Raw genomic sequence first — 130,895 nt, 5'->3', positions numbered from 1 at the left:
AAGGTCTAGTTTATTATTTCAAGGTCTAGTATAATATATATGTTGTGTACAAGATGTAATTTTGTACAAATTATAATTTGTACAGGGTTTTTGTACAAGTAATAATTTTTTTGACACATACCTTTTTACACCAGGTGATAAAAGTTTATCTTCTAAAATGTATCAGTTTAATGTCTTAAATTCAAATTTATATACTTCAACCTAAAATTTAGTGCTATTCTCCTTGTCCTCAAACTGGAAATAAGGACACCTGAATGGTTTAAATTCTATTTTTATTTTTCTCCTTATACCAAATTCATATCCATAAAAAGTCTTTTTGTGTTCTTATAATGTTGTTTGTATGAATGCTCGGTATTAAACTGTATCATGTAGTCATGGAAATATGACAGAAATATGCGAAACAAAAGACTCTGTGCTTGCATCATCCATTTGTGTTAAGCGGTTCATAAAACACTGATAACTTGTACAAAAATTCTGTACAAATTATAATTTGTACAAAATTACAATTTGTACACAACATATACATGTATGTTGGACTCTGAACAGCGATGATAGACATGGTACTCCGAACCGTGATGGTCTCGATGATGGTTGAAGTGCATTTTTGATCACACTGAAGTGCGATAATGACATTGTGACGCTATCTTGTTGATAGTTACGCCGAAGTGCGTTCATAAACTATATTTTGAATGTTTTCCATGTTCACATGTTTCGATGTAGTTGTCAGTTTGTTTGTTAGAAGCTGCTTTTCAGTTTGTTAAGTAAATCATCGAGAATATTACCCGTTTAGTCTAAAACGGTCACGGTAAATATTCATTACATTTCCAGCCATAACTGTCTCGTTGTAGCTCACATTGTAAAAAGGCTTGGACAAAAATAAGCCGATGTTCATTCAATCGTTCAGAAATTGACCACTGTATATTTTTTACCATTTAAACCAGTACTACTTTCAAAGGCTGAAAATCCTGGAAGTATAGTTTGAAATGCAAATACTACTTGATGAGTCATAACGAAACAAATTGTAACAAATCTATTTGACTGCTGTGAACGAGAGCATAAAATAAGATAGATCACCGTAGATGGTTTTTATGGAGTTTTTGTTATTTATATACCACTAGTAACTAATAAAAAATCAACTTTTATAATAATTGCACATCTGCAGATTATAAACTAGCCATCACGCGGTATACAGACCATCGCACATTAGCAAAAGGACCATCACACTTCGGCGCAGACCACCGCACTTCAGCGTGATCGTCGCACTTCAGCGTCCCCATCGCACCTCCGAGTCCGATATATATATACAGGTATATACCTCGCTGGTCTTGTATACAATAATACTAAATGGGTCTAGTATATATTGCGTAGGTCTAGGATATTCATTCATTCAATCATTTCTTTATTTCCTCTATCAAGAGATTCAATGAATAACTATATGTTAGCTCAATACCCAAATGAGTATAATCTTCAGCTAACGGAAGAACACTGTTCGCAATATGTCAATCGTATAGTACACGAACTTCTCGTGAATTCAGGGAGAATTACATTACAGGCGACTTCTTCGCACAAAATCTCCATCTATGTGCATAATCAGCACATGTATCTAACATTCGCTGAAGACCTGAAGGGGTTGTGCCAATACGTGAAATGTCGTCAGCGAGAGCAGGAGGGCAACTAGCTATATGATATACATCTGTTTTCTGGTTACATTTTTCAAGTTCTACCAACGTGTATATATATACAGGAGAAAATAACCATAATTTATCATTCAATTCTGAATACTGTAAGAATGGAGAACGAAGTTTTATTTTCCCTTCAGCTCGGTGGCGACAGAACAGTGCGAGTTTTAAAGGACGGTGAAAGTTTCCATGTTCAGATTTGTGAAGACATGGAAAATGAAGAGCCAAGCTGTATCAAAGAACAGACACTGAATCCATCCAGATGGAAGATCTTAAATAATAATATCAAGGTGGCGACCGGTGCATTAAGAGAAATAGAACGAGGAATGGAAGTTGAAAAGATGGTCCATTTAGGAGGAAATGTTCACCTCAGTATGAAATCGCCGTATAGGTGAATAAATATTCAAAGATCGACAACAAACATAGAAAACCGTAAAACTGTAACGTCAGAAAAATCTTGTCAGACGGACGAAGACCATTGTCTGGACACTACCAAAACAGCAAGGTGGTGGTTTAATCCCTCCTCTTCCCGGTATACCGGAAACTGTTTCCAAAAGTCTTAATCCTCATTTACAGATTCAAGTATAGCTTCACAATCAAAAACAATGAAGTATGGATACACTCTTTTTTCCTTGTCTACAACAATGTCGTATTCTTCGAGCACATCAATAATATTTTGCCTTGAATAATGAAATCCACCCGGATAAGTAAACTTTGTCTTATTTTGGCATTTTCTCTGATGTTGAATACATGGCCATGCGCTTGTAAAATAACGTTCGCATGTAAGACATTGGTATTTCTCATTGTAGGCTTTCATCTTGGAAATATACGACAAGTGAGAACTATAGAGGTTTAAGTTCATCATCATATTGCGTCATGCACCTGCGATGCAGCACTACAGTTCCGTCATCTCTTATATTATAAATGTTAACGTTTATATTAAAACATTTCTCAAAGGAGTGTAGCTCACGTATGTCAATTCCAGGGAAGGGCTTTCTCGAATAGGAACCACCTGTAAACTCCATAAAACGCTGGAAATACGAAAGTGCTGTTGATTCTCTTTTTTGGTTTTGTCCATTGTGTATGTTATATAGATACAATGCATAAGCGTTGATTCTTGAAAAAGAAACCATGAGCCCGGAGGGCGAATGGTTTGTTTTTCATGAATCAACGATTATCCATTGTATCTATAACTTAAACTATTGTGTTAATGTCTTTTCAAAATTATAGCCTTTTCTTAATTAGAAGGTATTGTAAGTGAGTTTAAATAACCATGTTATCATGTTCACTGATGCATTAATAGATCTAAGATCACAATTAATTGGTTAGAAAAATACAAATATAACACAACACACCTGTCTTTAAATTATCAGGCATCTGAATATTATCCGTGTTTACAAAATAAGACATATTCGAACTTATTTCTAATAAAATTGAGAAAAGAAATTGGGAATGAGTTAAAGAGACAACAACCCGACCAAAGAGCATATATAAAGTATATATAATAAGTATATTACCGAAATTTCTAGCAAGAAGCCTAATTCTAGGCACATCACGATTAACTCGCACTATAGGAATGCGAATACATTTCTAATATTATGTAGTAAAACAGATGAAATCATACTATATTTATAAAACAAAAATGGACAAATAGAATGTAATCATTTTCGTTTCAAACATGTGAAATAGCAGATAATAATCCAAAAAATAAACGGTAAAACTCGCTATTATTACAAATATATTCACTATAACATACAAAATAAGAAAAAAAACAGGATAACTTAAGAATTGGGACAACAAAGAGAATACAGGGATTCGAACCTAAACCGTCAAGTCCCTACCTGTAACACATTGATCTTAACCATGCTAACCTCGCGGCTACCAACTTATACTATACGACTGCCTATTATGTATATATAAAGGTACAAGCCATGTGTTTGTTGTAACGATGTATGTCATATGTTCATTTATATATATGAAATTGACATTTAAATTGTAACCCGTTGGTAGTCGAGAGGTTTCGTCGATGTGTTGATGTCAGTCACAAACATAACCGATTTCAAGGAAGGGTTCGAATCCCAGTGAAGGCATATAAAATTACAAAAATTAAAGGTAAGTTTTTAAATTAATTCCATTAGTGAACAGAAATCAGTAAATTAGCCAATTCAAACTTAATGAAATCAGACACACAAAGGACACAATTGAATATAATTTGATGAGTCCATTTCAGCGGCAGATTTAGGAAGCGTTGATTCTAGGAAAAGAATCCACGGTAAATGAATAGGCTGACGTCACCACAATGGTTTAGGCAAGACAACGGAAGGCACACAAATTGTCCGTATATTTCTTTGCCGTGCTTTTGGTTTTTTTCAGAGCGTATATGATATACTCCGGCAGTTCTACACCACCAGCTCCAAGCACAAAATTTGTTTTGAAGACTGTTACTTTCATATTTGTCGCAATATGTACTCGTTTAAATCGAGCTGATTCAGTAAACGTTTTAATTTTTTGTGAATATTGCTGAGATTGTTGACCAATAATGGTTTTGGGAAAATGGTCTCATTCTGATCCGGGATGAAGTATATCAGGTCATTTGTTTCAATGTTCCGCAAAAAAGAGTCCAAAGAAAATATTCAAACGGAAAGCCATCGGTTGACCCTATATATTCTTAACACTTCGTTCATTATTTCTTGAACGCTTATTTCATTTGCTAAAGGGATATTGTAAGTGTTTTTGATAGAACTGACTTTATCTGGTGCCAATATAAACCTTGTATTTGCCTTGTAGCAATCCTCGAAGGTTATGTTGCCATCATACGGGGGTGTTTTGTCCTCTTCCCATGGCGGGTTTTGTAATTTCGAGCCTCTGCCTTCTTGATAGGTCAGGTTCCTATGTAGATAAAGTTCCCGTTTGTTGTCAAAGCATATGTAACATGTCCTACATTTGATTGACTGTTTGATATTCGTTGAACTGTTTTTAACCGTTGTTGGATTTTCACTATGCATTCTTTGATGATTAAGTAATTCTTTTTTCCCCGACGCAGATGTGTTGGCATGTTTTGGCATTTAATGCCCTTATACCTTTTTTGAATTGGTTCTTCCTGTGAATAAGAAAAGAATTTGAAATTATAGAACTGTTAACAGAAAATGAGCAATATTTTAAAACATAGGTATGAAATACTTTAGAATGAAGTTTTGATTTTTATGTTGTCTCTATTTGACAATAAGATTTTTATGTTGTCTCTATTTGTCTTTTTTCATTGCTTCAATAAACAATGGTATTAAAATTCGTTAACATCCGGAACAAGAATGAATCAACAATTAATATCTTCATTTTGTGTTTTTTTTGTGTTTGTTTTTAAATTACACCTCTATCATAACAGATATAAATAGTAAGAATACTATTACCTTTTCATTCTGCTGTTTTGCTTGGGTTTGATTACTACTTCCAGTGCTAGGGTTTAGACAGTCTGCATCAGAGATAATCTGAAATAAATTTATAGGTTTAGCTACTTTGCACTGCATATGAATTGTTAAGCTAACAAAAACTGTAAAACATATTTGTTTTCTTTAACATAAATTGAAGTAATATGTATCCTCCATATAGTATTTCTTTTCGTTAAAAGTTAATTGTTATTCGATGTTTGATTCGAACGGTTTCTAACCTCCAATAAAAAATTATAAACTCATTATTATCAACAATCATCATGTATGTAAAGATAACGGGTCCCATGTTGAAAATTGAAAGATTGCATATCTTTAATTACGGATCCCAATAATCCTTCAGATGATCAAACAATCATCAATCATGATCATGATCTTGATTTGGGTTCAATTTGCTATAACATATACAACTAATCTCTGTATTACAGAAAATAATTATACCAGGTTTTTCGATATCATGAACTTGTCAAAACTTTTACTAGATTTTATCATCGGTACAAAAACACCATTCTTAAATATAAATCAACGTACAGATATGGCATGGTATTGGTTGCAAAAATTTGATATTTTTCATTTAAATGCAATATTTCTTATTTAATTGGTATATTTCTTCATTTAAATGCAATATTTTTTTATTTGAATGGTATATTTTTTCAATTAAATGCAATATTTTTTATTCAAATGGTATAATTTTTCATTCAAATGGTATAATTTTTCATTCAAATGGTATAATTTTCATTCAAATGCAATAGTTTTTATTCAATTGGTATAAAATGTCATTTGAATGCAATATTTTTTATTCAGTTGGTATAGTAGTTTTTTTATTTATATGCAATAATTACATTATGGGAAATTCTTTGACGTCATAAGGTCAAATTTGCAACAACGTTTGTGATTGGTCGTAAATTGTTTGGATTTCTCCACTTTCTTTCTAAACATGGGTGACCTAGAATTAAAAAACGCGTCAGAATATCGCCCCTCTAACTAAATCTAACGTTCGTGCGAGTCCTGCACTGGCTGTTAAAATCTTGTGGTCATAACTAGTATTTCTATTGCAAAATTTCGATGGTCAAAACGTTAGGTCCACTTTTCAAAAACCGTTTCATTGTATATGGATTTATATGCAAGTATATCGGTTTTTTTAAATAGATTAGACACCGTTGGTTTTCCCGTTTGAATGGTTTTACACTACTAATTTTTTAGGGGCCCTTCATAGCTTGCTGTTCGGTTTGGGCCAAGGCTCCGTGTTGAAGACCGTACGTTGACCTTTAATGGTTTACATTTACAAATTATGACTTGGATGGAGAGTTGTCTCATCGGCACTCATATCACATCTTCTTATATCTATATACAACGTAAACCAGACGTTTCTAAGACTGTTTTCTTTTTTTAATAAATCCTTTGCCGCGCGTTGTGTACTGATTGATAACTCAGTCTGGGAGAACAAGATTTATTTCAGTACCAGTTGTAATTAGGTTTGAGCAAACTTCCAGTAATTGCAAATACTCGTATGTCGGTGCTTTGTGTCTATTGTCTTAATGTTAGTTTTTGTGTGTGTCTCGTACCGATCTTTTGAGTTAATTTGCTGATTTGTGCAGGTTGTTATTTTATTGTACTGTTACACCACTGTCCCAGCTTCGGGATGGGTTGATCACAAACATGTTGTTGTACTGTTACACCGCTGTCCCAGATTAGGGGGAGGATTGGGATCCCGCTAACATGTTTAACCCCGCCACATTCTGTATGTATGTGCTTGTCCCAAGTCAGGAGCCTGTAATTCAGTGGTTGCCGTTTGTTGCTTTGTTATACATATTTGTGTTTCGTTCATTTTTTTGTACATTAATTCGGCCGTTAGTTTTCTCGATTGAATTGTTTTACATTTTTGATTTCGGGGCCCTTTATAGCTGACTATGCGGTGTAGGCTTTGTTTATTGTCGAAGGCCGTACGGTGACTTATAGCTGTTGATTTCTGTGTCATTTGATCTCTTGTGCATGAAGAGTTGTCTCATTTGCAATCATACCACATCTTCGTTTTTATATCCACCCTGCCATATTCTTTATTTGCCTGTCCCAGGGATGGAGCCTGTAGTTTAGTGGTTGTCGTTGGTTCCTGTCTCGACTCATATTTGATATTTTGTAAATTGTTTTGTTATGTATAATTAGGCTGTTAGTTTTTCCGTTTGAATTGTTCACACTTTTCATGTCGGGCATTTTATAGACGACTATACAGTATCAGGTTTTTGTCATTGTTGAAGGCCTTACGATTGTCTACAAAAAGCATTTGTCTACATGACGGCAAAAAGCTCTACAGAGCTTATGTTTGTAGTATTTCATGTAACCCGACTTAAAATAAATTTATCTTATCTTATCTTATCTTATATATAATTGCTTACATCCACTTCATATTTGAACTCCGGTGGATAGTTGGCTTATTAGCAATCATATTCCATCTCTTCATTTTTATATTATATACGTGACTTCTAAACTCGTGTTTTCCTGAACAAGCATGAAATAATTTTCACTGGGCGTTAAAATTAGCAACAAACAATCAATCAATTTAAACTTGTGTTAAATAAGAGGAAAACCATTTGATATTTATTTATTTGTTGGGGTGGGGGACAGAAGGATTTCATATATGAATATGGTTGCCTGGTAAGAGCTGAAAAATAGGCATGATTAGCGACAGATTGAAATGAATAATAATGCCCTCTCTTCCCTTCCCCATCCTTCATCTATAAATTTAAACTGACCACCACGGAATAGCCCAATAGTGTTGAAAGTAGCGTTAAACACCAATCAATCAAAATCCATTCCCTAGAATATCAAATAATCGTCCCTTAACTGTTATTGTCCGTGTAGTTCTTATATTTATCCAGCTTATCGTCCTACAGGGATGTCCTACTAAGGCTGTCATACCATAAAAACGTTTGTAAAACAGCTCACATTCTAATATATCTGCATTCATAAATTTATTAATTTCATTTAGACTAAACGACGCCATGTTTGTTATGTGCCTCTGCTGTCAACCTATCAAAAAAGAAGAGGTGGAAGAGAGCCAGAAGATCTTCCCAATGCAAAAAAAAAAACAGAAATGAACTTCTTCTGGCTCACTTCCGAAGAACAAAAAAAACGTGCCCCATTGATATGTTTTAAAAACGCCTTGCCCCTACCCTTTTTTCCAAAGAAATGGCATTATTAAATATATAAACATATATATAATCATCAAAATTAAAATGCTATTGTATTTTTATAAGACCTACTTTATTACATGACCTGGAACTAATGACATCTATCTATAAGTCCTAGCATACATTAATTATTTTAATATGAATATGTTTCTTGTTTTAATAACCACATATGATGCTATGCATGAGTCACCATTTATCAGGACATGAATTGGGTTTACATAGAGAGGATAAGGGACGACATCAGAGAATCAATGAAGGATAAAAAACTTAATTCAAATAGTTTTTTTTAGGGAGGGGGGGGGGGGGGGGGGGGGGTCAAAACTGCTGCAAGTTTTGTTTAATTTACATCGATTTTAGAATATATATAGAATATAGAATTATAAAAACGATCTTTGATCTGAAACCCCTACCCTCACACACACACACACACCATAACCATTACTGCCAATACTCGCATATATACATCTCTATACAAATATCTAAATTTGAACCTACTCCCCCGAACCCCCTCTAGACACCGAGGTTTTAGATCCGCCCCTGTTAAATGTATCTAATTATATACATTTTGTATGGGTCTAGATAATAGCTAAACGTACAATCATATAATTTGTTGGATACCTAATTATATTATATAATGTGTCACAAAATAAACTTGTATACCCCCTTTCCAATGCAGTATTGAAAAGTAAATCATTCAAAAGTCCTGAAGATAAAATATGTTTTGAAATATGCCCTGCATACTTATTTATGGAAAGACATATAGTAATTATTGAACTACTGTGGGGCTTGAAAAAAATCTATTTAAGGGATTCGGAGACGAGAACAGTAAAAAAAAGCTCAGCAACGAATCCTAAATGTAAAATGATTTGCAGCATAAGACATGAGAGCACATATTATAGATAGTATTAAATATGAAGTTCACGCCTCATATAGTGAAGTCCTATGTCATAGGACTATTGTTGTAACATGGGTTAGTAACTGGTTCCAATTTATCCTGAATTGTCTTTATTAAAGAATTAGTTCCGGAGTATAACAGCTTATGTCTCTACTTGTGGATTTCTGGTTCTGCTGTCGTAATTAGGTGATTTTTTTTCTACATCTACTAAAAAAGAGGGGGCTTAGTCCAAATAATTGTAACGTCCTGGATGCTTTTTATTCTTTTTTCATGTGTGCCTTCCTGCAACGTCTCTGAGGATCAAGAAAAGTAAAAAATGATATAGCACTAAAGAACATCATGATTACATGTATCTGGACTTAGAAGGGGGAGGGGGGCTAGCTATGTATTTTTTTTTTATTTCAATGTGTAGACTGTACGAGTTTCTTCAGAAAAGGTTTTCATTGGGGGTGTTTTTGCCATGCACGCAGGCATCTGTTTCTATCCATGAACAAGTTGTGTGTCAAATTATTTATCATTACTTGTCACTCGCATTTTTTGCTCGTCCTGGCCATTATTGGCATTAACAGCCAGTGCACGAACTCGCACGAACGCCAAATTTAGTTAGAGGGGCGATATTCTGACGCGTTTTTTAATTCTTGGTCACTCAAGTTTAGAAAGAAAGGGGAGAAATCCAAACAATTACCGACCAATCACAAACGTTGTTGCAAATTTGACCTTATGACGTCAAAGAATTTCCAATAATGCAATTATTGCATATAAATAAAAAACTACTATACCAATTGAATAAGAAATATTGCATTCAAATGACATTTTATACCAATTGAATAAAAAATATTGCATTTGAACGAAAATTATACCATTTGAATGAAAAATTATACCATTTGAATGAAAAATTATACCATTTGAATGAAAAATTATGCCATCTGAATAAAAAATATTGCACTTAAATGAAAAAAATATACCATTCAAATAAAAAAATATTGCATTTAAATGAAGAAATATACCAATTAAATAAGAAATATTGCATTTAAATGAAAAATATCAATTTTTTGCAACCAATACCATGCCATACAGATACCTTATACGTTCAGGTATTTCACAGTAAATCAGGGCCGTAACTACCGATGCGTCTGATTTTTCTGGCAAAAAAAATTATAAGAAGAAAATAAAATAGAGGAAGCTAGGCATGCAGGAGTGGTAAACATCCTTGCATTTTCATATCAAGAATTAAGAAATGCATACTTCGAATAATAATTAATGCTGACGGGTAGCTTCTGTACTTTTATTTCAACTATACGTTAGGTATCGAACTCTCTGTCTGATTACCATCGCCATAAACCGACATTTGGTTCTGCAATTATTTATTTCCAGCGAAAAAGTCTCTTGAACAAGTTCGAACGTCAGAGATGTTGGTTCCCCCGGAGAAGCTACTATTAACATTGTCGGTCGGTTCTTGCTCATTTGAGAGATCTTTTTCTGCCCTTCGGCGATTTCTAAAGACATGGTGCAGATCAATAATGACCGAGGACATATTATGTGAGTTAGCCATGCTTCACGTCCATCGTACGGACAAGGATTTGTATAGTGAGATTATACAAACCTTTGGTACAGACAATGTCGGGCAAGTGAACGCAGAAGCTGTTCTCAAACGATGGGATCTTAGCGGCACAAGAAAGGTCGAACTAGCTATCACATACAGTGACTATCATGACTATAGGTTCCAATTTTTGGGCTTTATTAAAATGTGTGTTATTTTTAATGAAGCGTTGACCACACACACTCGTCCCGCCTTTTTTTACTATCAAACATGTATCTTACTGTAAATTGATACATGTTTGATGGTGCAAAATTCGAGGCAAGTATCTGTCAGCCGGTTCTGATAGCCTAATGCAGTTCTTCATACTGTAAATATGAAACAAAAACGGATGTAACAAGTTATATTTCGGACCCTAATATTACAATTTTCCCTGGACCCCCTATTAACATAGGGGCCTCAGTCAGCGGCCCCCAACCACTGCCTCGTCTGTTTCCGATGTTTAGTTGCGGCCCCGCGGTGACTTCCCATCTTTTATAGTAAACTTCCATACAAAGCACAAAAATGTCGTCATTCACCTCAAAAGCTAACAAAACCTTCAAACAGACTTATTCAGAAGGGATCTAGTTACGATACTGTTGTCAAGTCATTAGAGATGGCATTTTTTTGAATTAATATTGATTCCCTCATTGGGTCTTTGCATCAAAAATAAAAAAAAACATTTATTCTAAATCCAGTCGTTGGCATGATACGAGTTATGTTCTTCTCGTATACTCAATGATAGCATGTTACTAAACCCCTAACGGGAGGGATTGTGCTTGAATTTCATAAGATGAATCATAATCTTTTCATCAATTTAATTGAGGTCTGGAGCTGTCATTTCAGTAACTGCTAGTAGTCTTTTTTTAATTTATGTTGATCATTGTCATTTTGCTTAGTTTCTTCTGTTACCTATTCCAACAACGGACTTTTATAAACTGAGTTTTACTGTGTGTATTGCTGGGTATTTGTTTATTTCACATAAGCAAGAGGTATAGGGGAGGGTTGAGATCTCACAAAACATGTTTAATCCCGCCGCGTTTATGCGCCTGTCCCAAGCCAGGAAACTCTAGCCTTTGTTAGTCTTGTGTGTGTTTTTTTTTTTATTTTGGTTCATTAATATGTTTCGGAGTTTAGTGTGGCCTTCCATTTCGCTGAACTAGTCTACATTTTTGTTTAGGGGGTCAGCTGACGCCCGCCTCCAGGTGTGGGATTTTCTCGCTGTGTTGAAAACCCATCGGTGGCCTTGGGCTGTTTTTCTGCTCTTTGGTCGGGTTGTTGTCTCTTTGACGCATTCTCCGTTTACATTCTCAATTCTACTTCAACTTCATGTGTCTTAGATACACCTAAACTATATAGATCTAGTATACAGTTAAACTATGTGGGCCTAGTATACAATGAAACGAAATGAGCCTTGTCTACAATAAAACGATGTGGGTGTAGTTTACACTAAAACTATAGAAGTCTAGTATACACTAACATTACATGAGACGAGTGTATTCTAAAACTATATTTAGGAAAAACTTTAACTGTATGGTCTATCATATTCTAAAATTATATGGATCCAGTATACACTAAAATTATACGGATCTTATATACACTAAAACTACAAAGGTCTCTAAAATTAAGAAAATGGGGTATGATTGCCAATGAGACAACTCTCCACCAGAGACCAAATGACATAGAAGTTTGCAAATATTGGTCACCGTAATGCCTTTAACAATGAGCAAAACCCATACCGCATAGTCTGCTATAAAAGGTCCCGAAATGACAAATGTAAAACAATTCAAACGAGAAAACTAACGGCCTAATTCATGTACAAAACAATGAACGAAAAACAAATATGATATACAGCAACAAGCGACAACCACTGAATTACAGGCTCCTGACTTGGGACAGGCACATACAGAATGTGGTGGGGTTAAATATGTTTTCGGGCGCTCAACCCTCCTCTAACCTGGGACAGTGGTATAACAGCACAACACATGAACAAACTATAAAAATCAGTTGAAAAGGGTTTAACTCATCAGATCGATATAAAGCAGAAATACAAGTAACAAAAACACAGACCGGACGTGGCAGGGTATGTATACATCCCCACAACAAAAAAGACACTAAGTATAGATCTGAGAGTACTCGCAGTTACTGACAGCTAGTTCAAAGCCAATAACAACTAATAAAAAAATCATATATCTAGGACTCCGGGTGCATGATCCTAGGTGCTCCGGAAGGATAGGCAGATCCTGCTCCACATGTTGTACCGTCGTGTTGCTTATATAAGTACAAAGCCGGTTACAAGTGTAATTCGGTAGGTCATAAAGAATGTCATACATAGGGAACTCATTTCAGCATAGAGAATGCTGCGGTGATAAGTCTAATTCGGTAGGTCACAAAGAAGGCAATACATAGAGAATAAAAACTCATTTCAGCGAAGGGACTGATGCGGTGATAAGTGTAATTCGGTAGGTCACAAAGAAGGTAATACATAGGGAATAAGAACTCATTTCAGCGTAGGGAGTGCTGCAGTGATAAGTCTAATTCGGTAGGTCACAAAGAATGTAATGCATAGGGAATAAGAATTAATTTCAGCGTAGGGAGTGCTGCGGTACACCGCGGAAAATTGCAATGTCTATCATCATATTATCCTCAACGGTAAACATATGATTATTACTTTTGTGAAGTTTTCCATTCTCTGCCTTATAATTTGCATATGTAACAGTGAACCTTTTCCATTCATTTGGGAGAAATACACGTGCATTTTATATACCAAAAGATTCTCACGTTGGAATAACATTACGCTGGTATAGATCCTTGTTAATAATAAAATGATCTTCAACACGATATCTTAATCCACAAAATATTAATACGTGCTAATTCACGACAGATATTATATATATATATGTTTAATATTTCAGAAATCAATACGATATATCACTGTCACCAGACCCTGAACAGTTATCATTTCAAAACGATTTCATAGAAGATTACACAGGTAAGAAATATATAAAGTAAATATTTCTCTTCACAATTATATTTCAGCAACCAATGTTCAAAGAATGCACTAGAGTTATTCAAATTTAACAGACATTTGTCAACAATTGCAAATGTATGTCACAGACACAATTTAATGTATATTCTATAATACTCTATATCCTGCTCAATTTATAAAAAAAAATGAAAGCAATGAAAGAAATTGTTCGCACTATTAGTTATTCCGGTATTATACTTAGTCTATGATAGGGTATCATTTAGTACGCTTGACATGTATTCTTGTTCTCCGATATCATGCATAGTCTATGATAGGGTATCATTTAGTACGTTTGACATGTTCCCATGTTCTCCGGTATTATACAAAGTCTATGATAGGGTATCATTTAGTACGCTTGACATGTATTCTTGTTCTCCGGTATTATACATAGTCTATGATAGGTTATCATTTAGTACGCTTGACATGTATTCTTGTTCTCCGGTATTATACATAGTCTATGATAGGGTATTATTTAGTACGTTTAACATGTATTCTTGTTCTCCGGTATTATACATAGTCTATGATAGGGTATCATTTAGTACGTTTGACATGTATTCATGTTCTCCGGTATAATACATAGTCTATGATAGGGTATCATTTAGTACGCTTGACATGTATTCTTGTTCTCCGGTATTATACATAGTCTATGATAGGGTATCATTTAGTACGTTTAACATGTATTCTTGTTCTCCGGTATTATACATAGTCTATGATAGGGTATCATTTAGTACGTTTGACATGTATTCTTGTTCTCCGGTATTATACATAATCTATGATAGGGTATCATTTAGTACGCTTGACATGTATTCTTGTTCTCCGGTATAATACATAGTCTATGATAGGGTATCATTTAGTACGTTTGACATGTATTCATGTTCTCCGGTATTATACATAGTCTATGATAGGGTATTATTTAGTACGTTTGACATGTTCCCATGTTCTCCGGTATTATACATAGTCTATGATAGGGTATCATTTAGTACGGTTGACATGTATTCATGTTCTCCGGTATCATACATAGTCTATGATAGGGTATCATTTAGTACGTTTGACATGTATTCTTGTTCTCCGGTATTATACATAGTCTATGATAGGGTATCATTTAGTACGTTTGACATGTATTCTTGTTCTCCGGTATTATACATAGTCTATGATAGGGTATCATTTAGTACGCTTGACATGTATTCTTGTTCTCCGGTATCATACATAGTCTATGATAGGGTATCATTTAGTACGTTTGACATGTATTCTTGTTCTCCGGTATTATACATAGTCTATGATAGGGTATTATTTAGTACGTTTGACATGTTCCCATGTTCTCCGGTATTATACATAGTATATGACAGGGTATTATTTAGTACGTTTGACATGTTCCCATGTTCTCCGGTATTATACATAGTCTATGATAGGGTATTATTTAGTACGTTTGACATGTTCCCATGTTCTCCGGTATTATACATAGTCTATGATAGGGTATCATTTAGTACGTTTGACATGTTCCCATGTTCTCCGGTATAATACATAGTCTATGATAGGGTATCATTTAGTACGCTTGACATGTATTCTTGTTCTCCGGTATCATACATAGTCTATGATAGGGTATTATTTAGTACGCTTGACATGTATTCTTGTTCTCCGGTATCATGCATAGTCTATGATAGGGTATTATTTAGTACGCTTGACATGTATTCATGTTCTCCGGTATCATACATAGTCTATGATAGGGTATCATTTAGTACGTTTGACATGTATTCTTGTTCTCCGGTATTATACATAGTCTATGATAGGGTATCATTTAGTACGCTTGACATGTATTCTTGTTTTCCGGTATCATACATAGTCTATGATAGGGTATTATTTAGTACGCTTGACATGTATTCTTGTTCTCCGGTATCATGCATAGTCTATGATAGGGAATTATTTAGTATGTTTAACATGTATTCTTGTTCTCCGGTATTATACATAGTCTATGATAGTGTATTATTTAGTACGTTTGACATGTATTCTTGTTCTCCGGTATTATACAAAGTCTATGATAGGGTATTATTTAGTACGCTTGACATGTATTCATGTTTTCCGGTATCATACATAGTCTATGATAGGGTATTATTTAGTACGCTTGACATGTATTCTTGTTCTCCGGTATTGTACATAGTCTATGATAGGGTATCATTTAGTACGCTTGACATGTATTCTTGTTCTCCGGTATCATACATAGTCTATGATAGGGTATTATTTAGTACGCTTGACATGTATTCTTGTTCTCCGGTATCATGCATAGTCTATGATAGGGAATTATTTAGTATGTTTAACATGTATTCTTGTTCTCCGGTATTATACATAGTCTATGATAGTGTATTATTTAGTACGTTTGACATGTATTCTTGTTCTCCGGTATTATACATAGTCTATGATAGGGTATTATTTAGTACGCTTGACATGTATTCATGTTTTCCGGTATCATACATAGTCTATGATAGGGTATTATTTAGTACGCTTGACATGTATTCTTGTTCTCCGGTATTGTACATAGTCTATGATAGGGTATCATTTAGTACGCTTGACATGTATTCATGTTCTCCGGTATAATACATAGTCTATGATAGGGTATCATTTAGTACGCTAAAGCAATGAAAGAAATTGTTCCCACTATTAGTTATTCCGGTATCATGCATAGTCTATGATAGGGTATCATTTAGTACGTTTGACATGTTCCCATGTTCTCCGGTATTATACATAGTCTATGATAGGGTATTATTAAGTACGTTTGACATGTATTCTTGTTCTCCGGTATTATACATAGTCTATGATAGGGTATCATTTAGTACGTTTAACATGTATTCTTGTTCTCCGGTATTATACATAGTCTATGATAGGGTATCATTTAGTACGCTTGACATGTATTCTTGTTCTCCGGTATCATACATAGTCTATGATAAGGTATTATTTAGTACGCTTGACATGTATTCATGTTCTCCGGTATTATACATAGTCTATGATAGGGTATCATTTAGTACGTTTAACATGTATTCATGTTCTCCGGTATTATACATAGTCTATGATAGGGTATCATTTAGTACGTTTGACATGTATTCTTGTTCTCCGGTATTATACATAGTCTATGATAGGGTATCATTTAGTACGTTTAACATGTATTCATGTTCTCCGGTATTATACATAGTCTATGACAGGGTATCATTTAGAACGTTTGACATGTATTCTTGTTCTCCGGTATTATACATAGTCTATGATAGGGTATCATTTAGTACGTTTGACATGTATTCTTGTTCTCCGGTATTATACATAGTCTATGATAGGGTATCATTTAGTACGTTTGACCTGTTCCCATGTTCTCCGGTATTATACATAGTCTATGATAGGGTATTATTTAGTACGTTTGACATGTTCCCATCTTCTCCGGTATAATACATAGTCTATGATAGGGTATCATTTAGTACGCATGACATGTATTCTTGTTCTCCGGTATCATACATAGTCTATGATAGGGTATCATTTAGTACGCTAAAGCAATGAAAGAAATTGTTCCCACTATTAGTTATTCCGGTATTATACATAGTCTATGATAGGGTATCATTTAGTACGTTTGACATGTATTCTTGTTCTCCGGTATTATACTAGTCTATGATAGGGTATCATTTAGTACGTTTGACATGTTCCCATGTTCTCCGGTATTATACATAGTCTATGATAGGGTATTATTTAGTACGTTTGACATGTTCCCATGTTCTCCGGTATAATACATAGTCTATGATAGGGTATCATTTAGTACGCTTGACATGTATTCTTGTTCTCCGGTATCATACATAGTCTATGATAGGGTATCATTTAGTACGCTAAAGCAATGAAAGAAATTGTTCCCACTATTAGTTATTCCGGTATTATACATAGTCTATGATAGGGTATCATTTAGTACGCTTGACATGTTCCCATGTTTTCCGGTATTATACATAGTCTATGATAGGGTATCATTTAGTACGTTTGACATGTATTCATGTTCTCCGGTATTATACATAGTCTATGATAGGGTATCATTTAGTACGCTTGACATGTATTCTTGTTCTCAGGTATCATACATAGTCTATGATAGGGTATCATTTAGTACGTTTGACATGTAGTCTTGTTCTCCGGTATTATACATGGTCTATGATAGGGTATCATTTAGTACGTTTGACATGTAGTCTTGTTTTCCGGTATTATACATAGTCTATGATAGGGTATCATTTAGTACGTTTGACATGTTCCCATGTTCTCCGGTATTATACATAGTCTATGATAGGGTATCATTTAGTACGTTTGACATGTATTCATGTTCTCCGGTATTATACATAGTCTATGATAGGGTATCATTTAGTACGTTTAACATGTATTCATGTTCTCCGGTATTATACATAGTCTATGATAGGGTATCATTTAGTACATTTAACATGTATTCATGTTCTCCGGTATTATACATAGTATATGATAGGGTATCATTTAGTACGTTTGACATGAATTCTTGTTCTCCGGTATTATACATAGTCTATGATAGGGTATCATTTAGTACGTTTGACATGTAGTCTTGTTCTCCGGTATTATACATAGTCTACAATAGGGTATCATTTAGTACGTTTGACATGTATTCTTGTTCTCCGGTATTATACATAGTCTATGATAGGGTATCATTTAGTACGTTTGACATGTATTCTTGTTCTCCGGTATTATACATAGTCTATGATAGGGTATCATTTAGTACGTTTGACATGTATTCATGTTCTCCGGTATCATACATAGTCTATGATAGGGTATTATTTAGTACGCTTGACATGTTCCCATGTTCTCCGGTATTATACATAGTCTATGATAGGGTATCATTTAGTACGTTTGACATGTATTCTTGTTCTCCGGTATCATACATAGTCTATGATAGGGTATTATTTAGTACGTTTGACATGTTCCCATGTTCTCCGGTATTATACATAGTCTATGATAGGGTATCATTTAGTACGTTTGACATGTTCCCATGTTCTCCGGTATTATACATAGTCTATGATAGGGTATCATTTAGTACGCTTGACATGTATTCTTGTTCTCCGGTATCATACATAGTCTATGATAGGGTATTATTTAGTACGTTTAACATGTATTCTTGTTCTCCGGTATTATACTTAGTCTATGATATGATCATTTATACATGGCCTTTGAAAGCCGACTATACGGTATGGGTTTTTCTCATTGTTGAAGGCCGTGCGATTGTCTTTAATTGCTTACATCCACTTCATGTGAACTTTGGGTGGATAGTTGTCTTATTAGCAATCATACCACATCTGCTTATTAGGTCTTTCCACTATTTTGTGGAAAGACCTATTGTATTTGTTCTGATTATTTTTTTTCTTCTTCCGCCAAATTTCAAAACTTGTTTTGTGGTTTCGTAAGATGTCGCTTATATTTTGCATATGATATCGAACAGTTATTCCGAGATCTCATCTGACAATCTTAGAGATATATTTAAAAGAACTAGTGCAAAATGTTTGCCTCATTGTGATGAAGATATGATACATTTGGTCTGAAACAATCCAATGATATCTTATAGGAGTTATTGTCCCTGAAATGATTCAATTCAAGGTTAATTGATTATTTCTCCAACTTGGTACGCGATAAATCCATAGGGTCTTTTGCAAATTGTTGGTTGACATATGACCTTAAAAATATCAACCGAAAGTGACCTTGAGTAAACCGGAAGTAGCAATTTTTGCACTTATTTCATGGAAAAGTACCTAGAAACTATATGTTTTTAAAATATACATACATAAACCTATTATTTGAGACCGGAAGTGACCTTCACTAAACCGGAAGTACCTTATATCTCCATTATTACAGGGAAAAGTATATAGAAACCATATATTTTTGGAATCAGTGTAAATCATGTGATACCGGAAGTGACTTTTTAAAACCGGAAGTTGACAAATATCTCCCTTATTTCAGGCAAAAATATATAGAAACATTTATCTATTGAATCAGTATGAAGAAACCTATGCTTGGACGCCAATAGTAACTTTGAGTAAACCGGAAGTAGCTTCTCGTCAATAATTTAGAAAATTGATGTGGAAAGACCTTCAATTGTTCTCTGAACAATTGGTTTTTAATTTTATATAGATTTGTTAGTTGACATTTGACATGCATTAGAAACTCAGAAACGGAAAAATACTCAATACCAAACTCGTTCAAAGGGTATCTACATGACTCAATCTTCAAAATCGCTGATCTAAAACTACTACAATCGCTAACATTTTTAATAATAAAAATCGTTGTTACCCTTCTATCGACAAGTGCAATCGTGGTTACCCTTGTACCGATAAGTGTCGTGACAAAAAAATGACTTACATGTCTTCGTCTTAGCACCAACAATACGATAATGGTTAATGGTCGCACATTTTCTTTACGTTTTGAAACTAGTATAAATTGAAAAACTAACAGTTTTATCTATTTGCTTACATGAAACAAACCGGGATGCGATATTCAGTACGTAGGTGAAGTCGGAAGCTATTTATCAAACGCACGCAAAAACACCTATATCGTTTTAGAAGACCCCATAAATTTGAAAGTATCGTTTACCATACCTTAAGAAGCACAATAACCCTATTACATATTAATTTTGCCTCATAATCTTCACATACCTAATTAATTGGGCATTTAAAGGTCAGAATGCAAATATATATGTTCAAACTCTTTTATGTCAGTTTTCAGTAACCTTTAAACAGACTAATTCAAAAGGGATATAGTTACGATACTGTTGTCAGGTCATTAAAGATGGCATTTTTTTAATTAATGTTGATTCACTCATATTGTCTTTGCGTCGGAAATAAACACATCTATTCTAAATCAGTTGTTGGCATGATACGGGTTGTGTTCTTCTCGTATATTTTATGATGGTATGATACTAAACCCCTAACTGGAGGGATTGTGCTTGATTTTCATAAGATGAAGACATAATCTTTCAATCAGTTTAATTGAGGTCTGGAGCTGGCATGTCAGTAACGGCTAGTAGTCCTTTGTATTTTTAAACCTTAATTCTCTTCAGTATTGTCCAAAACTTGATGTGAGAAATCCGAAAGTGTGGCCCGTTTAAAAGCAATAAAGCCAAAAGGTATGATTACCTTGAAAAAAACCTATGTTTTTTCAAAGACGATGGTTGAGAAGGGTACGAAATTCCTCGTCCAGCTTTACGTGTTTTAAACATCCAATGAAAGACGACATGATACAAATATGGCTGAAAGTGGATAATAGGGCGTTCCTCTGTAAAATAATTCAACATCAAAAGACATAGGCTTCATTAAACCTTATTATTTGCGAAAATTGTTTTGTCTGTTTAATAGCAACAGCCAATTTACAATGACTATAATAAAGCATGATTAACTGGTTTAATTTTGAGATTCAGAAAATAATGTAATGTTTAGAAATATAGAATACATGAATATAGAAAAAAAGTCAATAAAACATTTAATCAAGTTTTCCCCGTAAAATATATCACTATGTGTTGTATGATTGATAAATATAACTGGAATGTTTTGTGTGATGGACGTGTGTCTACACTATGAATATTGTTCTTTTTAAAGCAAAAAATAAAGCGTGAAAGAGATTCTTTTAAAAGCTGAAATAAATAATGTTTTACAGAAAATTAAAGATATGGACTACACATGTGCTAATATGAGAACATTTGTCATATCACATACATGTATATGTTAATGTAAGATAAAGAGTATGTAGTTACTAAGAGGTCGACCCAAAATGTAAGGACAGTCACCACGAGAAGAACCGTATACATAAAGAAAAACAGTCCAGAAACACAGCACAGATCACTAAAGATTGAGTAACACGAAACCAACAAAACTTCTGGATGATTTAAGGTTCTGTGCAAGGACAGTCTCTACTAGTTTTACCCACCGATGTGCTCGTTAAATGATATAAAATCCAACAATAATCATACTACATGTAGTATTCGGCGAACTCTTGACGACTCTTGATCAATTCATTATGGCTTCCATAAGTATTTCAAATAATTGATTTGAACTTTAACATTTAAAGTAAATATCTGCGCATTTTTACTTTTTTCTCTATTTGTCATGTTTGATCATTTTATTTTCATCTACTCATAACATTTCAGAACTGGATCTAAACTTTGAAAAGATGCTGAGCAATTTAGTAATGTACTGTACTTTTTCATGAAAATCAATGCCTTCCTTATACAAACCATCGAATTTGAATTAAACAAAAGCTCTTTTGTCAAATTTGGATACACATGGGGATACCAAATTACACCGCTTCATGGTACATAGCCGTACTAATAATCTGGTAGTTCGAGAACTTGTGAACAATGGGTCATTTTATGAAAGTCATCATGATGTAGTTGACCGTTGAGGAATATCTTCAATACAGATAACCATGGATTTGTTCCACGTGTCACAACCAAAATGTTTTCCATCATTCCTCGACTGTAAAATTACTTGCAATGTATAACACGACAGGTTGAACTAGTGGAGTTTAGTCACTTTGAAACATACTTTTCATTGAACGTTGCATTGTAAGCACCCTCACACCTCCATTTCTTGATGAATTTTTATGAAGTTTATATCAAATCCTGATATCAGCAAGGTCTTGGAAGAGTGCTGACAAATCATTTTACAGGAGTTATGTATTTGGAAGTAGAAAAATATAGGAAAGAACATTGTTAGCGATCTCATGCTTACATTTCTTGTAAGATATGTATTAAAAAGTTTAAAAACGTTTCTTTTTTCTAGTTATTGCCGTTGGACAGATAAAATATGTGTGAACATTTGAACTCTGTTCTTTTATTTCATTTTGGGATACTATGAATTAGATTTCAGTTACATTATTATGATCTATATGAGACAAAATGAGATCTAACAGGAAACAGGTTCGTGTTCAGCAATAATGAGCGCAATCCGTTCTGAGGGTCACGATGAAGGGTAGACTTGGAAAGGAAAAAAAACAATAGTAAAAAACAAAAAGAAGACTTATCCCTAAAGCTTATACGGTGATATATGATTAGACTGAAGCGCGATGCCGTTAATTCTGAAATATTTTCTTTCCTCTCTTTAATGGAGGTAAACGTGATACTCTCGTAGTCATCGAACGCTTAAGATGAATTGAATTTCAAAGGCAAATTAATAATAAAGCAAAAGCAAGAAATGCAATATCACTAGGATAATTAGATACTTAATTCTATACAATAATAACGGATTATATATGTAGTTATTTTTGTATAGGATTAAAGGAATGCTCTATTGTTGTGTGAAACGTGCTTGCATTGTGACTTGAACGGAGAGTTGCCTCATTGGCACTCATATCACATCTTATTTCTATTGAATCTGCGTCAACAAAAATATTCAAAGTTGTTTCTTTGCATGTATTTTTATAGAATATGTATGCATGAAATTTTCTACCATTTGTGATTTTCCCAAGAGGTTGGATCTGTCATAATAGTAGATACCCATATAGCAGCTGCCTAGGACTGCTAAGAGTTTTCGTTATACAGGAGATTTAAAATAAAGCATGTTGCCTATAATTGCTTACATCCACTTCATTTAAACATTGTTGGATATTTGTCTCATTGGCAATCATACCACATCTCCTTATTTTTTTATATTAGTTAAAAAGGCGTGGCTTTTCGTCGTTGCCATTCATTTAAGCAATGGTTAGAAAACAAAGGTAGAATTATCTATTATGAGTTTAATTTAATTTCTAGTCATTTTTTCCATAAGAAAACCGAAAAGAGTTAAAATATAAATGTTTTACAAAATTAACTATTTTTAAATTTCTGAACAATTTACATGTGTTCTCCAAGGAATACTAGTACATATAGTAATCGACATTCACAAGATGATGAATTCGCATACTATATGGTGTCCTTAGATTTATATGATTTAGCTCTTAATCAGTCAGGATAATTTAATGTTTTAATTGTTCATCATCATTAAAAAGTAAAATCACAAAAATACTGAACTCCGAGGAAAATTCAAAAAGGAAAGTCCCTAATCAAATGGCAAAATCAAAAGCTCAAACACATCAAACGAATGGATAACAACTGTCATATTCCTGACTTGGTACATTAAGCCAATGCATCTATTATTACCGAAACCAAGATAGTTTTGCCATATGATCAAATTTTCTTAATTTATTAAGACATAATATTTTTTTACTTTTGACAATTTGTTGAAAAAATATTGAACTCGATAAGTTGGCTTCCGTCTTCTCGCAAGCCTAAAAGCAACATTTTCAATTCAGTGATTATTTTATGACGATGCAAGTGTTTTAGTTACTGCATTCACCGTGTATTAATGTGAAAATATGGTAATCAGATGGGCAACAAATTACCAGAGTCATTCATCTAAAATAGCAAATCTCCTTAAGAATACTAAGAATATAAAGAATATTGTATTGTTCTTTAGCGGTAGGTGATTGTTTTCATTTTGTATCCAACGCCATTTGATAAAGCTTAATGCATTTGTATACTTTATAATATTGTCTGATTGAATTGGTTGTGAGGACGAATTTCGGAAAGTTCAATTAAACACTACAGAAATGTAAGAAATGTTTCGTAAAATGGCAGAATATAGAAATGTTCAGTCATGTCACAGATAACATAAGCAAAATTCTATGTTTTTTCCAAAATTATCCAAAAATATAGTTTATCATTAAGGGTGTTTTGGCAGTTTTATGGAGTGATCGCTGTGTTAAGGGTGTTTTGACAGTTTCATGGAGTGACCGCTGTATTAAGGGTACGTTGACAGTTTCATGGAGCGATCGCTGTATTACGGGTGTTTAGACAGTTGTATGGAGTAAACGCTGTGTCCGACTTCTTTAAGCACCCTTGCATTGATTGCTGTGTCCGACTTCTTTAAGCACCCATATGTTGATTGCTGTGTCCGACTTCTTTAAACACCCTTGCATTGATCGTTGTGTCCGACTTCTTTAAGCACCCTTGCATTGATCGTTGTGTCCGACTTCTTTAAGCATTGCATTGATCGCTGTGTCCGACTTCTTTAAGCACCCTTGCATTGATCGCTGTGTCCGACTTCTTTAAGCACCCTTGCATTGATCACTGTATCCGACTTCTTTTTTTGAAAAACATTCCCAAAAGTTACAAAAATGAAAGAATTGGTCTTACTTTGTTTCATAAAAAAAAATGACTAACGTAGGTAAACATATCTTGTTTTACGGATGGAGCGCATATGAATAAAGGTACAAATCGGTAAATAGAGGAGAACAGTTGCTTCCCATGGAAATGCCGATTGTTTGTAGAAAGACACGTCCTCCAAACGTTACAAATATGCTGTCAATCAAAAAAGTAGGCACATTGATAAAGTCAGTTTTAGAGTATTTTTTGTTTGAATCAGATTGGTTTTTTTTTTGTCAAAGTTTGATTTGTCCATCAATATAAATAGATATTTGTAACGTTTGGAGGACGTGTTTTTCAACAAACAATCGGCACTTCCATGGGAGGCAGCTGTGCTCCTCTTCTTGCCGATTTGTACCTTTATTCATATGCAGCAGACGTGATACAAGAGCTTCTTAGGAATAACGAAAAGAAGCTAGCATTATACTTTAACTTCACGTTCCGCTTTATACTAGTTGATGATGTCCTCTCACTAAATAATTCAAAGTTTAGTGACTATGCTGAACGCATCTATCCCATCTTTATAACCATTGTTATCAACCGGGCCATGATCCTTCTTTATCTATGAAATTACTCATCATCGAGAAAATTTATCACCACACCAATAGCCTTATACTAATTACTCCGTTCCGAAAAGATAGAGAAAATTTCTGTAGAAGGGAACTAGGTACTGCAATGCCATATGATTGCAATGATAACATCAAAGGAGTAGGAAATTTGTCAAGTCCAGCCTTCAGTGATGTAAATTTAATGAGCTTAATTAATACTAACTTAAGACCCCAGCGTAGTCATGGACAAAAACGTTACCATCGGCCCAATGTAAAAAATTCTAGATCGCTCTCTTCACATCTTCATCATCCACTAGGGTTACATTACATTAGAACTATTCTTTTTTCACTGCCTGATAATTTTCTAAAAATGCTTGAGAGATTAAGCATTTAACAAGGGATTCATAAATACATTTTCTCCAATAAACAGACCGGTCAGTATAATTTGTGATGTAGCTCTTTTCCGTCTTATTAAACCAGTAAGATCGGAAACATTAAATGCTGAAAATAGGAAATTCCTTCAAGTTCAGTTTTCTAATAAAGGGATCGATGCTATCAACATCATCACAAAGAGGTAATATATAAAATTCCAATTTATTTTCAAAATCAGTCTGCTCCTATTGTATCCTACAGTTACACCAAAACCAATGTATCTAAAGTATTTAACTATAAGCAAGCATAGCAAGACCTTGATTTAGAAGAATATTTAAAACAAAACCCACTCGCCTTATATTTACAGCCCCTCTGGCCATGTTATTACTGGGGATCTACACATAATTCAACATGAACATCTCCGAAAGGGTGATATATCATGGTCCTAATTTCAGAGAACCCCAACACATCAATTAGAACCATAACTTCAAAATAAATATGGATTACATTGAGGACTACACAAGAGGATGGGCTAAACGAGAAGAAGTTGAACTGGACACTTTGTCAAAATGGATAAAAGCAATCAGGTCTCTGATAAAATGTCGAATCCTAAAGTTGAAAAACTGTGTAAATGATCAACCAAAGTCCGTATTCAGATACAAAGAAGCTATGAAATGTCTATCATCTCTTCACGATAAATATGCTGTTGTTCCTGTGGACAAAACTTCAAATAATATCGTTTTTGTATGTAAATCGTACTAAGAGTGTCTTCTAAAAGAATTAGGAATAAATGAGGTAATCCCACATACAAACATACATCATTTGACAAGAATGAGATTTTGGAAAGTCATTAGTCCTTCGTGGTTTCAGTGAAATTACATTGAACAATTCTTCTACAAATGAAAATGGCCATTAGATTGAAAAAAAATTCTGTCCGCATGTCCAAAAGGGAAAGAAATACTGTGAAACTGTTTACTCGCGTAGTGTATCAATCATATGTGGATTCTTAAAATCTCTAAAGAAACATCTGGATAATTTTAAATCTCGAACTTTCTCGATGAAATAAATTTTATCAAAACCTTTGATTTTTCAACCCTTTATACTACCATTCCCAATGTGAAATCAAAAAATCGTCTATAAGAAATAATTTATCTGCTTTACTTTTTGTTTTATCAGTCGAAATTATGTCCGAACGATTAAGGCAAACCTCAGACATTAAAGGTATTCAGATTACTATAGATAAAAAACACATAGCATAAAAATATCACAATTGGCTGATGATACAACACTTTTTTGTAGTTCAAAAACAGATATATGAAAAACTATGAATATAATTGAAACATTTGGTTCTTTCTCAGGTCTATGGTTAAATCGTAATAAAACAGAAGGAATTTGGATTGGGGCACTTAAAAATAGCATAGATAAAATTGAGGGCATACGCTGGACAGACAAACCCGTTAAAGCTTTAGGCATTTATTTTGGTCATGATAGACATGAATGTGAAAAGTTAAATTGGGAACCTAAAATAGATAACATGAAATCCTTAATTAAAACATGGGAAAAAAGAAAACTACCAATGGTTGGGAAAATATTGATCATAAAATCTTTAATACTACCAAAATTTACATTTTTGGCTACTTCGTGTAAAGTTCCAGACAATTACCTTAAAGAAATTGAAAGCTGCTGTTTCAAATATATTTGGGATGGTAAATATGACAAAGTTAAAAAAAGAAACACACTTATCGGCGAATATCAAAAAGGGGGGGTTAAGAATGGTTGATTTTGACAGTTATTTTACAGCACTGAAAGCTGCCGAACTGGAAGATTATTCCTACCAAATATTTTAACAATCTCGGTAAAAAATTTCTTGTTTTAAAACATGAATTTAGATAACATAAAATCACTAAATGAACTTGGAAAAATACCAGATTTTTATTTACAAGTATTTTCAAGTTAGGTGAAAGCAGGAGGAGGTTTAGCAAAATTTACAGATCACTTTTCGGATATCAGAAAACAGATTGTTTGGGGAAATAGATACATTAAATATTGCAACAAAAGCGTGTTCTTTTTAAACTGGGTAACAAGTGGATTGGTGTATATTAATGATATATTGGATCGGGAGGGAAAATTATCCGGAAGTTTTATTTTAGAAAAGTTAATTAATAAATCAAACTGGATTGCAGAGTTTAAAATGTTGAAATCTTGCATCCCAAAAGAATGGCAGCAAAATTAAAAAAACGAAAACTCTGTTAAGAGTAAAATGAATTATGTAAGGATAAATTGAGATGGCGAAATAAACAAATTGAAGCAAAAGATATTAACAATAAAACGCTCTACAATACTTTAGTAGATCAAAAATATACAAAGCCAATCGGTATCAATATTTGGACAAGATATTTAAAATTGGAATACACACCACATATGTCATCTGTAAACGATTTTATATTTAAAATTTTAATAGAAAACAAGTTGAAAATTTTCAGATGGAAACTGCTTCGGTATATTATTCCTACAAAGCAGTTACTATTAAAATGGAAAATTTCTGAGAATAATAAGTGTAATTTATGTAAAACAGAAGAAGAAGATTACTTGCATTTCATTATTACATGTTCATTTTTGAAAGATTTTTGGGAGAAAGTACATTATCTTCTAACAAAAATGAATTTTCAAAACAAGATATTAGCAAAACATATAGTATTTCGATACGAAATATCAGATCATGGGTATTATGGTTTTTTGACAGTTTTAGGTTTTTGTATTTACAAGTCCTACTTTGTTTCCGAACAAAAATTAAAATTCTTTGATGTGTATGATATGTTTATAAAAGAACTACGAAGGGTTATGAATGAGAACAAAACAGTATCTCAAAATGTATTTTTCATAAATTTAAAAAAATTGATGTAATAGAGAGAAAAAAAAATGTTTATATTTGATTATATATTGCTTTGGAATACCATACGGCATATTTTGTGTATAGTGGACAGAAAGGTATAACATGCTACACCGAGGAACAAGTGATCAATTCAATTCAATTCAAAGTTTTATTTAAAGTCGATATTCAATAAACTACATAAACACAAGCTCTAGTGAGCTTTTCAAATCGACTGAATAACAAAATATATACACACCTACAAAAGTCACGAAAACAACACAATTTTAAACATACAGTGCATAGTAAGATACCATAGATGACATATAAAAGTTAAAAGCATAGTATGTAAAAAAAAGTATATCTTAAAACATAGCACAAGTTAAGAATGATAAGCACAAATCAAATAGTCATACAAAAAAATAAAAAATAAAAAAATGGTTTGCGTTATTTCGCAAAGGTTTGCGTTATATAACGCAAACGTAGGAAGAAAAATAAAAACAAACAGTTGTGTGGCGCTAATACGCTTCCGTATGTTACCCTACCTAGCCTGTTTAAAAATTTACCCATTCGTTTTAGAATATTTAATTGTCTTGATGCCTTTTTACATATTTCAGATATATGATTGTTAAAGTTTAAGTCCGAATCTATAGTTATTCCAAGAAGTTTAACATTTTCTTCACAAGAAATTTTGTTTCCATTTAAATTAAATGTCAAAGTATGTTTATTTGGTTTTTTTTCCAATGGCTATAGTGGAATTTGTCAGGATTAGTCTTCATTAAATTTATAGAAAACCAGTTTATTAGCTTTAAACTATCAGTTTTTAACTTTCAACAACTTTATCTATATCATGATCACCATATAATAAAGTGTTATCATCAGCATAATTATAAATGGTGCTTTTTTTGTACAAAATGAAATATGTCATTTATGAAGACATTGAAAAGAACTGGACCAAGAATTGACCCTTGTGGTACACCTTTAAACATACAATCCCATTCATCAGTATGCTGGAGTTTCTTATTGACAATAGATTTGTTGAATTTGAAGGTAGACTTTTTCTACAAATTGTCGGTAATCCCATGGGAACGAAATGTGCGCCTCTCCTTGCCGACCTCTTCTTATTTTCATATGAGTCGGAGTTCCATCAAAAACAAGAAGCCAGATCATTTAATTTCACATTCAGGTATATTGATGATGTTTTTTCCATTAACAAACCAAACATTTTGATCGGGTTCCATTAATACATCCTCCAGAACTAAAAATTAAAGAAACAACAGACAAGGCTTTCTCCGCCTCATTTTTAGACTTATACCTCGAATTTGACATAATCGGTATTATCAGTACCAGAATCTATGACAAACGAAACGATTTTAATTTTGAGATTATAAATCCCCCCTCCTTAGCAGCAATATGCAAAGTTCACCTGGATATGGAATATACATTTTCCCAACTCATTCAGTATTCAAGAGCTTGCAGCTGCTACTCAGAATTTATAAAACGTCACAAGTGGCTGACCAGAAAGTTGATGAACCAGGGTTATGTCAAAGAACGTCTTGTCCTTTTTCTTAAAAAAAGTTCATCGGAAGATACCAAGACCTTGTTGATAAATATTCCTTATCAACTTCACAAATAATACATGATGGTCATGAAGTATACATTCTAGTTACAAACGTTGTTTATCAAATTTATTACGTGTCATATTGTTCTTTTTATTTGTCTTTGTATATTTTTAGCCTTTACTGTGCAGTCCATTTTTGTACATGTAATATCCTTTTGGTGTGGCTCGGTATTTTTATATTCCGCCATTGTGTTATTGTGCTATGGTCATTTTTTGTATTCTTGTCTTTCATTTTTGCTTATATGCTTTGTCTATAGAGTGTCTATGTGCCATTTTGTTTTTCTTTGTTGAAATAGTTGTTTTTTATAGTGATTTGGATTATAACACAATGTTGACTGTTGTATCAAAATTTTTGACATTTTTACGTATTATGTCTGTTTGTTTTGCTCACACACTGTTGTCAATATAATGAAATCATATGCGATTGTCATGCAAGTGAGAGGTTTAGCTAGCTATAAAACCAGGTTTGATCCACCGTTTTCTACATAAGGAAATGCCTGCACCATGTCAGGAATATGAGATGTTTTCTATTCGTTTGATGTGTTTGAGCTTTTGGTTTTGCCATTTGATAAGGGACTCTCCGTTTTGAATTTTCCTTAGAGTTCGGTATTTTTGTTATTTTGCTTTTTTTAAACGAATAAGATGTTTGGTATGCCTCTATTTTACTCTGTTAGTCTGTCAATGAAAATTAGATAAATTTTCAAGTAAGAAGTTTCAACAATTAAGGTAGCACAAGATAATTTTGTTATTCAGACATACCTACTGAGTTATGATCCCTCAATACAAATGTATTTCACTTGACCTATACATTTGGTATCCTAGTAATGTGAATTTTGAATGTTATTTTATCATCATTTAGCTTTTAAATATAAAATCAATGGATCTAAATCGAGATGATATCTAATTTGTTGTTGTTTTATACATTTAAAGGACAAATCTGTTGACTCAAAGATGCTTGAATGTAAAAAACTTTATTCAAATCAGTTGTCTTTATTCTGTTTAAACTTGCATCATTCTTCCATTTTTTGTCTAACGAGACCTATGTTTTTGTCATCTCTCATATCGTTACTATTCTAACAGTGAATCTTTTCCGCCAATGTACTCTGTCCTTTTGGAATGAATTCGCTATAGCGTAAACATTTTGTGATAACTTTTCCATAGTTTTATTACTGGCTGAATAGATACATAAGTTGGAGGATATACACTGGGACATGTCATTTACTAGAAATTCTAAACACCGGAATGATTGCACGCTTACATTATGGGTGTTTCATACTTATCCCGCTTAAGAGGTGATGATTGTGGAAATGTATTAAAGAAAACGTTTTAGGATACATATATATATCTTGTTTTTGTATATTCGCCATATAAGAATGCACCTGTCTCAAGAGTGGGGCCTACTAAGTATTTCTTTTTATTTATATCTTCCTTTCTTTGGTCCTTAAAATAGTGTAGTGATGTTTGCAGACTGGGTCGATGCCACTGCGGGTGGACTTTTTATTCCCCGAGGGTATCACCAGCCCAGTAGTCAGCACTTCTGTGTTGACATGAATTATCATTGATATGATCATAATTATAAATTAACTGTTTACAAAACTTTGAATTTTAGAAATGCTAAGGCTTTTCTTCCTCCGGAAAGATTACCTTAGCTGTATTTGACAAAAATTTTAGGAATTTTTGGTCCTCAAAGCTCTTCAACCTCGTACTTTATTTGGCCTTTTTAAATTTTTTTTATTCGAGCGTCACTGATGAGTCTTTTGTAGACGAAACGCGCGTCTGGCGCAAGTATAAAATTTCAATCCTGGTATCTATATGATGAATTTATTTGCAGTCTCTGTTATATTCATTCTTAACTTGCTTAGACGTTTTAATTTGTAGCTTGACACATTTCAAAGACACTTAAGTCGGTATCTTGCCCACTATATGATTTTTAAAGAGATTTATTGAGTTTCAGGGTTTTTGTGGCATTAAAGTACATCTCGAATGTTTATATTCGTTTTTTTATGTACTGAAGTTGTAGCTGAAATCAATACTGTTATCTGTTAAGTTCGGATAACTTAATACTTTGTATTTTGTAAAAATATATATTTCACAATTGCATTTTTGTTATTTCTTTTAAAAATAAATAAACAAAACCAAGAAATGGAAACGTGCAATATCCAATTGTTTCAAACATTTAAAATGACATTCTACGATTGACTGTCAAATCACGTTTCGATATCATATTTTAAACATATAAAAAAAGCATGGCATTTCAGATAAATGCTGTTTAATAAAAGACATTGATTATATATTGTCATCCAGATAAAAACCATCTGTAGAGTAAAACAGATATCCATTATTGTAAGTATCTTATCATAAATGGTATCATTACTGTATTGTTTTAACATAATTTGTTGAAGCTTCAATAATTATTTAAATACAGAATCAAATTATTATAATTTACTTAGCGAGAAAGAAAATTTAAGATTACCTTATATCTAGCTCAAAGTTTCCCAACAGGGTTAATGCACTATTATACTTAATAATATACGATAACATTTTAACAACAATATATTTTGTGAAAGTAACTCTTACTCAGAGCGAGGAAGGAGCGGGGTATATAGTTTTTGATCCGTCTGTCAGTACGCAGTCAATTTTCGTTTCTCGATTATTACTGTTTTTCCTGGAAGTGAATGGTATTTAATGAGAGGAGTGGTTACTATGTTAACAAGTCACAGATACTATTAACCAGTTCACACAGGGTGGTCTAAATTATATTTTTAGCTACACAGGGTAGTTTGAATTATATCTGTAGACTCTTTCTTAGAGATTTAGCCACACTTCGATGTTGTAGTATGAATCAGGCCGTTGGTTATCTCTTTGGAATTGTTTCACATTTTACCAGTAAAGGAATTTAAATCTGAAATGGTCATTTTGATCTGAATTGCTCTTTATAAGACTGAACAATAAATTAATAAATCATTTTCATTTTTTTCAGTCAATTTTCATACCTATCCACTGCGACAAGTTCGGTACTGTTCTGACCATTCACTTGCAGTCCGTTAGATATGTTCAGTTTATATTCAACATTCATTAGTTGTTATTTACTTGTAAAGATCTACAACATACTGGTTTGTCTGAAAACCTATTGGGGCTCTTTTAACAAAAAATCTAACGACAAAAATTGATCGCAATTTATACTGAAATGTTAATAACTTAAGAGTATTTTATCTCGTAAGTTGATCGCTGAACAGTAACGAAATGACTGCAAGCGAATTGTCTGAACAGTTCTAAATTTACCGATGTCAATTAATCTGAAAATAAACTGAAAGACTGAAGAATGCTATGTTGGTTTACAGCAATTACCAGTTTAAAAGCTATCTGAATACCCAAAATCCTAAAATAATGTATTGAACAACCCTTAAATATAGTCGGTCATCAGGACTGCCACTACACACGCAACTGTCGGTCTTAACCGATTTGTGTAGGTCAGGACCAACGGGGTCGACGGTTTTCTTGAACACTGTTTGAAGATGATTTCATAATTTATTGTTCAGTCTTTTAGATGATATTAAGATCAAAATGACCGCTTCAGACTAAAATTCGTTTACTAGTGATTTTTTTTCATAGCGGGCCTTTTATAGTTTACCATACAGTTTGGGTTTTGTTCATTGCAGAAGGCCGTACGGTAACCTGTGATTTCTTTTTACATTTTTGCCAATGAAACGGTGTCGTCTGTTATAACAGGCGTCTTAATATCCGATCTTTAACATCTGTTAACTACTGTTGCCTTAATTTGACAAACAACTCGAAAATTTCACATTTATATCCTCATCCTAAGGTTAGTGCATGTGACCATGAACAATTGAGCGACAAGATATCTTACACTTTAATGACTCCGAAGAGCACTGTATTATTTTCAAATGTAAAACCAAAAAATTGCAAAAACCTGTAAAATTTTCAAACAGATGTAAAACCAAAAACTGCAAAACCTGTCAAACAGATTCACCAGCAACTTACTAACAAATCCTTTCTTCACCAGGAGTAACGATGACCTGAATTATAAATACACTAAGCTCCCTTTGTCGCAATATTGTTTACAAATTAGAATGTAACATTTGCGGATTGGTAAATGTCGGTGATACAAAAAAACAGGTTAAACAAACGAATGCTCTCGGAAAAAAAAACACCAAAAGAACTTACATTCACCCCCTCTCCGTAGCCAAATGAAGATATTCAATTTGGAAACTGCGATACCGTCGTGTTACATCATATACTCTTCATGGTGTCTCCCTAGATAATCTTTTACTATATATACAAAAAACAACAACAAAAAACGCTGGGTGTGCATAACATTCGCGCGAAACTATATTCACCACCGCTTTAAAAACATAATTTCTCTCTCTCTCTCTCTCTCTCTCTCTCTCTCTCTCTCTCTCTCTCTGTGGTAATAAAAACCCGAACTTTTGACTTAAGAATCTTATTTAGGATTGAAATCAAATTTATGTATAATCAAATATAATGAGAGAAAGATCACAGATGACAAAAACAGGAGAAAGGCGATTTCTTAGAGTTATCTAATTAGTTCACGACGAAATCGAACGAAACTTAGAGAAAAGTTTGGTTTTGTAAAGCCTCTGAGGAGAGCAACTGTGTTACGGTACGTTTCTACCCAGGATTGGATTATCAAAGCTGCATGTATTTGGCAAAACCTTTTGGAATTTTGGACTTTTCAATGCTGTTCAACTTTCTTCATTTGGCCTTTTAACTTTTTTTATACGAGCGTCACTGATGAGTCTTTTGTAGACGAAACGCGCGTTTGATGTACAATATTATAAGCCTGGTATCTCTTGAGTTCTTTTTTTTTAGCATAGTTTACTCTTTTCATATCTTCTAACAAGCATTTTTGCAATTTCGTGTACCAAGTCAGGAGTAAGACAATCGCTCCTTTACTGCTTATAAGGGAATGATATCTACATCCAAAAATAGCACGTTAAGAAAAACAGTCAGGAAAGAACACAGATTTCCACCTAGCTATATATATATAGATTACTTATTAAATAGTGTGAAAATCACCTGTTATGGCGAAATAAAGCTTGTCTCATAGATTAGAAAACATATTTCACTGGAATATTCATAAAAAGCAAAACGTTTATTTTAAACGAATATATTTTCACATAATCAGGCTTTTGCTATGAACATGAGTTTTATTGACATTTGATTTAAAATCGTGGTGTTGTATTATTCCTTTTGTGTTTCAGTCAGCATATGTAACGCTGTTGGATATTTGTATACTCATTATATACTTAATTAATAAATACGTGAAAAAAACACATCTATTTAGGTATATAATAAAGTGTATATGATACGACCTTTTCAATTGTCTCGGGTTGATACAGGTGTAATATTTAAAAAGCCATTTGATAATCTCTATTTATAACGAAGACAATCGATAGGCAAATCAATCCACCTGGTATTTTAATGACAGATGTTTCGGTGTTAAATTAATTATCCGTATAAATTTTCATTCCAAGCCTAAATGAAGTAATCATAGTACTTTCACACTTTAATACATGCATAAGTCTTATATAGCTAACTGACTTTAATTTCAATATGTTTTTGAAGAATAGATACTGGTGGTGCATGGAAACATTTTCCTTGGTATATTCTTTAAATGTAAGTATTACAAGACTTTACAGGGCGTTGTTTGTAGAGTCTGTAAGATACGATCCATATAAACTTAACCTTGTGGTAAGGTGTTTGAATATTGTATTTGTCGGTACTAATATTCTAAATATATATTGTTCAGTGTGTGTCGATGATTGATGTAAAAGTCGAGAATAACTGATGTTTTGTTTTATTTCTCCATATTTTTAGAACAATTTGACAATAGCCCATGTTTACTATGCATTTTGTGAGAAATGGATGTCTGTAACATTTTTTAATTTGTAATTCTTTAAAGTTGAGTTTTTGTGGACCGCATGCAACGTTTTCGTAAATTTTAATTTTTTCACTGGATACTTCATCTGTTGATATATAATGTGAGAGTTTTGTGTATATTTAAATATGTTTAGCTATGTTGAAAGAAGTGCATAATGGCAAATTATAAAAATATGAGTGGTTTGGTCACTAAAAACCTACAAGATTTCCGATGCATTTTTTACAAAATAGGGACAATTTGGGTAATCGGAGCAATTTCAGTACTGTGACATTAGCTGTTTACATCCTCGTCCTTTGGTTGATATGGGCAGTGGTCAATGCTGTTTCACTGACACTCATACTACATCTCCGTATTTTATATAAAAATAATTCCATTGATAAAACTTATAAACCTCTATCAAGAAAATGAAATACACAGATCCGCCTTTTTCTAATTTCAGATCAAAATGTTGATATCAATAAATGAATCGAAGATAGAAGAGAACGGTACAGATACTAATGTTACAGATTTGTCCAGAAAAGAGTACAGTTGGAATATCTACCTCGAAACAGTTATTCTCAGTGCTGTTTTCGGGGTAGGTATAGTTGCAAATATCCTTGTGATGAAAACTACTTTTCAAGTCAAGACAAAATTCGCTCGTCAGATAATGAGTCTGTACTTTAGTCTAGCCTTAACCGACATTACTGTGTGTTTAATCCGTATTGGAATCTTGATTTATATATTGTTTCATCCTGACTGGGACGATGGTTCATTGGTTTGTTTTCTTTGGTATATGTCTTTGGCAATCGTCGGAACAGCTATTTGGGAGAAACTATTTGTAGGGGTTCAGAGGTTATTCATCTTGAAAGCATTTCCGATGTTCAGAAAATATTGTACTATCCCTCTGGTGGTAGTATCGATTGTTGGTATTTGTCTTTCCCAATGCATCATTCATGTAGGTACATTCATAGGACTCGACATAAATGTCAGATATGAAAATAGCCAGCGTATTTGTTTGAATCATAATAGAATACTTCTCGAGTCGCTTTGCTATAGAATAGTTGTTCTTGGTGCCTTTACAATAGTACCACTTGTTCTTGCAATTTCTTGTCATTTCTGGATCGTTCATATAATATTCAAAGCTGGGCAGACAAAGCTTTCGCAATTCGATGATCGAGAAGACTTTATCAAAATAACAAAAACAGCATTGATTCGAAGTTTCGCACTCTTTATTTGCTTCATGCCTTTTCTGGTGGTAAATGTTATCGATCCTTATCATGACGTAGTCCCCGGATCAATCCTGCGATACTCAGACTACCTTCTATGTGCACATTCTGCCATTAGTCCTCTCGTTACATTACAAGACTGTGATTTTGGGGATGATATGTCAAATAGGAAATCAACAAAACAACATAGTAACAGTATGTCGGCATTCAACAGCAGTTTCCGTCGGATAGGAGTGAGCGTTATCACATCAGAAAATCTCAAAACGAATAAAAACAATGATTGACGACCTCGGTACTCAGATGTAATAAATTCGGAAAGGAGCCTCACAAGAAACCAAAATGGAAGTCAGAAAAATAATGCAAACGATGAGAGAGTTTCGTTTGATTTGTACGTGTAATGGTTCCGATCGTTGATTTTTGGTTATCAAACATACAAGAAACGAAACTAAATTATCTTTTGCACTATGGTATATCTAACCAACTATTGCAGTATTGCTTCGTTGTTAATAATTGTATTTCTGGTTTGTTTTTTTTACAATTTGTTGTATAATGCATAATTTTTATTATGTGTATATTTTGTAACTACAATTATTTTCGTCAAAATGATCAAATACATTTTCCTGACAACTAATCTTGATTTGAGACTATGAATTGATACGTAATCTTTCATATGCAAGCAGAATAGTTAATTTCATTTCTAAATATACCCGTCATATGATAAACCTGTCTTAATCGCATTTTCATTCGATGTAACCTGTGGTATAAAACATGATATGATTAAATTGTTTATATAGGTATATGGACAGTGAAAATTACATTCGAATGAAAGGATATCTAGGGTAAACGCCAATTGCAAAGCAACCAATCAAAACATCTAAGGAGAAACATCCCGGTTGTCTACAATAGACAGGTGTAAATATACTATGTTGAACTCTTAACCGCCAAGAAACTGACTGCAGAAAATTATGTTATAATGGTTATATCTTACCACTAATTGGTTATTGCTGTATAGTGTGGAGTAGTTGTAGCAAAGAATCTTTACATTAATACAAAGTGGAGCTGCTAGAATGATACTAGAAACAGACCCTTTCGCTCCTTCTTAGCCCTTATTCAAACAACTAAACTGGATGACTGTTGAACAGAGAATAAAATGTTTGTGATGACATTTAATTTCATAAAAAATTATGCCCCACAATATCTTACTAGCAAGTTTCATTATGTTTCAAACAGGAATCCACAACCCTTGAGAAATGCTGCTCAAGGAAACCTCATACTTCCTAAACCCAAAATCGAATTGTTCAAAAAAAATCTTTTATGTATTCTTGACCGTCCTTGTGGAGCAATTTGCCTACATTGTTAAAAAATATTATACATGTGAATTCTTTCAAATACAAAATAACAGATCATTTATTGAAACCAACCCTGTGAAAAATGTTAAATATTAATTATTTCATCATGTTTATTTTTTCATAACCTTTTATACAATTTCATTGAATATTATCATTATACTTGACTTTTATACTAATGTATGTCATGTACATGTTTGCATTTTAGTTTTTTAAGATTATGTTGTTGATGCTTTTCTATTATGAGGGTGGTTATATAACTAACTGTGTAACCCTCTTATATAAAGTATTGTTGTGTGTTTTAGTTGTGAATAAATAAAACAGCAGTTATCAAAGATCCCCAAAAGGTGACTGGGGATTGAAATATAGTCACTTAGATCCTATTCCGATCGATAGTAAAACCCTTGCCAAAATTGGACTTCCGTTTGGTTTTGTGGAATGTTCAAGTGCATTGTACGCAAACACGTCCGGTCAGAATATGGACGTTAAATCCGATGTCTCGTGTAAAGAGGGTGCTACACTCTCTGCACATTAATAACCCTTGCAACAACTCTGGGGTCCGTAGGTGGCCTGTTGCCAGGCAAAATTCCAGTCTCTATCTAAAATACCCCCCTTTTTTCCAGTGGCAGTCCAAATTTCTACGAACTCCATCCCGGGCGGCCTCTTTTACAAGACATACATATTGTATTTATTATTAATTTTTTCTCGTCCTGAACATGCATGAAATATTGGCTACTGGACGTTAAGCAACTAACAATCAATCAATCAATTAAAGATCCCATTGTTGCTTTGAATGCAAAATATTTAAATATGTGTGTCTTACCAGAATTAAACACAGGTTGAAAATGATGTAAAAATATATTGCTTAATAATTTTTTTTTTCAAATACATTTTGTTCCATGTTTAATTTAGGGGATTGCAGTTCTCGTTTCCTTTATAAAATGCTATAGTCTAATGTTCAAAGAATACCCTCTGTGTTGGTTGTTATGTTGTTAATTAGTTTAATTGATAAAATAATCTAAATCTGATTAAAAAAAGGGAATACACAGTTTATTTTGTCATCAACACAGTACCTGTTTATATATCCTTCCTTAATTGTCTTTATATATACTACCTGCTTGGATCTCAAAATATAGGCTTAGGCTAAGATAACAGGTACGTAAACGGGCGATCTCACGGTTTTGTATGAAAGTTTGCAAGCAACTACAGCATGTGCAACTGCATATAAATATCGAAAAAAGGTAAAGGTATCTTTTATACTTTCGGCAATATAGAGAATTGAATATTTTGTAGAAAGAAATGCATGTAAATATCGCAAAAAAATGACTTTATATTGCCTTTTTTCAAAAAGGAGTCCAGATTTCTTTAAAATTGATATGTTATTGCCATTAAAATTTCCGTTTTATTGATACAAAAATAACACGGATTAGTTCTTGTTGTATAAGTCGCATAGCAACAATCATTCAAGTATCTCTAGTCTGTAATATCTAAAAACGTCGAAAGAAGATTTCGAGTCACGATTACTATAATTAGCCTTTTCTGCGCTTTTTCCGTGCTGTGCAGAATATTCAACTATTCCTATTCTAAAAACGAATTCGGTGACCCCCTATACATTTGTTAATCAATAAAACAGAATTTACGTACCAGTAAGATATAATTTTTCAAGAAAAATCGTAGGACCGGATTTTGAGAAATATTAATTTAAAATCAAAATTACAGAACTTTTTACGATATACATTTACGTGCGTCCTATATATTTGTAGCCTACTTCATTCTACAAAATATTCATGAAATTATATATGCCTTCGAAAGTATAAAAGTTACTCATACATTTTTCCATATTCAAATGCAGAAAACAGGTAACATGTATGATAAGTTTCATATGTATTCCTGGTTTACTTTTATAAATTTTGACTTGGATGAAGAGTTGTCTCATTGGTACTCATACCACATCTTCTTATATCTATTAAACTTTCAAACAAAATGTTATGACATGGGTAATGCTGTGAGTTTTGTCTCGCCTCCGTTCTACCATCAATCAAACAACTATCGGAATTTAATTTTTCATTATGCCTGCAAATACCTGAAATTTTGATGGAACACTTTAGTGTATAATAATTACTTACAGATCAAGATTTTGTTTCTTTCCAGCTGACCAACTTTTGACGGAATTTAAGCCCCAAAATACATTGATATTAAAATGTTCCAGAAAGACACTAAAGCAAAAAAAAAAATATGTATTACATCTCTTCAATGCAAATTCACAACTAATATTATCTTACTAAATTTGCATAAAAGTGTACGGGACTTTTTTTATAATGAGTGCAAATTTAGGGCTGATTTTTTTTGGGTAGAAGTGTATAATGAAGACTTACATTTCGATCTCTTAAATGTTCCGCTTGTGGAAAGTTTGAATTTCTGGTGATCAGCATTTGTCGCTTTGGTTAACGGCTTCCCATTCAACAAATACATAATAATTTTCTCAATTTCGCCATATAAGCCGTTACATGAACACAGTGTCCCGTATTCACCTCATCTTAATTTGAATACCAGAAATATATTTAGCTTTAAGACTGCAGGCGGGGTTATTCGTGCCATACAGACACTTTTAACTATAAAGCTGCAGTCGTATCGACACATCTAAGTTTTACCAGAAATGGGATTATCGAGTTGATGTGAGACAGTAACCCAACGACACTACAAATGTATCTAATGATCATCATACGGTCTTCAACAATAGAGATATTTCTATTTAATATGTCTACAACAATATTGCATCATGTCTGGAAAAAAATTGTTACAGAGCTACAAACAACGCCAATTTTTCTGAAGGATGAACAAACATTAAGATATAACCTAAAGAGTACAAATGAAAAAATAAGGTAAGCCGTGTTTGTGAAGAAAAAATGCATGCTGTTCGGTGTGAGCCATTTAGGCCATGGCGGACATTGTTTATCTTTATTGACTTATAGATTTGAAGGTCTCTAGGGTATCTACTTACATTTTTGTTTATATTTATGAAATTATGAAGATCTTTCTAAACCATTCTTACAGATTGATCTAAGAAGACATGTTATAACTTAAGTCTCCATTTATAAATTTGAACACATGAGAACAAAGCTGAGTCAGCATTTCTCAATTAATAGAGATGGATATTTGAAGACATCTTTAAATCATTATTCAAATTAATGTGAGTGATGTATGACAACACATCTTCACTATTGTGTCTCCATTAATACAAATAAATGTCAGTGACTATCCAGACATTTTCATAAGAGGGGACCCCGCTCCAGTCTGGCTTCAGTGATTCCCTATATAATCAACCAAATTTTTCCAACAAAAGGGGGGGGCCGGGCCCCCTGAAAAACCCTCTAAATCCGCCTCTGAATGTATGAAGACACTTACAGCCAGATAAAAATCTTTTTTTATTATGCTTATGAGAAGTGACACACAAGAAAAATAAAAATCAAAGCACGAAAGCGCTGTAAAGGCAGTTAATTACAGGTTGTGTGTATTTTAAGTCCAGTTATATCATTATCTTGCATAGTACAGTGTACTTATCAGAGGTGGCTTTCAGTATTTAAGATTTAGAGTTCTCTAATGATATTGAATAAGTTTTATGAATGTCATATTCTGAGCACTATATGAAGGCGATTGTTCTCACTTGTTTATGAACTAGTGCATTATGTCCAGTTTGTACCTTTTTTATCTATGTTTATAGTCAAATTAGTTATCAAAGGTACCAGGATTATAATTTAATACGCAGACGTGTGTTTCGTCTACATAAGACTCATCAGTGACGTTCAGATCAAAATAGTAACAAAGCCAAACAAGTACAAAGTTGAAGAGCATTGAGGACCCAAAATTCCAAAAAGTTGTGCCAAATACGGCTAAGGAAATCTATTCCTTGGATAAGAAAATCCTTAGTTTTTTCATTGGCAATCATAACACATCTCCTTATTTATATAATGATCTATATTCAACGAGCTCAGATACAAAAAAAATGTATGTAACTAAACTATGATGGGAAACCTTTGACTTCTTTGTTTATATAAACTTTTGATTTGGTACCATAGAACTATGTAGAGTAAATGTACATTGCAACATGTCAACTCTTTCAACTCCAAGCAAAATTATATTTCCAAGCATAAAGTAATTTATGAATGAAATAAAATGCTCCGCTGGGGCGCAGCTTGATACGACCGCAGAGGTCGAACCCTGAACAGTTGGGGCAAGTATGAACACAACATTCAAGCTTGATTCAGCACTGAATTTGGATTGTAATTAAATATTTGACACAGCATAGGTTTCTGACACAGAATGAAAGTGGTCTAAGATACTAAAAAAAAATTTAATTTACCTATTCAAACCATATCATTATTATTTGCTTTTATATATAAATCAGAAATAACCAATTTAAAATGGAAAATTTTAAAGAAAAAAAAAGGAAAAAGAATCCCCCCCCCCCAAATTTTTTGAACCCCCTTATGATTCATCACCCAAAAACTCAATCCCAGCCTTCCCTTTGTGGTATGGTACCTTGCAGTACAATTTCAGAGAGATCCATACACTTGAACACATGTTATTGTCTGGAAACTAGAAAAATGCTTGTTTTTTGGCCCCTTTTTGGTCCCAAATTCCTAAACGTTTAGGGCAATTACCCCCAAACTCAAACCCAGCTTTCCCTTTGTGATATGGAACCTTGTAGTACAATTTCATAAAGATCCATACACTTACACACAAGTTATTGCCATGAAACTAGAAAAATGCTTGTTTTTTGCCCCTTTTTGGCCCCTAATTCCTAAAATTTGGAGGCAATTACCCCCAAAATCAATCCCAGCATTCCCTTTGTGATATGGAACCATGTGATACAATGTCAGAGAGATCCATAGACTTACACACAAGTTATTGTCATGAAACTAGAAAAATGCTTGTTTTTTGCCCCTTTTTGGCCCCTAATTCCTAAAATTTGGAGGCAATTACCCCCAAAAATCAATCCCAGCATTCCCTTTGTGGTATGGTACCTTGCAGTACAATTTCAGAGAGATCCATACACTTGAACACAAGTTATTGTCTGGAAACTAGAAAAATGCTTATTTTTGGCCCCTTATTCCTTAACTTTTTGGGCAATTACCCCCAAACTCTATTCCAGCTTTCCCTTTGTGATATGGAACCTTGTAGTACAATTTCATAAAGATCCATACACTTACACACAAGTTATTGCCATGAAACTAGAAAAATGCTTGTTTTTTGCCCCTTTTTGGCCCCTAATTCCTAAAATTTGGAGGCAATTACCCCCAAATTCAATCCCAGCATTCCCTTTGTGATATGGAACCTTGTGATACAATGTCAGAGAGATCCATAGACTTGCACACAAGTTATTGTCATGAAACTAGAAAAATGCTTGTTTTTTGCCCCTTTTTGGCCCCTAATTCCTAAAATTTGGAGGCAATTACCCCCAAAAATCAATCCCAGCATTCCCTTTGTGATATGGAACCTTGTGAGATCCATACACTTACACACAAGTTATGTCTGGAAGTTACAAAAATGCTTATTTTTGGCCCCTAATTCCTTAACTGTTGGTACCATAACCCCCAAAATCAATCCCCACTTTCCTTTTGTGGTATTGAACCTTATTTTAAAATTTCATTGAGATGCATTCACTTAAACTAAAGTTAGAGTGTGAAAACTAATGTGTCTTCGGATGACGACGCCGACGACGACGCCAACGTCATACCAATATACGACCACAAAATTTTTTTGCGGTCGTATAAAAAGGAGTTCTTAATTATGAAATAAACTGATTCGCTGAGCGCAGCTGGATACACCCGCAGAGGTACTACCCTGAACAGCTGGGGCAAAAATGGACACAATATTCAAGCTTGATACAGGTCTGAATTTGGATTGTAATTAAATATTTGACATATTATAGTTTCTGAATAAATGTAGTCAATGAACTTGAAATCGGTTATATGAATTGAATTTATATTCAATTAAAGATTTCTTGCTGTTGTGCAATACACTGTGCTGTTGTGCAATACTTAATAAATCTGTTGCCAGACTTTAAACAAATAAAGTTGAATTTCTTCTCAATGTCATATTTGAAATTTATGAAAATCAATAGGGAGATTACATCAATAGCTATAAATAATTCACCAAAGTTTCATGTGAACTGCTTAAAGCATTTTTGAGTTGTTGTCCAAAAACTGGAAAATCCCCCCTTTTTTAATGAATAAAACCCCATAACTCAGAAATGTAAAATCTAAAATTTATAAAATTCTAAAGGGAGCTTACGGATTGATAATTTAGTCTTAGATGCAAGATTTTTTTATCAGTTGTTAGTGGCTTTGAACTAGCTGTCAGTAACTGCGAGTACTCTCAGATTTGTACTTAAGTGTCTTTTTGTTGTTTGGATGTACAACTACCCGACCACGTCCACTTGTATTTGTATTTATCCATCTGATGAGTTTAGCCTCTTTCAACTGATTTTTATAGTTCTTTCTTATATTGTACTGTTACACCACTGTCCCAGGTTAGGGGGAGGGTTGGGATCCCGCTAACATGTTTAAGCCCGCCACATTCTGTATGTACATGTATGTGCCTGTCCCAAGTCAGGAGCCTATAAAAGTGTAATTCAGTGGTTGTGGTTTGTTTATGTGTTGCATATTTGTTATATTTGTTCATTTTTTTACATAAAATAGGCCGTTAGTTTTCTTGTTTGAATTGTTTTACATTGTCATTTCTGGGCCTTTTATAGCTGACTGTGCGGTATGGGCTTTGCTCATTGTTGAAGGCCGTACTGTGACCTATAGCTGTTAATTTCTGTGTCATTTGGTCTCTTGTGCATGTGTGGAGAGTTGTCTCATTGGCAATCATACCACATCTTCTTTTTTATATTTACATCAACAGATATAAAAAATTCACCAAAGTCAAGGTGAGACAACAAAACTTAGTTGTAAGATCTCTGAAATTTTTTAAAGGGTACGAGTTTTTCTCATTGTTGGAGATTGTACGGTGACAGTAACACCTGTAACTGCTTAAACCCATTTCTTATGCACTTTAGTTTGATAAACTCACTGAATATCATACCACATCTCCTTATTTTTATATGCATTACAATTTACATGTGCATGTAATTGTAAATATATATATATCAGAACAAAATTCATTGCGTCATTTTTATTTATGCATCCTTTGGCACAATACAAGTTCTAAAATTACACAACATACAACAACTAAATGTTATTTCAGATGAAAGTTTTGTTTCAGTTTCATTCATAGGATTTATTAGAATTTTGTATGTTTTGCCAAGTCCAATAATTCGCTCTATGTGACATAGAGACATAGTTGACTAAACCACCAGGTGTCGAACATTCAAGAATTTTCAGTGTTTCTGTTTTTATTTGATGAAAAGGTTGCCTGAGCTCTAGGAGCTTTAGGTTTTATCACGGGATATTCTGTGCTGTCAATAATAATCCAAGTCGTAGGAAACTTTAATTTGAAGTTGGATGGTGAAAAATACCTGACTAAACCACTAGATGGCCAAGTGTTAGCCTCACACCACTGTTTAGACATAAAAATAATCCATGTATACATAATATTCTTAACACTAGATTCAATCTAGAATCTAGACAGTTCAAAGTTGGTTGTATGATGCCTCAATTTCATCAAAGTCATAAAAAAACTGATTTTCAACTGACACCCTATCAATTTGAAAATATATGTATCTCAAACAATGTGCTGCTGGACCAAGTGTGGTCAAAACAAATAAAAATTTAGTATACAACTCTAAACCGGTATAAAAATGCATGGCTGTGTCACGTGTCTTCATTTCAAAATTCTCTGCTGAAAACATAGGCATTGATGGTGTTTGCGTAATTCCATCTGTGAAGCTCAACATTAGCTCGGCAGTTGGTGGTGGACAGTCATAAATCCTTTCTGCAGTATGAATGACTTCTTCAGGAAAACCAACTTTACAATCAAAACTTTCCTCTAGATTTCTACTACAATATTCATCAAGTTTAGTTCTTTTGTTTTCACAGGAAACTGCCCTGATTCTTCTTTTTGCGGACGATTCAGTCTCTTGCTTGGTCCAGGAAAATAGGCTGGGAATTGCAGTAGACTTAAGTCTCTGTATGGTGGGTTTGCGCCCTGAAAAAGGTTATAAAACATTAGATTTTTTATAATTAAATGAACTTCCATTAGCAATGTATACTTTGTACTGCCTGGCGAAATATTAACTAGATTTATTCATTACAATCTGGATAAAACTATGTTTGCCTGATTCAATGTATGTTATGTAAATCCAAAGGACAAACAATGAGAGACTTATGCAACAAACGTACATTGTTTGTACCTAAATAACTATCATATAGATGAGAGCATGTCATTGTTTTGTTCCTGTCAACATTGTCATTGATATTTTTCAAGAAAGTCTATGAGGCATAGCTTATGCATTCCTGTCATTACTACATTAGCATAATTACTGCTAAAATAATTCTCAGTATGATATACCTCTGGTAAGAAATCATTATAATTGTAGCAATCACCAAAAAATCTCAAACAGATCACATTGAATCGTAATCCAAAAAATGATGACGTCTTGAATTACCCACCCCCTTTTATTCTAAAACGATAATTGCGGTTGTAAACAGACTTTGGTTTATTCGCATGGAGATTACATATATAACTATATATTTCACAAAGAAAATAGAGTTTTACCATGAATAGTTTCCTGCACGTAGTCTTTTTCAGTAAAACGTGCCTTGCAAACAACAGCTGATTGAGATGGACTCCACGATATCATCGTGTTCTCGTCCAATCTGCGTATGGGCCATGGCGTTGATCCAACTTTTCCTTCTTTTTAAGTCATTTGGAAATGCATGTCCTCCTCTTAAATGACATCCAGGTACACAACAACAATTACTTGGCATCGTTAATTAATCAAAGCACCAAAGGCGCTATAGGCAGTTAATTAAAAAAATCAAAGGTAAACTTGGCAGAAGTTAAGATGAATATAGCGGAAGAATGGATGAAAATATTTTTCTCTAATTCTTCGTCAATTTATCCCTTTCTGCACCCATTGTATACAAAAAATTTAATCAGCGTGTGGTTCGTTTGATCTCAGTTCTTCATTGGTTAAAATCCGATTATGACGTCGAATTTACTTGCTTTTCTCTGAATTTCCTATTGTGACGGCATAAAAAAAGGCGACCATGCCTGATGACGTCACATAGAAAGAACACATCTTTTTACAGATCATTCGAAAAGACGGAATAAGTTTGCCTGCATATTGTTTGAAAATCATTAGAGAAACAGATTCCACCACCAAATCTCGTGTAATACGATATTTATCCACTCTCGACAGTTAAATTTGAAAATTTAACTGTCTCGAGTGGATAAATATCGTATCACACTCGATGCAGTGGTAGAATCTATATATCTCAGCTATTTCTCAAGTATCAAATAATGTTTGTACCGTAATGTTTCTGCTATCCAATCCTACCACTTTCAAAAGTTATTTCCAATTTATTTTTTAAAGATTTAATGTCTGAGATTATGCACATACACTGTCCCATGTTAGGGGAGAGTTTTGTGCCAGCTAACATGTTTAACCCGCCACATTCTGTATGTACCTGTCCATAGTGAGGACCCAATAATTTGGTGATTGTTGATTGTTGCTGTATATCATATTTATTTTTCATAATTGTTTTGTACATAAATCAGGCTGCTTTAGTTTTATTGTTTTACATTTGTCATTTCGTGGTCGTTTATATCTTACTATGCAGTATAGGTTTTGCTAATTGTTGCAGGCTGCATGGAGGAATATTCTTTTCAGAATAATAATTTCAATTATGGTGTCCAACAGTGGTGTATGGTTTAATTCCACTATGTACTAGAGTTTGAATATGCCATATTAGCGCTTTTAGTTGGATCAGCTGGTGCCACTATACACAATTATCAAATCATACCTGAAACTATCTGAAATGGTGTAATTTTCTTGTATACTAGTATTACAAGAAATGTTGATGTTGTTATAATGGCCTAGCAATGATGCAACATATATTTTTGAAGGCTGTACGGTTGCCTGTAATTGCTTACATCCACTTCATTTGAATTTTGGTGGATAGTTGTCTCATTGGCAATCATACCACATCTCCTTATTTTTATAATAATTACAAAAAAAAATACAAATATTTTATTAGCACAAACTCATCAAAAATAAATGGTTAAGGCTCATGGTATATTAATTACATAGTTGATCATACATAATAAGTATTGCAAATAATGACTATAATATTAATATGTAATATTATAAACAATAATTATGAATTAGACATATTGACAATTTTATAGAGTTTGTTCTGCTTTATGCAGATTCAGACTGTCTGAAATGAAAGAGGAAGTCAATTTTAGGATTGTGTATGAATTATTATTTAATAAAAAGATTACATTATTTTAATTTTTTTGAAATTTTGTAGGATCAACGATTATATTTGAAACTTTTTGGTAAAATATGGCCCTTTTAGTTGAGTATTTTTCACAATGTAAAAGAAAATGTTTTTCATTTTCAATTTGACCAGAATTACATACAGAGCAGTATCTTTCATTTCTGGGAATATTTAGATGTCTCCCTCTTTCAATCATCAGTATATGAGCGCTTATACGGATCTTACATATTGCAGCTCTGTCACTTCTGTTTTTCAATATATCAACATAGGGTGGTCTTCTGCCCATTATGTAGACACTCTTGAAAAAGTCTAACTTTTTTGATTCAAATATATTTGCATTTTGAACTTGCAAACATTGGTCATTAATTCTTTGTTTAATAGAATTTAAATTACCTTTAACATAATTAAAGTTATTGATGATATAAGACATTCCAAGTCCATTCAAAAGACTCTTGACCTTTATGACCCAAGGGTTTGAATCTACAGATTTAGTGAATATATCATATGCCAAAGAATTTTCCGAAGAAACTATATGGTTCAGGTAGTTGAATATTGAATATAATATTTTATTTTTCAAGGGAATTCTATTAAGTTCGGCTCGACATCCATCATTAGATGCCTTACAGTGAACCCCTAATATATCTTTGATAAATTTAACATGAAGTTTTTCAAAGGGATCAGAGTCTTTAAAATGTGAATCCACCCCCCAAATTTCACTACAATATGTAAGAATGGGAGTAACTAAACAATCAAACAATTTTTCAAGAAGTCTACATGGGTTGTTGAGACCTATAGTTTTCTTTATCTTATAGTATGCCTTCCTGGCTTTTTCCAATAGAGTATTCACAGCAAGGCAAAAATTGCCATTATACTTTAAAACAATACCCAAGTAACAATAATTTGTAACCGTTTCAAGATATGCATTATCATAGGTAAAATGGTTTAACAATGTCTTGCCATTAGAATTAAATATCATAATTTTTGATTTATCAGTATTAACTTGTAGTTTCCATGATGAACAATATTCATGTAAAATATCAAGAGATTTTTGTAGACCCTCTACATGTCTAATCTATAATAAGCTATTAACACAACGTAATGTTTTGCCTATTTGTTATTTTGATAATGCAAATGTTACACTTAAAATAGTAATACTTTAACATGTAAGTGATATTCAAAGTCAATGAACCATGACTGAAGGTACAAGGCTAAACAATCTCTATGGAAATGAAAGGTGCCAATGCTTGTTCAACTGCAAACCAAATACCATTGACTTTTCATAAGTCGTTCCCTTTAAAAAAACCTTAACACAAATTCAATTTCTAAGTCAATGAACCATAATGAGGGGGTGGGGTTATATAATATCCATGGAAATGAAACTTTTGAATACCAATACGTTCGCATACCAAATAGCTTTGACTTAAGATTACTGGTAATTTTAAACTGACATAATCATAATAATCACAAACTCATTCATGTAAACTAAGTAAAAGTTTCAAAGTCAATAGATCATGCATATGACTGAGGGGTGAGGACCAAATATCGACTATGGAAATGAGACGTACTAATGCTTCTACACCTACATGCCAATTATCATTGACCTACCACTATTGGTTTCCCTAATACTAACCTAATCGAAAACTAATAAATGAAATTTCAAAGTAACATAAGTTTCCAAGTAAAAAGAGCATGATTGAGGGGGCGGGCCAAATGATCTCAATGAAAATTAAAATGAAAAAGTTTATACAACTGCACACCAAATATCATTGACCTACCACTAGTGGTTCCCCCTAAACTGACCTAATCACAAACATATACATGTAAACTATGCAAAGTTTCAAAGTCAATAGACCATGACTAAGGGGGTGGGGCCAAATATTCTCTATGGTAATGAGATGTGCCTATGCTAACACAACTACTTACAAAATGTCATTGACCTACCAGAAACCAGACCTTATCACAAAATCACAAACTAATACATTGTTGATTCCGCCAAAACAGCATGCCTATATATATATATATATGTCTCACTTTTTGACTCTGTCAAGGCAAGACAAAAATTGCAACAAATTTAATACAAATATTTTGTCCATCTTTTTTTAATATTCTTCATTTCTTATATATATCAATACTGTGTTCACACATAATTCGAATTCGATTCACATTATTAACTGATTTGAATTAGTTTAATACGCATTCGAAACGTTTAATGTCCAAAAGTGAATTCTACTTGGAATTGCAATACACGTCAAAATCGCTTTACTGTGAATGCAGGGGTTAAAATTAACATTTGGTACTGGACAGTCCAGGACCTTTGACACTCCAAACTGAAAGGTCCACAACCTAAATTCCAGGTCCTGCTTTTACTTGAAATAGTTCATAACTCAGTAAGATACTTTAATGTGCTTTTGGTGTTAAGTTAACTTGTTTCATTGTCAGTGTCACTCACTGTCGTTTAACATGTTTAATAATAAATGTAATTGTCTTGTATATTAATTTATGAATTCAAATAATCTTTTTTTTTTGTATTAGGAAGGCTGAGGGAGGCTGAGGGTATCACTGTGGGTGGGTGTGTTGTCTCAACAATTGATTATTTATTACTAATTATACCATTATATTAAACAGTTCAAATTCAAAACTGTTTAAGTGTATCATATCTAGTTGCACTATATATTATATTAGCTAGTTCCTCTGTAAAAATAAAGTAAGAAACTTCCAGATTTTTATAGGCCCTTCAAAATTGAGAAGAAATTACCTCATGGAATTGAAGTAATATGTTTAAACAATAAAAACATCTACATGTAATATCAATATTTATTAATGATAAGGAAAATACTGTCACATTTTATTGGTTTTTGACATGAAAATTTGAGTTTCTGTATAAAATATTTCCTGCTTTTTCTTTCTTTTCAATATATCTTTGGTTTTCAATTCTAGAGTTTATATTTCATCATGATAGATGTATTTTGTCTCATGCCTGGAATTATTATATTTTTATTGTATTTGATCGGCAAACCCGGAATTACCCTAATCCGCCCCCGGAATTAGATCCGGTATTATAATTGTCTTCATTTCCGGTTTATGGCATCCATTGTTTTTCAATGTTGTTTTTGTCAGTCAGATACGATTTACTCGGATTTACACATAACATGTTGGCGATTTTCGGTATAAAGCTAGCGGTTGAACAAAATGATTATTATCAGAAATCACCAAATTTAAAACGTCCTTGATTTACGTTTTGTCGACGAAGTTAAAATTACCGCCAACTGAGACTTCAACTCCGTGTCATATTAGTCACAGCCGTTATACAATATTCCTGCGCTTTGTGCCATTTGGCAACTGTAAACGACTTGTAATTAGAGATTTTCGGCGATGAAATAATTCATGCAATTGTTCTTTGACATCTTGGCCAAAAGCACAGGGGATAATAAACTACATAAGGATTTCTATTGAGCACTACTTCCTATGTGCAACTTCTAAACTTTTGGGTGGTTCGACGATCATTTAAGGTTTTTCTGGTCATATTTTTTGTATTCCAGAATTAAAAGTATGAAAAAAGTGTTCAATTAGTTATAAATAACATAATAGCCAGCCAGATAATAACAATGGCACATATTTCAGCATTTATTGGGTAGAACACAAATCTAGGGTGCTCGCATAAAGCAGCTTAACTGCTTAAAAATATAACTGAAATAGTTGCACAGTGCAGAAACCGGAAGAAGAGGAACAGGATCCGCTACCACGGCGCCACCTATTCAGGAACGATAATTTGCTACTTTATGTAACTGCGAAAATAACGTTAGACGGGTTCACGTGCTTAAACAGAAATGCGCTTTAAATTGTATAATATAATTCATGTTCAGTCGACCTTTAATTATTATATCAACGACTGAAATGATTTATAAACATCTAGATTGCAGATAACACTCGAAATTAACCCGACCTCTTTCCACACGGAATTCAAATAATTCTAGTTTGTCAATCGGTTGACTGCTTATAATGCAAAATACTAATATATCAAAAGTTTTTAAAACTAACAAAACACAATGATCGTTTCTCTATTTCCCAATGTAAATGAAATGAAACAAAAAACATTTTATATCGCAATAAGAAGAGGAGAGAATTCAACATTTCCGGATCTACTTGGAGTATAATGACCCCCCACGTAGATAAGTTGGATATCGCGGAAGGAAGGATTAACCCGGCAACTAGAAAGGCATTAAAGCACTGCCTTTAATAAATAAACTGCTTCGCTGAGTGCAGCTGGATACGCCCGCAGAGGTCCAACCCTGAACAGTTGGGGCAAAAAAGGACACAATATTCAAGCTTGATACTGGTCTGAATTTGGATTGTAATTAAATATTTGACATATTATAGGTTTCTGAATAAATGTAGTCAAAGAACTTGAAATTGGTTATATGAATTGAATTTATATTCAATTAAAGATTTCTTTCTGTTGTGCAATACACTGTGCTGTTGCGCAATACTAGTAAATCTGTTGTCAGAATATAAACAAATAAAGTTCAATAACTTCTCAATGTTATATTAGAAATTTATAAAAAAAACTATAGGGAGGTTATCTTAATAGATATAAATCAGTCATCAAAGTTTAATGAAAACTGCTCTAAGCACTTTAAGGATATTGTCCAATAACTTGAAAAACACCCCTTTTTTTATGAATAAAATCTTGTAACTCGGAAAAATAAAATCTAAAATTTATAAAAATCAAAAGGGAGCTTACAACAATAGATATAAACAATTTACCAAAGTTTCATAAAATATGCTGAAAGCATTTTTGAGTTATTGTCGGAAAACAGGAATATCCCCCTTTTTGTAACGAATAAAACCCCATAAATCAGAAACGTATAGTCTAAAATTTATAAAAATCAAAAGGGAGCTCATGTCGATAGCATTAAACAATTCACCAAAGTTTCTTGCAAATTGGTGAAATTGTTTTTGAGTTATTGTCCGAAAACTGGAAAATCCCCCCTTTTTTAATGAATAAAACTCCAAACTTCGGAAATGGTAAATCGAAATTTATAAAAAACAAAAGGGAGCTTACGTCAATAGATATAAACAATTCACCAAAGTTTCATGCATATTGGTAAAAGCGTTTTTGAGTTAATGTCCGACATGTTGACGACGGACGGACGGACGGTCAACGATATACCATAATACGTCCCGTAAACGGGCGTATAAAAAAATCAATGGGGAATGTGTCCATGGGACACAGATGATGCCCCTGCTTCCATATAACATTATAAAGGGACATAACTCAAGAACTGTAAAAGTGACGCTACCCAAATTTGTACTTGATTTGAGTTTTGTGGTAATAAGCATTGTGTATGAGTTACATAACATTTGGTTGAGACAAACTTAAGTCAGAGAACGGACACAAAAAAATCAGCAATTTTTCCATTTGTAAAGGGGCATAACTCTAGAACAGTAAAAGTGACTCCACCAAAATTCAAACTTGATCTGTGTTTTGTGGTAATAAGCATTGTGTATAAGTTTCATAACATTTGGTTGAGGCAAACTAAAGTAAGATTTTGATTGATTTTGATCTTTTGGTGTTTTAACGCCACTTTTAAGCACCGCTTTTGGGCTATTTCGTGGCGGCCAGTTTTTATTGGTGGAGGAAGCCGGAGAAAACCACCGACCTTCGATAGGAAAACTGACAATCCTAGTCAATTTAGATTGGAGTCGAGTGCACCCTCACCAGCGGGGTTCGAGCTCACAACCTCAGTGTTGACTGTCTAGTGATTACAGTAGTAACTACTTAGACCACTCGACCACCGAGGCCCCAACTAAAGTAAGAGAACGGAAACAAAAAATTCAGCAATTTTTCCATTTGTAAAGGGGCATAACTCTAGATCGGTAAAAGTGACGCCACCAAAATTCAAACTTGATCTATGTTTTGTGGTACCGTAAAAAGCATTGTGTATAAGATTCATAATATTTGGTTGAGGCAAACTAAAGTAAGAGAACGGAAACGAAAAATTCAGCAATTTTCATTTGTAAATAGGCATAACTCTAGAACGGTATAAGTGACGCCACCAGAATTCAAACTTGATCTGTGTTTTGTGGTAATAAGCATTGTGCATAAGTTTCATAACATTTGGTAGAGGCAAACTAAAGTAAGAGAACAGAAACGAAAAATTCAGCAATTTTTTTCCATTTGTAAAGGGGCATTACTCTAGAACCCTAAAAGTGATGCCACCAAAATTCAATTCTTGGTTGAGGCAAACTAAAGTTAGAGAACGGAAACCAATTTTGGGATGTACAGATGTACGGACAAACAGACAGAAGTACAGACGGACAAGGGTAAAACTTAATTCCCCCTCCCCTACGGCGGAGGCATAAAAAACCCCAAGAAATGCCCCACTTGTTATCACATACCATGTTCAGTGAACCACAAAATCTAGCTCAAAATCCTTATCTGGCATATTTTTTTTAAAGTTTGCATTGTAATGAACATGTGTTCTAATGTTTCAAGTTGATGTGACACAACCTTCATGGTAAGCTACACAGTATGGGTTTTGCTCATTGCTGAAGGTCATACAATGAACAATAGTTGTTTATATCCTTGTACTTTGGTCTCTGATGGATAGATGTCTAATTGACAATCATACAATATCTCCATATTATTTTCTTATCTCAAAACCAAACTTCAACCTGATTAGTGAGGCACATGATATGGGTCAAAACCGAAATTTGGCAAATATCTAAAAAAAATAACATCATTATAAACAAAAGTACTAAAATTCAAGAAAATAATAGAACAACTTCATAGTTACCAATACTTTAACCTAATATGCGACAGACGAATGAATGAACAGTCACAGACTAGAAAACATAAACCTCCTTCTATTATACTGGCAGATCATACACATACTATATTCTTTGTAGTTTAAAGACATTCTAAAGAAGAACTTTTGAGTACTTGCCTTGCACCATGTTGCTACCAAGGTGCATGTTTATATGAATAATGTATCTAAATGACAATGAGATGGCAAACTAAACAAAAAGTTCCATAAAAATAGACATCAAGAAGTCACCATATGATGAAGGTTTTCCTATTCTTTTAATTCTTTTAAAGCAACAGCATTCTTTAAGAATGAAATCAAAACGGTTAAATCAAATGTAAATGTTGTCAATAATTTCTCTTTTGAAAATAATTACAACAAACGATAAATCTTTTTCTAAATAAGGAGTTTGTCCTGTATACATTACTGAGAACCCAGACTACATGCAATCAATGATATTATCTGGCTATGTAATTTATGTTTTCATTTTTTTATATTGTCTTATACAAATAACATATTCTACTATGGCATAAAAAATTGTCACAAACTTTCTCAGCACAAAAATCTTTTCAAATAAAACATTTTTTTTATTAATATGTAATTAACTTGTTATCAACATTATCAGCTTACCAAGTTTCTACATTAGTAAAATAACTTGCAATTTTCAAAATTTAATAATCAAAATTTGGGATATACATCATTTAAAACTTTTTGGGAATCATACCATATAATATATCAGAATGTAATGAGCATTACTGAATGAAAATATAAATAAATTGTTATTTTCCAATAAGGTTCTGTACCAAACATTCTTTGAAACCCCAAATATGCCTCAGTGAAACCCAAGTACAAACAAACAATAGATGCAAAAAGGAAAATTGAAAAACTTCGGCAAAATCTATAAATGAATTGGCATTCCTCTCTTTAAACATATAGTTTTACTTTTCTTATCATTACAAGAAAAATTTAAACATTAAAGCAAAATCAAAATCACTTGCACATTAGTTTGATGAGAATGAATGAAAAAAGTGGTTCATTATAAACAGAGTCATACAATCAACTTTAAAATTATTTACCACATTACAATTGTCTTTGGAGCCCCTTTCACAATATTTATAAGACTTCAATACATTATATACACCATAACAAATAAAGAACTCTAACAATAGTCTCCCCTTGTCAATGTTGTAGTTGTCTCCCTCTGTCAATGTTCCAGCTATCTCCCTTTGTAAATGTTGTTGTAATTATCTCCCTTTACTTCTTCCTCCCTCCTCTCTCCTTTAATTGTAAGCTAATTACAGCTCCCTTATTAATGTTGTAGTAAGCTAAGGAGTTAGAATCCTTCATGAAGATACCCTGAAAAGTCAATAAATTGAAGGTGTAAATATTACACAAGTGGGTATAACCTTTCATTAGAAGGCCATCAAAAGTAATGTGATGGAACTTACTAGTTTATCATGTGAATTATCATGATCTTAAATTTGCTCTTGCATGACTAGCTTCAAACATGTTCAGAAAAGGAAAACATATTTAACATCTGACAAGTTCCCCTGGCAACAAACCAGGACAAACTTTATATATTTTGTAAAATTTCATGAATTTTCAGTTTTCTATCAACCAGTGAGTATACTTTGGATTAGAAAGGTTCTGGGCACAACCAAATAACAACTTAAATATTTGGTAGGAATAAATAAATATGTATAATTATAAGAAAGCTTATCTAAACTTTTTTGTTGGCTGTGCAACATTGGTACATTGAACGGAAACTACATAAAATGAGTTCTATAAAAAAACATTCTATGACCAAAGCACCCCTTAAAACCTTTTTTGGTATTAAATAGTCCATCCTCTTTTCGTTGGAATCTACATTACTACTAAATTACCAGCTTTCTACCAGTAAAATATGGCTGTCATTTTATATTTAGTTATCTTATGTTCTCCAGGTAAAATAAGTAACAGACAAAAATTACAATACATATTTCAAAATATACATGATGTTATCCTCCACTTTCAGATTACTTACATCATACTGCAACTTTTGTTTACCAGCAGGTAGTCCCAGACTTTCATTTAACTTAGCTTTCATAACAGCAATCTGAAATATATACAACATGTTTATTGTGGGCTTTCATAACAGCAATCTGAAATATATACAACATGTTTATTGTGGGCTTTCATTATAATCTATTAATATTTTATGAGGGTCAACAGATATGAAATAAACTGCTTCGCCGAGCGCAGCTGGATACGACCGCAGAGGTCCAACCCTGAACAGTTGGGGCAAAAATGGACACAATATTCAAGCTTGATACAGGTCAGGTCTGAATTTGGATTGTAATTAAATATTTGACACATTATAGGTTTCTGACACAGAATAAATGTAGTCAAAGAACTTGAAATTGGTTATATGATTTGAATTTATATTCAATTGAAGATTTCTTGCTTTTTAATTTCTTAATTCTAGTGAGAAAAAAAATTGCCCCCCCCAAAAAAATATTTTTTTTACCCCCCCCCTTTTCCAAAAAAAATAATATTTGAAGAAATTTTCTTTTTGTAAAATGTGGTACAAATTAAGAGACATCAATACACTTAAACACCAAGTTATTGTCTGAAAACTAGAAAAATGCTTGTTTTAGACCCTTTTTGGCCCCTTATTCCTGAACGGTTTGGGCAATTATCCCCAAAATGAATCCCAACCTTCTACTTGTGATATTGAACCTTGTGGTACAATTTCAGAGCAATCAAAATACTTATACACAAGTTATTGTCCTGAAACTAGAAAAATGCTTGTTTTGGGCCCCTTTTTGGCTCCTAATTACTAAACAGTTGGGACCATCACCCCCAAAAACAATCCCAACCTTCCTTTTGTGGTATTGAACCTTTTGCTTAAGTTTCATAGAGATCCATACACTTAAACTAAAGTCATTGTCTGGAAACCAAAAGATGACAATGTGATAGCAATATACAACCCCAAATCTTTTTTGCGGTCGTATAAAAAAATAATAGTAGTCTTCATTTGCTTTTTTTCTCTTTTTCATGAGCATGTATTAATTGTGTGTTATAAATTGATACTCCATTTTCTGTCTTTTCCATAACAAGTGAGCATTGAAATCACAAATTAGAATAACTTTTAAAAATTGCTGCAGATAATTGAATTCACCAACTAAATAAATCTTTTGATAGACATTTCAAATATATATCCCTTTTAACAGTTCTTTCTTATTATTTCTATAAAAATATTGCAATGTTTATGTCAAACTAGGCAAAATAAATTTACTTTCCTAAAAGGCTTTTTTAACTACAAACTTTGTAGTTTTGTTTATGGTTTACAGACACACAACTGTGTAAATGTTTGTATGGATTACACCCGCAAACTACGCATCTGAGCACATGATACACAGACATGGGAAGGAAGGTACACACATACATATCGCTCATTACACAATTTTAGAGGAATGTTGAGCATTTCAAGGCTTTTACTTCCTGTAACCTAGTGATATGATCAAGAGGCAGTTAGACAGCAAATGGTTTTGAATTGGTAAATTTTTGTAAAAAACATTAAACTGATATATCTTAAGCAGTATGTAGAATGTTGTAATCTATGTAATACTTACAGGGTCAGAAAGTGGTAATGTATAGGTCAACATCTGTCCATTGTAGTAATCTATGTAATACACACAGAGTCAGAAAGTGGTAATGTATAGGTCAACATCTGTCCATTGTAGTGATCTATGTAATTCTTACAGAGTCAGAAAGTGGTAATGTATAGGTCAACATCTGTCCATTGTAGTAATCTATGTAATACTTACAGAGTCAGAAAGTGGCAATGTATAGGTCAACATCTGTCCATTGTAGTAATCTATGTAATACTTACAGGGTCAGAAAGTGGTGATGTATAGGTCAACATCTGTCTATTGTAGTAATCTATGTAATACTTACAGAGTCAGAAAGTGGCAATGTATAGGTCAACATCTGTCCATTGTAGTAATCTATGTAATACTTACAGGGTCAGAAAGTGGCAATGTATAGGTCAACAACTGTCCATTGTAGTAATCTATGTAATACTTACAGAGTCAGAAAGTGGCAATGTATAGGTCAACATCTGTCCATTGTAGTAATCTATGTAATACTTACAGGGTCAGAAAGTGGCAATGTATAGGTCAACATCTGTCCATTGTAGTAATCAATGTAATACTTAGAGAGTCAGAAAGTGGCAATGTATAGGTCAACATCTGTCCATTGTAGTAATCTATGTAATACTTACAGGGTCAGAAAGTGGTAATGTATAGGTCAACATCTGTCCATTGTAGTAATCTATGTAATACTTACAGGGTCAGAAAGTGGCAATGTATAGGTCAACATCTGTCCATTGTAGTAATCTATGTAATACTTACAGGGTCAGAAAGTGGCAATGTATAGGTCAACATCTGTCCATTGTAGTAATCTATGTAATACTTACAGAGTCAGAAAGTGGCAATGTATAGGTCAACATCTGTCCATTGTAGTAATCTATGTAATACTTACAGGGTCAGAAAGTGGAAATGTATAGGTCAACATCTGTCCATTGTAGTAATCTATGTAATACTTACAGGGTCAGAAAGTGGCAATGTATAGGTCAACATCTGTCCATTGTAGTAATCTATGTAATACTTACAGAGTCAGAAAGTGGTAATGTATAGGTCAACATCTGTCCATTGTAGTAATCTATGTAATACTTACAGTCAGAAAGTGGTAATGTATAGGTCAACATCTGTCCATTGTAGTAATCTATGTAATACTTACAGAGTCAGAAAGTGGTAATGTATAGGTCAACATCTGTCCATTGTAGTAATCTATGTAAGACTTACAGAGTCAGAAAGTGGCAATGTATAGGTCAACGTCTGTCCATTGTAGTAATCTATGTAATACTTACAGAGTCAGAAAGTGGTAATGTATAGGTCAACATCTGTCCATTGTAGTAATCTATGTAATACTTACAGAGTCAGAAAGTGGTAATGTGTAGGTCAACATCTGTCCATTGTAGTAATCTATGTAATACTTACAGAGTCAGAAAGTGGTAATGTATAGGTCAACATCTGTCCATTGAGTTTCCATTCTGGTTTGTCATCAGCCTTTGGTACCATGACTTTAAAGGTAACAGGCCCCTGAACATAGATTACAAGTTAGCAATAAATTCATAGAAGACATGGTAAACATAGCAACAAATTCACAGATAACAGATTTAACCTAAGCAATAAATTCACAAAAAAATAGTTTTATCCTATGCAATAAATTCACAGAAAATAGATAAATCCTAAGCTATAATTTCATAGAAAATAGATTTAACCTAAAACAATAAATTCCAAGAAAATAGATTTAACCTTAGCAATAAATTTAGAGAAAATAGATTTAACCTTAGTAATAAACTCATAGAGGCTAGATTTAATCTAAGCAACAAATTCACCAAAGACAGATAAACCTTGGCTATCCATTGACAGATGATAGAAAAACCCTTTGGCAACAAATTCAGAGACGACAGAAAAACCTTGGCTATCCATTGACAGAAGATAGATAAACCTTGGCAACAGATTTACAGAAGATAGATGTTTAACTTAATCCTCCAAAGAAATTAAAAAAACAAAAACTTTGTGTAATAACAGAATTGATGGATGCAAGCAAGCAATAATTTGGCTGTAATTTTGTTGTTTAAAACAAATGAGGCTGATACATATTTCAACACAACAACATCAAATATTGTATGTAATATTATATATCCATATTCTTAACATCAAAGTAGATAACATTTTTAGAAAAAATTACACCCCAAAAATAATGAAAAAATAAGTTGATTTTTTAATATATTCAAGACTGTGTATTATTCATAAAAATCATATAAGCAAATGTGGTGATAATTGCAGAAAACATATATACTTTGTTTCTGGACAAGAATACATCCTCTGGAATCAACTGTTCTTCTGTCTTGGCCTTCTTTGCTGGAGGTTCATCCATTGATGGTGGTTTAGGAGGTCCAGGGGGATGAGCCAACAGGGTTGGTGCAAAGCCTGGACGTGGTGGTCTTGCCATCATAGGCTGAGGCATCATTTGCTGAGGCTGCATTCCTTAAAAAGAAATCCCAATAAAAATTCAGTTGAGAAAAAACCTTGAACTCAATATCATAAACACAGCTTTGTTAACCAGTTTCATATATATATAATACCATATTTACAGAAGCAAGTTCTTAATACTGAAATTATTAAACTCAATTATTAGCTTCAGTACTTACCAATGATATTAACTGGTGGCTTGAACATGGAAATCGTCTGAGTACAAATATATCACTTTGATCTGTACTTACCAACAACATTCATTGGTTGCTTGATCATGGAAATCGTCTGATTACAAACATATCACTTTGATCTGTCCTTACCAACAACATTCATTGGTTGCTTGATCATGGAAATCGTCTGAGTACAAACATATCACTTTGATCTGTACTTACCAATAGTATTAACTGGTTGCTTGACCATGGAAATCGTCTGATTACAAACATATCACTTTGATCTATACTAACCAATAACATTCATTGGTGGCCTAGGTGTAGATATCATCATTAGTCTCTGTGGCTGATTCATGAGTGGCATTGGTGGTGTTGACATTGGTAGTCTTGGTAGTGGTGGTTGTGCCATACTTTTATGTATGTTTGTTGGTGGTTGAGGAGGTGGAGCTGGTTTAGATGGAGGAGGAGGAGGTGGAGGCTGGACTTTAGGGACAGTTGGACCAATCTTCTCTTTTTCTTCATCAGCTCTGAAATATAATATTGATCAATATGTCAATAAAAAAATGATTACAAAGGTTTCAGATTTTGTCTTTACATTTGTTTCAACAAATTTTCAGCCTTTTCTGAACTTTCATAGATATTATTCCAAAGATTGTTTAAAATCAAACATTATTTAGTACAGTTAAGTCAACAGTTTAAAGATTTTATTGATTTAAAATGTCAAAGTTGGATTATCAATGTTTTTCTTGTAAATTAATGTAATACAAGAATGATACGTGAAAACTTTAATCTAACAGTAAATATTAAATAACTGTGTATTAATAATAAATTCATATTAGACCCCATGATGACCTATTCAAAGACAAAATTTTGTACCCTTAACTGTATACCATCTTTTCAGGGGCAGTCAGAATTTTTCATCATGCATGTCTTAGTTGATCAACTTTACAGAGCCTACTTTATTGATTTATGGTTGAACTTGCCCTCTCCTGAATATGCAGCAAATATTTTAAGGTAGACATAAAGCACACGGTCGTTCGTCAATCCTTTATACATATATCAACTGAGGTTGTACAGCCCATGTGGTAGAGAATCATATGTACAGCACATGTGGTAGAGTATCATATGTACAGCCCATTTTGTAGAGTATCATATGTACAGCCCATGTGGTAGAGAATCATATGTACAGCACATGTGGTAGAGTATCATGTGTACAGCCCATGTGGTAGAGTATCATATGTACAGCACATGTGGTAGAGTATCATATGTACAGCCCATGTGGTAGAGTATCATATGTACAGCCCGTGTGGTAGAGTATCATATGTATCAATTACATTTTTATTTGCAATAATTACCGTAGATACTCGCCTAATAGTCGATCCTACTATAAGTCGGGGACCCTTTTCAGCTCCAAATTCTAGAAGGATTTAGTCTTGACCCTCGTATAAGTCGGACAAAATTTGGGCATTTTTTTTTCAGCTGACAGTAACTGAACGCCGGTAAAACCAATGCAAATCCAGGAATAATATTCATTTCTGCATTAATGTTTGTTTGGTTTGAATTTAGTTGATGCTCATCATGATAATTTATATTGCTGTTAATAATAAAGATGTATTCATTTCTCTTGTTTTGTTCACTGTTCAAATGTTAGATTAGCCATGTGTTGTTTACATAATGCATCAATGATTTTGTAGGGTATGACTAATAACCTATTGTTTGAGAAAAGCGAATATAAACCAATATGAACCTGAAAAATTTAAAGTCAATCAACACTTGATGAAAATATTTTTCACAGCATACATAACTTGGTGTTAAATGAGCATGTACACTTCATAATTCTTATTATATTGTGATGATTAAAGGATTAAAAAAATTAAGTGAAGCTAATCAATATATTAAAATAACTAACTCCAACTCATTAGTGTCATCTGTTTACCTATCACTGATAGTTTTCACACCTTTAGTAAATACAACTCTTTGTCTCTTAATTGGGGTTATCAATGGATTATATTGGCTTGTCAATCAATTTTGTAATTTTTGTTTACCTGAGACACTTTAATGAATAATATTTTGATTTTGGGAATGAATCTTAAAATTATTTTTTGATTATTATATGATTTATAAGCATTGAATTGATATCATGATATCACAATAATGACACAATAACTCCGCTGAAAACATCCTTTCACATATTTGGTACATTGTTATCTCCTTTTCTCTTTTTTGGTTCTTGGCTCTTCTTTTGGGTTTATAGGAAAACCATGTGACCATGAAAATCAATACACAAACCGGAAACAGTAGAATTTCAACACGAATTTGCAGAAAATGTTTACCAAGGAACAAATAAAACACAAAGACAGTATTGTAGTCATTTATTTTCAACAAAAACTTTTTATTTATTGATTTATGTAGGTTTGGCAATCAAAAACGTAGTTTTGACCAGGAAATTCACTCCTGACCACTTTTCTCAAGCTTGGATTTTTCCTCTGGTCGCTAGATCTCGTCTATTAGTCGGTCCCCCTCTCTGGATTATGAATTTTACTCCCAATTTTCCGACTAATAAGCGAGTAGGAACGGTAGTTATTCATATTTCAACTCAACTAATTATCTTGAATGTATCAATGTATCAAATAATTCTTAGTTTATACATCCCTGTCACTTGAGGTATACTAACAACTGGCCTTTAGTTTAATGTATTGTAGCAATCTGCTCCTCAATAGATATGGTTTATCTATCCCTGTCACATGAGGTATACTAACAACAGGCCTTTAGTTTTATGTATTGTAGCTATCTGCTCCTCAATAGAGATGTTCTCTCTAGCAAACATTTTACCTTAGTATGTAGAGCTATATTGCTCCTACACCTGAATCTACAGTTAACTTACACTAATCCTTTAGTTTTATGTATTGTAGCAATCTGCTCCTCAATAGAGATGTTCTCTCTAGCAAACATTTTACCTTAGTATGTAGAGCTATATTGCTCCTACACCTGAATCTACAATTAACTTACACTAATCCTTTAGTTTTATGTATTGTAGCAATCTGCTCCTCAATAGAGATGTTTTCTCTAGCCTTCTGTGTTACTTTTTCCATGGAAGCTGTGTGTCCATCCCAAACAACTCTCTGCTCTTTTCTCTCTTCTTCACCAATCTGAAAAATTGTTATCTTTCAGAAATGCCTTCTCAATTTCTTTTCTTTGTCAATAAGCAGTTATTACGTCATTATAAATTTTGATTATACATCTTAGAATCATGCACTTTGTGTCTGAATAAAGATATTATTCTTTGACAATTTTGTTGTGATGTTATACTTGATTTAATTTTAAAGGCACTATATAATTCCAATTTAAACTAAGAAATTCTTTTAACATTAAATAACATTTATTATTTCAATACAATACACATAATTTCTAAACTGAAATCATACATTATCGATGTGTTATCTGTATATAGTTTCTTAGCATAAATAAGATATACGACAAAAATATTATCTGAAAAAATGGAGAATGTGTCTATGGGACACAGATTGTCCATGGGACACAGATGATGCCCCTGCTTGCATATAACATTATAAAGGGATATAACTAGCTACATACATAGAGAACTGTAAAAGTGATGCCACCCAACTTAGAACTTGATCTGTGTTTTATGGTGATAAGCATTGTGTATAAGTTTTGTAACATTTGGTTGAGGCAAACTTAAGTTAAAGAATGGAAACAAAAAATTCAGCAATTTTTCCATTTGTAAAGGGGCATAACTCTAGAATGGACGGACGTACGGACAGACAAGGGTAACACTATAGATTGAAATAAACAATTAATTTCCCCATAGGCGACAATGATAGCCTTTTTCGAGATACAGACTTTAGAAAGTTGATTTTTTTAACGAAACCTTGCTAGAATTAAAGAAAAGTTATTAGGACAGTATTTTTTGGTCCAAAAAATATAGGTTCGCGTTGCTTTTCTTAGTGTAATTTGTACTTATCTCCCATGCCTATCAATTTTGCACTTAAAAATACGTGTCTCATCCTAGCGTTTAAAAGACATCTCAGTTCCGTTAGGGCTAAGGAAAATAATTTATTTGGCCTTTGGTATAATGCAGAATGCACGAAGTCTCTAATAACAAAAAATAACGGGCGCACATATCAACCAATCAGGATTAGCTATACTCTTAATTCTGAATACCATGTTATGCTCATAAAATGGCTGCGCCCATAAAATCTAATGGTGTATTGTAACCTATACGGTATTTAATACTTTCTAGAATCATGCAATTCATAGTTTGTTAGATGCACTAATATATATGCCACACAAAAATCATCTTCAAAACGTTCTGGCATTACTCTCTGAATTTTCAGAATTTTTTATCAGAGGTGACCCCAGTCAAAAAATGTGAAAAAAAATTTCTGATTTTTTGAGTAAATGCGGTACTGCTAAAAAGGGCCTGAAGATAATGTCCACTTTCTCCAATGATTCTTTATATGTCATCAAGTACTGATTATATTGATACCAAAACCGATCCAATATGTAACTACTACGGTGAATTTTGAACAACAGTTTTAAATGAAACCATTTTCGTATAAAAGTACATTTTTGAAACAGACTATAGCATTTCAAAATATGAAAAATGTGTAAATATTTGTGTTTAAACATCGAAAACTATTCGTTAACTACAAAATGTCATGCCTATTCTAATTTTTATAGTCTGCCATTCGAGTGAACATTTCAATGTTCGAAGGGGATCATTTCTGTACATTTTCACTGAATTTGGTAATTTCGATAACAGCACTTGGATCTAGATTGTCATGTTTAAAAATCGATTTGTATATTGAAACTCTAGACGTGTACGTGCTTTTTTCAAACAAATCAGCAGAAGTTCAGAAAATGACATATTCTCTCCACAGTAAGTCAAAAGTCGAACCCACCCTTGTTTCTAAGGTAAAACGCAATACAAATATGAAACAGACTATAGCTTAAAAACTAGTTAATCAATAATTCATTTGTCACCAAAAAATACGGTTTCACATCAAATATCAAGTAAAATTACTGTTTTTGACACTTTTTGAGCACTATGATAAAGAAATGTCGACGCTGTATAGATTGAAATAAACAATTAATTTCCCCATAGGCGACAATGATAGCCTTTTTCGAGATACAGACTTTAGAAAGTTGATTTTTTTAACGAAACCTTGCTAGAATTAAAGAAAAGTTATTAGGACAGTATTTTTTGGTCCAAAAAATATAGGTTCGTGTTGCTTTTCTTAGCGTAATTTGTACTTATCTCCCATGCCTATCAATTTTGCACTTAAAAATACGTGTCTCATCCTAGCGTTTAAAAGACATCTCAGTTCCGTTAGGGCTAAGGAAAATATTTTATTTGGCCTTTGGTATAATGCAGAATGCACGAAGTCTCTAATAACAAAAAATAACGGGCGCACATATCAACCAATCAGGATTAGCTATACTCTTAATTCTGAATACCATGTTATGCTCATAAAATGGCTGCGCCCATAAAATCTAATGGTGTATTGTAACCTTAATGCCCCCTCCGCCACAGGGTGGGGATAAAAACTTAATATACTGATATTTAATAAGTAAACATATTTATTAAATATCATCTATCATATATCTTAAATGTCTTATAGCAGAGATGTGAGAATTTGTGAACTGGTTTCATGTTTAAGGAGAAATAATGAAATGAAACATTGTTGAAAACAAGTACTCACCTTTTTACCGATCTGTGTTTCTTCTACACCAACCCCAAAGATATCAGTACGTCTCTCGGCCAGCTGTTTCAGACTGCTCTCAATAGAAACTCCAGGGGCATACACTTCTTCTTGTTCCTTCTTCTCATTCATAGCTCTCTGTCTTTCCTGAATCCATTTAGGATCAAGTAATCCTGTTCAATTCAAAATTATACTTTAAAAGGAGCTTAATACTTTTAAGAATTGAAATAATTCTAAGAATAAGGAACTTTATACTTTAAGGTAAATTAATTCTGTGTAAAACTAGAACTTTTACACATCAACAAGGACCCTTTTTAAACAGAAGGCCAACAATGATGTAAAACTTCATTTCCCTCAATGGAAGCTGTGAAAGGAACAAAACTCATTATGCACAACTTTCATATTTAAGAGTACTTTGGATTCACTATTATACGTTGGGATACCAATTTTCGTGGATTTCATGGGTTGAGGGGAGCCACAAATTTAAATGTACAATGAATTACAAATTTGCTGTATGATTATATGCAGGCTTTTTGAAAACCACGAAATCAAATATCCATGAAAATGCAAGTTTTCCTCAATCCACGAAAATTGGTACCCACAAAAAATAAATGATTTTATAGTATTCAAATTTTTTTGATGAAATTGTTTGTGGACATCAATGTATTATGATTAATCAATGTGTAATATTTCATTTCAGTGTAAGCAATAATGAAGAAATCAGCACAAAAACTAAACAGAATGGTTCTGTAAAAGGTATATTCAAGAAACGATGTTATTTCGATATCAACAACATCAATGATATTGAATCAATATCAATGATGCACCTTTTACTATATGTGTTACAGCAAACACAACATCAGCCTTTAAACTTGGCACATTGTCATATAGACAATTTAGTTTCTCCTGGTTCGTCTGTTTAAAATGTCAATATAGACAAATTATGTTCCAAATTTCCATCAGCTACAGTTGTCTATGTAGACAATTTAGTTTCTCCTGATAAGTCTGTTTAATACTTCGACGAGAGCTCCAAAGTGGGGTGAGTCATATTGAGGATGTGGCAGGGTTAAACATGCTCACCCCTTCCCTTAAATCTAGGATGATGGTGTAGTATCAATAAATAAATGCAAAATGTACAAATCAATTGGAAAAGGCTTGACTGATCAGATGGGCACAAAGACTAACAATAAATAGACAAAATCACAAAGTAACCATCTTAAGAGTACTCCAAACTATTCAATCACGTTAAAATCTAATTTCAACCACTGATTAAACCATGTTTTCCCCGTTTGAAATACGAAACAGTTCACATCCTATGGATTTAAATTTTACATAGTTAGTCATGTTTTAACTGTATCTGTAATTTAACGGTCTTAAATGTAACCACATTTAACCTAGTTATCACCTAAATTACCATGTCAACATTATGCAACCAAATGAAATTTGTTTTTTTAAAGAATACAGTAATTTGAAGAGTGACCACTTGATTGTCTTGTTTAAATACAATGGAAATAAGTAAATTGAAAACAATGTAGCCATCATCTCACCCTATATCAATCATTATATACGGACTTAATTTGATCTGCTAGATATGTCTTATTATATTTCATTATCTTAAGTCATCATTGATATACAGTGAATATCGAGTCGACATGGTCGATATCAAAATCTAGTTTTGTCATTGGTGTCGTTATCGAAATCGCCATCTGATTATGTCATGAGTGCCATGTATGTATGCTCTGTAAAGAGGGTTTTGCTACATTTTATTGACATTTATGTATGATAAGCATTAGTCTTTTGTGTCTTTCATACCTCTGTAATCAAACACAGAAATATAATGCTGGTCTGTCATCACGTTTGTAGCATAAGCCTATTCATTTCAAATCTGATGAACTAAAGAAAAGGTTTGCAGATACAAATTTGAATGGTCAATCCTTATGCAGGAGAATGTCTTGGAACAGAGAAATGGTAAGAGATATACAATGACAGACAAGAAAGGATTACAACACCTCTATCACCATACTACTAACCTATCCTCATATGCTCCTGAACTTTGTGTGCTGGTATTTTCTCTCCAGTAATTGGTGACACCATGTCTGTGGTTATTTCTCCCATAGTAGGACGAGCTGTCAACAAAACCATACAATTATTTATGTTAATATTTTATTCAAATACTCTAATAGTACCATTCTAAACAAAGTTATATCATGAAACTGTAGTGTTTTTATACAGAGAGCAAGCATATTAATATTTTTCAGAGGCTCTCATGATTTTGAATAAAAGCAAAATATAATACCATTTTGAGTCACTAATTCAAAACTACTATTTTGTTATACAGACAAAAATTTATATAAAGAAGATTTGAATATTTTTTGCGATAGATTCCTGTGATTACAGTAAACAAACCTTTAGGGTTGTAATCCTTCTTGATGATGACTTGATCAGGTGTTGGGGGTAATGGTGGTATTTCACTGGGTGGCGGTGGGGGTGGTGGCATAGGTGGCTGAGGTGGAGCAGGAGTTGGGATCTTCACTGGTTCCTCTTCCTCCTCAGACTCAGATTCTCCTTCCATCTCCTATAGAAAGATAATGCATCATTAAATTTGTTTATTTGGAATATTTCTAAATAACTTTGAACATTTTCTTGATGAAGCAACAATACTTATTTATTACTAGTCAGAGGGCATGTGTTACATTTTTTTGAATATAGATATACTTGCGAATGGATTTAAATGAATTCAAATAAAATAGATTTTTAAATTGAAAATAATCATTTTTTTGGAACATTCAACCATGATAGGAAGTAATAGAAAACTACTATATTATGTACCAACAAAATCTGTGTTACCTGTAAGTCTTCCTTAGGTAGGACATTCTAGCAAAAATTTCAAAACTCTTAGTGGCCATTGTAGCTTGCCATTATAGCCAAATCTAACATCAGATTAATGCATTCACTGGTATTTTCATAAACTTATTTTAGCGAGATTTTGAGATGCCATGAGTTAAGTTGTGGGTGCTTTAGTACTGACATGACTTACAACTTGAGTTTTTTGTTGATCGATTTAGAATTATTAAGAATCTATGGGTCCAACTCCTTCAGGTCTTGCTTCAATGCTATGGTAAATATTTTAGTGGGAAAAAAAAAAGTTCCTATCAGGTTATATCACTGGAATATAAATTCCAAACTAGAACAATTTTGTATTTTTTAAGAATAGAAACTGACGGATGGATGAATGGCTATTTAATGTCCACTGGCAAATTAAATACATACTCAGGATGAGAAGATGTTAATTTGATATGAATATAGACCCATCTTTCTACTAAACTTACACGCTGAGCCAGATTTTTTAACTTATTAGTTCACAAGGTAGGAATTCAGCAGGAAGACATGACACCCTACCCAGACACATTATTCTGACTCTGAGCTGAACAGTCTTTGCTCTTACTCCTACATGCTGTGTGCTTAGCACGGAAGCAGAAAGTACAAACTTTCAAGTCTTTGGTTTAACCCGGAAGGGGATTGAACCCACAACCTCCCACACTCAAGGTGAGCAGACTACCATGAGACCATCAAGGCGGTTCAGAAACACTAGACCGACAGGAGAACATGATGATGTTATATAAATATAAACCCTGGTTTGTACTAGACTGACAGGAGAACATGATGATATTATATAAATATAAACCCTGCTTTGTACTAGACCGACAGGAGAACATGATGATGTTATATAAATATAAACCCTGCTTTGTACTAGACCGACAGGAGAACATGATAGCGTGATATTAATATACCCTGGTTTGTACTAGACTGACAGGAGAACATAACGGGATAATAATATAAACCCTGGTTTGTACTACACTTACAGGAGAACATGATGATGTTATATAAATATAAACCCTGGTTTGTACTAGACCGACAGGAGAACATGATGATGTTATATAAATATAAACCCTGGTTTGTACTAGACTGACAGGAGAACATAACGGGATAATAATATAAACCCTGCTTTGTACTAGACGGACAGGAGAACATGATAACGGGATAATAATATAAACCCTGCATTGTACTAGACCGACAGGAGAACATGATAATGTGATATTAGTATAAACCCTGCTTTGTACAAGACTGACAGGAGAACATGATGATGTGATATTATTATAAACCCTGGTTTGTACTAGACCGACAGGAGAACATGATGATGTTATATAAATCTAAACCCTGCTTTGTACTAGACCGACAGAAGAACATGATGAAGTTATATAAATATAAACCCTGGTTTGTACTAGACTGACAGGAGAGCATGATAACGTGATATTAATATAAACCCTGCTTTGTACTAGACTGACAGGAGAACATGATAACGTGATATTAATATAAACCCTGGTTTGTACTAGACTGACAGGAGAACATGATAACGTGATATTAATATAAACCCTGGTTTGTATTAGACTGACAGGAGAACATGATGATGTTATATAAATATAAACCCTGGTTTGTACTAGACTGACAGGAGAACATGATGATGTTATATAAATATAAACCCTGCTTTGTACTAGACTGACAGGAGAACGTGATGATGCTATATAAATATAAACCCTGCTTTGTACTAGACTGACAGGAGAACATGATAACGGGATATTAATATAAACCCTGGTTTGTACTAGACTGACAGGAGAACATGATAACGGGATAATAATATAAATCCTGGTTTGTACTAGAACATGATAACGTGATATTAATATTGACCGTGCTTTGTACTAGACTGACAGACTGAGTCAGATTTATATAAAGCTAGTTCACAAGGTAACAGTCTGCAGGAAAACATGTCAACCCCACCCCCAGACACATAATTCTGACTACGAGCTGATCAGTCGCTTAAATGTCACAAGCCGCATAGAGGAGGGCTAAGAGCATTGTCTGTGGTATCTAACCTGTAAATCTTCCTCTGGAAGAGGAGGCGTAGGAGCATTGTCAAAGTCTTCCTCCTCTCCATCCTCATCCTCTTCAGACTCATCTGATTCTACCTCCATCTGATCATCTGCCTAAACAATTATATAAAATAGTTAGAACTTATAATGATATCATATGATAGTTCCTGTAATACCTACAATCTTTTCAAGTTTTCTTCATAACCTTATTTTAGCCTGTTGTATAAAATGTCAACTGACAATAAATTAATTTTCAAGCTACTGCTGAACAATGTCAATTACCTAAACATCAATTTAGAGCAAATCTAAGCTTGGGTAGAAAATTTTATATGGCATTAAGCTTGTAATTCATTTTACATTTAACGATGAAATCTATGATGACACTTCCTATAAATACCTTTTCTCCTCCTCTTTCCTGCATAAGAATTCTGGCTCCAACTTCATCTGGTGTAGTGGGTGGTGGAAAGTTACCTGAAATGGAGATCAATATACTGAAAAATCATTTATTTTAGCAGAGATTAAATTCTCAACTTCTGATTGGTATCCAAACCTGTTCACTGAGTATTATATCTGCTTTTTCTAATTTCTAGTCCTCTTATCTATTTTTAAGATAAGTTTAAGTGAGAGAATATTTAAGCTATTTCTTAGTCTGTTTTTTATTTAAACTTTTTTATCTGTAAGGGGCCTATATTGTTTTCTTGTCTGATTTTAAAATGTATTCATATTTTGGTTGGAAATCTATATTTTCATAATCTTAGTATTACCTTGTTCATTGGGTTGGAAATCCACTGTTTCTACAACAACAAAATCATGCCAGTCTATCTGTGTGTAAGCAACTGTAAGAGAATATTGTCTGCTTTATAGTTTGATATAAAAGATAAGTATTGAAACATCAATAATGCACAACACTGGCATGTGGTTTAAAAATTCATGTCTTTATATTCAAATCTTGTGCTTTTTTAACTCTTTGTTTAGTAACATTATCAAAAATTATCAAAAACTGTTTAACTGTTAATAAAATGCTCCGCTGGGGCGCAGCTTGATACGACCGCAGAGGTCGAACCCTGAACAGTTGGGGCAAGTATGGACACAACATTCAAGCTTGATACAGCACTGAATTTAGATTGTAATTAAATATTTGACACAGAATAGGTTTCTCACACAGAATGAAAGTGGTCTAAGAACTTAAAATTTTTTAATTTACCTATTTAAACCAAATTATTATTATTTGCTTTTATGTATAAATCAGAAATAACCAATTTAAAATGGAAAATTTAAAAGAAAAAAAAGGAAACAAAAATACCCCCCCCAAATTTTTTGAACCCCCTTATGATTCATCACCCCCAAACTCAATCCCAGCTTTCCCTTGGTGGTATGGTACCTTGCAGTACAATTTCAGAGAGATCCATGCACTTGAACACAAGTTATTGTCTGGAAACTAGAAAAATGCTTGTTTTTTGGCCCCAAATTCCTAAACGTTTAGGGCAATTACCCCCAAACTCAAACCCAGCTTTCCCTTTGTGATATGGAACCTTGCAGTACAATTTCATAAAGATCCATACACTTACACACAAGTTATTGTCCTGAAACTAGAAAAATGCTTGTTTTTTTGGCCCCTAATTACTAAAGATTTGAGGGAATTACCCCCAAAATCAATCCCAGCCTTCCCTTTGTGGTTTGGTACCTTGCAGTACAATTTCAGAGAGATCCATACTTTTGAACACAAGTTATTGTCTGGAAACTAGAAAAATGCTTATTTTTGGCCCCTTTTGGACCCTTATTCCTAAACTTTTTGGGCAATTACCCCCAAACTCAATTCCAGCTTTCCCTTTGTGATATGGAACCTTGTAGTACATTTTCATAAAGATCCATACACTTACACACAAGTTATGGTCATGAAACTAGAAAAATGCTTTTTTTTTGCCCCTTTTTTGCCCCTAATTCCAAAAAATTGGAGGCAATTACCCCCAAAATCAACCCCAGCATTCCCTTTGTGATATGGAACCTTGTGATACAATGTCAGAGAGATCCATACACTTACACACAAGTTATTGTCATGAAACTAGAAAACTGCTTGTTTTTGGCCCCTTTTGGGCCCCTAATTCCTTAACTTTTGGTACCATAACCCCCAAAATCAATCCCCACCTTCCTTTTGTGGTATTGAACCTTATGGTAAAATTTCATTGAGATCCATTCACATAAACTAAAGTTAGAGTGCGAAAACTAATGTGTCTTCGGACGACGACAACGATGACGCCAACGTCATACCAATATACGACCACAAAAATGTTTTTGCGGTCGTATAAAAAAAGGGTAATCAAAATTTTATGCAAAACATTACAATTTCTATATCCAACAAAGAATCATGTACAATGTACTTTGTCTCATTATAGTATTATTGCATATTGCTTTTCAGAAATATTGGCCTCGTTTTGGTTCAGTTAGCAACATTGGCTTAGTTTTGGTTCATTTAGTCATACATTGTTTATTGACCTTGTTTTGGGTCAGTTAGCCACACATTACTGAAGCATAATCAGAGAACCATCTGGCTATCCAAAGAATGCAAGTAGGTAGATGTGAAAAGCATTACTCAATTCTACCAATTACCAATCAATGAGAACAGACCAATTAAGATTTCTTACTTCTCTCTCTTTCTAAAGCTTCTTCTTCTTTCTTTCTCTCCCTGATTTGATATTTACACCACTCTACTCTGTATTTTACTTGCTGTAATACCTTAAATAGGAAACATTTAATTTTGAATCAATTAAGTTATCTTTGTTCGCTTTGTTGTTCTTTTTAAATTCAGTACTAGATTACACTGTTTGAACTATAATGGTTGACTTAATTTGTCAAAAATTTAAATAAAATTTTAGGAGCTGTGCATTATTTTTGGAATAATATTATATTGGCAATGAATTGTTGTAGTATTTTTACAATTGTTAATTCACTTTGCAATTGAGATTTGGTGATTTTTGTGTACCTCTTTATATTCTTCAGATTCCTTTGTTAACTTCTCTTGTAAGTCTTTTGGTGGAATCAAAATCTGTAAATCAAAACAAAATAATTGTCCAAAATATTCTACATATAACTCTTTAATATGACACGCATTTTATAAAGATGTGTACAATGCAATTTTTTCATATGGCCAAGACTCAAGGATTACTTTTATGGCATTGTTTTGTAATCATTTTGACATAATTTGGTCTAGAACTACTTTGGATATGTCAAGTTATTTGGTATCCAAACTAACAGTTACCTAGCCCTTGGTGAAGAGATATGATAATATAAGTTCAGGGGTCAAATGATAATTCTATCAATCTCAATGAAGTGAAACCCAAAGAGAGCCCCACTGGTCTAATTATTTCTTACAGTTTATACCATTTGAAAAAAACCCAGTAAAACTTGGTTTAAGACTGGTTACTCTAAAGAACAGTTTGCTACAATTACTACTTGATGATTATCTCCCCTGATAACACTAGTATCGTCACATCTTTGTGATCTTAAACTGCAAGCTAAGTTATACTTTGATACTAGAAATATCTTTTACCTTTGTATACTGTTCTACAAGTTTAGTGAAGTAATTGAACAAGCTGTGTTGTGGTCGTAAGAAATCAAATTGATAGTTCCTCTGTTCTCTGTTCATCAGGTTTGTAAGGAACTGTCGTCCATTTCTAGCAACAAACTGTGCTGTTAGCCTTACTACGTCTCTGAAATCACGAAAGTTTCATAAGATGTCAAAAATGCATTTAGCAGAATATTTTGTGATGCACACGATTTTTCATTCTTACAGATGTCAACTCAAGCTTTAAAGGGTGTTTTCTTTATGATGTCACTCATGTTTTAATGGGTATCCTCTTACAGATGTCAACTCATGTTTTAAAGGGTGTTTTCTGTCTCATTGTTTCATTTCTTAAAAGACAACATAAAGATAACTTAAAAAAAACTTTCACCATTTTGAAATTGTCAATGGAAGAAGCAATTCTGAGTCTGTTGCATATTATGCTAAAATTAGATACCTTTACTACAACTGATATGTTGATGAAAAGTTTTGAGTAAATCCTTATACAAACATTAGCTTTGGCCGGGAAATGTGCAACACATACATTTTTTTTGGCATTATGGGGATTATGAAAGCTTCATAACCATAAATTTTCTAACACTGTATCATTATATAGTTTAAATGTTGGTCTTTAAGTATCTATCATCAAACTGGAATGTGAATATATATTACTTACAAATCAAAAGCTGATATAGATGGTGGATCAGCTATGAATTCAAACTCTGGTGGTGGTTCCTTAGGAACAATAGTTTCCAATAACAATCTGGCTTGCTCTGCCTGTTGTTTCTGAACAGCTGCCAACTGACCTGGCTGTTGTCAATATATTAATGGAGCAATAAATCAGTAGATATTATCAAAAAGTTGTGTCATGTTTTCATTAACAATTTAATTTCAAAATGTACATCACTACTAAAGTACATGCAATTTATAATCATATCAAATACAAAGCCCCTTTAACATTTTGAAATAGTTGTAGAGTTGTATAATCTCCTTTTAATGTATATAAGGTGAGATAAACTTAATGTTGATAAAAACATCTCTGTTCAACATTTTGACAAAGAGACAATCAAAGCGTGAAAGCGCTGTAAAGGCAGTTAATTACAGGTTGTGTGTATTTTTAGTCCAGTTATATCATTATCTTGCATAGTACATTGTACTTATCAGAGGTGGCTTTCAGTATTTAAGATTTAGAGTTCTCTAATGATATTGAACAAGTTTTATGAATGTCATATTCTGAGCACTATATGAAGGCGATTGTTCTCACTTGTTTATGAACTAGTGCATTATGTCCAGTTTGTATCTTTTTTATCTATGTTTATAGTCAAATACTGTTTAAAATAGTTTGGCATTTTCTTTTTAGTAATAAGTAAATGTTATCAACTGTATTTTATTCAACTTTGCAAATGTGGTTTGTGACTGGTAAGTACAATGTATGGATGATAGTTGTTTCATTGGAAATCATAACACATCTCCTTATTTATATAATGATCTATATTCAACGACCTCAGGTACAAAAAAAATTTATGTAACTAAACTATGATGGGAAACCTTTCACTTCTTTCTTTCATATAAACTTTTGATTTGGTACCATAGAACTATGTAGAATAAATGTACATTGCAACATGTCAACTCTTTCAATGACAATACTTTTTTTAGAAACTATAACTCCAAGCAAAATTATATTTCCAAGTATAAAGTAATTTATGAATGAAACAAGAGTGCACATGCTGAAATGTCTCGCCTTCTTTACTAATCATTGATATTATGTTGATAGTCCTAAATATAAAGCTTTATTACAACTGTCACATAAACTTAACATTAACCAAGTAAACTAAGCATTGACCAATGAACCAAGAAAACGAGGTCAAGGTCAGATGAACCATGCTAGGCAGGCATGTACAGCTAACAATTCTTCCATACAACAAATATAGTTGACCTATTGCTTATAGTTTAAGAAAAACAGACCAAAACACAAAAACTTAAAACTGAACAACTGACCTTGAAAATGAGGTCAAGGTAAAAAAAAAACCTGTGTAACTGACAAATAGATCATAAAATATTTCCATATACCAAATACAGTTGAACTATTGCATATAGTATTAGAAAAAAAGACCAAAACTCAAAAACTTAACTTTGACCACTGAACCATGAAAATGAGGTCAAGGTCAGATGACACCTGCCAGCTAGACATGTACACCTTACAATCATTCCATACACCAAATAAAGTAGACCTATTGCATACAGTATAAGAAACACAGACCAAAACACAAAAACTTAACTATAACCACTGAACCATGAAAATGAGGTCAAGGTCAGATGACACCTGCCAGTTGGACATGTACACCTTACAGTCCTTCCATCTATTGCTTATAGTATCTGAGATATGGACTTGACCACCAAAACTTAACCTTGTTCACTGATCCATGAAATGAGGTCGAGGTCAAGTGAAAACTGTCTGACGGGCATGAGGACCTTGCAAGATACGCACATACCAAATATAGTTATCCTATTACTTATAATAAGAGAGAATTTAACATTACAAAAAATATTAACTTTTTTTTCAAGTAGTCACTGAACCATGAAAATGAGGTCAAGGACATTGGACATGTGACTGACGGAAACTTCGTAACATGAGGCATCCATATATACAAAGTATGAAGCATCCAGACCTTCCACCTTCTAAAATATAAAGCTTTTAAGAAGATAGCCAACGCCGCCGCCGGATCACTATCCCTATGTCGAGCTTTCAGGCTTGACAAAAAGGAGTTCTTAATTAAGAAATAAACTGATTCACTGAGCGCAGCTGGATACACCCGCAGAGGTCCAACCCTGAACAGTTGGGGCAAAAATGGACACAATATTCAAGCTTGATACAGGTCTGAATTTGGATTGTAAATTAAATATTTGACATATTATAGTTTCTGAATAAACGTAGTCACAGAACTTGAAATCGATTATATGAATTGAATTTATATTCAATTAAAGATTTCTTGCTGTTGTGCAATACACTGTGCTGTTGTGCAATACTTAATAAATCTGTTGCCAGACTATAAACAAATAAAGTTCAATTTCTTCTCAATGTCATATTTGAAATTTATGAAAATCAATAGGGAGATAACATCAATAGCTATAAATAATTCACCAAAGTTTCATGCGAACTGCTTAAAGCATTTTTGAGTTGTTGTCCAAAAACTGGAAAATCCACGCTTTTTTAATGAATAAAACCCCATAACTCAGAAATGTAAAATCTAAAATTTATAAAATTCTAAAGGGAGCTTACGGATTGATAATTTAGTCTTAGATGCAAGATTTTTTTATCAGTTGTTAGTGGCTTTGAACTAGCTGTCAGTAAATGCGAGTACTCTCAGATCTGTACTTAGTGTCTTTTTGTTGTTTGGATGTACAACTACCCAGCCTCGTCCACTTGTATTTGTATTTATCCATCTGATGAGTTAAGCCTCTTTCAACTGATTTTTATAGTTCATTCTTATATTGTACTGTTACACCACTGTCCCAGGTTAGGGGGTGGTTTGGGATCCCGCTAACATGTTTAACCCCGCTACATTCTGTATGTACATGTATGTGCCTGTCCCAAGTCAGGAGCCTGTAATTCAGTGGTTGTCGTTTGTTTATGTGTTGCATATTTGTTATTCGTTCATTTTTTGTACATAAATTAGGCCGTTAGTTTTCTTGTTTGAATTGTTTTACATTGTCATTTTGGGGCCTTTTATAGCTCACTGTGCGGTATGTGCTTTGCTCATTGTTGAAGGCCGTACTGTGACCTATAGCTGTTAATTTCTGTGTCATTTGGTCTCTTGTGGAGAGTTGTCTCATTGGCAATCATACCACATCTTCTTTTTTATATTTACATCAACAAATATAAACAATTCACCAAAGTCAAGGTGAGACAACAAAACTTAGTTGTAAGATCTCTGAAATTTTTTACACGGTACAAGTTTTTCTAATTGTTGGAGATTGCACGGTGACAGTAACACCTGCAACTGCTTTACCCATTTCTTATGCACTTTGGTTCGATAAACTCACTGAATATCATACCACATCTCCTTATTTTTATATGCATTACAATTTACATGTGCATGTAATTGTAAATAATATTTATATATATATATCAGAACAAACTTCATTGCGTCACTTTTATTTATGCATCCTTTGGCACAATACAAGTTCTAAAATTACACAACATAAAACAACTAAATGTTATTTCAGATGAAAGTTTTGTTTCAGTTCCATTCATAGGATTTATTAGAATTTTGTATGTTTTGCCAAGTCCAATAATTAGCTCTATGTGCATGTGTTAATTGGAGACTTTTCTATCCCGTATAAGAGTTTTGGAACTAATTCTGTTTCTTTTTTTGAAAAAAGTGAGCAAACAAATCATGCACATTTAAACCTTTGTCTGCCATCACACTGTCACCTGGATCACATAATTGAACTATTCTACATCTTTCAACTATTTCACAGTCACTGGTACAACCAACATATGCATTAGAGACATAGTTGACTAAACCACCAGGAGTCGAACATACAAGTATTTTCAGTGTTTCTGTTTTTATATGATGAAAAGGTTGCCTGAGCTCTAGGAGCTTTAGGTTTTATCACGGGATATTCTGTGCTGTCAATAATAATCCAAGTTGTAGGAAACTTTAATTTGAAGTTGGATGGCGAAAAATACCTGACTAAACCACTAAATGGCCAAGTGTTAGCCTCACGCCACTGTTTAGACATAAAAACAATCCATGTTTACACAATATTCTTAACACTAGTTTCAATCAAGAAAGTTCAAAGTTGGTTGTATAATGCCTCAATTTCATCAAAGTCATAAAAAAACTGATTTTCAAATGACACCCTATCAATTTGAAAATATATGTATCTCAAACAATGTGCTGCTGGACCAAGTGTGGTCAAAACAAATAAAAATTTAGTATACAAGTTACAACTCTAAACCGGTATATAAATGCATGGCTGTGTCACATGTCTTCATGTCAAAATTCTCTGCTGAAAATATAGGCATTGATGGTGTTTGCGTAATTCCATCTGTGAAGCTCAACATTAGCTCGGCAGTTGGTGGTGGACAGTCATAAATCATGTCTGCAGTATGAATGACTTCTTCAGGAAAACCAACTTTACAATCAAAACTTTCCTCTAGATTTCTACTACAATATTCATCAAGTTTAGTTCTTTTGTTTTCACAGGAAACTGCCCTGATTTTTCTTTTTGCGGACGATTCAGTCTCTTGCTTTGTCCAGGAAAATAGGCTGGGAATGGCAGTAGACTTAAGTCTCTGTATGGTGGGTTTGCACCCTGAAAAAGGTTATAAAACATTAGTTTTTTTGATAATTAAATGAACTTTCATTAGCAATGCATACTTTATACTACCTGGCAAAATATTAACTAGATTTACTCATTACAATCTGGATAAAAATATGTTAGCCTGATTCAATGTACATCAAAATGTATGTTATGTAAATCCAAAGGACAAACAATGAGAGACGTATGCAACAAACATACATTGTTTGTACCTAAATAACTATAATATAGATGAGAGCATGTCATTTTGTTCCTGTTAACATTGTCATTGATATTTTTCAAGAAAGTCTATGAGGCATAGCTTATGCATTCCTGTCATTACTACATTAGCATAATTACTGCTAAAATAATTCTCAGTATGATATACCTCTTGTAAGAAATCACTATAATTGTAGCAAGCACCAAAAAATCTCAAACAGATCACATTGAATCGTAATCCAAAAAATTATGACGTCTTGAATTAACCACCCCCTTTTATTCTAAAACGATAATTGCGGTTGTAAACAGACTTTGGTTATTTCGCATGGCGATTACATATATAACTATATATTTTAAAAAGAAAATAGAGTTTTACCATGAACAGTTTCCTGCACGCAGTCTTTTTCAGTAAAATGTGCCTTGCAAACAATGCAACAGCTGATTGAGATGGACTCCACGATTTCATCATGTTCTCGTCCAATCTGCGTATGGGCCATGGCGTTGATCCAACTTTTCCTTCTTTTTAAGTCATTTGGAAATGCATGTCCTCCTCTTTAATGACATCCAGGTACACAACAACAAGTACTTGGCATCGTTAATTAAAAATGCAACTGTAATAGTTGCACAGTGCAGAAACCGGAAATTGAAGAACAGGATCGGCTACCACGGCGCCACCTATTCAGGAACGATAATTTGCTACTTTATATAACTGCGAAATAACAATAACGTTAGACGGGTTCGCGTGCATAAACAGAAATGCGCTTTAAATTGTATAATATAATTCATGTTCAGTCGACCTTTAATTATTATATCAACGACTGAAATGATTTATAAACATCTAGATTGCAGATAACACTCGAAATTAACCCGACCTCTTTCCACACGGAATTCAAATAATTCTAGTTTGTCAATCGGTTGACTGCTTATAATGAAAAATACAAATATATCAAAAGTTTTTAAAACTAACAAAACACAATGATCGTTTCTCTATTTCCCAATGTAAATGAAATGAAACAAAAAACATTTTATATCACAATAAGAAGAGGAGAGAATCAACATTTTCCGGATCTACTTGGAGCCTAATGACCCCCCACGTAGATAAGTTGGATATCGCGGAAAGAAAGATTAACACGGCAACTAGAAAGGCATTAAAGCACTGCCTTTAAAAACAGTTAACCCTATGTTAATTTGTTATTGTAATAAAAGATAAACAGGATCTAATTGCAAATTATTTAATTATTATTGTCATTTCAATTCAACCTTAATTGGCATTTAGTTATATTCTTATAATTGTGACATCTTTAAAAAATATGTTTAATATCATTTAAACATTTAAATAAAATTGAGAATGGAAATGGGGAATATGTCAAAGAGACAACAACCCGACCAAATAGCAGACAACAACCGAAGGTCACCAAAGTATGTATTTTAGTTTTTCAATTTCAAACATTTTATGGGGGCGGGATCAGTATACCGTTTTTCATACATGCAACCGTAATTTTTAGCCGGAATTTTGAATACACCAAAACAGGTACTTAATATCTGAGAAACACGCAATATATGCCCTCAATTTTAGAATTCATTCAAATACTTTTGTATTATTCAAAATTATCAGGTCAATGTGTTCTACAAGGATCACCAGTCCTTCACCTTTCATCTGATACCTTAATCACTAAAATATATTCTAAAAGTTTTATATTTACACCTAGGAACTATTTTGTTTTTAATATGTACTACTTTCCTGAATGTTCTTTTTTGACCATAATAATAATAATTCTTGATTTAAAGAGGGTTACACAGTTAGCTATAAAACTAATCTTCCCTGAGGCCCTCATAAATAGACAGGGCCTGACTTGGTGGTGTTACATCTTACAAAGTCTATCCAAATTATTTTTGCAAAGAATTCCCCTCAAGCCAGTGCTAGGAGCCGTCTTAAACTTGCAGTGCGGTGAGAGTTTTTTTGCTCCGTGTTGAAGGCCTCACTGTGACTTTGAGATGAAGAACAGCAATAAAAGTGCTGTTCCTTTGCCTTTTGGTTTTTTTTTTGCTGTGCATGTACTGACTTGGTGTCGTGGATGCACACTTCATTTCCTTTGTTTTTCCATTATTTATGTTCAAACTTACTTAGCTGTTAAAAAATAAGGTCACACTATTACTTCCTCCATCAAGTCCAAGGCCATTTTCTCGAAAAACCAATTTATAAATGATCTTCTAAAGTATTCATTAAAAAATAACAATGTCATCAATGCTGAATTTTACTATTTTACTATATTAGTTGATTGAATGCATCTTTAGTATATGCAGATAACCAGGGCAAGATTTATCTTTGTAACTTATTTAAGAAAATAATCTTTTATCATCAGTTATAACTTACCTTTGGAACAGCTGGTTCTTGAGCTAAAACAATAAGGATAAATAGTTTATCAAATGCAAACCTTAACCTGTTTCATAAACTGTTGATACAGAGATATGTCTCACTGTTTAATTTTGATAGTAAAATGCATAAGTTGAAATTAAAATAGAAATAATTTAACAATTAAACTTAAGCAATTGTTTTAGAGTCCATAGACCATGACTACGGAGGCAGGGCTAAATAATCTCTATGGAAATGAGATTTACTAATACTAATACAACTGCAAACCAAATATCATTTATTTACCATTAGTGGTTCCCTATAAAACTGACCTATTAAATCACAAATTTTAACAAATTCTTGAAACCGCCAACAAAAACGTACATGCCCAAGCTTCACTTTTCGATTCCTTCAAGAAGAGTCAAAAATTATTTATCTTATTTCCACTTGCTACATTTACCTATGCCTTGTCACTCATTTGTTATTATATTATCTGGTGCTGTCTTTATATTGATTTTTTGAAAATTTTCAGTTTGTTTAATTGCTATTATAAGTCTTGGCTAAAACCTTTCTTCTATAATTTTTAGACAAATCTTTAATAATCATTGTTTTTCTTTTGCATGATAAACATACACTCCATTATAATTTTGTTTATAGTAATGCAGTATCATAAATGTAAAAACATAACATAACAAGCTTCTCATGACTGTTGTTTTCTGGGACTTTGTACTTGTAAAACAATCTACCTTTGCCCTCCTTGAACTCTTTCACTTTATACTGGTAATAAGCATGGTATGGGTCACTTTGTTGTAGGAAATTAAATTTAGGGTTGTTAATTTCATTCTGACGGATTCTGCTCTCAAACTCAGGTCCATTTCTGGCAACGAAGCTAGCAGTCTTGTCTACAATATCTTAGAATCCTTGTTAAAGAAATGATATATGTTACAAATCAGTGTAGTATTCTGGACTATTGATCTAAAGTCAGTTGACTCTCAATTAAAACAGTCAAAATCAAACTATCATAAGTATCAATATTTAAAAATTCTCAATTCTTAAGATTTCTTTAAATGTTGTGAGGAAGATTTCAAAAGTCACCTGAATATGTAACACACTTGTCTATGAACCTTATTTCATGTAATTGCCTTTTATAATATTTAAATGTTTTCATAAGTTACATGTATGTACTCAGATCTGAATGTCCTGTCTTGACAATTTCAATAACCTTGATTTGTTCAAAACTGTGGAAGACAAGAGAAACAAAAATATTTCAAATATGTTCAAGTCAATGTTAAATGGGAATGACTTGCTTACTACATTCTAGTACATAACTTATTATTAGCAATATTTGATATATGTACATGTGTTTTCTTTTTTTAATAATTTTTGCTTTACTAAAGCATTCAAACCTTCATTTTACTATTTACTTCATGCTCCAAAAAAATATTGATTTACTGAACTGGATTTTTCTCAGTATTTTTTTAATATTCAATTACAGATTTAAAATATATATTAACCAAAAGTTGTTAGATACAACACTTGGAAATTTACATTTAGGTTATATAATGTAGCATAAATGTTTGTTTCAAAAATTGATTACATGAGTTAAGGTTTCAAGACAAATAAATACACCAAAGGAACACCAAGATCCTATTATGCTCCTTCCTTGTGTATAAATACACCAAAGGAACATAAAGATCCTATTATGCTCCTTCCTTGTGTATAAATACACCAAAGGAACACCAAGATCTTACTATGCTCCTTCCTTGTGTATAAATACACCAAAGGAACACCAAGATCCTATTATGCTCCTTCCTTGTGTATAAATACACCAAAGGAACATAAAGATCCTATTATGCTCCTTCCTTGTGTATAAATACATCAAAGATACACCAAGATCCTATAATGCTCCTTCATTGTGTATAAATACACCAAAGGAACACCAAGATCCTATAATGCTTCTTCCTTGTGTATAAATACACCAAAGGAACACCAAGATCCTATAATGCTCCTTCCTTGTGTATAAATACACCAAAGGAACACCAAGATCCTATAATGCTCCTTTCTTGTGTATAAATACACCAAAGGAACACCAAGATCCTATTATGCTCCTTCCTTGTGTATAAATACACCAAAGGTACACCAAGATCCTATAATGCTCCTTCCTTGTGTATAAATACACCAAAGGAACACCAAGATCCTATAATGCTCCTTTCTTGTGTATAAATACACCAAAGGAACACCAAGATCCTATTATGCTCCTTCCTTGTGTATAAATACACCAAAGGTACACCAAGATCCTATAATGCTTCTTCCTTGTGTATAAATACACCAAAGGAACACTGCTCCTCCTTGTGTTTTAATACACCAAAGGAACACCAAGATCCTACTATGCTCCTTCCTTGTGTATAAATACACCAAAGGAACACCAAGATCCTATTATGCTCCTTTCTTGTGTATTAATACACCAAAGGAACACCAAGATCCTATTATGCTTCTTCCTTGTGTTTTAATACACCAAAGGAACACCAGTGTTTAAATACACCAAAGGAACACCAAGATCCTATTATGTTCCTTCCTAGTGTATAAATACACCAAATAAACAATTAAGTTGATCCAAGTATGCTCTTCCCTTGGGTATAAATACACATAAGAAACATTTAAACTTGATCTTCACTATACTTATGTCAACATTATTGCTACTGTCCTACAAATCTCCTTTGTTTGATAACATGATTGAAGACCTCGATATATATACAATATCTTATACTATGGTATCAAATTTTCCATGCAAATTTCTTTGAAAAATAAAATTCAATACCATGCTATCCCCAGACCTTTAAAGTGCCAGGGACCACAGTGTCTCATACTAGTCATAGTGCTTTGTGTATGTCCTGTGGTCAAATGCATGGTGATGCTATCATTTTCAGTCAACAATAGTATATTGGTTAATAACTAAGTTATCAAAATTGATCAACCAATATTGATCACAACTCTTTTGGATAATTTTTTATTATGGAAAAGTCATAAAACACATACAAGGCTTATAATTAAGTATGTCACACATAAATTACTTAACCATTTTGACACAAACATACTTTCATTTTAATATTGACGTCCACCTTTTTAGAAACTAATGATCTATTCATTGTTGGTTACAGACCTCATGTTGTGATTATATTGTGTACATACATTTGTATATACCAACTTAAAATAAAATTTACATACTTACTTGAGAGGTTCCAAAGAACTACCCAGGATTCAGCCTCTTCCAGCATAGAATTTATTGCAGTCAATGTGTCTACTATAAAGAGTGATCAGAGAACATTTGCACTTGCATATTGATGCAGTAGACAGGGCTAACATGCTGTAAAACATACAATTTCCTGCAACTTTGTATACATACATGTATATGTATATCAGATATGTACTGGATCTGGCTCTTATCTGTACATTCGTCCTCTGTCAGGCGCACCACCAAACAGTGTATTTGGGATTTGCTATATACACGGGTCATAATCACACACATGAACTTGGTCATTACATGTATATAGGGATTGACACTACTAAATTCAATCATTGACCATAAAAATATATCTACAATGTGTATGTACATGACTCCTCTACTGTACATGTACATTGTACTTGTGTATCTGATTTTATACAATGTACAAATGTACATGTACATGTATATGAGATTTCCAAAATAAAATGGACTTCATCCTCCTTTGCAGGTGGCAACTGCCTCATATACAAATGTAATTCACTTTAAGATAGTGCTTAGTTTATGATTTTCAATTAGGATAAATTAAACATTTACTAAACATGCTAAAGAGTCTCCTTCTTAAGGCAAGGTCTATTAACAGAACAGATAAAACCAGGAAAGTTATTTTCGATATGTTTTCACCTGTAAATTTTGTTTCACTCAACATATTGACAAATTCAAACTATATATCAAAGAACAGAATATGTACTTATATTATTTATATAGTTTTCAAAAATAAAAATTAACAAGTTATGAAAAATCTGCCAGGAAAGTTACCAATGGTTACATATTAAGAAAAAAATGGTGTAAATTTCCTAGGAATGTTTACCTATAATTGAAATAATTTCTACAAAACATCTGTCTGGCATAATATTTTTGTACGATAATAAAGTTTAAGGCATAATCATTCCAAAAATTCATAATCAATCATCATCTCTTAAAGGTAAATAAATCTGCCAGGACAGTAGCCTATTACATACATTTTTGTACATCAGAACTTTTGATTAATTGGTGTTTTACACCAATTTAAGCACTATTATTCTATTTTGTGGCTGTCAGTTTTTATTAGTGGAGAAAGCCAGAGTGCCTGCAGAGAACAATGACCATCAGTAGGAAAACTGATAATCCTAGTCGATGAAGAGTGGAGTTAAACACACCTTCCATGTGCCAGATTCAGCAGACCATTAGGCCACTGAGGCCCTCAGAACTTTTGAAGAAATTTGTTTAAAATTAGAATATAAAGTTAGATATATGCTAGAAAATGCATGTCCATTGCAAAGTTTAAAGAACAAAAAATGTATAAGCTTTATGAAAATATAAAATTTAATGAACTTATATTTCATTAATCCAAAAATAATCTGCCAGGACAGTAGCCTATTACCTTGATATGTTGTATAAATGACAGGAAATTGCCAATTGTTTTATTTATAAATGAAATAGTTTCTGCAGAACGATTTGCCATGTTGTCTGGCATAATATTTTGATACTATTATAAAGTTGAAGACATAACAATTCCAAAAATCCATAATTTTGTTGTGATTTAAAAGTAAAAAAATATGCTAGGAGAGTACATTTGTAGCTTATTATGTCTGAACTTTTCAAGAAATTTGTTCAAAATCGAAGTATAACATTGAATATATTCTTTAAAATGCATGTCTGGCATGAATTTATTATTTCCAGGGTTCTCACAAAAGATTTTTGAAGGCGAGTCCTGGGACTCATCATTTTTGGCCATGGCAAGTCCAACCGTGTGAAGATGACATTTTACAGTATTAAGTTTTATCATTTCAGTCCCTGATACAAAATTGAGCAAGGAAATGACATTAAATTCAGATAATTTTTTTAACTTATAGTATAAAACGATGATTTTAATGCTCAGTCGATGTAACATTTTACAATCTTTGGACTCATCAGTTTTGAAAATGAGGAGTCCAGAACTCATAGAATTGCCTTTGACTTTGTGAGAACCCTGATTTCATTATAAAGTTTGAAGTATAAGCTTTTTGAAAATATGAAATTTTAGTATTTTATACAACACAATATTAAAAAATCTGCCAGGACAGTCAGTGTATAATTAAAAATTGTGTTGGCACATGCCAAATTTGATGGCAAGTCTTTTCATCTGTACATACATGTAATCTGTCATGTCAAGTGAAACAGGACTAGGAATAATGAAGACCTATGAAAAGATGTTTATTGTTTTAAATACTTTTTACTCATTCTAATTAACATTAAAAGACAATTCATAACAAATAACTGTAGGAACCTTATATTATTATTCGAAATACTACTTAATAAATTAAAAAGAGTTTTTGAAACCAGTTTTACAAATTTATTATAAAGGACATTCAGACTGGGTCACCTTTGGTTTGAACTTTGGCAATCACACAGCACAAGTGCGAGGGAAAAACCGTGATGAAGGAAAAGGCAAACAAACGTGAAATGGAGATGGAATGAGCAGATTTTAAACAATGTTATAATAAAATAAAATGCCCGCTGGGCGCAGCTTGATACGACCGCAGAGGTCGAACCCTGAACAGTTGGGGCAAGTATGGACACAACATTCAAGCTTGATACAGCACTGAATTTGGATTGTGATTAAATATTTGACACAGCATAGGTTTCTGACACAGAATGAATGTGGTTTAAGAACTTAAAAAATTTACCTATTCAAACCATATCATTATTATTTGCTTTTATAGATAAATCAGAAATAACCAATTTAAAATGGAAAATTTAAGGGAAAAAAAAATCCCTCCTTATGATTCATCACCCCCAAACTCAATCCCAGCCTTCCCTTTGTGGTATGGTACCTTGCAGTACAATTTCAGAGAGATCCATACACTTGAACACAAAATATTGTCTGGAAACTAGAAAAATGCTTGTTTTTTGGCCCCTTTTTGGCCCCAAATTCCTAAACACTTAGGGCAATTACCCCCAAACTCAAACCCAGCTTTCCCTTGGTCTGCCCCTTAGTGATATGGAACTTTGTAGTACAATTTCATAAAGATCCATATACTTACACACAAGTTATTGTCCTGAAACAAGAAAAATGCTTGTTTTTTTGCCCTTTAATGGCCCCTAATTCCTAAAATTTTGAGGGAATTACCCCCAAAATCAATCCCAGCCTTCCCTTTGTGGTATGGTACCTTGCAGTACAATTTCAAAGAGATCCATACTCTTGAACACAAGTTATTGTCTGGAAACTAGAAAAATGCTTATTTTTGGCCCCTTATTCCTAAACGTTTTAGGCAATTACCCCCAAACTCAATTCCAGCTTTCCCTTTGTGAAATGGAACCTTGTAGTACAATTTCAGAAAGATCCATAGACTTACACACAAGTTATTGTCATGAAACTAGAAAAATGCTTGTTTTTTGCCCCTTTTGTGGCCCCTAATTCCTAAAATTTTGAGGTAATTACCCCCAAAATCAATCCAAGTATTCCCTTTGTGATATGGAACCATGCAGTACAATTTCAGAGAGATCCATACACTTGAACACAAGTTATTGTCTGGAAACTAGAATAAACTGCTTCGTTGAGCGCAGCTGGATACGCCCGCAGAGGTCCAACCCTGAACAGTTGGGGCAAAAGTGGACACAATATTCAAGCTTGATACAGGTCTGAATTTGGATTGTAATTAAATATTTGACATATTATAGGTTTCTGAATGAATGTAGTCAAAGAATTTGAAATTGGTTATATGAATTGAATTTATATTCAATTAAAGATTTCTTGCTGTTGTGCAATACACTGTGCTGTTGCGCAATACTTAGTAAATCTGTTGTCAGACTATAAACAAATAAAGTTCAATTGATTTTCAATGTCATATTAGAAATTTATGAAAATGTAAAGGGAGCTTACATCAATAGATATAAACAATTCACCAAAGTTTCATGAGAATTGCTGACAGCATTTGTGAGTTATTGTCCCAAAACTGGAAAATCCCCCCTTTTTTAATGAATAAAACCCCATAACTCAGAAATGATAAATAAAGAATTTATAAAATTCTAAACGGAGCTTACATCAATAGATATAAACAATTCACCAAAGTTTCATAAGAACTGCTGAAGTTATTTTCGGAAAACTGGAAAATCCCCCCTTTTTTAATGACTAAAACCCCATAACTCAGAAATGAAAAATTTATAAAATTCTAAAAGGATCTTACATCAATAGATATAAACAGTTCACAAAAGTTTCATAAGAACTGCTGAAAGCATTTTTGATTTTTTGTTCGAAAACTGGAAAATCCCCCTTTTTTTATGAATAAAACCCTGTAACTCGGAAACATAAAATCTAAAATACATAAAAATCGAAAGGGAGCTCATGTCAATAGATATAAACAATTCACCACAGTTTCTTGCAAGTTGGTGAAAGAATTCTTGAGTTATTGTCCGAAAACTGGAAAATCACCCTTTTTTTAATGAATAAAACCCCATAACTCGGAAACGTAAAATCTAAAATTTATAAAAAACGAAAGGGAGCTCACGTCAATAGATATAAACAATTCACCACTGTTTTATGCAAATTGGTTAAAGTGTTTTTAAGTTAATGTCCGACATGTTGACGACGGACGGACAGACAGACGGACAACAGTATACCATAAAACGTCCCGTAAACGGGCGTATAAAAATGCTTATTTTTGGCCCCTTATTCCTAAACGTTTTGGGCAATTACCCCCAAACTCAATTCCAGCTTTCCCTTTGTGATATGGAACCTTGTAGTACAATTTCAGAAAGATTCATAGACTTACACACAAGTTATTGTCATGAAACTAGAAAAATGCTTGTTTTTTGCCCCTTTTTGGCCCCTAATTCCTAAAATTTTGAGGCAATTACCCCCAAAATCAATCCAAGCATTCCCTTTGTGATATGGAACCTTGTGGTACAATGTCAGAGAGATCCATACACTAACACACAAGTTATGTCTGGAAGTTACAAAAATGCTTATTTTTGGCCCCTAATTCCTTAACTGTTGGTACCATAACTACCAAAATCAATCCCAACCTTCCTTTTGTGGTATTGAACCTTATGGTAAAATTTCAAAGAGATCCATTCACTTAAACTAAAGTTAGAGTGTGAAAACCAATGAGTCTTCGGACGACGACGACACCAACGTCATACCAATATACGACCGCAAAATTTGTTTGCGGTCGTAAAAAAAAAAAATAGACAAAGTGATGCCCCCCACTCCACTCTGTAACTGTATTTTAACAAAGTCAATGTAGGACTTTTTTTGAGATATTATTGTGTCTGGGAGACACAAATGATGCCCCTGCAGATGCAAAGTGTTATTTTAAACAATGGGAGCATATAGGTCTATGGTTCACTGTAGGAGGAGTTATCCGGAAACGCTATGCACCTCTCATGCAAGTATATACTCCAAAAATGACAAAGTTCAACTATCTCCCAAAAGAGCAAATATCAATAAAAATCAAAACCCTGACCACATGCACACCTTCAATATATGTACAAACAGTAAGCAAAGTGAAAACTTCCTAGCATTCAAACTGTAGGAGGAGTTATCTGGAATAACTATATACCTGTAATGGGACGGACAGACGGAAGGAGGGACAGACGGACGAAAGGACAGACAGACGGACTGTGGGTAAAACAATATGCCCCAACTTTCAGTTGCAGTGGCATAAAAAAATACACCAATTCATTTGAAAACTGTTATGATTAAGTTTAATTAACAAATGGGTATGCATGGAAAATATGTACAAATATATACATGTACATGTATCACTCTATCGTCTCACTTATTTTTTAAGTGTTCCATTATTATTATACTGTGTTGATTGCTTATAAATACCCAAAAGTTAATTTGCAGGTATTATTTTCGACCAACAACCACAGGATGAAATTTTTTGTTGATTATTCTGTATGTATTCATAATAAATGTTAAAAAAAAACATGCGGATAGGAGGACTATGCATACATTGGTTCAATAATTTCCTTAACATAGTAATTAACAGAAACTGGTTTCATATGACTTTAACATATAGTCAGTCTGTGCCAAAAACTTTTCCATCTACTAGCCTGAATCAGAAGTTTTAACATTTTTCCTACATGTACACAAATGTACGTTAGTAAACAAAATTTTCACTAGACTCGGGCATAGAGCTAGTGTCTAATGGCACAGACTGTATAATAGTTTGAATTCAGAAAATATGTTGAGTGATACAAAAGTTACAGGTGAAAACTTATCAAAATAAAAGTCCTGGTTTTAGACCTATGCCTTCTTTAGAATATTTATGATGCAAGATTTTAAGAACGGGTTTGTTTTCAGGTTGGGGAGGATCCTCATAAATGGGTACTATCCTCATTTATGGATATTATACCCCAAAACGGGTATCAATTTTCAGTGATAAAAATATAAACTTGGATTTACAGATATATTGTCTGTTATAGCCCAAACATTCGGGTAAAGGACAACATTTTGCCCAAAGACACCATGACTGAAATATCATCAGGATAAAAGTTAACAGCCTTCAAAAAGTAGGATTATTGGAGGCCATTATCTTTGTATTCAATTCTCATTTGATCTATGGTCTTAAAAAGGGAAAAATGTTTGCCATTTATATGAATATTTGCGCCATGATAGCCATGACAGCTATCATGATGAAATACAAAATTTGATTTTTTATCACAGTAAATTGATACCAGATTTTGGGTATAATACCAATAAATGGGGATACTACCCATTTATGAGGATCTTCCCCAACCTGTTCAACCAGGTATACCTAAGCACAGGAACTGAGGTAGTTGTCTCTTTGGGAAAATCCAGGTATATACCTTTGTGTAACACGTTTCTTCAAATGGGAATATACTTAATTACCTTTTATAACATTATAAAGTAAAGGTATACAGGTTTTCTCTATTTAATACAGATTTTTAGTCACTTTGGCACCTGGTCAAATCGACACTTGTTATAGTCAATTTGGCACTTAGTCAAATCAGGACCTGGTTAATTCGGCACCCGAGGTAGTTATTTCGGCACCCATAATTAACAAATAAACTATTGCAGTCTCCGTTTTTCATGATTTATTTAAAATTTTCACTCAATGTGTCAACGTATATTTGTTGAGCATAACAGAAGTTCCAATGGAAACTTTGTTATAAATAATGGGGTATAATACAATGTAATATAAGCAACACGATGGGTGCCACATGTGGAGCAGGATCTGCTTACCCTTCCGGAGCACCTAAGATCCCCCCCAGTTTTTGGTGGGGTTCGTGTTGCTTAGTCTTTAGTTTTCTATGTTGTGTCATCTGTACTATTATTTGTCTGTTTGTCTTTTTTTTTTTGGCCATGGCGTTGTCAGTTTGTTTTCGATCTATGAGTTTGACTGTCCCTCTGGTATCTTTCGTCCCTATCCTATATAAAACAAATAGAAATGAAAGAAAATGGTAAAAATAATATTAGGTGCCAGTTGAATTATCAAATGCCGAAATGACTTTAAATAGATACCGATTTAAGGTTCATCATAACAAATGAACAAATATGGCCGTAAAAATCAAAATCCAAAAACGATTTTATCTTTCTCAGTTTCTGATATGCAAAATAAATTTAACTTTTATATATCTAGTGGATGCCAGGCCTTAAAACTTTCCATACTGCACAGGAAAGTCTGTACACAGAGTAGTTTTTGAGGTGAAAATACGGCCATATTTGTCCATTTGTTATGATGAACCTTAACTAGATGCCGATTTGACTTGTACGGGTCCCAGAGATGTGGTCACATAATTTAAAAGGATACTCCTTACTTCCGGAGGAGGGTATATGATTCCTATTACTGGTTTAGCTGCTTGTATTTCTTCTTCTGTTTTCTCTTCCTGTACAGAAATAACTTTCTCGATTGGTGGCATAGGCGGCATTTTGGAAAGTGATCTCAAAGTGGAGCACCGACCAAAATAAAAACGTACCGGAAGTCAATATTGTTTTTCAAAGTCGCCAATATGTTTTGCTTTAAATATTACTTTCAATCGCACAACATACTATTTTGAAAAATGAAATATGGGTTTCATCTTGATAAAAATTAATATGCTAAGAATTACAATGATTTGATAACACAATTTGACACATAAACAAATGTGCTTTTTCAACTCTCAAGCGTCCAGTAAACCCAGAGTAAATATCTCCATTTTTCTCGCGAGATTTTCCAAATATTTACCTTGGATATCCGGTAAAATGAAGATTTGAGGAGAATTTTAACGGTAGCTTTTAAATATACCATTAAGTGATTGTTATTTCAAATTGAATCGACCCAAATTTCTGCATGATTTTAAATATTGAAAAAAAAACTATTCATTGTTTGAAATTAAGTGACAAGTTTGTCGGACTAGGAGGTTGGACCAGTGCCGGCAGTGGCAGTGAGTGAGTGAGGTCAGGCATTGGCCATTGGTATTGCTGTTTGGTCTGTCTGAATCAGGGTCCGTTCGACCAAAAACACGTTCGCCCCCTTTCACGTTCTTACCTTACACGTTCGCACCCAGGGTCCATTCGCACCCTACACGTTCGCACCCTTTTTATTGATTTTGTGTTAATTAATCTTTCAATCGTTTTTTGGTTAGTGTATTGCTATAAATATTTTTTTGTTCATTTTTTCAAAATGAAGTGACTTTTAAAAACGATTTTTGTGTTGAATATATTTTTAATCGTGTTTTGCTTTTTTTTTTTCGTTGTTTCAAAATAAAGTGACTTTCTAAAAAGGTTTTTTGTGTTGAATATTTTTTTAATGGTATTAAGATACCAAACCGCTATTTAACTCAACAACAATAACATTTTGAATCTTCATTGTTTTTAATCATACCAAGCTAAATACATGCTTACTACATGCAGAATTTACATCAAAGCTAGTTAAAACAACAATCACGATTTTAAAACACATAACAATAACACCAAGTTTAGCTGTGTAAAAACCATATTAACAGTAATTATACATAATTAACATATAATAATTAATCATCAAATCAATATTTAAAACAATATTTCATTTAAAAATTCCAGAATAATTCATCAGGTTTTTGAATAAAAAAAAAAGGGTGCAAACGTGTAGGGTGCGAACGGACCCAGGGGGTTTACATGTATTGGGCGCGAACGGACCTTGATACCGGTCTGTCTGACGTGCTGTTGATACATGAAATATTCCCTTCAGTTTTAAGTATCTGACATTTACTCGCCTAGATTTAATAAGTGAATAAAGGAAATGTCTTCAAATTATAATATAAGGCAGGTGTTACCTGTGAAACTGAAAGGGGACAAAGTCAGCAAACTTTTAGAATACTTTGCAATATACTGTTATAATTAACAGCAGATTTATATATAAAAACATATATTGTAAAAAATTCCCTGCATAAAAAGTAACTGAATTAGGGAAACATATCCAATGTTGTTCCTATTGTTATTGTAAGGAATTTTATATATGACATCATTTTTGATGTAAACAAAGAAAAACTATCTTCAGGTAGCAGGTTTTTTTTTTCCTCATTTTAAAGTATAGTTTAATTAAAAACACAATATTATATACAGAAAAACAAGGAATATACAAAGTCGCTTTAATCACTGATCTTTGTACAGATACAAAAAAACTACCTGATTGATCTGAGGTGAGTTTTCACAGAGAACTCATTTTGTTTGCTATAAAATGGTATGCTGAATAAGCCTAAGTCTCGTTTTAGAATGTATACAAACAGAATTAATTCAAAATGTAAGTCCTCGTTATTTTTTTTTGGTCATCAGTTATACAAATTTGCGGGAATCGATTTGATATAAAACACAATATAATAACAACAGATCAATTTATAAAAGAGCCACTCTAAAAAGAGTTATGAGAGACTGTAAAACACACATTAAAAATACATTTATATTACATATAACATATATCAATATATCTTAGCATAAAACACTATAATATTAAAAAGCTATTCTTTTCTAATCATTATCAGAAGATAAAAAAAAAAAAGAAACATTATATACAGTTATTACGAGTATAAAATACACTTTTTTTAAAAAAGTACTTCATGGCAGATTTTGGCTGCAAAATAGCAAACTCTGTCGTCATGAAACATAAATAAAAACTTTTCCTCATTACCCAAATTATCAAAACTACTTTCTACATTACATACACTGTTAAAAAAGATCGTTCGCAAATCTGCATATTCTGGGCATTCCAACAACACATGTTTTTCATCTTCAATTACATCTAAATCATTTTTTCTACAATTAAAACAAAACCTTTCATTTACATCGATCTATACCTTCATATCTGCCAGTTTCAATTCTAATTGGAGCAACACCTGCTCTAAATTTAGTATATGCACTTCTGTATTTACCCGGCATAGTAATACTTAAATATTTTTCAGTACAATAATTTGATTTAAATAACCTGTAAGTACGCAATTTACTGCTTTCATTAGCTAGTAAATTTGAATGCCATTTATTCTGGTACATGTACATAATAAAAAGGTTGTTTTCAATATCTTTAATAATAGACTTGCTCAAAATACATTCAACATTACAATACTGAATAAGATCAAGTTCTTTAAACTTTGTATTCACTCTACAGTTCCAATTTTTTACTTTATTAAAACTGAGTTTATTACTCCAAAGAAAAATTTTCTTATTAAGTCTACAATTAGACATCTTATTAAATCGTGACCAAGTTCTAAATATGGTAGACCATTGTTTAACAATACATGGTTTCCATCCCATATCTCCATAAAGTGCTAAGCTAGGGGTATATCTACCCACACCCATAAAAAATCTCATAGCCTTATGTTTAACAGCATTTATACTAGAAAATTCCTTAGTTAGTTACCCCAAATAGAGGTACCATAATCAATCACTGACCATACAATTGAATTGAACAGTTTTGTATATACATTTTTGTACATCATATTGAAAACCACCATGAGCTTTACATTTTGCTATTAATAACCCCAATGCCCTACTGGCAGATTTAGCAACTGCTTTTGCCATATCTTCATAACTCAAATGTTAGGTTAACAATAAACCTAAATATGTATAGTTTGATACTTTATCAACAGATCCTTCACTTCTCTTTTTCTGATTGCAAAAGGACAATTTTTTTTTGCAACAAATTGAAGTGTTTTCAGAACCTCTTTACTTGAGCATAAATCAAAAGATTCTTAATTACAGCAAAATATATTTTTTACTTGACAGTCAAGGGTCTAACTTAAATAAGTTATTAGAGAAAAATAACATACACTTGTTATTGAGGGCCAAAAAATCAAAAATCTGTGATAACATATGTATGTTACATGTTTCAAAGGGGCATTATACATCCCTTATTTTGTTAAATTGTGTACTAGTTCTATTGATATTATAATTGTCTTTATGTATATTAAACTTTAGAAAGATATAACAGCCCATAGTTTGCCAATCATGCATAACACACCCATGTTATTACAGAAAAAATATGCCTGTAATAACTAAAGGGTGTTATTACAGCTTCTCTACATCTCTTCAAAGCCTTTTCTCCTACATATATCACAATGTATTCTAATTTATTGTAATAAATAATGACAAGAGCATGTAATGAGGTTCTGTGCAAGCTTCCTAGTCATTCCCAAGTGTTTCATGTAATAAGTTAAATGCCTGTAATAGCTATATATAAGCCTTGTTATTACAGCTAAGTTATCACTTAAAAGCCTTGTCTCATTGATTTACCATGGTTGATCAAAAATGTATTAATTGAATTGGAAAATTAGTTTTCAAGGTTATGTATTAAGTTACTGCGCAAGTTTCAAGAATTCCCAAGTGCCCACTGAAAATAAAATTTTTTATGGTACATTTAACATGTTTAACTGATAACAAACATATGTTACTACAGATTAAGAGAAAGTATCCGTAATAACACGTGTATGTTATTTTTCTCTAATAACTTATTCAAGTTACACCATGTACACCCTTGACTGCTTGATGAAAATTGCCTTTAGGTAGTTAATGTTTGAAATGTTTTTTATGTTTCTCAAAAATGAAAGTAGCATGATTGTTTCCAAAGGAATTTGCCATTTTTTAAATCATTAAAATCATTGCAGTTTTAAATTGTTGCATTTCACATATTATTCTTAAAATGCTTTAACAAAAACAGGTATGCAATTTCAAGCAGTTTATACAGCAAAACTGTTGCTAGAGGTTTATTTATGTCGTGACATTTGGGATGCATTTGACATTTTGAAATTAAAAGATTCCAGCTTCTTAGTACTAAAAAACATATCCGAAATCATGTGAAGAAATTTCCAGACCCTTGAATGGGATGGCTGGTTGTTGAAAAAAACCAGCTTCCATACCTTATTTTTTTCTGAAATTCAGTTTTAACTAATTCATCAGTATAATCAAAAACATTGTACATGTAGAATTATATAAACAACCTTTGTAAGTGTAAATAAAAAAAGAACTTGTACCGTAAGTGTCATCATTTCAGGCTTTGGATGTTATACAGACCTATGACTGTGTGGTAGAAACTTGTACTTAAGAGGTCATCCTGATTTAGATGTGACACAGACCTGTAAATGGTTGGTTGACTAGTACTGGCATGGGTCAAAATGGGTAGAAGAACAAAAATTTCTAGTCCCTTTTGATACACTTTCCGGATTACCACATGCATGACATGTACCGTTGACCAAATTTGTGACTGCAACCTTCAAATTTTGATAGGTTTATATAAATCTAGGCTGAATGTCAATATGATGAGCAGTTTATGTCTTGAGATTTTGCTTCTTGAAGTGTCTTGTAGATACAATGGCTTGAAAATGAACCAATTGTGGTAAGCGTTATACATGTTATATGTTACACTTTTTTCTAGGACAATTTTAATTTTTCCTATTGTAGGATTTTGTGTACCTTTTTCAAGAAACACTGATGTTACATTTGTATATCTATATACATCATTTTAGACAGAGGAAAATAAGAAAAATAACTACATGGCAAATTTAACTGATAATTATTCTTTTTACAGTAATACAGACTGATAGAATTCAAGTTAGCCAAGTAAAGTAAGAAAACTATAAAGATGTCTGCATTTAATATCAACACTGCAAAGAAAGAAGATGTGTCTTTGAGACTTAAGCAGCAGTATGTATTTTATTTTTACAGTTTTATTTTAAAGTGTTTCCCTAATATCTCAAAAGATAAGTTAAAAAACAGTTAATATGAGTATTGTGTAAAACTGTTAACTTGCATTTTGCTTCCAAAACTTAAATATTCACTTTGAATTGATATTGGCCGTATAAAAAGGATTTTTTTTAAATATGAAGTATATTGATTAAGGTAGCTGGGGTGTCTTCCTCCATCTTGGATTTTGAAATAGCATATAGCAATCGGTCTAGATCTTTAATGAAATGTGCAAATTTCGAGAGTAGTATGTAATTCTTGTGTAAATATAAAAATAAGAAGATGTGGTATGACTGTTAATGTTTATATAGAAAATCATATGTTTTATCATATTTTTTGGCTGTATTTTACAAAAAACAGAATATTTTTGTTTGATTCATTTTTTTTCAACTTTGCCATATAAGGGGAGATAACTCAGATAAAGTAACTTTTATAATAGAATGTGAATGTGAATTTACCTATTTTATTATGTAGCAAGAAAACGAGTCTGGTGACCCAGCTTATCTGAAAGCATATTATTAGAGCTATCTTCTCATATTTTATCTTGAAATTCTATGGTGTAGTTTTCTTTTTATCACACAAAATTGGGTTTTCCATGCATAATCTATACAAAATCTGACAATTTTGCACAACCTGTAGAGTGAAAAAAAGCCTGATGATCCATACTTTTCATTATATTTTTGAATAAAGCATGATATAAACTACATTTTGACAAATGTATTAAAAAATTCTATGGTTTTTAATGTAGACCCCCATCTACCTTAAGCAGTTTGTAAAAGATATATTACTGTCTATTTAGGTTTCATTAAATTCACTTCAAATAATAAATTACAATTAATTTTGTCTTCACACAGAATTTAGCAGTAGGGTGGACTCCACACCTCCATAAGTATAATGTTATTGAATCATCTGTATTGTAATTTTTTTATTTGATTTATTAACATCTGTTCTGCTGATGCCATTAAAACTCAGGGTGTAAATGTGCTATTAATTAATGAATAAATATATTTAGACTGAAAAATATCTTAAATATATGACAAAGTTATTCTTCTATACAGCAATGTGAAGAGAGCACAGGATGAAACAAAGAAACTTGAAACAGAAAGCAGGAAGATGGAAGAAAAGTTAAAGGAACTGAGAATGGCTATGAATAGAGAGAAGGAAGAAAGAGAGTATGTACATGTATAACAATACTTGAAGCAGTTTTTACCTCATGATCATTTAGGGTGAATCAGGTCTTTAGATCATCAAGGGTGCGACAGGTTTTTAAATTTAAATGGTGACATGGAATAATTAAAACAGTTAACAATTAGTTTACTGATCTTCACAATATGGATAAGAGGAGAGGTGGGAGAACTTCAATGGGACAGCAACTAGACAACACAAGTTAACTGAAAATAGATATTTATAGGTCACTTTAATTTACAGCTTTGGTCTTTCCTCTGCCTGAATAGACTATTTTCATATTACCGACTTTTGACTCCTGATTATATAATTTGTCGACTGGTTACCTTGGACATCATGGTACCAAGTCAGGTAAGAGCAAGCTAAAGAAGTAAAACCAAGCTTTCAATCAATTTTGGGGGAAAATTACCTGCTTTACATTTTTTTTTCACTACAAAATCATCGGAAAACAGTACACTTTCCCCTCAAATTACACCGATTATATGTTTGATTTTACTTATTTTGGTTGCTCTTACTTGACTGAGTACCATGATGTCCAAGGTAACCAGTCCACAAATTATATAATCCGGAGTCAAAAGTCGGTAATATGAAAATAGTCTATTACTCTACTCAGCTGTTCATAAAATTGTATATCATGACTTTTTGACAGGAAGAACGACGACCCAACCTTAAGGTAACAGGTACGTAAATCGCTTGTCCAGCGATTTTTTTAAGAAATTGTATACACGTAGAACTTTTTAAAATACAAAGAAAAATCGAAAAATGTAAGTGGGTAACCGATCTACTTTCAAAGTTACAGTCATTTGAAAATGTTAGGAAAACACCATAAAGTACATAGACGTAACGTCAAATTTACGCCAAAAATGAGAAATTTCAAGCTTAATTTAATCGGCAGTTAAAACCATTCCTACGATTTTTCTATAAAAATTAAATGTTTTTGTGATAGTATTTTCCTTTCTATTGATATATAATTTTCCTATGGTTACCGAACTCCCTTTTTATATATCAGCCGTTGAAAGGGTGTTGCCGACGGGAAAAGATAGTTGCATGACGTCGCCGAAAAAGATTACGTAACGTCAAATCTCCATCAACAGAATCAAAATCAAAATAGAAATATTGTCACACAAAGACAACGACCGCTTCATAAACGTGTCTCTTTGATTATAATTTGTTCCTCTTAACTAATGCGCTATAGCGCCTATGGAATATTTATCCTGTCTGAAAAATGTATTATTTACCGATTATTATTTTTTTTACGGATTATATGAGACCCTAGACATGTATAGCTTATTTCTTCAATCAGTGTGGGGTTTACGTCAATGAAAAAAAAAATTCCCTTGAATTTGACAGTTGTAGGAAATTAATCCTCCATTTCATTGCAGTAAAAAAAAATTCTGGGTCATAAACATATATCTTGGGTGCTTCTAAGCGCCATTATATTTTTATTTGGTGTTTCAATAGAATATTTTGAAAACTTGAGGTTACATGGTTACTAACGCTGGTACACGGATAAAAAAGAGGTGAACATTTGATTGGTTAACTTCCAGTGATGGTTATTTTCTTATATGCAATGAAATGTTATGTGAAATTTTTTCTATGGTACTGGACAGGATAAAACTTTACTCATGCCAAGTATTACTTTATTTGAAACAAAGATAAATTCTGCACAATTTTTTTGAAAAGTGCAAATTTAACGAAGACTAATAGGGGAAAATCAATGGTGATATTACACCTAAAGGGTAATTTTTGAGCGGTGGATTTGTAATTTTTCCTTCGCGTATTTTCATGCTTTAAACTCATTATTCACAATGTTCATTTCAAATTGACTAAAGAGCAACGTGAAAACTTTTTTTTTATAATTTTTGTTCATTTTGAAAGACCATTTTACGTCCGTGCACAAGGTCCCACCCGGCCCATTTCGATTCGCATTCAATTTTCTTTTCCTTTTCTCTTGCTTACCCTTCTGATGTAATTCCGCAAATTTCATGTCACGCAGCAATTTAAAACTCTTGTCCAATATTTTTATTAAAAATTATTTGCTTGTTAATCCTTTATTTTTCACACTCGGTACTAGCACTTTCCACTTCTATTTATAGACCATATTGCGGACGTGAAAGAAAGCACTGTAAACAACGGTTTTTTGTTTGTATAAACTTCCAAATGTTTATACTTATGCGAGAAAGTGATCATATAACACGAATATCAAATCAAGAATAATATCATTATTAAGCATAGAACAGTGTATTTCCTCTTTTTTGTCGAGAATTGAATATCTCTTAGTGTTGACAGTTGTTTTGAGAAACGAATATATTTCTTTGTATGCAACTGTAAGTGTAAGTCTTCGACTATAGGCTATTTGCTATGGAATTTCAATAAATAAAATAAAAATATTATAGTTTGAGCTTAATTTGTTATTGTGTGTATATGCAGGTGTTTGTAATATTCTTACCCATACTACTGTACATTTTGTATTCACGTCCCATATCAACATTCCCTTTTTTGAAGTATCTGATCAGTGCCATTTACCAGTGTTTATTAAGTTTGTGTAGGGACAGCTACAACAAGGTATATACAAACACTTGCAAGATCGTATTTTTGTTCTTTTAAACAGTTGTGTAGATACAATGGTGCATAGCAGTTCTTGCAAGCTTTAAGTTGGCCAGCTAGAAACCCAACTCAACCACTCTACGACCATCACGCCATGCCAAATTACTTTCATTTTCTTGGGAGGGAAGCAATGTTTCACTCGGACAAAACATTTCATTTCCAATTATACATTTTTTGTTATATTTTGATGAGAAGCATTTAATACTTTTCAACCGAATTGACCATTTTTCCGTCGAAGCGGAATACCTTCCGACATCTTGAAAATATTTTTCTGGTGTAAGGGAGATAACTCTCATAACAACGAACGCAAATTTTCCCGTTTTCCGCTAGAGGCGTTCATTTACATACCTCTCACCTTAATAGCTTTGACCTGGATATATCACCAACGCTATTATGTTTGTCTCCGATTTGATCAAATCCTCTTCTGGTTTGCTGGTGAAACAAATAAATTATTCAGGCCAATAAAAAAAATTACTGTTTACGGTTACCCGACTGACTCTGCTTTTGAGCGCCAACCCTAAGTCATTTTATTGTTGAGCCTGCAACTTTTGTCGCAAAGCGAGACATAGCGATCCTACATTCCGTCGGCGGCACCGGCGGCGGCGTCCACAAATATTCACTCTGTGGTTAAAGTTTTTGAAATTTAATAACTTTCTTAAATTATCCTGGATTTCTACCAAACTTGGACAGAAGCTTGTTTAAGATCATAAGATAGTATCCAGAAGTAAATTTTGTAAAAATAACAATCCTGTTTATCCGTATTTTACTTATAGATGGACTTAGTTTTTCTGCCAGTTAACATTACATTCACGCTGTGGTTAAAGTTTTAGAAATTTTAATAACTTTCTTAAACTATCCTGGATTTGTACCACACTTGGACAGAAGCTTGTTTATGATCAAAAGCCAGCTAGTATCTAGAAGGAAATTTTGAAAAAAAGTATTTCCTGTTTTTCTGTATATTACTTATAAATGGACTTAGTTTTTCTTCCAGTTAACATTACATACAGTCTGCAGTTAAAGTTTTTAAAACATTTATTAGATTCATAAACCATCCTGGATTTTTATTTCATTAACTGTAAATCTATTATGTGTATTCCCCTATCACACTGAAAACATAGACAACAGCAAAAGTAGGCAAGACACTGGGTTCCACGGAACCCTTACGATTTTTTTCCGTCACAAAGTGAAAAATTAATTGACCTTGTGTCAAAAGCGAAGTTTGAGTTGCCAATAAAAGAAATCAATTGCCTGATACATCCTAATGCTCACAATCGTGAATATGACCGCTGTTTTGAGGAAATTCATGACTCTTGTTATGAAATAAACACTTTGCCGCCATTTTTTTCCAATCAATAACAATGGGAAATATTCCAATCATTAAAAATAGGGTAAACTCGCCCCATGGACAACCCAGACCACGGCAAGATGGACCGCACAACTTATAATCATGTTGCAAAAAATAAAATGAAAAAATAAAATAAAATGGAAATACTTACCCTATTTTTTTTTAATGATGAAACCTTAAACAGACATATATTGTTTTTTGTCCAAACTATTAATTCTATCGTGAAAATATCAGATTTTCATAATGTTGTTTTTCGTAAAAAAAAAAATAACTTCTTGATAAAATTTGCACCCATTTTGAACCCATTTGTGTGTTCACTCCACAATAATCTGTGACTCTCATCTGATACACTACTGGATCAATATCCAGAAAACCTGATAATCTGTTTGTATAGGTCACCAAAAAACTTAATTAGTGGCCAATTCTCTGATTTAACAAGCTCTTTATCCAGACAAATTATAAGTGACAATATTTTATATCTGCACCAATGACGAAAAGCATTAAGAGACTTTATCTAATGTCTATGACTTTACAGGCAGTGAAACATTGTGTGGTTAGACTGTAAATTTATTATACCAAATACGTTCATATATTGCTCTTTTTTGTATCTTTCATTTCCTTAAATACATATTTAAATTGTTCGTCAGCTACTGTCCTTGCCTGTGGAGCTGCTGCACAGCAATGTAAGAAATATGGCTTTGAAACTAGTTTTTATCTTGTCTGTGACAAAAGTCGCAGAATGCGAAACATGGGGATTACAATCATTATTTAATTATTGTGCGTCTGCAGCGGTACCAGTGTAAACTATTTGTATAAAGCTTTATACTTCAGAGGGTAGAAGAAATGGATGCTTCATACCTTGTATGCAGATACCTTATACTAGGAAGTTTCTGTCTGTCATATGTCTACTGTCCTTGACCTCATTTTCATGGTTCAGTGACAGGTTTTTTTTTCAAGTGAAATACTCACTTATTATGAGTAATAGGATAACTATATTTGGTTTATAGGTTCTTGCATCATCTACATGTCCATCAGGTAAGGTTCACTTGACCTCAACCTCATTTAATGAATCAGTGATCAAGGTTAAAGTTATGTGGTCAAGTCTGTATCTCAGATACAATAAGCAAAAGGTCAACTATATTTAGTGTATGGAATAATTGTAAGGTGTACATGTCCAACTGGCAGGTTTCATCTGACCTAGACCTCAATTTCATGGTTCATTGGACAATGTTGAGTTTTTGTGGTTTGGTCTATTACTAGGGCCAATATATTTGGTGTATGAAACAATTGTAAGGTATACATGTTGGCTGGCAGGTTTCATTTGACCTTGACCTCATTTCATGGTTCATTGGACAATGTTTAGTTTTTGTGGTTAGCTGTACTATAAGCAATAGGTCAATTAAAGTTTGGTGTATGGAATGATTGGAAGGTGTACATGTATGTCTGGCTGGGTCCATATGACCTTGATCTCTTTTTCATGGTTCATTGTTCAATGATAAGTTTTCGAGGTTTTATCAGTTTATCAGATACCATAAGCAATAGGTCAGCTTTATTTGATGCATTGAATGATCCTAAGGTGTAAACGTCTGTCTAGCAGGGTTCATATGACCTTGACCTCATTTTCTTTGTTCATTGGTCAGTGTTAAGATTTTGTGGTTTGATCCATTTCTCAGGTACTATAAGTGATAGGACCACTATATTTGGTGTATGGAATGATTGTAAGGTGTACATGTCTGTCTTGCATGGTTCATTTGACTGTGACCACATTGATAATACCTTCATATTACAGACTTTCAACTTAAATTCAATCATAAGTAAAGCAGGCGAGAAATTTCAGCGTGTACACTCTTGTCTTTATGAAAGAAGCTTAAATGCTTAATTTAATACCATCACATTTATACATTCACATCTGTTTCAGGAATCAAGGTGGTGGATTTTGGAGTAGAGGACAAACAGGAAAATTAAATAGTTATGCCACTGATGTACTCAATAAACCAACCAAATCGTCAAAGGTATCTACAGTAAAATCTCTTATCCTGAATCTATGCTCTATTTAATGTACTTAATAAACCAACCAAATCGTCAAAGGTATCTACAGTAAAATCTCTTATCCTGAATCTATGCTCTATTTAATGTACTCAATAAACCAACCAAATCGTCAAAGGTATCTACAGTAAAATCTCTTATCCTGAATCTATGCTTTATTTAATGTACTCAATAAACCAACAAATTCATCTAAGGTATCTACAGTAAAATCTCTTATCTTCAATTTATGCTCTATTTAACTTATTATTTCGGTCTCAATGACAAAATACAGCAAGCAAATGACATCAAATTATATTTGCTTTGAAACTTCTGCTTTAAATTGATGACGTGTGCTCAGTTGATACAACATTTTTCAATCTTGATGAATCTTTGGACTCACCAGTTTTGAAGTTGATGAGTCCAGGACTCATGGACTCGCCTTAGTGAGTACCCAGTGAGTTAAATCACATATCTTCAATAGGTGCTCTATGTAATGTACTTTATAAACCAACAAAATCATCAAAGGTTTGAAGAGTAAAATCTTTAATGAAAGGTCTAAAGTTCAAGGTAAAGAGTAGGGACTAAGAAAAGGTCTTATGTTCAAGGATAGAGTATGAACTAAGGAAAGGTATAAAGTTCAAAGCTAGAGTAGGAACTATGGAAAGGTCTAAAGTTCAAGGTTGCAGTAGGAACTAAGGAAAGGTCTAAAGTTCAAGGTTAGAGTAGGAACTAAGGACAGTAACAGCATATCCCAAAAGGATCATCTGAAGAAGACTGAACTTTCAAAATAAAGACTGAGCACAAGGCTCACAATTGCTACAAATTAAATGACTTTATGTATGTTTTTCTTATTTACAGGATCCTTCAAAAAGGAAAGTGAAAGTTCTTAAAGATTCTCCATTAGGTAAGGATGATATAAATACATGTATCAACTCACAACAAGGTTAAAATAGTGATAACAGAAACAAATAAGATATCAAATAATTTTTTTTTGTTTCCTTTGCTACAAATCAAAAAGATAGAAAAAAAGAGAAATGTATAGAGACATTCGTCTACTAGGTACATCCAGATTAGAAATTCATCAACAATAAAAAAAATCTAAAAAATTGATATTTCAGAAAAGTTACAAACATCCTAAGTATTATGTATACCAGTTAGATTGACTGTTATTTCTAGGAGCTCTGTAGAATGTCAGTAATCATCTCCTTTTTAGATTTTAGCCACTGGAGGTAAAGCCAACATCAATCAATTTAAAACCTTTTTTGAAAATTTTACTGAAGGTTCTTATTTTTACATTTAACTTGAAAAATTCATTTTAATTTGAAAATCATAGTTTGAGTTGTAAATATTTATATATATGTTTTATGTCAAGATATACCAGAAAGATCTAGTCAGCCAGGAACATTTGGTCACTTAGCAAAACAAAGTATTGGTAATACTCCTAGAGAAAAAATCAAAGGACCTAAATGTGGACAGTGTGAAGAGAAAAGAGCAATGGTGGTAAGTTAAGCATGTTAAGTAAAAACATCAACAGTACAAAATAAAAGCATACATGATCGTTGATGACATCCATGTAAATTATGACTGAAATCATTTGGTAATGTCTAGGATTTGTCTGACTGCTGTTTGTCTTTTTCATCTTTTTCTTCTCGCCATAGAGTTGTCTGACTAATGTTTGTCTTTTTCATCTTATTTCTTCTCGGCATAGAGTTGTCTGACTGTTGTTTGTCTTTTTCATCTTATTTCTTCTCGCCATTGAGTTGTCTGACTGTTGTTTGTCTTTTTCATCTTATTTCTTCTTGCCATAGAGTTGTCTGACTGTTGTTTGTCTTTTTCATCTTATTTCTTCTTGGCATAGAGTTGTCTGACTGTTGTTTGTCTTTTTCATCTTATTTCTTCTTGCCATAGAGTTGTCTGACTGTTGTTTGTCTTTTTCATCTTATTTCTTCTCGCCATAGAGTTGTCTGACTGTTGTTTTTGTCTTTTTGTCGAGCCTTCGACTTTAGTCGAAAAAGCGAGACATAGCGATCCTACATTCCGTCGGCGTCGTCGTCGTCGTTGTCGTCGGCGGCGTCCACAAATATTCACTCTGTGGTTAAAGTTTTTGAAATTTTAATAACTTTCTTAAACTATCCTGGATTTCTACCAAACTTGGACAGAAGCTTGTTTATGATCATAAGATAGTATCCAGAAGTAAATTTTGTAAAAATAAAATTCAATTTTTTCCGTATTTTACTTATAATGGACTTAGTTTTTCTGCCGGGAAATATTACATTCACTCTGTGGTTAAAGTTTTTAAAATTTTAATAACTTTCTTAAACTATCCTGAGTTTGTACCAAACTTGGACAGAAGCTTGTTTATGATCATAAGATAGTATCCAGAAGTAAATTTTGTAAAAAAATAAATCCATTTTTTCCTTATTTTACTTTTAAATGGACTTAGATTTTCTGCCAGGAAACAACACATTCACTCTGTGGTTAAAGTTTTTAAAATTTTAATAACTTTCTTATACTATTTTGGATTTGTACCAAACTTGGACAGAAGCTTGTTTATGATCAAAAGCTAGTATCTAGAAGGAAATTTTGTAAAAACATAAATCCATTTTTTCTGTATTTGACTTTTAAATGGACTTAGATTTTCTGCCAGGAAACAACACATTCACTCTGTGGTTAAAGTTTTTAAAATTTTAATAACGTTCTTATACTATTTTGGATTTTTACCAAACTTGGACAGAAGCTTGTTAATGATCAAATGCTAGTATCTAGAAGGAAATTTTGTTTTCTTCCAGTTAACATTACATTCAGTCTGCAGTTAAAGTTTTTAAACATTTATTAGATTCATAAACTATCCTGGATTTTTACCAAACTTGGACAGAAGCTTCTTACAATCAAAAGATAGTATCAAGAGGAATATTTTTATTGATTTACTTCCTCATTTTTGTTGAGCCTGTGATTAACAGAAAAAGGAGGCGAGACACTGGGTTCCGCAGAACCCTTACGAATTTTTCATCTTATTTCTTCTCGCCATTGATTTGTCTGACTGTTGTTTGTCTTTTTCATCTTATTTCTTCTCGCCATAGAGTTGTCTGACTGTTGTTTGTCGTTTTCATCTTATTTTTTCTTGGCATAGAGTTGTCTGACTGTTGTTTGTCTTTTTCATCTTATTTCTTCTTGCCATAGAGTTGTCTGACTGTTGTTTGTCTTTTTCATCTTATTTCTTCTCGCCATAGAGTTGTCTGACTGTTTTTTGTCTTTTTCATCTTATTTCTTCTTGGCATAGAGTTGTCTGACTGTTGTTTGTCTTTTTCATCTTATTTCTTCTTGCCATAGAGTTGTCTGACTGTTGTTTGTCTTTTTCATCTTATTTCTTCTCGCCATTGAGTTGTCTGACTGTTGTTTGTCTTTTTCATCTTATTTCTTCTCGCCATAGAGTTGTCTGACTGTTGTTTGTCGTTTTCATCTTATTTTTTCTTGCTATAGAGTTGTCTGTCCTTTAAATTAGGATTTTGATTGCCCCTGTGTATCTTCATGATAATGTTGGAGGAGTAAATTGGTGGTCAGTTTACCTCCAACAATTTTCCAATTCCTTTTGATGGACTCAAGCCTTTATTTAGTGTACACTTCATAAACTACGGCCAGTGTGAGTATGATGCAGAAATAACTCAACCTTGTGGCAGGCCTAAGTTTACTTTCAGTAGTAAATTACTCATTCAATAGTTTTATTACTTGTGTTTTGTTGTTTTTTGGGGAGGGGATTTTTATATTGTTGACTAATGAATCCGAAATGTCATGAAATTCTGTGGAATAAATGAGATGAACTTGTTGAAATCCAAATTCAACAGTAGCATGTTCAACATCTATTAAAGAGTTCTCCTCAAACCTGTGCTACGTACAGGCCAGGCTGTTTTAAACTCATAGTGAGGTGATAGTTTCTGCTTTGAAATGAAGAACTGCAAAAAAAGCACTGTTCCATTGGTTTTTGGTTTAGGTTATGTCTAAGTGATATTGGAAGAATTTTAATTTTTTAGTACATGCTAGTTACTTCTTCATGCACAATACAAACTTTTAAAAATCTTGTCAAAATACTTATTATGTTTTATACATCTTTGTTTTGTAGTCCTGTGTACAATATTCAGAACATAATTGTGCCCAGTGTTTTATAGACAAATATCTTTGTTTTGTAGTCCTGTGTAATGTGTTCAGAACATAATTGTGCCCAGTATTTTATAGACAAATATCTTTGTTTTGTAGTCCTGTGTACAATATTCCAAACATAATTGTGCCCAGTATTTTATAGACAAATATTTTTGTTTTGTAGTCCTGTGTACAGTATTCAGAACCTAATTGTGCCCAGTGTTTTATAGACAAATATCTTTGTTTTGTAGTCCTGATATAATTATGCCCAGTGTTTTATACACAAGTATCTTTGTTTTGTAGTCCTGTGTACAGTGTTCAGAACATTATTGTGCCCAGTGTTTTGCAGCGTTTCATCTTAAAGGAGCTTTAAAGAAACACAGATCCGTACCTCTGTCAGTGAGTACATTTCACTTTGATAATATACATTGTAATAATAGCAATTCAATTTGATTTGAATAATTTGAAACCAACCACAAAGTTTTTAAGTTTCTGTTTGTGGCAAATACTTAAAGTTGAGTTTATGAAAAAACAATTAAAACACCCACAAATATAGACTGATCATTGGTTCAGTAATACACATATGGAATAAGAACTTAAATATAATTTTGAATGAAAACTAATATACTGTGGATTAATTATTATTCATTGGATACCAATTATCATGGATTTCATGGGTACAGTCCCATTAGGAATTTAAATGTTCTACAAATTGCAAATATTCTACAGCAATGTATGCATTAATTTTTGAAAACAGGAAACCAAATATCAAGTTTACCTCAATCCATGAAAATTGTTACCCACAAAAATGAATGAGAATGCAGTCATCTCAAGGGCAAAATACAGTCTCCAACAAGAGACAAGTGTCTATACAATATGTCAGTCTATGAATCATCCTATGTTTATATCTATAAGAAGGTATTTATCATGTGGATAATCTCCCATTTTTAGAGGAATAAAACTTCATTTAAAATGGTCTAGGGGTACAAACAGTTATATCGAAACAAACAAAATTTGTTTTTAAATTTTATTCCATGGTAATTTAATATTCAAATTAACATTAAATTTCTTTTTACAGGCTTCAGGACCAAGACAGTGTATGTCCCCTCGACCAACACCACCACCATCTAATAGGTACTTTAATCAAAACTAATTGAAAAAAAAACTTGTTTCATGATGTGAATGACACTCATTGTTGTATGATGTCAGAGGAGAAATAATTGGATAAATTTCACACATGAAATTATCTGTTTTTATTTTACTGGGAAATCACAGTATTTCATTACAACCAACGTAATGATACTTTTTAATACTATATATATATATGTATCTACAGACATAGACAACTCCAGGAAGTTTAATATCAGTATTGTGACACATCTAAAATTCATCTTTCTGTGACCACCCCCTAGAACTATATAACTATATGTGATCATATGTCAGGTCAGTTTACAAGACATATTTGATGCTGAGTACGATCCTGCTACATAATGGTTTGCTTTTTTTTTCTTTAAATATTTATCAAAATAATTTTACCTTTTGAATTATCGATTATAATCCACACAAGAATAATTTTATTCACCAATATAACAGGGAAATAAGGCAGTTATCTATTGCACCAGTTCAGTCAAGTGATTTTATAAATATGTACTAGCTAATAAACATTACTTTGTTGGTCCTGATCTCTAAACAATATAAGATTTGATCAAATCCCCAAACTATGGTAAATGAGAATTTGTGAAATATGATTTATACTCTCCAACAGGGAATACCAAAATGGGTACCAGTCTGCAGAAGGTGCTGTAAATTTACATACAATGAATATTCATCAGCGTGATAGAAATAGTCCAGAGGGTGCTAGTGGATCATTTGATGGCCCGTCATTGTTAGATGGTACTTATGATGAGGGCGAGAATGCAGTAGCATTTCAGCAAGCTTTACAGGCCTGGAGGACTGGTGAAGCAGCCTCGGAAACAAATAATAAACCAAAAATTATAACACCAAGACGTCATTCTCCTAGAAAAGCTCCAAGTATGAAAAAAATTATTTAATTGAGTATCACAACATTTATCATACAAGTGTTATTTAAATTACTGGTCAGCTCATTTGAAATTTTACCTTAAATGATTTAAACATTCGTAAGATATTGAAAAAATATTGCTCAGGTTGTCAAGTTAAATATTCAGTTCTTTTCCTTAGATTCTCCTGATTTTTTTTCTGAAATAGATAATTACAAAATTGAAATATCATTGACCACTTCCAAGAAAATTGGTTAACACTTCTATGATTTCAATGTTTTTCTTGAAAATCTTTAAAAGCTGGTGCTAATAGATTTCTGTGGAATGGATGCTTGCATAAAAGACATTCTATTTGAAATATTAGAAAATAAAAGTTCTCTAGAATTTACACAAATAAAGACAGAAGAGAAGAGGCCTGTTAAATCAACCAAAGACATGTGCAATAATATAAAGAGTGGGTGTGTATTCAGAAAACAAAATTCTATATGGACCTTTAGATATCTTTTGATTTTGTATCATTGATGTATAATCCATATTAAATGCATCAGGGATCCCATGCTCACTTTGAGTGTGGAAAGTGATGTGTTCCATCCCCAGCCAGGTCAAACCAGACTTGACTAGTCTTAGATGCATGATTTGGCTTTGAACTAGCTATCAGTAACTGGGAGTACTCTCAGATCTGTACTCAGTGTTTTTTTTGTTGTGGGGATGTATAAGTACCTGTCCACGTGTTTTTGTTAGATGTATTTCTATTTGTATCCATCTGATGAGTTAAGCCTTTTTCAACTGATTTTTATAGTTTGTTCTTATGTTGTACTGTTACACTACTGTCCCAGGTTAGGGAAGGGTTGGGCGCCCGCTAACATGTTTAACCCCGCCACATTCTGTATGTGCCTCTCCTAACTCAGGAGCCTGTAATTCAGTGGTTGTCGTTTGTTGCTGTGTTACATATTTGTTTTTCATTTTTGTTGAGCCTGCGACTTTTGTCGCAGAAAGCTCGACATAGGGATAGTGATCCGGCGGCGGCGGCGGCGGCAGCGTTAGCTAACTTCTTAAAAGCTTTATATTTTAGAAGGTGGAAGACCTTGATGCTTCATACTTTGTATATAGATGCCTCATGTTACGAAGTTTCCGTCAGTCACATGTCCAATGTCCTTGACCTCATTTTCATGGTTCAGCGACTACTTGAAAAAAAAGTTCAGATTTTTTGGAATGTTAAATTCTCTCTTATTATAAGTAATAGGATAACTATATTTGGTATGTGCGTACCTTGCAAGGTCCTCATGCCCGTCAGATAGTTTTCACTTGACTTCGACCTCATTTCATGGATCAGTGAACAAGGTTAAGTTTTCGTGGTCAAGTCCATATCTGAGATACTATAAGCAATAGGTCTACTATATTTGGTGTATGTAATGATAGTAAGGGGTACATGTCCAACTGGCAGGTGTCATCTGACCTTGACCTCATTTTCATGGTTCAGTGGTCATAGTTTAGTTTTTGTGTTTTGGTCTGTTTTTCTAATACTGTATGCAATAGGTCAACTGTATTTGGTGTATGGAAATATTGTACGATGTTCATGTCAGTCTGGCAAGTTTTATTTGACCTTGACCTCATTTTCACGGTTCATTGCTCAATGTTAAGTTTTTGTGTTTTGGTTTGTTTTTCTAATACTGAATGCAGTAGGTCAACTATATTTAGTGTATGGAAATATTTTACGGTGTACATGTCAGTCTGGCATGTTTTATTTGACCTTGACCTCATTTTCAAGGTTCATTGCTCAATGTTAAGTTTTTGTGTTTTGGTCTGTTTTCCTAATACTGTATGCAGTAGGTCAACTATATTTGGTGTATGGAAATATTTAATGATGTACATGTCAGTCTGGCAGGTTTTATTTGACCTTGACCTCATTTTCATGGTTCATTGCTTATGTTACGTTTTTGTGTTTTGGTCTGTTTTTCTTACACTTTAAGCAATAGGTCAACTATATTTGGTGTATGGAATGATTGTAAGGTGTACATGTCTAGCTGGCAGGTGTCATTTGACCTTGACCTCATTTTCATGGTTCAGTGGTCAAAGTTAAGATTTTGAGTTTTGGTCTTTTTTTCTAATACTATATGCAATAGGTCAACTATATTTGGTGTATGGAATAATTGTTAGCTGTACATGCCTGCCTGGCATGGTTCATCTGACCTTGACCTCATTTCCATGGTTCATTGGTCAATGTTTAGTTTTCTTGGTTAATGTTAAGTTTATGTGACAGTTGTAAGAAAGCTTTATATTTAGGACTATCAACATAATATCAATGGTTATTAAAGAAGGCAAGACATTTCAGCGTGTGCACTCTTGTTTATTTTGTACATAAATTAGGCCGTTAGTTTTCTCGTTTGAATTGTTTTATATTTATCATTTCGAGGCCTTTTATAGCTGACTATGCGGTTTGGGCTTTGCTCATTGTTGAAGGCCGTATGGTGACCTATAGTTGTTAATTTCTGTGTCATTTGGTCTCTTGTGATGTGTTGTCTCATTGGCAATCATATCACATCTTTTTTTTAATATTAGAATTGGTAGTTGCAGCTTTTATGCTAAGCATGCAGCATTAGAAGAAAGAGCAAAGACTGGTCGACTCGTAGTCCAGATATGGTGATATGTCTGATTGCGGACTGTTACCTTGTGAACATTAAAAATCCTGTTCAGTATGTCAGACTAGTACAAAGCAGGATTCATATTCATATTATATTTACATGTTTTTTGTTGAGAATATGCATTTAATTTGCCAGTGGAGGCTAAACAGACATCCATCATTCATGTTATAGAAAATGCATATTTCTTTTTCGTGTTTACACACAGAAGGGTATCATGATTGATTGGCTGATCAAATGAAAGACCAACCACAGGGTTGTCTTTCTTTGGGTAATCATGGCACCCCAAGGTGTGTTAAACGACAAGAAAAACCTTTAAGTATGCATTTTCTGTCTTATATACTGTAAAATAATATCATTTTCTGCAAAGACTTGCAGGAAATTTTATCCCATTCGTTCGTCATGATTGAGATTCTAATTGGGGTAAAAACGTCAGATATACCCCGGCTGTTTCAGGACTGTAAACTGACATCTCTGTGTTGTTATTCAATCACAAAACTAGACACATTTGTAATCAGTAATATATTGTATTATATAAGCTGTCATTTTTTTTGTACTTTCATGAAAGCCAGGAACCATATTTAATTTCGTTTTTGTTTTTATGTTTAGGGGATAATGTTGAACAAATGGATCATAGTACAGGGACTAATGACAAGTCACCAGAAATTGATATCAAATTTACAAATAGTCTTAGTTATGCTGAACGTCTTCTACTGAAGAAACATAGGAGAACAGATCTTGATGGGCTATCCACCCCAAGACTAGGCAGTAATGCCACTACACCTAGAACATATAAATCAGATAGTACTACACCAAGGATACAGTCATTCCCTGAGAGAGAGGATAGCTTTGACAGTGATAGTAAGTCTTTTAAACACCCTGACCCCTCTAAAAAACCACACTGTAACATACAAATCAGATAGTACTACACCAAGGATCTAGTCATTCCCTGAGAGAGAGGATAGCTATGACAGTGATAGTAAATCTTTTAAACACCCTGACCCCTCTAAAAAACCACACTGTAACATACAAATCAGATAGTACTACACCAAGGATCTAGTCATTCCCTGAGAGAGAGGATAGCTATGACAGTGATAGTAAATCTTTTAAACACCCTGACCCCTCTAACACCACACTGTAACATATAAATCAGATAGTACTACACCAAGGATCCAGTCATTCCCTGAGAGAGAGGATAGCTATGACAGTGATAGTTAATCTTTTAAACACCCTGACCCCTCTAAAAAACCACACTGTAACATACAAATCAGATAGTACTACACCAAGGATGATTTACATGTACAGCTGGTTTTCAGAATATTGATAACAATACATTCTTTTAATTTTTTAATGTTTGGAAAATATTTGAGTATAGATTAATAAGAAGATGTGGTATGAGTGCCAATGAGACAACTCTTCATCCAAGTCACCATGTATACAAAAAGGTACAGATAAAAAAATGTCTTAAAGCTTTGATTAAGAGATTTCTGTCCTTTCTTTAATTGTTGATTATAAAGCTACAATAAATTGAGTGGTAAAATTTGCAGCCTTGATTGATATGGTAAGGATCTTAACAATGTATCATTGTCTAACATTTACAATTGAACAACAAAGTTTTATAGTGTTGGTAGAGGGATTATAGTTAATAACGAAACAATGATATTTTGTAGCTTCTTTTGAAAGAGTCGAGTTCCGAGCTCTGTATGAAGCGGCAACCTCTAACCAGCCATTAAGTCTTGCCAGACATGATGAGGATAATATCTCTATTATAGAAATTCAGAATGACGAGGTTTGTATAGAGTAGTTTGACTCACTTGATCTTATCTTTTGACCAGTCATTCATCTTTTTAACAGTAAACTTTGCATTGCTACTGTAATTATCCAATCAGATAAAATCTTAGGTATTAACCACATGGGAATTTGAAAACTAAGTCAAGAAACATCAATTTCACTTGCATTCATTTTCAAAAATCTTTTAGTTACATTGAAATTTAATGAGCTTATTAAATCCACAGGTTAAATGTCTTCGGATAGGGCTTCTTTATATACATAAAGTAGAGGTAGATGTCTGAACTTGCCAGTCAATGTTGTTATTGATTCAGTAATTGATACTTTCATCTATGCTGAGTATGATGTTTTTTCACAATATATTTGTATCATGTGATCATTTTAAAACCTTTATTATACCCCTGCTTTAAAAAAGTGGTGGTATACTGTTTTTATACCCGCTTTAAAAAAGTGGGGGTATACTGTTTTACCTCTGTCTGTCCCATGAATATTTTTCGTCGCACTTTTCTCAGGAACTACATTACAAGGATTTCTGAAATTTGGTTTCAGGATTTATATGAGTCAGTTATACGGTGTGATGTGTTTTCAGATTCATCACTCAACAACTTCCTGTTTATCGAACATTTACATCATTTTAAACATGACATCCAAGTAGTTGAAAATTTTTGTCACATTTATCTCAGGAACTACATTACAAGGATTTCTGAAATTTGGTTTCAGGGTTTTATGAGTCAGCTATTCCATGTGATGCGTTTTCAGATTCATCACTCAACAACTTCCTGTTTACCGAAATATTTGGGCGGGGGTATCATCAGTGAGCAGTAGCTCACAGTTTCACTTGTTAGTACAAAAAATAATTTCAGAAAATACTATTTAACTATTGTTAATTACACTGACATTTTATTGGTTACATTTTAAAAGAATTGAACCAGGTTTTTATAAAAATTTTTGTCTCTTCCTTATAATAATATTGCCTTTGCCTCAACATACTGGTATATATGTTATATTCAACTTTAAGAACAATTCACCTTAAATGATTTATTTAATAACCAATAGAAATGTATAATCATATGGCAGTTAAGAATCGTTCTGAAACTACAAATTTTGAGCTATTTTCACCTGGTTTCATGGCTTTTAGCCAGGCAGAATACAATGACGATGTTTATGCTTAAAGGATGTAAGAATAATGAATTGCGGACAATTTCTATTGCTGAAATTTGGCTTAAAATATGAACCTTTCCACAAATTAGTGGAAAATAATTTGAAAATTTATGAAAATACTATTAGTTAAAAATCTTTGAATTATAAACAAATGTTGTGGTTTACAAACAAATGTTGTGGTTTACATAGTAGATCCACTTTTAATTTAAAACTAGTTTTAAGATTTTTTTTTTTTTTCTATTATTTGCAAATGTAAAGAAATTCAGTCCTGGAAGTGCTGAAAACTTGATGAATGAGAATTGTTCCACCCCTAGCCCTATTTATGTGCTGCAGAGATAAAGCCAAGGATCCCATGCTACTGGCCTCACCACTCAATCTACTCCCTTTTATCATGTACATACCAAGGAAATGCACAATAAAAGTAATGAATTTGTAAAAGAAAAGAAAGTAGAACAAAATAAACCCAAAATAAGGGAAACAAAATTGGTAGACAATAAAAATAAAGGGCATTAATTTGTTGTAGCCTATTAAATTCTTTGACACATAAATTAACCATTTGATATCATTCATGTAACTTAAACGCTGAGCAATTGTTATTCTTATTTCATATGAATTTATAACCAGTGTTAATTACATGTTGTTTAATTAGGTTGTACACAACAGACCAGCGTCAATGGTAGGTGATGAATTGGTGTCAGATTATCACTGTTTTATCACTTTAGTACATCACCATTTCTGCTGTTTTCATTTACAATACAAATGCCTTTTGCTTTTTTTTGCTTTTTTATCACAAATTTCCAAGAATAAAAAGATGTATAATTAATTGTAATCATATTTTATAGTAAGAATGGTTACGTAATTTGGCATGTTATAGTAATGTCAATAAATTTTGACTGATATTTTCTCAATCAGTTTCAGAAAACAGATTCAGTTTCCAAATTTTGTACAAACTGTTAATATTGAATGTTACCCTATCAAGTATCAATGTATAATTTCAACATTTCTAGTGACAAACATGCACGTGGACCTCACCATGTAAATGTGTTTATTATATTTTTGTGTTTCACATGGCAGTTTGTTATTTCACTAACCTTTATTTTTGTGTGTTCCACAAATCAGTTATATCTACATGACATTTGATATTTTACATACTACATGTATTTGAAAAGAAATACTACTACAACAATATTACGAAGAATGTTAAGTATTAGTTTGTATTATTGTGTCTATGGAAAAGAATATCAACTTAACCATTTGAAATAGAAATATTTATGAAAACCTAATTACAAAAGTAAGGTCATATCAACCTATATTTTATGCATGGCAGTTGTAAAATATCTTCCATTATGTCCTTAAAGTGTAATGAAGGCCAAAGATATAAAATGATAACTGAGTGATTACATTTTATAAATAAATACAGTACCATGTTTAGAATGTCATCTTTTACTCACTCATTTAAAAAGAATAGCTAGATGACTTGTTGTTCTTTCTAGCTGCTTATGTTGTTTATTTAGAAGAAGAGGAAGTTAATATTACAGGAACTGTAAAGATGCAAAATGTTAAATAATCTAGCAGAAGTAGGGATAGAGTTGATAGAATGATAGTACCGTATAGAAGGTTATTTTCGCCGGTGTAAAATTTTGCAATTAAGGGGCAACAAAGTATACGAAAAATTGATGGTTTTTATTTTGGCGGACTCTTAAATCCCAATTAAATGTTTTGGCGGATACCAAAATGGTTGCAGTTAAAAAGTTGTAAAAATTGACAAACAAGTGTCTACTGTTATGGTTAAATGATTGGTTTACCTGCATGACGACTTATTTATTGATTATATTTTGATACAGTTAATCAATAGAATATCGGTACTTAAGAGAAATTTGCCACAGGTGTACAAACTCTTGTTAATGTTACGGTTGATTCGTTACGAAATTGACCGAACTTTTGATGTACTAATTAGGTTATAAAATCATCAAGAGTGACTTGCAACTCTTATATAATTTGACACTAATTAATAAGGGTAAAATACCTGACTAGAGTACCCTACACTCTTATATTATTTGACACTATATATAAACTAATTAACACTTAACATGCAGCGATTTTATAAATTATATGTGAATTTAATTTTGGATGTAACACGTTTCTGATTGGCTGAAAGTTTTTTGTCTATCAGCTCATAGACATAATTTTGTCATGTGACCATGACGTCATCATCGTTTTTCATGATTTACTCCTTAAAAAAGGAATTTAGAATTAAATTATAAGGAATGACAGTAATATTTTGTTCTATCTATTCGAAATAACCTCAAAAATGTGGTGCACACTTTTAAATAACCCTCTACGCTGGTTAATCAGTGTGTACCAAATGTTTTATGTTATTTCTTCATAGACAGAAAATATATTACAGTCATTCCTTAAATAACGCCCTTTGGCATTTATGTTGTTTAAACTAACATAAACGTTATTGATCCGTGGACCGGAAAAAATAGATCGTTCACAAAACGCTATTACAAAGTACCGAACGTATGCATAAATTTTCGCAGAATTATTTTCGCGATTTTCCTTTATCCACCAAAATAAGCAAAAATAAACACCCTGTGAAAATAACCCTCTATACATTATCTATGATGAGCTTTTAGTAATGTTACTTAAACTGAATGATATTTTTGACTTCAGAGGTCAGATAATATTGAAGAGACAACAGCATGTAATGTTCAAGAAGCTGATGATTTAGATATGTGGGCCATTAAGAGTCAAAGGTAAGCTTCTGTAATGCATAAACTTAATTGATTGACAGACAAATGGTAATCAATAAATGTAAATATGACGGACAACGAACTGAAATACATATAGAAGATGAAAGAAATTTATTTCAAATTTGACTTGCAGTATTACCATTTATGATTATGTTTATGAATGTAAAATAGTATTACAGAATATGATATTTATTGAACTATCTTTAAAATGTTGTAATTTTGTCATGTGTGGTTATAGATCATTTTTTCAACAGCCAAAGCTTGTCATTAATTAATATTTATGAATATTACTTGTGATCATGTTATCAAAATACAAAAATGATAATGTTTTAATTATTTATTGGGGATGAAAAGTGTATACATGTCTGAAATGTTTAAATAGAGATTTTAATTTGCTGTGAACACAGTGAAATAAATGATTCATTAAAAAAACTATTAACAGAACATCATAGTCTAAATATTTTGCATAAATCAACAATTGATTGATTGGTGTTTAATGCCACTTTCAGCATTGTTATACCTTATATTGATTGAATATGAATGTCTTCAAATTTAATGAATTGATTTCCTACTTTTCATGTTAAATAAATATTTCCCTATTTTATATATGACTCATTACTTTCAGGACAACAGATTTACCATTTAAATCACAGAATGTTGATGATTCTAAACCCCCACATTTTCCAAAGTCTGCAAGAAGAAAGTCCGGGAAAAACCTTAAAATCAATGAACACATTGACCAGAATGTAGAAATGGAAGTTCCTACAAGGCCGAATTCTTCAAAAAATAATTTACAAAACTTAGAAACTGTAAAATCTAGTGCATCAGCACCATTTACTGATAGGGTACCATCTAAATTAGGGAATGAAACTAATTCATCAGAAACAGGAAATCGAGTGTCGTCTGCAAAACAAAGACCTCCATCATCCAGGCCTGCATCTAGAGCTAAAACTAGCCAGTCAAGACCTGGATCCAGAGCAAAAAGTAGAGCAAGTTCAAGATTAAATGGGTAAGAATACATATTATGAATATTAAGATTTTCCTGTTTCCATTAGGATTGAAATTGTAATTCTTCAGTAGGATCCTTAAAATTTTGCAGTTGAATTCTCATCTTACTCCTGTTACTGAGTTTTGTGAGGCTACAGGTTGATATTACTAGTAAAGAACTTTCAATCAATGAACTTTATATCAACCTAGTCTGGTGCAGATCCAGGATTTTGAAAAAGTAGGGCCCCTGGCAAGCCAACGTTTGGAGTGATACATGTAAAAAGTCTATGCCCCTCTAAATCTGCCTCTACTAGTGTGACATAGTGCCTGATGAATATAATTCTCCATCATACATTTAAATCAAATAATAATTGTGATACAGGTAATTAAATTTGAAGTAAATATCAAATTGTTTTTTAATTCCACAGAGAAAGCCATTTAACCATGGAACCCAGTAATGCTTTGAAGCAGATTGCCTCCTTGCCATTAGATGAGAATGTGTCATCTTATACCTCAGGACTAGGGGATTTCTTAATGGCTGGTGTCCAACCTGCAGAACAGGAAAGAACTATGACACCTTCCAAACATAAAAAATCGGGACAGGAAAAATTTAAATTAAGTTATACATGTAAGATTTATTTTTCTAGATTATATTAGGAGTTAATATAATTAATATGAAAATAAAAAGATGTGGTATGAACTATCCATTAAGACCAAAGATGTGAACAATTACAGGTAAACCATATTGCCTTCAACATTGAGCAAAACTCATACAATAAGTACGCTATAAAAGGCATGTGTAAAACAAAATGGAGAATCAATTCAACTGAGAAAATACTGTAAATTCAGAAATAATTGCAATGTTTTTATAAATGCGAAAAATGCGACAGGGTTATAATCGCAATAATTTAAACTCGCATTTTGAAATTTTTTATATGAATTAAACAGGATTTTTCTCAATATCGCAAAAATTAAAATCGCATTTTAGTCTAAAATGACAAAATCGCAATAATAAATGCATGCAATAATTTCTGAATTTACAGTAATCACCTGATTAATACTGCAACAATGAATGAAAAACAAATACTTTGGATTCATTATTATTTGTTGAATACCAATTTTCGTGGGTTTCGTGGGTACAGGTGAACCAAGAATTCAAATGTTCGACGAATGACAAATTTTCTGTAAGCTTTGAATGCAGAGATTGGCAAGACCACAAAATCAAATAGCCACGAAAATGCAAGTTTTCCTGAATCCACGAAAATTGATACCCACAAAAATAAATGAATCCAAAGTATGGCAGACAGTAACCAATGACAACAACTGGATTACAGTTTCATGGCTTGGGACATAAACAGCAATCAATCCTCCCTAACCTTGGATGGTAGTTTTACAAAACAGCGTAAGCACAAATTGTAAAAATCTGTATGAAAGGACTTGACTCATCAGACCGTTACAAAATCCCAAAACAAGTAACAAAAAGACACAGACTGTCAGAGTACTGAAGAAGTATCTGAAACCTAGTTCAATGCCAAGTTTAACTACAAAAATGTAATAACATGAGCAATATTTGTTAAAATTCTATAAGTTATTCATATTCCAACAAAACAAATTCTAGCATCCGTTAATATATATATATCTTGACAAGTTCTTTCAATGTCATAAATTGTTTTATTTTTCTCTATTAGTTTACAGTATGTCTCCAAGATCATGGAAACCAGACAAAAGTTTGTCTGATGCTGTTCCTAGTGAAACTATACAACCAATAGAAACACCCAGACTGGCTGACCCTGAGGACCCATTAGCTATTCTAGATGCCAAAAATTCAACTGAGGTTCATGGACTAGGGTCTGCAAAAGGAAGGAATATGCTGTCACAGTACAGTTCACAATACGATGAGGAAAATGAAACCAAGAAAGTTGTGGATGGAAATATCAGTCCTGCATCAACAACTAGGTATGTATGTCATTATTAGACAACTATACAGATAGTGATGCCTTATATCTGACTAGGGTTCTTACACCTTGTATGTCAATCATTTCAGTAACAATGATGTATCTTGGAGTCAGGGCTACCAATGGGGCATTACTGTGTTTTTTCAGACCCAAACAGATGTGGCATCACATTAAGACAGCCAAATAAACTCACCTTGGCACAAGCTGCAAGGGCTTTATGTGTCCAGAACTCCTGGCAAACAAACACACATCTCCAAACAGTTCTGATGTGTCTGCATATTAGGATCCATCAAAGGCAAACAGAGGGCAAACTATACATTATAAAGAATCCAAACGTGTAATTTGCATATGTTTATTTATTCGAAATAAATTCTTTTCCTTCATATTGTATTTTTTTGTTTGCCTTTCAACACTTTATTAATACTTTTTTTTTAATTTCCAGCACTTTATAACTTTATCAAATGAAACTTTGTTATTTAAGGTCCTTGAGTCGTGTAGATACTTGGTTGCGAGACACCACTCTGCCAGAAATGCCATTAGAATCTAGTCAATCAACTAAACAGAATAAGTCCGAGGATATAATACCTCGTCCTTCATCAAAACAAAACAACTCATCACGTCCTGGATCAAAAACTCCCAGAACACCACGTCCTGAATCAAAATCTTCCAAAACTCCACGTCTTGAGTCACAGATAACATCTGGTCCAACATCACAGACATCTAAAACACCACGTCAGACATCTAAAACACCACGACCTCTGAGTAGACTGAGGTCATCACAAGCAGAGGATGGACGACTTTCAAGAGCTATTGGTAAGATTGTAGTTATTAGTTTCAAGCTTGGTTGGATACTTTCAAGGCTTAAATTGATATTGAGATATTATGTACAGATGAAGTTTATGTCAATGGAATGTAGTGTTAGATAAAACCAGGCTAATATTTGGTAAATTTTGTGTTTGTGTACATTTTTATGCCCCACTTAGGGGCATTATGTTTTTTGGTCTGTGCGTCCGTTCGTCCGTTCATCCTTCGTCCATTGGTACCGCTTCAGGTTAAAGTTTTTGGTCAAGGTAGTTTTTGATGAAGTTGAAGTCTAATCAACTTGAAACTTAGTACACATGTTCCCTATGATATGATCTTTCTAATTTGAATGCCAAATTAGAGTTTTGACCCCAATTTCACGGTCCACTGAACATAGAAAATGATAGTGCGAGTGGGGCATCCGTGTACTATGGACACATTCTTGTTATTGTATATTTTGGAATTTTTAGACTTATTGATAATAAATGAAATAACTCTTTATACTTGAGATAATTGTCTCATACTGAAACTCATTTTATTCAAGATTATCACTTTCACTTTTTGATAAAAAATGAATGATTTTGGTTGTTTTTAGTAGGATATTTAATAATAAGTAGGTCATTATATTTTGGGGATATAACATTTCTTGTAGTAGTATGACTACTTGGTATATGTATATATGTTTCATATACACACAGTGAAACCTGTCCAATATTTCTCTAGATTTAAATTTTATATCAGGACATTAATTTTACCTGTGTAAACAGACCATGCAAAATCTTTATTTTTGAAGACAGGTTCTACTGTGCCTAAGCAGAACACTTGTTTAGCTGTAAAAGGATTTATTTCAAACAGGTTTCACAGTAGCTAATGTTGGTGTACCCGATAACACTTGGTACAAGTTATTGATAGAAAAGAAAAAGGAGAACAAGACAACAAAAATATATGTATATGCTCTTTGCTATTTAAAATCTGGTAACCAGGAGAGAAATGTAAAACTAAAGACTGTCATATTGAGTACCATGGGTGATGTAGGTGCACTGACAGGGCAGACATAACTAGTTACTATAAACGCAATCATTTGCAATCCAATATAATCTATATAGTTATGCCTCACTAGAGATTTTATTAAATTGATATTTTTAAAGATAAATTTATTTCATCAGAAGTATATAATAATAATAATATCTATTAAGTGCATAAACTCATCATTTTCAGTTGTGGATGGTGATAATTTAAGTAAATTTGATGAAGTTGGTGCTAAAGAAAAGTCAAACATAGAGGATGTAGAAACATTAGATAAACTAGAATGGGAATTAGCTTCTCAGTCTGGCAGACTTACAGGTAAGGATATTCTCAGTCTGGCAGACTTACAGGTAAGGATATTCTAGTAAGGATATTCTCAGTCTGGCAGACTTACAGGTAAGGATATTCTCAGTCTGGCAGACTTACAGGTAAGGATATTCTAGTAAGGATATTCTCAGTCTGGCAGACTTACAGGTAAGGATATTCTCAGTCTGGCAGACTTACAGGTAAGGATATTCTCAGTCTGGCAGACTTACAGGTAAGGATATTCTCAGTCTGACAGACTTACAGGTAAGGATATTCTCAGTCTGGCAGACTTACAGGTAAGGATAATAAGTGTGAAGGGCTAAACAAGACTTGCAGGAAATAATTCCTAATAGTAGGTGGGAATGTTCCAGGAAATAATTCCTAATAGTAGGTGGGAATGTTCCAGGGATGAAAGAGTTAATAGCACAAATAGAATACAGAAGTCAGTTTAATGTGACAGATTTGATAATTAAATGTTAATAGGTGTAAAATGAAAGGAATATATTGAGTTACCTGATTTGTTCTTCCTTCCTGACAAAAATCTATGTATTTCATTTTGATGAGATCAACCCCAAATGGAATAGTTTTATGCTTTTTACAAGGGGTATAAAAGCTATCATAAAATGAATCTAATTGCCAGTAATATACATGACATGAAAAGGTCAATTGTTGTGAACACTTTGATATTGAATGTTTGTTATTATTGTCCAACTTTAAGTTTGACATAAGAACCACTTTTACAAGTTTACAACATGTCATGAACACCAAAAAGTCATCAGTGGGATAGATTGTTATGTAGTCACTTACAAATGATGTGTGGGAATATATGGGATCCAGGAAAGAAGTATTGGACCTTGAATGGCCCTTGTCCAAATCATTTTTTTCATTGACCCAATATATTCCTGTTTATTCCCTGTAAGTAACTACATAATAATACCTTAAGCTAATTTATGACTTACCTATTATTAAAAATTCCTGTATATTTTATTTTTTAAAAGCTGATGGGCAGATTTCTAGACTTAGTGTTTTGGAAGATGACCAAAACAGCACAGGAAGTTTGGATAGCCATAGATCATTTAGTAGGATGTCTCAACAGGATCAGGGATATGATATAAACATAAGGCTCAGGTGAGTTTAGATAATCTGAATTCCTTTATTGTAATCACTCAACAGGATCAGGGATATGATATAAGAATGTTGCAAGTTTAGATAGGGGTAGGAGGGGGTCTCATCCAGAATTCCTGAGAAAATAAATGCCAAACTCCTATAAAAATAATTTGTCCTCTCCTATAAAAATAATGTGTCCACTCCTGCATCACAATATAATTATATCCAGAATTCTCGAAGAATTAATTGGCTATTCCTGAATTCCCTCAATCCCATATTCCAGAAAAGGGTCCTTCCGCCCCTCTAAATGGCTTTAATTTCTTCTATGTAATGACTCATCAATTTCAGTGATTTAATAACTTTTTTTAGTGTAGACAGAATTAGATGATATAGTAGAAGCAGTAACGTTATATAAATAGCCATTCTTCTTTTCTTTATATAAATGTTTATATATTTAGATATATTATATAGTTGTCTATCTTTCATGAGGTGATTTTCAATTTTACTATGCATGTGAAGGGAAAATCTTCATGCTTTGTATTTCAGGGAAGACGAATTATCAGATGATATCAACACAGACAATGAACATGATTTAGATGAAATGGATGTGAAAGCCCTACATTGATTCAAAATTCGGACAATTTTTTGAAATGAGCACTACACTGAAAATACTGTATTGGACAGGACTTCCTGCTGACCAGTTTGATTTATGGAAATTTACATTCATTAATTAAGGGAACATATTCTATTTTTTTTTAAGCTTGTGGATTAATTTGCTAGCAAGTGAAAGTTTGCTATTTTCTGGATACTGTATGTTTGTGTTGTCTAAGTCTTTCTACAAAAATTAAACCAACCTTTTGTACTGTTACATGTGAATTGTCTACACTGATGCAATTCACTATAAAAAATGAAAAAAAGTGTAATCAGTTGATTTAATGAAATTAATGGATATTAGTTGTATCATGCGTCTGTAGTTACTATTAACTTTAGGCTTCGGTTTACTATGAACTTTAGGCTTCGGTTTACTATGAACTTTAGGCTTCGGTTAATACTATAAGCTGGAGTCTTTGAATGATGCAATGAACTTCAAGTTGGTGGATATTATAAACTTCAGGCTTTGTTGGATATTATGACCTTCAGGCTTTGGTGGATATTATGAGCTTTAGTCTTTGCTGGATATCATGAACTTTAGATTCTGGTGGAAATTATAAGCTTCAGTCATTTGTCGATTTTATGAGCTTTAAGCTTTTGAATACTGGTACTATGAATTCATGGATATTATGAACTTCCTGTTTTGGTGGGTACTAAGAGCTATTGGCTTTGGTGGATGCTTTGATTGATATTAAGGAGGCTTAGGCTTTGGTTAATACTAATGAGTTTGGGAATTTGGGGGATACATGTACTATGAGCTTTTAGCTTTGTTAGATATGAGCTTCAGGTAATTGATACTATGCGTTTCATACATTTTTATGATATTTGTAACACATATTGTTTATGTGAATTGTTAGTTTTGCTAAATGTAGTACACTTATCTCCATGATTAAATTATTTATAAAGTTTAAAGGCATACTTGTTGTTCATGCACAGTTACAAAGGCAGTAATTGACAAAACAGAATGACAAATGCTAGTTTAATCAAGGAATGGATAGAGACAAATGAAATATCTTTTTTATGTTTATTTTGTGTAATAAGGTCTAAGATTTTAGAGAATGAGATTGATTCTTTGGTTTAAGTTAGATTTTGTTCTTAAATTATTGGAACGGGTTTAGACAATCAATTTTGGAAGGGTTAATTTGAATTGATGGTTGATTTCAAAGTGGATGAATCACAAATTGAGTATCAATTAAGAGTCCATAATATAACAAATTAGTTTATCCTAGACTTGATCTTCCGTTCTTCTTGATAAAATCATTAAGGAAAATTGACATACCTTAAAGAACAACAATTCCATACTAAAATGTACATCAAGTGGTCTATACTATTTTAACCACAAAAAAAATGATATTAAAAAAAGAACTTCTATAATAAATGATTCTCCTGATAAAGCAAAATATATTTTGTTGGAGAAAATATTTATATCCACATGTAACATAATTTTCTTGTAAATGCCAAGGAAATTTTCATAATTTTTAACTGCAGTGTCAAGGTACATGTATATTGTCAGTG

At 32.9% G+C, this 130,895-nt stretch overlaps 3 protein-coding genes across 5 annotated transcripts; 1 reads left to right on the top strand and 2 right to left on the bottom strand.

Moving 5' to 3' along the window:
* Positions 1–46,051: 46,051 nt before the first annotated feature.
* On the bottom strand, positions 46,052–53,106 carry LOC127737486 (uncharacterized). 2 transcript variants are annotated; one of them, XR_007999568.1, is made up of 2 exons: positions 47,609–53,106; positions 46,052–47,038 (listed from the first exon to the last, which is right to left on the bottom strand). XR_007999568.1 is itself a non-coding variant. In XM_052248220.1 (2 exons), the coding sequence occupies exons 1-2, from the start codon at positions 47,691–47,693 to the stop codon at positions 46,524–46,526; spliced, it is 600 nt and encodes a 199-aa protein (XP_052104180.1). In that variant the 5' UTR covers positions 47,694–47,748; the 3' UTR covers positions 46,052–46,523. The 2 variants fall into 2 exon arrangements, 1 of the variants encoding a protein (XP_052104180.1); XM_052248220.1 differs by having other exon boundaries at positions 47,609–47,748.
* Positions 53,107–56,403: 3,297 nt separating this feature from the next.
* On the bottom strand, positions 56,404–95,755 carry LOC127737485 (splicing factor 3A subunit 1-like). Its single transcript, XM_052248218.1, has 19 exons — positions 95,512–95,755; positions 85,236–85,400; positions 84,511–84,533; positions 77,287–77,420; positions 76,599–76,758; positions 76,032–76,094; positions 75,694–75,784; positions 73,816–73,887; positions 73,449–73,522; positions 73,055–73,165; positions 70,530–70,698; positions 70,154–70,249; positions 68,124–68,296; positions 65,410–65,549; positions 62,695–62,927; positions 62,055–62,242; positions 61,187–61,288; positions 58,168–58,239; positions 56,404–57,500 (listed from the first exon to the last, which is right to left on the bottom strand). The coding sequence occupies exons 1-19, from the start codon at positions 95,627–95,629 to the stop codon at positions 57,399–57,401; spliced, it is 2,286 nt and encodes a 761-aa protein (XP_052104178.1). The 5' UTR covers positions 95,630–95,755; the 3' UTR covers positions 56,404–57,398.
* A 132-nt stretch (positions 95,756–95,887) lies between these two features.
* On the top strand, positions 95,888–130,292 carry LOC127737484 (zinc finger B-box domain-containing protein 1-like). Of its 2 annotated transcripts, XM_052248216.1 has the most exons (20): positions 95,888–95,968; positions 100,735–100,850; positions 101,948–102,061; positions 107,945–108,038; positions 108,910–108,955; positions 109,424–109,551; positions 112,489–112,584; positions 113,264–113,319; positions 113,951–114,216; positions 117,452–117,703; positions 118,513–118,631; positions 120,441–120,467; positions 122,468–122,550; positions 123,173–123,556; positions 123,963–124,162; positions 125,223–125,490; positions 125,971–126,302; positions 127,509–127,634; positions 128,621–128,750; positions 129,276–130,292. In XM_052248216.1, the coding sequence occupies exons 2-20, from the start codon at positions 100,789–100,791 to the stop codon at positions 129,352–129,354; spliced, it is 2,862 nt and encodes a 953-aa protein (XP_052104176.1). In that variant the 5' UTR covers positions 95,888–95,968; positions 100,735–100,788; the 3' UTR covers positions 129,355–130,292. The 2 variants fall into 2 exon arrangements, with proteins under 2 accessions (XP_052104176.1, XP_052104177.1); XM_052248217.1 differs by lacking the exon at positions 120,441–120,467 and having other exon boundaries at positions 95,921–95,968.
* Positions 130,293–130,895: the final 603 nt, after the last annotated feature.

The sequence above is a fragment of the Mytilus californianus genome, unplaced genomic scaffold, assembly GCF_021869535.1.
Source record: "Mytilus californianus isolate M0D057914Y unplaced genomic scaffold, xbMytCali1.0.p SCAF_4, whole genome shotgun sequence".
NCBI lineage: Eukaryota > Metazoa > Mollusca > Bivalvia > Mytilida > Mytilidae > Mytilus > Mytilus californianus.
Note: the sequence above shows the minus strand (reverse complement) of the source record. Positions and strands in the feature narration are given on the sequence as shown.

Excerpts from the sequence above, each read along its gene's own strand:
- LOC127737486 (XM_052248220.1), bottom strand. The coding sequence starts at position 47,693 with ATGATATCGTGGAGTCCATCTCAATCAGCTGTTGTTTGCAAGGCACGT. Across the intron at positions 47,039-47,608 it reads CGTGCAGGAAACTATTCATG|GGCGCAAACCCACCATACAG; the intron begins GTAAAACTCTAT and ends AACCTTTTTCAG.
- LOC127737485 (XM_052248218.1), bottom strand. The coding sequence starts at position 95,629 with ATGCCGCCTATGCCACCAATCGAGAAAGTTATTTCTGTACAGGAAGAG. Across the intron at positions 73,523-73,815 it reads TTTCCAACCCAATGAACAAG|GTAACTTTCCACCACCCACT; the intron begins GTAATACTAAGA and ends TCTCCATTTCAG. Across the intron at positions 58,240-61,186 it reads CATTACCACTTTCTGACTCT|ATTGCTGTTATGAAAGCTAA; the intron begins GTAAGTATTACA and ends TATATATTTCAG.
- LOC127737484 (XM_052248216.1), top strand. The coding sequence starts at position 100,789 with ATGTCTGCATTTAATATCAACACTGCAAAGAAAGAAGATGTGTCTTTG. Across the intron at positions 108,956-109,423 it reads TCTTAAAGATTCTCCATTAG|ATATACCAGAAAGATCTAGT; the intron begins GTAAGGATGATA and ends TTTTATGTCAAG. Across the intron at positions 122,551-123,172 it reads TGGGCCATTAAGAGTCAAAG|GACAACAGATTTACCATTTA; the intron begins GTAAGCTTCTGT and ends CATTACTTTCAG.